Here is a 105,951-nt window from a genome sequence, read left to right on the forward strand (position 1 = left end):
GGGGCACGTGCCTGTAGTCCCAGCTACTGAGGTGGGAGGTGAGGAGGCTGAGGTAGGAGGATCGTTGGAGCCCAGGAGACCAAGGCTGCACTGAGGCATGTTCGTGCCACTGTAGTCCAGCCTGGGTGACAGAGTGAGACTCTGTCTCAAAATAAAATAAATACAAAATGTAATTGTTGAAATAAGAAACTCAGTAGATGGATTAGACATCAGAAAAGAGAATTGATTAGACAATTATCTCCAAAAAATAAGTCAGAATGTTACACAGAGAGACATGAGGATGGATGATAGTGCAGAAGTTGGTGAAGTGGAGGCAGGGAGAGAGACAGCAGAATGAGGTCTAAAATATGTCATAGTGGAATCCTAGGAGGAGATATTAAAATTATATTAGAAAGTGGCAGAAATAGAAGTTCTAAAGGTTATAGAAGCAAGTCCACATAAATCAGTCACAACAAATGTAAATGGACTAAAGTTACCAGTTAGAAAGATTGAATTAGAAAAACAAAATCCAGCTGTTTTAATCCATCATATTTAAACTATGAGGATACAAAAAGATTGAAAGTTTTTATAAAGGAGAGTGATGATGATATACCAGTATACATTAACCAAAAACAAGTGATGTAGTTTTAGTATCAAACAAAATAGGATTTTGGAACAGAAAGCATTAGTAACAATGATGCTTTGATAAAACCATCTGTTAATTAGATGATAAAAGATGATAAAAGTCTGTTAATTAGGAGGATGTAGCAATTTTTGTACTTCATGTACCTATCAAAATGGCCTCAAAATACAGAGGAAAAACTGATAAAACCGCAGGGAGAAACTGACAAGTTTGTTATCATATTTAGAGATTTCAACATACCCTGCTTACCATAAATAAGTTAAACAGAATGTCCATATGTGGATTCGAATAACTATTCAATGGGCATGGTATAACGGACAAATATAGACCTCTGTACCCAATAATTAGATATTATATATTCTTCTCAAGCATATATGGACTATGGGAGAAAAATTAATTATATAGTAATCCATAAAGCAAGTCAGAAGATTTAAAAACAATTGGTAGGACATATACCATATAATTTATAATTTAAATATGAAGCAATTAAGGTTAGAAGGCAATAATGAAGAGATTAACAAAAATCTACATGAATTTGGAAATTAAACACCCTTGTAAATCATGGTTTAAAAAATCAAATTAAATTTTTAAATGCTTAGAACTGAAGCATAATTAAAATACTAAACTTCTATCTATTCCTCTCTCTCCCCCTCTTCCTATCTGGAACATTCATGAAGCTAATCTTTTTCAATGAAGAACACCTCAAATACTGAAAAGTAGAAAAAGGACAGATGTCATTCTCGGATCTTAGTTAAATCTATAAGTTAATAACAAAACCAGAAAACAAATACTTGTGGAATTTTAAAACTCATGCAAACAGCCCTTAGCTCAAATAGGGATTTGAAATTAAAACAGCAGAATACCTAGAGAATAGCAATAATGCAATTATTACTTACTAGAGACTAAAGGAGAGCTCCGAGGAACATTCATTGCCTTAAAATCCTAATGTCATTAAGAATGAAAATGAATAAAGCCTCTTAACTCATTGTCAGAAAGGACAATCAAAAAACCCGAAGGAAAGAAGGGGGAGATTATTAAATATATACATGCAGAAATCAGTGAGTTAGAAAAATAGAAAGGGCTAAATCCCCATTACGGTAAAGCCTCTGTAGAAACATTCCTTTAACTTGGGCTTTGCATACCTTGCTACTGATGATGGAGACTGGGAAAGGCCAACATTCTTATTTTCTCCTTGTGTTTTGGGTGATGGGCAGTAGGGTTGGGAAGTGACTGCTTCATAATCATTTCGGAGTTTCAGGGTATTTGTACTTTTTATGCATAGTTTGTCTCTGAATCTTTTTTTTTTTTTTTGTCCTTTTTGTGAAAATACTGACTGACTAAAAAAACACTTTTTCATTGATGTTAAGAAAAATGTGTTACTACACATTTTATATCTTAGTTTTTTAGGCGCATTATGGCAGGGCTTTACTATTTTAAAGAGCTCTTAGAAATTGAAAAGGACTACCCTGTAGAAAAATGGGAAAAGTGCTTACGCAAATGTAATGTCATGTTTTTTTAAAAAAAAAAAGGGAAAAGGGGCCAGGTGCAGTGGCTCACGCCTGTCATTCCAGCACTTTGGGAGGCCGAGGCGGGTGGATCATGAGGTCAGGAGATCGAGATTATCCTGGCCAACATTGAAGCCCTGTCTCTACTGAAAATACGAAAATTAGCTGGGTGTGGTGGTGTGCGCCTGTAGTCCCAGCTACTCAGGAGGCTGAGGCAGAATTGTTTGAACCCCGGGAGGCAGAGGCTGCAGTGAGCCAAGATTGCACCACTGTACTCCAACCTGGCAACAAAGAGAGACTTTGCCTCAAAAAAAAAAAAAAAAAAAAAAAGGGAAAAAGGATATTAAACGTCTGTTTACAGAAACAAACAAATGGCTCATGAACATAATAATGGAGACATGCTCAGTCTCACTCAATAATATAAATACAAATGAAAACTATACTAGGAGTCCATCTTTCATTTAGAATATTGTCAAAAATCACAAAGGTTTGAGGTACTGTGTTGGTACCTCAAACCTTACACACCAGTGTCTGTAAGCATGCAACTCTTTGTGAGGGAAAGCAGGGGGCAGTGGCTAATAACAATTGGCTATGCATGAATATTCTTCTATAATCTTAAAGAAGAACATACAAGAATAGTGGTTAACTTGTGTGGAGGAAGGAGAATGAATGAGAGGAAACTGGGTGGTTTGAGGACAAGAGTAGAAGGGAGAGTTTTCACTTAGGATGTAGACATTTTTGAGTGTTGTACTGTGTGAATTTATTACGCAAAAAATTCTGGGACATAATATAGTAGATACATGCGTACCGCTACAGAGAATGCTGATGGTATATTAATTGGAAGTTAAGGTACAGGTTGGTTGTACTTACAGTGACAAAATTAACTCTCGATTTAGCTCCTTAAAAAGATTGTATATTTTTAGGGCCAGGCGCAGTGGCTCATGCCTGCAATCCCAGCACTTTGGGAGGCTGAGGCAGGTGGATCACCTGAGGTCAGGAAGGAGTTTCAGACCAGCCTGACCAACGTGGCGAAACCCCATCTCTACTAAAAAGTGAAACTCCATCTCAAAAAAAAAAAAAAAATTGTATATTTTTACCAAAAGAGAACTCCTTTAGTAATGGCTTGGTGCCAATTATGGGCATTCTTTAGATTTCTTTTCTTTTCTTTTTTTTTTTTTGAGCCGGAGTCTCGCTCCGTCGCCCAGGCTGGAGTGCAGCGGTGCGATCTCGGCGCACTGCAAGCTCCGCCTTCCGGGTTCCCGCCATTCTCCGGCCTCGGCCTCCAGAGTAGCTGGGACTACAGGCGCCCGACACCGCGCCCGGCTGTTTTTGTATTTTTAGTAGAGACGGAGTTTCACCTTGTTAGCCACGATGGTCTCGATCTCCTAACCTCGCGATCCGCCTGCCTCGGCCTCCCAAATAGTTCGATTACAGGCGTGAGCCACCGCGCCCCAGCCATTCTTTAGATTTCTAACTTAAAATGTCATTCCTATGTGTAGTCATGGAAACTTAATATCTTCTTATCTGAAAGTAGTATTTTGTAGTTTTAATAGAATTTATGAGGGAGTTTGAGTTTTATTAACATCCAGATAGCGTCCTTTAACTTGATTCCTCAATATGGAGATAGACTCTAGAACCAGAAAGCTTTGTAGTTGTCCAGTGGTAGGAAGACTTATAAAAATGAACTGTGAGATTTGATTTTTATTGGGGTACAATTTTGGTTTTGTTATTCTTATAAAAATGTAGAGAATAATTGAGAAATAAGACTATTAAGTTAAAATTGTTTTTGAAATGGAAATATTCAGTTTCCTGTGTACTTTTAGGCACAGTGGTAATGCATTCATACATTGTAATAATTTTCACCTAATTTTGATTTAACATGTGTCTCTTTCAGAATCCATATAATCTTAGGAAGAGCCCAACAATCCTGTTATTCCATTGTACAGATACATGAGAAAAATAGTATGTTTAATACAATGTGTTTATTGACATTTAGGACGTTTCATATAATGTACTTGATGTGGTTTGGCTGTGGAATCTCAACTTGAATTGTATCTCCCAGAACTCCCACATGTTGTGGGAGGGACCCAGGAGGAGGTAATTGAATCACCGGGCCGGTCTTTCCCATGCTATTTTCGTGGTAGTGAGTAAGTCTCACGAGACCTGATAGGTTAATCACGGGTTTCCGCTTTTGCTTCTTCCTCATTTTTCTCTTACTGCCACAGTGTAGGAAGTGCCTTTCGCCTCCTGCCATGATTCTGAGGCCTCCCCAGCCATGTGGAACTGTAAGTCCAATTAAACCTCTTTTTCTTCCCAGTCTTGGGTATGTCTTTTATCAACAGCATGAAAACGAACTAATGCCGTATTGATATTTACCCTGTTTTAGTTTTCTGTTTTTGCTTTAGTTTCTTAAAAAAGTACAGTTACCGTAGTGAAAAATTTTAACTTGTGCTGCATACAAAATATTTTAACGAATCTTTAACACTGCTTCAGTCAAAATCTTTGTATCCTGTACACTTAACCTAGGTATCTCCAAGTCAGAATCAATATATATATATATTTTAAGTGCCTTAATGAATGACCCACTCTACTTACTCGAAATCAATGGTCTTAGGTTAGGAATTGAGTTAAAGGCAACTCTTTATAGATGGAGTTCTTGTTGTAACTGGGTAAATGCAATCAGAATCGTGACTTGCTGTTTCTGAAACATCTTCAGACTATACTTAATACTTTTGACAGTCTTACATATTTATCTATTCAAGTAAGAATAGTTTAATTTCAGTATATACTTGAGTATTGAATTGTAAATTTTTTTAAGTTAAATCTAAAATGTCTTTCATAAATGTAGTGGTCTTTAAATTTTGCTTATACCTTATTCACAGTGCATGTTTTGAGTTTTTGTCTCTAACAGTGAGATTTTAAAAAAAAACTAGACTTGAAATAATTTCATAAATAACAAGACAAGAAATAATTTTATAAAGCCTTTTAAAATCATGTAGAACATATTTTTATATGCCATATTATACTTTGCACTAAAATTGTTTCTCTGTCTCCTTGTTTTACAAGGTTTTCTTTTACTAAGTAAATGAACCCATCACATTTTCTACATTATTTGGTGGGGGATCAAGGCAAAAAGGAGGTGGGGGTGCTTTTGGCAGGGTGAGGAGAAGTAGGGCATGTATATAGAATTTTTAAAAAAGGTTCCAGGTAAATCTCTAATTAGAATGATTTTGTCCCCTGTACTTCCATTTCATTTATTCCCAGAGCCGTTGCATGGACATTAACAGAAAACAAGTAATCACTCTGCTAAGCTTTCCTATATTGACCTCAATGCACAAATGTTTCATTTGTTATCTTCCATTTGATGCAAGAACTGTGCTTGCAAATAAAATGTCAATGAGCTTGTTAAGCAAACAGAAAACGGAACTTACCTGTAATTAGAAGTTAACAAGAAGCTTTTGAAAATATATTAGTTGACAAGGAAGTCAAGAAAAAGAGGATAATAATAAAATATATCAAAACAAAGGTAAATTAAAAATGGAGGAATTTTCTAAATTAAACTCAAGGCTGCCAGATTAGAAAGACAATATAAATGTAATACAATCTCTTTTCCATTAATGTTTAAAACTTGTCCTATACTGACCTGTAAATTTGCCCCACTGATGAAATGGAATCTGAAAATCGGGATACAGATACTCTGGGAAGAACTCCTCCAGATCAGCTCCAAAAAGATACATACTATTAACGGGGGAAATATTGTGAACTGCAGTCTTTAATAGATAACATTGATCAAAAACATTCCTGTGGGTAAATTACATAAAATGCGTTTCTCACCAACAAAAGCCTCTATAAATTTCAGACTAATCTGATGACAATTTAGCTTATTTTTTAAAATGTGTAATGATATCAAGAAATGCCACCATAAAGGCCTGAATACAGTCTCTGAGCCTAAGATCTTCCCCATCTTCACCTCCGTTTCACATGTGGTTGTACATATATTTGAGAGAGCTTCACTCATTTGTTTTGGGAGTAATCTATAACTTTGGACGTTTCTTGACGGCAAGAATCAAACCTTTTACAGCTTCTAGCATGCCTCTGTGCACCCCACAGATCCTCAATAAATAATGTTACCCTACTTTGTCATAAAATACAGGACATACTTAGCTGTACAGCACAGTGTGATTTGATCACACCCAACCTATGAGTGGATAATAACAGCACTGAATCTGTTTAAAAACCACATTTTCTATTCCCTTTTCATCTGCATGGTATATTCGTTTGGTTTCTAGTAATGTTGGCTCTATCCATATGTTTTTAGATAGTAGTACAAACTATGTTGTGCCTAAGTAAAATTATACCAAAAATTTTTATGGGGAAAAGCTAATGCGCTGCTCTTAATTTTAAGATTTTAAAATATAAATTTTATATTTAATATAAGATTTTAATATATAATTATTTAATTATATTAATTAAATATATTAATTATATTAAATAATATATAAATATTTAATATAATATTTAATATAAGATTTTAAAATATAAATTTTCAAATGAGATACTGGACAGTGAGAGTTTTATTTTGGAGGCTGCAGGAAATTGAAGTATCGGGGTAAGATTGATAGGCTCCTTTGGCTACTTGTGTATGGGGTTAGGGAGAATACACAAGTTTACAAAATCTAATAAATTCTCTCAGTGCTTACTTTTGTGACTTTACAAAAACTGGAATTATTTTTTCCTAGCTCTCAGTGGAGAAATGTAAGCTGTGAGTTTAACATCATGTTTACTGTGCTTTGGCCAGGATTTTGCAAGCTTTTGTGGAAAAAATTATATTGCTTTCCTTATCCTGTTTGTCACATATATATATCAATATGCTTCCTTGTATTTTACTATAGTAAACTGTATCTTGCATATAGAGAAATAAGTCAGAGTGAATTAAAAGAAATCTTTACTCTGAGGTGGAAGCGTTGTCTAATGGACCATATGTTTAAGCCTTGTTAATAAATCACACTAGAGCCCAGCGCAGCAGTGTGCGCCTGTAATCCCAGCCACCTGGAGGGCTGAGGCAGGAGGATGGCTTGAACCTAGGAGTTCAAAACCAGCCTGGACAACATAATGAGACCCCATCTCAGTCAATCAAGCAACTAATCAATTACACTAAAAAGAGCAAGATCTTAAAACTGTTCTAACAAATGTCTGGGTGTCTAAAGCAATGAAAATAGTTTATGACAGAGTTACAGCAGTCATCAGAGAAAAACCCTGGACAAATTACAAATGTGTGCCAGTTGTGAATTGCTATGACTGCAACTGAAAACCAAAGTTATTTTTGTACAGTCTTCTTGGGTGTATTTGTGTTTAGTAATAACTTGTTTGCAAATTTAGAGGACTCTAGCTATGATTTCTTAGAGACTTTGAACTTGAGGAGCTCACCGTTTAATATAAGAGAGAACTAGAAACCAAGATTAAATGTGGAGAGTGATGTTCTGCAGTACAGGGTGTATGCAGGGTGCAGAAGCACTATGGCATCGTGTTCTGGCCTCATCTTCTACTGCTCTAGACTTCCTGAAGTGCCATGTCCTGAACCTATCTTTTTTTCCCACTATCTGGACCTCTCTCTGTAGGTGCCATTCTCTCTCCTTGCAAGCCTTTTCCACACCTTATGTGCCTGGTAAGTTCTGTTTCTTCAAAATCTTCTTGAAGCCTGCCTCTACCTCATCCAAATAATTGTTTTGTCTACTTCTCTGTTATTTCCTTATAAATAATTACATTCAATTCTCATTATTTGCAGCAGTTATATTCTATAAAGTTGCCTAGAACACTGAATTAAAGAAATACTAGGCCGGGCGCGGTGGCTCAAGCCTGTAATCCCAGCACTTTGGGAGGCCGAGACGGGCGGATCACAAGGTCAGGAGATTGAGACCATCCTGGCTAACACGGTGAAACCCCATCTCTACTAAAAAAAATACAAAAAACTAGCCGGGCGTGGTGGCGGGCACCTGTAGGCCCAGCTACTCGGGAGGCTGAGGCAGGAGAATGGCATGAACCCGGGAGGCGGAGCTTGCAGTGAGCTGAGATCCAGCCACTGCACTCCAGCCTGGGCGACAGAGCGAGACTCCGTCTCAAAAACAAAAACAACACCACCAAAAAAGAAGTACTAAACCCTTGTTCCCAGGGAAAATAGGCACATATATACATATCTCGCATAGGTTATAATCTTAATTCCTAAAAACAACTCATCCTGGTAGATTGAATTTTCTTTATTTACAAAAGAATAAAGGAAGTACAGAAGCGTTAAGTGATTTGCTTGAGGTTGCTTCACTAACAGGTGCCAGAGTTAAGATTCAGACTTCGTCCAATTGGTCCCAGAGCCACAGCTTCTTGCACTACCCTGCACTGCCCTCTGCTGTCTCTATCCTTGGGTCATATTTGTATGAGAGCTGAAACAAGGCGGCTCAGGGTCACCTTAGTTGACCGTAGCTTGGGACGTGTGCAAGGAGTGACAAATTTTTCACTACTATGTGTATATTCATGAATCACCTGGAAAGCTCCACAAGTATTAATTTGGAGATTACAAACACATTTTAGTAAGTAAGCAAATTTGCAAATATAGGATTCACAAATAATGAGCATCAACTGTATTTGTAAGTGACTGCTAGGGTCTGGTTCATGATAACCCTTTCCCCCAACAATGTGGAATGTTACTTTAGCTTCTTTGATAGTTCATTCATTTATTCATTCATATTTTTATTAAACACTTACATTAAGCCAGATTCTGCTGTAAACTGCGGTGAACAAGCTAGAGATTAAGGCCTTGCCCTGTGGATTTTATATTACAGTAAGAAAGACAGAGAGCTAAGTCTGGAGTTCGGGGGAAGTAGACAGTCACTTGACCAAGGTGAAATCTGGTGTGCCCCTTCCTACTTCACATCCCCAGACATACTTCCAGAATGTTTCTGTTCTGTTCTTGGGTATAAACTCTTCCTTTTGAGCCTCTTTCCACTGACGCATGTCAACCTCTACTTGTCTTTTGTTGATTTTGAGGCCACTTGCCCATGTTACTGGCAGGGTATTGCAGAAGAATCATGCCGACTTGCTCTTTGAATTCTGGTTCTGCTACCTACCAACTGAATTGCTTTGGTCCAGCTCTTGGACTTCTGAGCCTATTTCCTAATTTCAGAAGTGGTGATACGATGTGTTAGACCCTGATGGGTTGCAAGGAAGAGGCACATACATATCATCTTTGGTAATGAGGGCTGAATGTAAACTTGGATGGGAAGTCATCTAAGTAGCCATATTGTTTCTTGGCTCTAGTACTTTCAAAACGTCACAGAACATTAATTTAGCAGTATATAGGATAGGATTTGAGCTCTGAAGACCTGCCCTCTTTTCCTTTGTTCACCCAACATTTCTATTTTCCAAGAGAAGAGTATCTGATTGGATTAGCCTGTCACCTCCTAAAAACGGAAGGCCCCTATTGGAGAGAATTTTGAGCCATGCCATGTTCTTGGTGATTGATCTCCCTTAAATTCAGCCTCTATGTTGTCCTTAGCTGAAACACTGATCCAGCTAACTGATCCTTGGTCCAGTTACTTGTGGCCAAACAAGTAAGGTTGGTTTTATGTATTATTGGTCACATGGATATGCTACAGATATGCTTTTTGTGTATGCTACAGTTGCACAATAGTTGTATGACTATAGCATATTCAGAAAGAACCATTAGGAGACAGTTTCTTTAGAAGACAATTGAGAGTATAACAAACTCTAGCAGTCCTAGAGTTTCATGGCCTTCTGTCCAAATACTTATCTAATATGATCGTAGATAATTGTTAATAAAGCATCTAACAAGGTGATTGACACATGTCAAATATTCAATACATTTCCCTTTTGGTATTGTAGTTAATATTATAGTGTGGTTATTACTTGTTAATATGGCTGTTTTTCCATACTAGACCATGAGCTCTATGAGGGCAGTTTCTACAGTTTCATCTTTTCCTCCTAGACACTTAGTTCAGTGCCTGATACATAGTAATAGAGGCACAAACATTTCAAGAGTTAAGGAATTCTCAACTCTTACTGAAAGAATGGGAGGATATAAAGGTTTTCCAGAGAAGGTGTTATTTAAGCTGATTGTTTAAGGGTGAGGAGGAATTCTTTCTAGGTGAATAAAACCTTGAGGCATCATTCCCAGCAGAGACTAGCAGGTGCAAAGACACAGAGATATAGATAGGGTGAAGTTTACCAAACACTCCTAGATTTAAAAATACCAAAAAGAAAACAATCAAAATCAAAAATTAAAATTAAAAATCACCTACAGAAAAAACTATGAATGGGCTTGACCAGAGAGCATGTCACAGTTGATTTAACTATGGCCGTAGATACTCAGTAATGGATGGAAGTTTTAGGGGAAGAGCATAACATTCTCAGGTTGTTGGCAGAGCATCTAGAACAATTTAGAAATACAGGTATTGAATTCTTGGAAAGATGACACTGTAGGGAATCATTTCCTTCTCTGTGTAGGAGGCATGTATGTTCAAGGTCACACACTGTTCAAGGTCGCACATTGCTCAAAGAGACCATGAGCAATCAAGGGAGACAGATGGGCGAGTACCTGGTTATCATGTGACAAGTGAGGTAAGACAGATATGAAGAAAATGCTATCTGAAAATGAAGAAGGAATAATTAGTAATATATGGAGTGCTAGGGAAAGGTTTCTCAAATGAAGCTGGCTGGGCATGATGGCTCACACTTGTAATACCAGCACTTTGGGAGGCAGAGGTGGGAGGATCCAGCAGGATCTAGGAGTTCACGACCAACTTGGTTGACTGAGCAAGACCCTGCCTGTCTCTATATCGAAAAAAAAAATTTTAAATGAAGTGATATTTGAATACTCTGGAACACTATGCAAATATAGGACAGACTGAAAGAATATATCCAGCTTAGTTTGAATTAACATTTTTAGAAATTTTACATTGCAAAAATTGTACATATTCACTGTTGTGAAATTAGAATTGATAAACAAGGAGGGGGGATCTACAAAGCACTCCATAGGTCCAACATACTGAGACAATGCTTAATGCTTTGATGGATTTATTTTATACTTTCTATGCATATGCATGTATTGTACACATACATATGCATTGTTAAATAGAAATTGTTATGCTGGGTGTTCTATTTATCCATTTATTTTATGAAATACATCCTCAAAGAGTACATTTGCTTTGCTCAAGGGAGTCTTTTGCTACATACTGCTGTACATAAACTAAAAAAGGAATTAACTTTCCAGCCTTGTGATCTTGTGCTGATTTAAATAGAGGCTTCATCAAAGGCACATTCAGAAATGAACTTGGTGTGTGGGTGGTTATCCTTGGCATTATTGTTTGTGATAGTATGATGAGGATGGCTTCAGTGTCTGCCCACAGGGAACAGGTTAAATAAACTGTGGGACATCCAAACAGTGGAATACTGTGTAGTTGTAAAGAAGAATGAGAAAGACCTATGTACTCAGGTAGAAGAACTCAGATATATTGTGTGGTTTTTAAAAAGGAACAAAGAATGGTATGGTGTATATGGTATGCTGCTTTTTGTGTTGAGAGATAAGAGCAGTATTTGTGAATGTAAATTCTGAAATGATACATGAGAAACCGATTAAAAGTGTTTGGCTGTGGAGGGAGAATAGGATATGAATGGGATTTTGCCACATACTTTTGTAGTTATATTTTTAAATTTTTCGAATTATGTGTTTGTATACATTACCCCTTTAAGAATAAGTGAATGAAGGAATGAAGTGAGATTATGAAAAAAGGATCTAAGGGGCTGCCCATCTTTTTAGTACCCAGTGAATATTAATACATAGCAATAGCAGCAAAAATTGGAAGAGTAACCCCAGAAAGGTGGGGAGTCAGCCTTTCCTTTGTCTTTGCCTCAATTTCATATATTTTAAAAAACACTGAGAACAATAAAACAATTTAAAACAAAAATGTTTCCAGACATTTTAAAATAAAAGGAAGATGGGGCAGCTTCGTGTAGTGTACATTCCAAAAATTGACTGAATGACCTCAAGAGGCAGGGATTCTGCCTCTCGAGCCTACATGGGATACATACATGAGAAAAAGTAAGAAAAGGAAATTTAAATATAAATAAATGAAAATAACACTTCTTCTTGATTATAAAGGAAATCACATTCTGTAATAATTTGGATGACAAAATATAAAGAAACATCTTTAATTTTGCCAGTCAAAACATTCTGGTTTGTTGCTTTTTATACTTTATGCATATAAACATTGTAAAAAGTAGAATCATAATATATAATCTTTTGTCACTTACTATATTTTGGGCATGTTTCTATGGCAATAAATATATCCTGGTATCATCTTTTTTTTTTTTTTTTTTGAGACAGAGTCTCGCTCTGTTGTCCAGGCTGGAGTGCAGTGGCCGGATCTCGGCTCACTGCAAGCTCCGCCTCCCGGGTTCCCGCCTTTCTCCTGCCTCAGCCTCCCGAATAGCTGGGACTACAGGCGCCCGCCACCTCGCCTGGCTAGTTTTTTGTATTTTTTAGTAGAGACGGGGTTTCACCGTGTTAGCCAGGATGGTCTCCATCTCCTGACCTCGTGATCCGCCCGTCTCGGCCTCCCAAAGTGCTGGGATTACAGGCTTGAGCCACCTCGCCCGGCCGGTATCATCATTTTTAATGGCTGGATGTATATTAAGTTAATCGTTGCACCTCAGGGGTGAATTTCCTCATATGCACATTTTAATGGACTCGAGCAAGCATTTTACGACTGAATTCATAGAAGTAGAATTTCTGGAGGAAAATAATATAAAACAGTTTTAGGGATTTTAATAGAAATTTTCAAATTATCGTGCAGGAAATTTGGTTCAGTTTATACTCCCACCAACAGAGACAGAGCTCTAACTTCCCCCTTCCATTTGCCATCTTTGCTGGTCTTTAAGCAGAAAATCTCATTGTTTTCATTACATTTCTTTGATTTCTAGTGCTTTTGAATCTTTTATATGCTTACTGGCTGTTTTTATTCTTGTGGAAAGTGTCTGTTTCTCCATTGCCCATTTTCTGTTGGAAACCATTTGTTTTCTTCTGAGTAATTTTATAAAATTATAAAATAATTCTATCTTTTAAAATCATATTTCTGAGTAATTTTAAAGTTTTCTTTATGGACTGGGGATTTAAACCTTTTTTTCTGTCACCGAGGTTACAAAAACTTTCTCCTACTAAGTAATTTGTTGTTTAGCTTTATTTTTTCTTTCCTCTTTTAGCTACCCAGGCTCCAAAATCACACTTCACTTTATTTATTTATTTTTATTTTTTTGAGACAGAGTATGGTTCTGTTGCCCAGGCTGGAGTGCAGTGGCATGATCTCGGCTCACTGTAACCTCTGCCTCATAGGTTCAAATGATTCTCCTGCCTTAGTCTCCTGAGTAGCTGGGATTACAGGCACCCGCCACCACACCTGGCTAATTTTTCTATTTGTAGTAGAGGCGGTGTTTCACCATGTTGGCCAGTCTGGTCTCAAACTCCTGAACTCAGGTAATCAGCCTGCCTCAGCTTCCTGAAGTGCTGGGATTACAGACGTGAGCCACTGTGCCTGGCCACATTTCACTTAATTTTTTTTTTTTTTTTTTTTGAGATGGAGTTTCACTCTTGTTGCCCAGGCTGGACTGCAGTGGTGTGATCTCAGCTCACTGAAACCTCCCCCTTCCAGGTTCAAGTGATTCTCCTGCCTCAGCCTCCTGAGTAGCTAGGATTATAGGCATGCACCACCACGCTCAGCTAATTTTGTATTTGTATTAGAGATGGGGTTTCTCCATGTTGGTCAGGCTGGTCTCTCGAACCTCCGACCTCAGGTGATCCACCCACCTCGGCCTCCCAAAGTGCTGGGATTACAGGTGTGAGCCACCACGCCCTGCCATTTCACTTAATTTTTATCCTGCTGAATGAAAGCGTTTTAACTTAGTGATTTTAGTGTAAACAGGAGCAGGACAGAATGTAATTATCTAGGTCTCACTCTGTCACCCAGGCTAGAGTGCAGTCGCATGATCGTAGCTACAGCAGCCTCGAACTCCTGGGCTCAAGCGATTTTCCCACCTCAGACTCCCGAGTAGCTAGGACTACAGGCGTGTGCCACCAGGCTTAGCTAATTTTTAATTTTTTTCGTAGAGATGTGAATTCCCTATGTTGCCCAGGCCAGTCTTGAACTCCTGACTCCAAGTAATCCTCCCACTTTAGCTTGCCAAAGTGCTGGGATTACAGGTATGAACTACTGCTTCTGGCTGAGAGTTTACTTTTGTTTGCTAGTGGTGTTTTTGGTATCTTTTCATATTTGAGGCTTTAGTGCTAGTTCTGAAGTATTACACTCACCATCTGAAGTTTACAGGACTTTTGTTTTAATATTAACAACTTTAGTTCTGCATCTTTGCAAGTATACACAATATGCCTACCAGGACTCTGCTTTATATCAGTCAAAAGCAAGAAGTAATAAAGTAAAACTTTGCCTGGCTAGAGGCTTTGAAAGAATGGAATATTCTGGTTTAATTCTATTAACTTGGAAGTATAAAGTTGAAAAAAAATTCAAAACTTTAATTTCCTGTTGAATGCAATTTGAAAATACAGCCAGTGATCCACTTTTCTTCTCTAGTAAGTTTGGACATTCAGATCTACTTGGTCTTTTATTATAGAACTCCTAGTGTGCCTTAGACTTATATTGTGAAGGTCCCTTTCTAAAACTTTAGATGTAGGAGGATGTAAGTGGTATTGTGTAAGATCAGACTGGATAAGAACAGATACCTGTAAATATACTTTTTAGATTAAATCTCTGATTGACACTTGTTTTCCTGTTTAACTTATTAAAAAAAACACATTAGCTGGAGGGTGGGAGTAGGAAGGAGATTTATGTCTTTTAATTGCATGTCTTTGTTTCATATAAAGACAGAACATGTAGTATCCCTGGCTTTGGGCCTACAGAAGGAAACACATTTTTCTACCTGCTGTATGCCAGAGGTTCCTGAACACCTGCAGGGCTTATTGCAGCACAGATTGCTAGGCCCTACTCCAGAGTTTCTGATTCATCAGGTCTGGGGTGGGGCCTGAGAATTTGCATTTATAAAAAGTTCTCAGGTGATGCTGGTGGTGCTGGTCCAGAGATGACATTTTTGAGAACCATTCTTGTATACTAACTGTAAATTGTAGAACTCTAGAAGAAAGCTTAGTTTGGTCTGGGACAAGAAGCACACAGGTTATGGAGCAAATCATGAAAGATTGAACCCTTGATCCCAGCCTAGTGTGGAATTCAGGTAACAAGCAATACATAGTGACATAACACAACTCTTGGTTTTCTTTTTTTTTTTTTTTTTTTTTGAGACGGAGTCTCACTGTGTCTCCCAGGCTGGAGTGCAGTGGCGTGATCTCGGCTCACTGCAAGCTCCGCCTCCCGGGTTCACGCCATTCTCCCGCCTCAGCCTCCCAAGTAGCTGAGACTACAGGCGCCCGCCACCATGCCCAGCTAGTTTTTTGTATTTTTAGTAGAGACGGGGTTTCACCATGTTAGCCAGGATAGTCTCGATCTCCTGACCTCGTGATCCACCCGCCTCGGCCTCCCAAAGTGCTGGGATTACAGGCTTGAGCCACCGCGCCCGGCCAACTCTTGGTTTTCATGATTACAAGTCATAGCCAAGTATCGAGTGAGAAATTCAGTTTCATTTGCAAGGTTTGGAGAGGCCAGGTGATTCTCGTCAAATAGGATTTAGTGATTAACCCCTTGAGAGTAGGAGTTATTTATGTCCTTTTTCTGTCCCCCATCACTTAGCATTTAGCCTTACTTTAGAAGGACCTTGTACTTTTTTTTAAACTGGTAAAGAGCTTTGAGTGCTTATTAAATTGAAAACTGTGTTTTTTAAAGATATTAGACATGTTTCTTATTTAAAAAGTCTTAACAATAATGTAGGAGAATAAAATAATCTTTTTCCAAAAAAGAGAAATCATTGTGATTATTTTATCTTATTGGAATGTTGGATAATATAGTCTGCTGCATTAATCATCAAGCATGCTATGGGTTTTCCACTTTTATAGGATTTGTACCACAATTGAGGTAATACTGGTAATTCTTGTGCTCCATTTGAAGATGAATAACAAAGGCCAAAATCAAAGACCTGGTATAGAAGCTGTATAATGAAGATAGCTCTGAAGGAACACATATACACACACATAGACACACATATATATAAAGTACGTGCAGATTTTCTTTTTAAGTTTTAAAGTTTTAAAAGTGAAAGCCAGCCCTGCCCCTCTCCTGGAGTGGGCAGGGACAGCAGTTGCCTGTGCAGCTTTCCTTGTGAAACCACAGGTCCCTCCGGCCACACTGCCACCTGGCCATGTCTCCTTTCCCTTTTTTTTCCCTTTTACCTCCTTTCTCATTGACCAATGGGCTTGGAGCATTGAGGCCATGACCTTATCCTGCGTTCTATTGCGGCCCTGGTTACGCCTCCGCTGGCTCAGTCGCACAGCTGCGTGGTAGCTGGCTAGAAGTGTTTAGCAGTGGTTGCCAGGATCACACTGATATGGTCCCAACTCCGCCTCCCTCCCTGCCCTGTGGTGTCGGAAGAAACTGACACAGCAAATTGAACACAGCCAAGAAAAAAAGGTAAAATGCAGCCAATTGGCCACGGCCAAGAAAAAAAGGTAAAAATGCACGGGGTCATGGCTACCTGACCCAGTCCCAAGCCCCCTCCGACAGCAGGACCACTGCCAGAGTCTGTGCCACTCCTGAGGCATACTGGGCTGGGCCTCTGGGCTTCCCCAGCCAAAGTCTTGTCAGCCAGCCCCACCCCATCAGCAGCCCAGCCCCCACCCTCACTGGTCACCCCTGGGTGACTCTGGGCTAATGACTCCCAAGGCTCTCCACTCCAGATTTGGTCCTCACCTCCTGCCACCCAAGCCAGACCTCCCTGGGCTCTTTGAGCTCACATCTCCAAGCACCCCCTCCCCCACTGCAGAGCAATGTGGCCCCCCCAAGGAAGGAGTTGTTGGGAGAAAAGCTGAGTATTGGGAGAGAAGCTGAGGCAGGGCTTGCATGTCTGACATAAAGCAAAAGAGTCTTGGAACATGTCCGGGGTTCAGGGTATAAAACCCCTCATGAGCTTTGGAATACCAAGCTCTGTGCTAAAGAGTGGAAGGCTGCCCTGCTGCACCACAATCTAAGCCCAGGGCATAAAACCCCTTGTGGCTTGGATGGAATCCAGGGCTCAGGGCATAAAACCCCTCGTGGCCTCTGGAATGTGTCTAGACTTGCTGGCTCCTTGCTTCTAGCAAGTCCAGGTTCATAAGACGAGTGTATCTTAAACTAGAACATGTTTTCCATTATCTCAAGTAGATTAATGTGTTCCATATACTGCAAAGAAAATGCTAAACCGTCACAGCTGTAGCTCATTCACTTGATGCACTGCTTTCTCTCAACCCTCACATCCTTACTACCTGCTGCTTTGTTTGATCACCAGTAAACAGTGTGGGCTCCCAGAGCTCGGGGTCTTCGCAGTCTCCATACTAGCGTTGGCCCCCTGGTCCCACTTTATGCCTTAACTAGTCTTTTCTCATTCCTTTGACTCCGCCGGACTTCGTAGCCCCCATGGCCTGGTGTAGGGTCTGATCATCCCAACAAGGAATGGAATGTAGTGAGTCACAATCCCCCTGGGAACTGTCATTATTGCCACAAGACCGGCCTTTGATCTTAGGACCCAATCCCCTAACTGTTCTCACCCCCTTTCTGGTTCCTCTGGTTGCAGCACAAATTTCCAGCTGGAAGGCGAATGGGAACTATGGAACCTGGGAGCAAGAGGTTTCAGGTTGCCTTACTCCCTTAACTTAGACACTGACAGTGTGAAAACCTTACACTCCCCACCATCGCCTCCCCCTGCACCGGTGAGCAAACATTGACAGTTGTCAATGGGAGAATGGGATTGGTTGGTTTTCTTCCAGGCTTCTACTCTTAAGAGAGACTTTAGCATTTTGTTTTCTGAGTTCTCTACCTCATATTTGAGTTCTCCATGGTTCTGAGACCAGAGTGCCTTTCAGTCAGTGGTCTCTGGAGTGAGATCTGCTCATCTTCTGTGGAACAGATCTTGGGAAACTGAACTTGACAGCTTGAATCTTCCTCATCTCATCTCAACCTGGGGTACTTTGAGTGGCACAGGATAAATATGGGGCATCTTTCTGAAGCATCAGCTTGGCTTCATTCTCTTGAAAGAGAAAAAATAATATACTTAGGGGTGACAGTCACATAGATTTCTAAGAGTATACCAGACTTCTCTCTGAAATGAGACTTGGGTTGTCCTCTTTCTGATAAATTCCCAGATTTAACAGAAAGGCTGCCTTCTGTCATGAGGATACATTGATGTAAAAGTTTGAGAGGTGCTGGTGTACTTCTTACACTAACAGATGTGTGACGATGTGTGACTCTGAACTGCACAGTGTACAGTTCCTGCCTACTTCATGTTTACTTTTCTACATCTGCCTCTGGTTTTGGTCCCTGGCAGCTGCTGATTCATGGCAAAACCCCAGAGCTCGAAGTCAGAAGACTGAGTTTAAGTTTCATTATTGCCTTTTTTTTTTTTTTTTTTTAGCCATCGTATCAATCCTTGTCTGTCCTTAAGTGATTATGACAACACCTTGTACAGTTGTTGGTGGCATTAAATCAGATGGTGTATAAGAGTATTTTGTAAAAACCATAACGTAGGATGTGACTGTAGGGGCTTGTAGTTCTCATGAGTATTACTGCTTTTCTTTTCCAAAGTTGAGAGAATATTAGCAGAGGAACAGCCCTTGTGTTCGGCAGGAGTAAAGAGGAAGAAAAGGAAACAAAATGGCAGTAGCACTGAGACAACAACTTCTGGTGGTTGCCACTCACCTAGGGATGTGAGTCTTGGCTGGCCAGGCTTCTGGGGACAAGGGGCCCAAGGGGCAGTAGAGGGTAATTGTTAAGATTGTGGAAAAACTGTCAGGTACTGGTTAAGAATTCTGGGTTCGAATCCTACCTCTCCATCTGCTAGGGATAAGATTTAGGGCAAATTGCTTGAGCTCTCTTTGGGCCTCCTTTTTCACATCTGTAAAATAGGGGTGCTGTTGTTTTACATATATTTGTGAGGTTTAAATGAGATTTGTTATTGCTGTTGTTTTTATGTTAATCCCTAGTACAGGGCCTGTTGTAAACACCCAGGACACCCAGGAAATGGTAGTTACTGTTTGATTTTCCTCATCCCCATTCTCAAGGGGAAACCAGGCCAATGAGAACAGCCATTTGCCATCAGGCTGTCCCTTTAGGAGTCACTGAAAGGGCCCCAGCATGTGGTGAGGAGAACCCCAGGCACTAGGGTTAGGAGAAGATCTAACTTTTGCGTTCATCTTTGCCATCAGTTTGCTGCGTGACCACAGAAAAATCACTTCTTCCACTGGGCCTCAGTTTCCTCCTCTGTAAGATGATACCAGATAAGATCAGTGTCTTCCAAATTTGTTTTTTAGCTGGAGACCCCTTTGTTCAAGTGAACCGTTACTCAAAAGTCTGGTTTTTAAAATAGAGGTGGAGGTCTTCTGGAGCTCTCCCAGATTCATCGCCCATGTCCTGGGCCTGTGGAGAGGGGTCCAGTGAGCATATGAAGAGCTGCACTGGTCAGGTGACCCCACTCCATGCTTAGGGGACTTTCCCTAAGCAATGCAGTCACATGGAGTGGGGTCACCTGACCAGTGCAGATAGATGACTTTCCCATCTATCTGTTCTGGCCCTTGGCAAGGCAGCAGGTGGCCATTTGGTGGGAGGAGGTCACAATCACAGGTCGTGGTTTTGACCTCCTCCACTCTTCTTTAGCATTTCGTTTCCCTGAACCCATATCTTCCTCATTCCCTGACTTTCTTGCCTCTCTCTAAGTGACTCTTTCTCCCCCTGCCCTTGTTTTTCCCTTTTCGCTTCCTGTAGATTCAGGACCTTGTGAAGGTGCTGCGTTCCCCACACTGGACATGTGGAAGGTGAGGGGGTGCTGAGACTTCTCTCTGGCTTGCTCTCTCCAGCTGTGCATGCCCTTAGGCTTCTCTGGTTTGGGGGAATACTTTGTCTTCGGCTTTTTTTATTTTGCTGCCTTAACCTTCAGCCTGTTTGTGTCCACTTCTTCACCTGTTTGACTGTTTTTTTTCCTTCCCCCACATCTTTTATCATTTTAGAGAAGGTGAGACATACCTTAAAGTTTAACAACAATTTGAGAATAACTTTCAGAGCAGGCCTGTGGGATTTGGGGCTTTTTTTTTTTTTTTGAGATGGAGTCTTGCTCTGTTGCCCAGGCTGGAGTGCAGTGGCAGGGGCACGGTCTCAGTTCGCTGCAATCTCTGCCTCCCAGGTTCAAGCCATTCTCTTGCCTCCACCTCCTGAGTAGCTGGAATTACAGGTGCCCATCACCATGCCCAGCTAGTTTTTGTATTTTCAATAGAGACAGGGTCTCACCATGTTGGCCAGGCTGGTCTCGAACCCCTAACCTCAAATGATCTGCCCTCCTCGGCCTCCCAAAGTGCTGGGATTACAGGCATGAGCCATCATGCCCAGCCTGAGATTTGGGCTTTTGAATGCCCAATGTGATGCTCTCAGACTAGGAGGGATGGAGGGAAAAACCCAACCAACCTTTAGGTTTTGCCCTAAAGGCAAAGGTCATTAGACCACATAGAAGTCTGTCACTTTTTAAAATTAATTCACTTTGGTTTAAGAGAGAAAACACAGGGTTAAGAGAAAATGAGTTCACATTATAGTTGGAAGGATTGAAGCTATTTTTTCAGAGGAACTAACTGTAAAAGATATGAGGTTAACCAAACAGATAAATGACTGAAACATTCTGCCCCTAATCTCTTTAAAATAAAATGAACACTTAGCCATATTCATTGGGCTCTTGATAGCAAAGGCACTTTGCTAAATAAACAATGGAGAGAATAGATGAACAAGGTAGGCTGCACGCTGAGGGAGGCAGACTCGTCTGAAGGAGGCAAGAGAGAATTTTGGAACATTCTAAATGCTCAGCTCTGGGGTAGCTTGGTTCCGAATGGACTTGAGGCTGGGGGAAGTGGCATTTGAGGCTGACTTGAAGATTAAAGGTGGGTAAACATTCATCCATAAGGGGAGTAGGGGAGGCAGGGAGAGTGGTGAGGTCATGGCCATCATTATGAACTCACAGAGCACCTTTCAGGAGCACAGGGAGCCTGGTGGGGGGCAGGGCATGGGGGTACACGGGGCTAGGAGATGACTTCCTCTGGTTGTGATTTGGCATTTCCTTCATATCTTACTTGCCTGGGGTGCTCCTGACAAGCCAGAGGAGCAGGGCACAAATGGCGCCAGATCCTGTTGAAGATGGGCATGGGGAGGGGGACTGAGACAGAGCACCCTTGCCTGCTGTTAGAGACTTTTCAGTCTTCACACCTGTTACCCGCCCCCGCCAGTGGGTCAGGTCTGTCCAGGTGCTGTGACTCACCTTGCCAGCTCAGAGGAGGTACTGAGTGGTATGGTGCAGAGTACAGGCCTAGAGGCATCTTGCAGCCGTGTATTTGCCTTTTTCTCTGCCGATGGTCCAGTGGATTGGGGGGTCTGGAGCCTGTTTCCTAATGCTCTGAGATTCTGTGCCCAGCCCAGGTCTCTCTGTTCTGGAAACAAAGGCCCAGATCCCCATATTTCCTTTTTGCTGTTTAGTTTTAGTTTTTGTTTTTGAGACAGAGTCTGGCTCTCTCTCCTGGAGTGCAGTGGTGGGATATTGGCTCACTGCAACCTCTGCCTCCCAGGTTCAAGTGATTGTCGTGCTTCAGGTCTCCCGACTAGCTAGGATTACAGGCATCCACCACTGTGCCCAGCTAATTTCTTTTGTATTTTTAGTAGAGACGGGGTTTTGCTATGTTGCCCAGGCTGGTCTGAAACTCCTGGCCTCAAGTGATCCACCAGCCTCGGCCTCCCAAAGTGCTGGGATTACATGCATGAGCCACTGCATCTGGCTCCTTGTTGCTTCTATACCTTCTCTATATCCATAACTGTTTCCCATGTAAGTTTTTTTAAAATTTCTCATTTTTATTACCATGTAAATTTTCTTTCCTTTTTTTTTTTTTTTTTTTGAGATGGAGTCTCGCTCTGTTGCCCAGGCTGAAGTGCAGTGGCCGGATCTCGGCTCACTGCAAGCTCCGCCTCCCGGGTTCATGCCATTCTCCTGCCTCAGCCTCCCGCGTAACTGGGACTACAGGCGCCTGCCACCTCACCTGGCTAATTTTTTGTATTTTTTTTTTTTTTTTTTTGAGACGGAGTCTTGCTCTGTCGTCCAGGCTGGAGTGCAGTGGCACGATCTCGGCTTACTGCAAGCTCCGCCTCCCAGGCCCACGCCATTCTCCTGGCTCAGCCTCCCGAGTAGCTGGACCACAGGCGCCTGCCACCGCGCCTGGCTAATTTTTTGTATTTTTAGTGGAGATGGGGTTTCACTGTGTTAGCCACGATGGTCTCGATCTCCTGACGTTGTGATCTGCTCACCTCGGCCTCCCAAAGTGCTGGGATTACAGGCATGAGCCACCGCACCCGGCCAACCGTGTAGGTTTTCTACTCCAGGAGTGCAGATCTGTGATTGCGGTATCCTGAGTAGAGCTGATAACTTTTCCAGAAGTAGGGAATAATGGAGAGAGAGAAAAATATCTTAATGTGATGGGACCATTTGAGGAGAGTAGGCTTTATTTATTTTTTTTAACTCCATTCTTAGCTACAAGACTTAAAATTATCTTCAGTTCTGCTAGCCTCTGTAGCACTTGCTCTAAGGAGGGAAGCAGATTTAGGTTTTCAGAGGCCAGGACCGAAGGGTCCAGTGAGCAGGCAGTCCTTTCCCTGGAGCAAGGTGTAGCCACTTTCCCCAAACCCAGCTTCCTGTCCAGGCCCTGGCTCCCTGGTGTTTCTCTCTTGTCATGCTTAGCTGGTCAGCCAGCTTTTTCCACTGTCTGCCCACCTGGCCTGTTGGATATTAGAAGATCTCTAGAGCCAGATGCTTGGGCCAAGAGTAAGGCCACAGTCTGGAGAGAGGCTGGGTGGGGCTCTGGTCAAGCAAGTAGGTCCAGCTGGGGGCAAGGGAGAGGCTCCACATGACTCCAAGTCCTGAATCCCAGGATGGTCCCCAGCTGCTGTTTCCAGGAAAGAGGCCCCACAATTTCTAAGTTGCCAAGAGCCATAGGGCAGATGTCTTACCTCTGTTTTTTTGGGTGGTTTCTTGGTTGGGTTGATGTTTCTGGATGTAAAAGAACAGGGTAGGCGTGATGACTATGGTTGATTCTCTTTTTACCTCCAGAGAGTGGGGAGAGGCTTCTAGTTGGGCAACTTTTTTTTTCCCTGAAAAGGCCTGAATCAGTAATACAGTCAATAGGTGCAGTGGCTTATACCTATAATCCCAACACTTTGGGAGACCAAGGTAGGAGGATCACTTGAGCCCAGGAGTTTGAGACCAGCCTGGGCAACATGGTGAGAACTTAGAGAGACAGGGTCTCACAATCTCATGGGTAGCTTGTTCTCTAGGACCAATTGGCCTTCCTGGGGATGGGGCTGGGGGAAGGCTGAGACTGGCCTTTTACTTGAGGTCTGGGGAGATGCAAGATTGTTGGAATGAGCTTGGGAGCTTCGCTCACCCCACCCTGGGTGCCTGTTACCAGAAATTGAATGACCCTCTTATATGTTTCTTCCCACACAGAAACATGATGCTGACAATGACCCTCATCTTACGGATGAAACCAAGTAAGTGTCTCCTATTGGGGCAGCAGTCTCTAGGCCGAGGGAGTCAGGAAGGCCACTGCCCATGACCTTCTTTTCCATCAAGCCACCTGCACCCCTGACCCAAGTCTCCACCCCTAGGACTTTCTCATCGACCAAGAGCCTGTGGTAACTCTACCAACAGCTCAATGATGTTGCCTCTGAGGTACCTCAGAAATTGAAGCCCAGAGTGGGGTGCAGGGGCAAGGAAAGTAGGATAGAAACCGAGGCAGGTTTTCACAAGAGAGGGCAGATCCTGGGAGATCAGCTGATTTGCTGCTGGGCAATGTTGAGGAAGTCGCCTCTTCCCTCAGCCTTCTCCCTTGAAGCTGTTCACATGAAGGAGTTGGACTACGTGACTGGTTGCATCATTTTTTGCTGCAGAAGCACCAGATGAGTGCTGCTCTGAAGGGAGGGATGGTGGGGAGATAAGAATCATGAGATATTTTGGTACAAAAGAGTTGTGGAATGAAGGGTTCAAGATAGGCAGGAAAGAAAATGTTGCCAGTTGCTGGGGAAGAAAGGAAGTCAGAGGGCTTAGACACTGAGGGGGCAGAAGATCTCCATGCGCACCATCATCTCTTGTAGTCAGCAACAGGTATCCACGGGGAGGGCCCTGCATCATCTTGTTAAGAATAAAAAGTTCCTCTTCAAAGTTTCTGTTTTTAAAAACAATAAGTGTTAAGAATAATAGTTCCTTTTAAAAACTTATTTAAAGTTTTCTTTTTATGCTATAAACTAATAAATCTTTTAGTTTACTAATGACTCTTTGTTATGCCCTAGGTAGCTGTTAAATATAGTAGAGAAATAAGTGTATTCTATGTTTCTATGTCCTTATATTTTAAACAAAGCCTAAGCTGTTTATTCTAGTTTCTAGTCTGCCTAGATATGCTCGGACATGCCTAGGCCTGTCCCAGCTCATAGCCTATGCCTTTTCCTTATTTGGAAATGTTATTATTATCCTAGTTTCCTGTAAGTAACCCCCTCCCTTTCTTTGTTCTCCATCGTGCCATTACCTATTTAGGGAAGTTTTAAGATTTTAGCAAATCAGAATCAGTTTAGATTGTGAGTTCCAGCTCTAGGACACAGCAGTAGGGTCTTGATGCATCAGGGATAAAAACTCCTGCTTTCCTTTGTTTGGTGTGCTCTCATGGCAATCTGGCTTGCAAACAGGATCCTTCTGCAGAAGTAAAATTGCCTTGCTGAGAAATCTTTTGTTTGTGTGTTCGTGTTCCTTGCGACTCCGAATTTTCATTTCTAACAATGTGCTATCCTGAAGAATCTGGAGGTAAGAGGGCCTGGGCCAAGGTGCAGTGACCCCCTGGGCCAGCCCTCAAACCTCCTCCCACAATGGGGGTAGGGTGACCCTCTGCCCCCTGAGACAGCCCAACAGCTCCCACCCCTAATTATTGCCCTCTCTAACTCTCCCCGCAGTCCTCCAGCTCCTCCTCTCTGCATGCGTCTCAGAACCAATACCAAGAGGTAACTGTACCCTGAACTCCAACTATCTAACAATCAACTCAATAGAATGATTGAGACATTCTTAAGAGTCCAGTAGGGCCCCCTGGTGCCACTCTGCCAATCCTGGGCTCCAATTTCCCCTTGGGGCCCTGAAGAAAGGGGCTAGGGGTGCCTGGTGCCAAGGGTATATGGGGAGCTGGGGGGCCCAGGTCTCAGCTGGAGGGACCCCATGGAGCATGCATCATGGCTCTTCTGTTGCTGCCCTCTTTGCCTACTGTCTCTTTTCCAGACACCCCTGCTCCAGTCCTTGCCACACACGCCTTGGGATTGTTGCCTCTCAGGGAAGTGCTAGTCTGACTGGTTGCTAGGAACTCCATATTTCTGCCCTGACTCAGTCCCTAATTTTCTCTTTGATTCTGGACAAGCCACCTCTCCTCCTTGGGCTTGTGTTTCCTGAGGAGGTAGAGAGTATCAGATGTCTCTGCTAGCTCTGAAAGTCCAAGATTTAAAGGTCCACTAGAATGTAAACCTCAGGGCCAAGGGATCCTGTCTGTCCTTTTTTGTCCTATATCCCTGCTATGAAGAATTGTACCTGGCCCGTGTGTGCTCAATGTTGAGTGAATGCATTTTCCAAATCACAAACTGGCAGAATGTTGGGCTTTTCTCAGACTCCATCTATACATGTCACTGGTAGAAAGTCGTGACTACAAGTTGTCCAAGATCTTGGAATTTTGAACAAAGAATTGGATAAAATGCCCAGCAAAGCAAAGAAAGAATGAAGCAACAAAAGAACCAAACCAGGGATTTATTGAAAACACAAGTACACTCCACAGTGTGGGAGTGGGCCTGAGGAGCCTCTCAAGGGCCTGGATACGGAATCTTCCTGGGTCCAAATATCCGCCAGAAGTTTCCCATTGGCCACTTCATGCTCACCTCATGTAACTGAAGTGGTAGCCGCAATCAGTCTGATTGGTTGCAGAAAGCATCCAACCAGAGGCTGAAGTGAAGTTACAAAAGTCACACTCCTGTGCAAACAATCTGATTGGTTGCAAAAAGCAACCAGCAACCAACCAGAGGCTAGGGTGAAGTTACAAAGTTATACTTCTTTGCAAATGAAGACTTGACCAGCAATCAGTCTTAACTTGTTGCAGACAGCCAGTTTCCCATCTGCCTCACAGAAAAGGTGAAAGGTAGTAACCTCTGGTTCTTTCGTTACTCAGACATGGAAAGCTAGGGTTTTCTTTTCATTTTGGTTCTAGGAAGTCGGCGCGAAACAGTCTTAGGTTCCCTGCCTCTGGACCCTATTTTCCTGCCTCGTAGAGGTTTATGTTACTGTCGTTTCGGGAGAATCCAGATTCAGACTTTCAGTTCTGTGGCTGTGGCCAAAACCAACAAAGACCCAAATCCTCTGTCCTTGGGAGCTTGAGGAGAGTTGACCAGTTCGTGGTCCCAGTGGGTCTGAGAACTTTGCCTTTAAAATCCACTCCTGGCCTCTACCTACCGCTTCATGGTCTGGGCAATAGAGTCGAGGGGGCCACCCTTGGTCCCCTTCCTTTGACCCTCCCCACGAAACAGCACAACCAAGAAATTGTGGATCAACTGGAAGTAGTAATGTGATTTCTTTGCTCACAGCATGACTGCTGGGTTTGGGGGGCACTCAGATGTAGAGGCCCCAGTCTCGTCTTGCCCACTCCCAGCCTGGGGAAGAAGGCTTATCCCCCATATTCCACCTCATCCCCACAGGGTCCCTGATAACCTAGTCCCATGGGTGGGCCTGTCCTGGGGCATTGGCGGCATTCAGGGGGCAAGTCCCTTGCTGGGCCATCTCTGCCTCCCCCTAGTAAGAGCTCTGTCTTCCTTTTCCTACAGGAAAAGCAAGAAAGCCAGCAAAACCAGGGAGAGCCCTAAAGAGGCAGAGGTGAGTGGAGGGTGTGAAGTTCCCTCCTGTCCTCTGGAGAGTGTTGCTTTCCTTTTCTTTTAGCACTTGCTTGGCTTTTCTCCCAAAGGTTCAAATCCAGAGAACCAACATACTGATGTCTGAGAAAGGAAAATTAAATACTGAACTCTATCATATGCAATGTGCTGCCAGGAACTTTGAAGGTGGGAATCTGGGCACCCCGTCATCCTTCAACCTGGTGCTTTGACAGGCCTTTTGGGGGAGTCCTTTGGGCCCCATCTCAACCTCTCTCATTTCAGGAGAGTCCACGGATCTGGCCAGCCACCTGCAGTATTCCCAGCAGCGTGTGGGAGAGTTGGATTGGACTCTTTGCTGTCTCGACGCAGCAGAAGAACATGGACAGGGTGAGTCCTATTGCCTGCCCCATCCCTTGGCAGCCCAGGTTCCCAGATGGAGGAGTGAGGGACCTTTAGGTCCCTTCTACAGGATGGAGTGTCCTGCCCAGAAAACAGCATGGGCCATTTCTCATTGCTTTTGTATGTTGTTGTTAGAGGGAGCCTAGGGCTGAGTTGGCTGCTGTGGGTGAGTTGGGGAGCGCTGTGGGGAGCAAGCAGAGTTTGGACGTGCAGCACTGGATGCAGAGCTCGGAGGCCAAGTGCCTACCGTGCCCTTACCTGGCTGTGGCCTTGGCCAAGTCCTAAGTGGGGGATATGGTACTTAGACTGTGAAGGTACAGAAGAATATCTTTAGTATGTTACCATTTGTGTAGAGAGAGGGAACGTGTGTGTGTGTGCGTGTCTGTGTGTGTAAGTACTATGATAATATACATAAAACATGCTTGAAAGTGGTTTCAGAGCCACTGGCTGCGTTTTCTTGAGGCTCAAAAATGAGAAACAAACTAGGAAAGAAGGGAATTTATTGCTGTAACCGGATACAGGGAGAAGGCTGGAGATAATTCCACCAGGCCAACTCGAAGTGTTACAATTTTCTTAGTGCTTATATAGGTTGGGGTTATGTGCCTACGTGCAGCATAGCATTCACCTAAGTCTGTTGATAACTAATTTTGTTTCAACTAGAAAGTCAGAGGCAAAAAGTGCTGGCTAAGTCTGATTAAGCTGTGAGGGCCCCAGTACCCTCAAGGCCTGTCTACTGTGGTATCAGAGTGATTATTTCTATCTTATCTCCCTCACAGCTTGGTCTGGAGAGCTGCCTTAGACTCTCCAATGAATCTATTCAAACAGCTGCCTCTGTTACCTTGACTCGTCTCAGATTCCGTCAACCCGAGACTAGGAATATAAGACTGTCTTTATTATTTTGACTTGCTCCAGGTTAGGGAGAAGCCTATGCAAGGGTCCTACTGACCATATGTTTCTTTTCTAGCTTTGATACCTGGGCATGAATTTCTCTAGGTTTAACTATTTGCTCAATGTTAAGGCAGCTCTGTGGAAATTTGTTTGTGTAAACTGGAGTGCTGTGCAGGGCTGTCTGTGTGACTGTCATGAAGGCCTGTCTGTGTGATTGTCAGGGAGAATTGGCCTGCCACAAAAGGATTCATACAAAACTCAGGAGAGAGACACAGGGTGGCTGGGAGATATTTCCCTTCTGTACCTTCTGAGTTTTGGACTATGTGAATTTATCATCCTTTCAAAAGGTGAACAAAAGATTAATTTCCTCCTTCCTTTCTGTGTCCCAACCCCCATTAAAAAAAAGGGCTTAGAGAATCAGATATACCTGGGTGTTCAAATCCCAGCTCTGTCTGAGTGATCTTAGGCAAGCAATTAACCTCTAATACCCCATGTTTTTTACCTGCTCAACAGAGGTAATAGTAGTAACTGTCTCATATGGTGGTTGTGAGAATTAAATGGATTGCTAGCATGGTGCCTGGTGAAGCACTCAAAGGTTCAAATAGTGATAGTAATAATGGTAATAACAATAGCAATATTCTCTGATCTCTCTGGGCCTCTGGTAACCAGCTATAAATTCGATCTTTTTCCCTGTCCCTTCCACCCTTATTGAGTTCTTTGAGAAACAAATGAGACTATGGGCTTGGAAATGCCTTGAAAATATGTCAGCTGTGATTGAGAGTAAGGAAGTGTTAACTGGGGAATAGTTATTATAGCTATTGTTACTGGTCAGCCAGCTGCTCCTCTGCCTGCTATATCCTGACTTAATCTTTCTGTATTTGCAGTATAACAAGGAGGTAACCAAAGACAGAGATGCCCTCAGGCTGAAGTTATACAAGAACAGGTAGGACGGGGGACAGTGGGATGGGAGGTCTGGGGCCCTTAGCATGGGTGATGTGCTGGGAGGTGGGAGGGGTGCAGGTGAGCTTGGTGAGGTGGTCATACAGGTTTGCATGTGTGCACAGGCTAAGCTCTAGCGCTAGCTGTGCCCCTGACTCACGGTGTGGCCTTGGGGAACTCATGTCTTCTCTCTGGTGTGCCACCTGTGACTTGATTCCTGAAGTCCCTTCCAGTGCCACGGTTCTGTTGTTGTGGGGCGAAGGTAGAGGAGCCGTCCTTTCTGCTCTTCATTGTAGTCCTTTCTGTTCTTCGTTCATTCCTTTCTCTCCTGCCTCCGGCCATAGCCAAAACAATGAGGACCTGAAGCAGAAGAACTCAGAACAAGAAGAGAAGCTTCAAGTCCTAGTGACTGCGAAGTCAGGGATTTAACTCAACTTGAAGGAGCTGCACAGGAAGCTGGAGAGGACTGAGCTCCTGCTTCAGGCAAGAGGCTGCAGCCCCAGGGGTGGTGGGAGCCCCATCCAGCTGAGGACATGGTCTAGGGATCATGCAGGGTATGGGGAGGCTCCAGCCAAGAGCTGGAAAATTTGGGTCCTTGTTCTGGTCCTGCCATAGAATCCTCTAGAGACTGCTAAAAATCTACAAACTGGGGCCCTGCCGTAGACCTGGGGAATCAGAATCTCAGGGTTAGGGCTTACATTTTTTAAAAAATTGCATCATGGATGAAAACCATTATTTTATAGATTACACTTATATGGCTAGCTCATGAGTCTGTTTATTTCCTTCTGAGGTTCAAGCCAACACTTCAACTATTCCACAGTAATAATCGAGAGTAGAGTTTTTGTTTGTTTGTTTTTTATTTTGGGACGGGGCCTCCCTCTATCACCGGGGCTGGAGTGTAGTGGCGTGATCTTGGCTCACTGCAACCTCCACCTCCCAGGCTCAAGCGATCCTCCTGCCTCAGCCTCTCAAGTAGCTGGGACTACAGGTGCACACCACCATGCCTGGGTAACTTTTGTATTTGTAGAGACGGGGCTTTGCCATGTTTCCCAGACTGGTCTTGAACTCCTGATCTCAAGCAATCCGCCCACCTCCACCTCCCAAAGTGGTGTTATTACAGGCATGAACCACCATCCTTGGCCTGAAATCTTTAAAAAAATTATTTAATTTTTTATTTCTAAAGCAAAGAAACTCGACAGTAGAGATCTTTATTGACCAAGTTGTACATTAAGCCGGGCTCTAGACCTTTTAAAGGGCACTATGTGGAACAGCCCAGGCTCCCCAGATCTGAACTTCTCACTATTTACTATTCGATTTGATTCTAGGAAGTCGGCGTGCAACAGTCTTAGGTTCCCTGCCTCCAGACCCTATTTTCCTGCCTCACAGAGGTTTATGTTACTGTCCTTTCGGGTGAATCCCTTCTCTTTCTGCACTTGCTTGGCTTTTCTCCCAAAGGTTCAAATCAGACAGTTGGAATCTTGATGTTTGAGAAAGCAGAATTGAAGACAGCACTGTATCACACTGAATGTGCTCCCAGGCAGTTTGAAGGTGGGAATCTGGGCACCCATCATCCTTCAACCTGGCGCTTTGACAGGCTTTTAGGGGTAGTCCTTTGGGCCCCATCTCAACTTCTCTCATTTCAGGAGAGTCCATGGATCTGGCCAGCCGCCTGCAGTATTTGCAGCAGTTTACGGGAGAGTTGGAACGAACTCTCTTTGCTGTCTCCACGCAGCAGAAGAACATGGACAGGGTGAGTCGTACAGCCTGCCCCATCCCCTGGCAGCCCAGCTTTCCAGATGGAGGAGTTGAAGCTGGTTATGAAGCTCTTGATGCTAACCAGCAGTTACAGCAGGCCATGGAGGAGCGGGCACAGCTGGAAGCACACCTGGGGCAGGTGAGGCTTTGCGGAGGGAGGGATGTGGAAGGAAGATAACCCCAGGTGGCCAGGAGCAGGTGAGGACCAGTGACAGCCCTTCCTGACTTCTGTGCCCATTCTTGCAGGTGATGGAGTCACTGAAACAACTACAGATGGAGAAAGATCAACACGCTGAGAATCTGAAAGGAGAGAGCACTTTGTGTTGGCAGAGGATGCGGGAGATGTCAGAGGAGGTGAGACCTGACCCTTCAGCCCCAACCACAGATAGGTCACTTGATTGTTCCAGGCATCTGTGAAATGGGAGGAGCACAGCCAGAGGGGGTTCATGGGTCTGGGCTTTGTGGAGGTAGGGGCAGAGAGGGAGACGGTAGCCTGTCCAGCCACCAGCCCTGCTCTCCAGGGCCCTTTCCCCCTGTGCTTTGGGCAGGTGCACACGTTGAGGGAGGAGAGGGCACATAGCATGAGTCGAGTACAGGAACTGGAGACGAGCTTGGCTGAACTAAGGAACCAGATGGATGAGCTGGGGCTGGGGTGACCTGGGAGCAGGACTGGCGTCAGAGGGCTGTGGGGATGGCTTAGAATGCCCCAGGGAGGTGGGCGCATGGAAAGGCTTTGAGGCAGAGGGAAAGAGGTCTGTGCCAGGAGATGGCAAGTCTTGTCATCTTCACGAGCCTCAATGTCCCCATCAGCCAAGAGGAAAAAGTTGTCAGCCACCCACAGGTGTCTCTATCTGAAAGTGGCTTGGAAGATTGGCTACCATCAGGGTGTGAGGAATCATTAGCAGGGAGGCCAAGTTTGGGGAGCTTGAGGGGAGGAGTGGATCAAGAGAAGGATTTTTTTTTTTTTTTTTTTGAGAATGCAGAGGGTTTTTTTGAGAATCATTAGCAGGGAGGCCAAGTCTGGGGAGCCTGAGAGGAGCTGTGTACCAAGAGAAGGGTTTTTTTGAGAATCCAGAGGCCCTTATTGTCTGCTTCCTTTCTCAGCTGAATCCTCACCCCTGGAGCCCCCAGTAGGGGACACAGCCCTCATGTGAAGTGGCACTTCTGAAGGGACCTGTGAGCCAGAGCCCTGCTTTGATGGCTGTGGGCGAGAGAGGATCATTTTTCTGATCTGCCTCCATCCTTCCCAGTGCCATGGGAGGCAGACACCAAGTTCTGGGGTCTCCAGCTGCAGCAGCAGCTACAAGCAGAGGCTGAGCACCTGTGGAAGGAGCTGGAGAGTGTGGCAGGACAGCTCCAGTGGGCCCACATGCAAGACAATGAGGGCTTGAAACGCCTGAACTGGGAGCAGGAGGAGAGGCTGCTGGAGCTGAGCTCTGAGGGGAGCAGGCGGAGGTACGCAGGCAAACCCTGGGGACCATGCAGAACGACCTCACCACCATCAGCCCTGCACTCTCCCAGAACCCTGAGCTCAAGGAGCAGCTGCAGAGAGCAGCTTTGTAAAACTGGTGCGTCCCACCTGGGGAGACTGTCCTCCTCCCTAGCCCTCCAAGACTTTGTTTCCCCACCTGTTAAGTGGGGGCAGTGTAGCCCTCATGTGAAGTGACACTTCTGAAGGGACCTGTGAGCCAGAGCCCTGCTTTGATGGCTGTGGGGGAGAGGGGATCATTTTTCTAAACTGCCTCCATCCTTCCCGGTGCCATGGGAGGCAGACACCAAGTTCTGGGATCTCCAGCTGCAGTGGGAGGCGTGATTGCTTGTCTCTGTCCAGAACAATGAGAACATGGAGATCACCAGTGCACTTTAGTCTGAGCAGCACGTCAAGGAGGAGCTGCCAGAGAAGCTGGGTGAGCTGTAGGAGATGGTAATCCCCACTGATTATGCCACTGTAAGGGAGAAGGCAAGGGAAAAGAGAGAGGCCGACAGCTACATTGTACATTGCCCAGACTACTACTTCCTCATCACTGTCCTCTGCCCAGGAGGGGCCCAGTTAGGGTCACCTGCGGCACAGACTGGCCTTCTGGAAGAACAGTGCCTTTCTCCTCCCTGACTTTGGTGCACCTTCCTCCAGCCTGCTGTGGCTGCCACAGGTCAGAACCTGCTGCTGTCTTTTGCTGAGCTCCAGGGGGAGTGAGGTCCTCATGTGTTCATGAAAGAGGCTGTGCAGCCCCTGCTTTGAGCTTTGGCCATTCGAAATTCTGCCTAGCAGCCCAAGGCCTGGGCAAACCATATCCACACCCCCAAGTGGCTCCAAGCATGCGTGACTGTCAGTCTGACTGCACCAGCATCTGTCCTACCTGTTCCACACTCTTGTGTCCATGGCACCAAGGCACCTTCTCTCCCGCATGGCCCCCTAACACCCTGCGCTCTGTTCTGTGACAGACGCCAAAGACCATGCTGCGTCTGTATAGCCACCTGCTGATGACACCGTGTTACCTGGTGGTGTCCCTTGCCCTGGTGCCAGTCTCGCTAGTATAGTGGCACCTCAGGTTCATGCCTCCTCCTCTGCCTACTGCCCTCCTGTACCTACTATGGATTCTCTTCTTTTTTCACAAGTAGTTTGTTCCCTAGGGCGAAGTGCCCTTCCTGGGGACTGGGATGGGGGAAGGCTGAACCTGGGCTTTTCCTTGAGGTTTGGGGACATAGAATATTGTTGGAATGAGCTTGGTAACTTGGCTCACCCTGCCCTCGGTGATTCTTACAGAAATTGAGTGACCATCTCATATGTTTCTTCCCACATAGAATGATGATGCTAGCCCCAATCTCATGGATGAAAGTAAGTGAGTGTCTCCTATCAGGGCAGCAGTCTCTAGGCTGAGGAAGTCAGGGAGACCAGTGTCTAAGACCTTCTTTCCCATTGAGCCACCTGCACTCCTGACGTCTGTGTCTCTGCCCTTAGGACCTTCTCATCAACTGAGAGCCTGCAACAACTCTCCCAACAGCTCAATGGCGTTGCTTCTGAGGTACTTCAGAAATTGTGGCCCAGAGGGGAGTGCGGGGAGAAGGAAAGTATGATAGAAAGAAGCTGAGGCAGGGATCACAAGAGAGAAGGAAGATCCTGGGACCAGCCGATTTGCTGGGCAATGTTGAGGAAGTTGCCTCTTCCCTGAGGAGGCAACTCCTGAAGGAGTTGGACCCTGTGGCTGGTTACATCATTTTATGTAACCTCCTGTAGAAACACCGGATGAGAGCTGCTTGGGAGGGAAGGATGGTGGGGAGATAAGAACCATGAAAGAAGTTGGCACAAAGAGGTTACAGGATGAAGGGTCCAAGTTATGCAGAAAAGAAAATGTTGCCAGTTGCTGGGGAAGAAAGGAAGTCAGAGGGCTCAGACACTGCGGGGACAGAAGATCTCCATGCGCACCCTCATCTCTTGTAGTCAGCAACACGTATCTATGCGGAGGGTCCTGCATCATCTGCTACCTTGAAGGATCTGGAGGTAAGAGGCCCTGGGCCATGACCCAATGACCCTGCAGGCCAGCCCTCCAACCTCCTCCCACAGCGGGGGCTGGGTGCCCCTCTGCCAGCTGAGACAGCTCACACACACCCCAACCCTAATGATTGCTCTCTCTACCTCTCCCCTCAATCCTCCTCCAACTCCTCTCTTCATGTGCCTCAGAGCAGATACCAAGAGGTAACAGTCACCCTGGGCTCAAGTTATATAACAATCAGTCAACTGAATAAAACCATCAAGTCATTGGTAAGAGTTCAATGGGGTCCACTGATTCCACACTGCAAGTCCTGGGCTCCAGTTTCCCCTTGGGGCCCTGAAGAAAGGACTGGGGGTCCCTGATGCCAAGGGCAAATGGGGAGCTGGGGGGCCGTGGCCTCAGCTGGAGGGACCCCAGAGCACAGAGCATGCATCATGGCTCTTCTGTTGCTGCCTTCTTTGCCTACTGTCTCTTCTCCAGACACCCCTGCTCCAGCTCTTGCCACACATGCCCTGGGGTTGTGGCGTCTCAGGGAAGCACTGGCCTGATTGGTTTTCAGGAGCCCTGTATTTCCACCCTGACTCAGGCCCTAATTTGTTCTTTGATTCTGGACAAGCCACCTCTCCTTGGGCTTGTGTTTCCCAAGGAGGTAGAGTTAGAGAGTATTAAAAGTCTCTGTTAGCTCTGAGAGTCCATGATTTAAAGGTCCAGTAGAATGTAAACCTCAGGGCCAAGGGATCCTGTCTGTCCTTTTCTGTCCCATATCTCTGCTGTGAAGAACCATACCTGGCCCGTATGTGCTCAGTCTATGTTTGTTGAGTGAATGCACCTTTCTAAATCATAAGCTGGTAGAAGGGTGAGCTTTTCTCAGACTCCATCTCTAAAGGTTTATGTTACTGTCGTTTCGGGAGAATCCAGATTCAGACTTTCAGTTCTGTGGCTGTGGCCAAACCCAACAAAGACCCAAATCCTCTGTCCTTGGGAGCTTGAGGAGAGTTGACCAGTTCATGGTCCCAGTGGGTCTGAGAACTTTGCCTTTAAAATCCACTTCTGGCCTCTGCCTACCGCTTCCTGGCCTGGGGAATAGAGTTGAAGGGGCCACCCTTGGTCACCTTCCTTTGACTCTCCCAAGGAAATAACACATCCAAGAAATTGTGGATCAACTGGAAGTAGTAACGTGATTTCTTTGCTCACAGCATGACTGCTGGGTTTGGGGGGCACTCAGATGTAGAGGCCCCAGTCTCGTCTTGCCCACTCACAGCCTGGAGAAGAAGGCTTATCCCCCAGATTCCACCTCATCCCCACAGGGTCCCTGATAACCTGGTCCCATGGGTGGGCCTGTCCTGGGGCATTGGTGGCATTCAGGGGGCAAGTCCCTTGCTGAGCCATCTCTGCCTCCCCCTAGTAAGAGCTCTGTCTTCCTCTTCCTACAGGAAAAGCAAGAAAGCCAGCAAAACCAGGGAGCCCTAAAGAGGCAATTACAGGTGAGTGGAGGGTGTGAAGTTCCCTCCTGTCCTCTGGAGAATGTTGCTTTCCTTTTCTTTCAGCATTTGCTTGGCTTTTCTCCCAAAGGTTCAAATCAGGTAACTGGAATTTTGATGTTTGAGAAAGCAGAATTGAATACAGCACTGTATCACACTGAACATGCTGCCAGGCAGTTTGAAGGTGGGAATCTGGGCACCCATCATCCTTCAACCTGGCGCTTTGACAGGCCTTTAGGCCTTTGGGCCCCATCTCAACCTCTTTCATTCTAGAAGAGGCCGAGGATCTGGCCAGCCATCTGCAGTATTCCTGGAAGCATGTGGGTGAGTTGCAACGGGAGCAGAGGAAGGCAGATAGGGTAAGTCCAACCACCTGCCCCATACCCTGGCAGCCCGGCTTTCCAGATGGAGGAGTGAGGGACCTTTAGGTCCCTTCTGCAGGATGGAGTGTCCTGCCCAGAAAGCAACATGGGCCATTTCTTGCTGCTTTCGTGCGTGGTTGTTAGAGTCAGCCTGGGGCTGTGTCGGCTGCTGTGGGTGAGTTGGGGGCACTGTTGGGAGCGAGCACTGGATGCAGAGCTCGGAGGCCAAGTGCCTACCCTGCCCTTACCTGGCTGTGGCCTTGGCCAAGTCCTAGATGGGGGTATGGTACTTGCACTGTGAAGGTACAGAAGAGTATCTTTAGTATGTTACCATTTGTGTAGAAAGAGGGAACGTGTGTGTGTGTTTGTGTGTGTACTATGATAATATACATAAAACATGTCTGCAAGGATTTGTAAAAAACTTAGGAGAGAGGAACGGGGTGGCTGGGAGATATTTCCCTTCTGTATTTTCTGAGTTTTGGACTATGGGTGTGTACCCTTCAAAAACTGAACACCAGATTATACCCCTTTCTTTCTGTGCCCCCACCCCCAGCTGTTAAAAGTGGAGGGTGTCCAGCTTCTTGGCGTCTTGAACAAAGAATTGGACAAAATGCACAAAGTGAGGAAGGAATGGAGGGATTTATTGAAACTGAAAGCACACTCCACAGTGTGGGAGTGCACCTGAGCATAAGGGCTCAAAGGCACCGTTAAAGAATTTTTGGGAGTTTACCCCCTAGAGGATTCCATTGGTTACTTTGGGTATGCCCTATGTAAATGGAGAGGATGAAGTAAAGTTACAAAGTCATTTAGCCATAGGCCCCATAGGGAGGATATTTCCTGTTATAGCTGAAGTGTGAACAGGCCTTATGTTCCCTGCCTCCAGATCCTATTTTCCTGCCTGACAGCGAAAAAATGGGCTTAGAAAATCAGATATACCTGAGTGTTCAAATCCCAACTCTGTCTGATGATCTTAGGCAAGCACTTAACCTCTGACACGCCATGTTTTTCAACTACACAATAGAGGTGATAATGGTAACTGCCTGCTATGGTGGTTGTGAGGATTAAATGGGATTGCTAGCATGGTGCCTGGTGAAGCACTCAATAAAGGTTCCAACAGTGGCAGTCATAACGGTAATAACAATAGCAATATTCTCTGATCTCTCTGGGCCTCTGGTAACCAGCTATAAATTTGATCTCCTTCCCTGTCCCTTCCACCCTTACTGAGTTCTTTGAGAAACAAATGAGACTGTGGGCTTGGAAATGCCTTGAAAACATGTCAGGCGTGATTGAGAGTGAGGAAGTGTTACTGTGGAATAGTCACTGTAGCTGTCGTTCCTGGTCTGCCAGCTGCTCCTCTGCCTGCTGTATCCTGACTTCACCTTTCTGTATTTTCAGTACAACAACCAGTTAACCGGAGACAGTGATGCCCTCAGGCTGAAGTTATACAAGAACAGGTAGGACGGGGGACGGTGGGATGGGAGGTCTGGGGCCCTTAGCATGGGTGATGTGCTGGGAGGTGGGAGGGGTGCAGGTGAGCTTGGTGAGGTGATCATACAGGTTTGCATGTGTGCACAGGCTAAGCTCTAGTGCTGGCTGTGCCCCTGACTCATGGTATACTTGGGCAACTCATGTCTTCTCTCTGGTGTGCCACCTGTGACTTTTGATTCCTGAAGTCCCTTCCAGTGCCACGGTTCTGTGGTTGTGGGGTGTGGGTAGAGGGTTGATCACCAAAGCAGCACTTTCTGTTCTTTGTTCATTCCTTTCTCTACTGCCTCTGGCCATAGCAACAGCAATAAGGAGCTGAAGCAGGAGAACTCAGCTTTGGCAGAGCAGCTTCCAGTTGTACTGACTGACAAGGCAGGGATGCAGCGTAACTTGGAGGAGCTGAAAAAGAAACTAGAACTCACTGACCTCACGCTTCCAACAGGCGAGAGGCTGCAGCCCCGGGGGTGGTGGGAGCCCCATTCAGCTGGGGACATGGTCTAGGGATCATGCAGGGTATAGGGAGGCTCCAGCCAAGAGCTGGAAAATTTGGGTCCTTGTTCTGGTCCTGCCATAGAATCCTCTGGAGACTGCTAAAAATCTACAAACTGGGGCCCTGTCATAGACTTAGGGAATCAGAATCTCAGGGTTAGGGCTTAAATTTTTTTTTTTTTTAATGCATCATAGATGAAAACCATTATTTTATAGATTACACTTATATGGCTAGCTCATGAGTCTGTTTATTTCCTTCTGAGGTTCAAGCCAACACTTCGACTATTCCATGGTAATAATAGAGTAGAGTTCTTGTTTGTTTGTCTGTTTGTTTGTTTTGGGATGGGGTCTTGCTCTGTCACCGGGGCTGGAGTGCAGTGGTGTGATCTTGGCTCATTGCAGCCTTTACCTTCCAGGCTCAAGCGATCCTCCTGCCTCAGCCCCTCAAGTAGCTGGGACTATAGGCACACACCACCACGCCTGGGTAATTTTTGTATTTGTAGAGACACGGCTTCGCCATGTTGCCCAGGCTGGTCTCGAACTCCTGAGCTCAAGCAATCCACTCACCTCAGCCTCCCAAAGCGTTGGGATTACAGGCACGAGCCACCATGCCCAGCCTGAGATCTCTTTAAAATTATTTTTTATTTCTAAAGCAAAGCAACTTCACAGTAGAGATCTTTATTGACCAAGTTGTACATTGAGCCTAGCTTGAGCCCTTTTAAGCGGCACTGTGTGGAACGGCCCAGCCTCCTCAGATAGAAACTTCTCTTTCTTTACCATTCAGTTGTCTAGCTGGTGTGAAGGCCCTAATGCTAACCAGCAGTTACAGCAGCCCATGGAGGAATGGGCACAACTGGAATCTACCTGGGGCAGGTGAGGCTTTGCAGAGGGAGGGATGTGGAAGGAAGGTGACCCCAGGGGGCCAGTAACAGGTGAGGACCAGTGACAGCCCTTCCTGACTTCTGTGCCCATTCTTGTAGGTGATGGAGTGGCTGAAGTATCTGCAAATGGAGAGAGACCAGTATGCCCAGTATCTGCACGGAGAGAGTGCCATGTGGTGGCAGAGGATGCGGGAGATGTCAGAGAAGGTGAGACCTGACCCTTCAGCCCCAACCACAGATAGGTCACTTGATTGTTCCAGGCATCTGTGAAATGGGAGGAGCACAGCCAGAGGGGGTTCATGGGTCTGGGCTTTGTGGAGGTAGGGGCAGAGAGGGAGACGGTAGCCTGTCCAGCCACCAGCCCTGCTCTCCAGGGCCCTTTCCCCCTGTGCTTTGGGCAGGTGCACACGTTGAGGGAGGAGAGGGCACATAGCATGAGTCGAGTACAGGAACTGGAGACGAGCTTGGCTGAACTAAGGAACCAGATGGGTGAGCTGGGGCTGGGGTGACCTGGGAGCAGGACTGGCGTCAGAGGGCTGTGGGGATGGCTTAGAATGCCCCAGGGAGGTGGGCGCATGGAAAGGCTTTGAGGCAGAGGGAAAGAGGTCTGTGCCAGGAGATGGCAAGTCTTGTCATCTTCACGAGCCTCAATGTCCCCATCAGCAAAGAGGAAAAAGTGCCTGTTGTCAGCCACCCACAGTTGTCTGTACCTGAAAGTGGCTTGGAAGTCTGGCTACCATCAGGGCGTGAGGAGTCGTTAGCAGCAGGGAGGCCAAGTTTGGGGAACCTGAGATGGGCTATGCACCAAGAGGAGGGTTTTTTTTTGAGAATCCAGAGGCCCGTATTCCTTATTGTCTGCTTCCTTTCTCAGCTGAACCCCCACCCCCGGAGCCCCCAGCAGGGCCCTCCGAGGTGGAGCAGCAGCTACAAACAGAGGCTGAGCACGTGCGGAAGGAGCCGGAGAATCTGGCAGGACAGCTTTAAGCCCAAGTGGAAGAAAATGAGGGCTTGAGTCTCCTGAACTGGGAGCAGGAGGAGAGGTTGCTGGAACAGGAGGAGAGGCTGCTGGAGCAGGAGAGGCTTCTGGAGCAGGAGTGGAAGGCCGCTTCCTTTCTCAGCTGAACCCCCACCCCCGGAGCTCCCAGCAGGGTCCTCCGAGGTGGAGCAGCAACTACAAGCAGAGGCTGAGCACCTGCGGAAGGAGCTGGAGAATCTGACAGGACAGCTTTAAACCCAAGTGCAAGAAAATGAGGGCTTGAGTCGCCTGAACCAAGAGCAGGAGGAGAGGTTGCTGGAACAAGAGGAGAGGCTGCTGGAGCAGGAGAAGAGGCTGCTGGAGCAGGAGGGGAGGCTGCTGGAGCAGGAGGAGAGGCTGCTGGAGCAGGAGGAGAGGCTGCTGGAACAAGAGGAGAGGCTGCTGGAGCAGGAGCGGAAGGCCGCTTCCTTTCTCAGCTGAACCCTCGCCCCCGGAGTCCCCAGCAGGGTCCTCCAAGGTGGAGCAGCAGCTACAAGCAGAGGCTGAGCACCTGCGGAAGGAGCTGGAGAATCTGACAGGACAGCTTTAAGCCCAAGTGCAAGAAAATGAGGGCTTGAGTCACCTGAACCAAGAGCAGGAGGAGAGGTTGCTGGAACAAGAGGAGAGGCTGTTGGAGCTGGAGCGGAAGGCCGAGCTCTGGGAGGAGCAGGTGGAGGCGCTCAGGCAAACCGTGCAGAACGACCGTACCACCATCAGCCGCGCGCTCTCCCAGAAACACGAACTGAAGAAGCATCTGGGCGAGCTGAAGGAGATGGTAACCCTCGCCCAATTCAAGAAGGGCAGGGAGGTGGGTACCAGCCTCTGGGGAAGGGAAGTGGGAGGCCAGAGGCAGCTGCCTCTGGTGAGCAGTACATGTGACCCCAGCACCCTCCAGGGCAGTGCCATGACTATTTCTTGCTTCCTGCCCTCTGACTTTTAGAGGTGGGTAGCCTTGGACTCCTCCCAATATCCTCTAGCTGGCTATCATCCCAGCTGGAGACATGGAGCCCTCCAATCACAGGGAAAAGACAGTGGTATAAGAGGCTCCTTAGATTCAAACTGAATTCTGGCCTCGGCTCCACTGCTCACTATTGAACTGCTTTCCATCTCTAAGTCTTGGTTTCTTTCACTTAAAAAGGAAATGAGCATTTTCCTCGCAGAGGCGCTCAGGATTAAATGAGATAATACGTGGAAAGCATTAGGCATGTAGCACACGTAGCAGATGGGGGTTGGCTCCTGCTTTTCCACCTGTGGCTTACAGGTTAAATGGTGGAAAAAGGGTGTGTGATTTGAGGCTGGGGAAGGCGGCATGGGGCTCTCGGCAAGGGAGGCAGTCACTTAGGCCTGGAACAAGAGGCCAGGGGCCTGGGCAGGCGACAGTGTCCCACGGTGCCCTTGTTACCCTGTTTCTGGGCCCAGAATCTGGAAGCCAGCCACCGCTTGACCTCACACCCAGCGTCTTCCTGCAGGTGGAGCTGAAGAGCCAAGAGGCTCAGAGCCTGCCGCAGCAGCGAAACCAGTGCCGGGGCCACCTGCAGCCGTACTATCAGCAGCTGATCTCTGAGAAAGAGGCACTGCACAGGCAGTTACTTCTGCAGATCCAGCTCGTGGACCAGCTGCAGCACCAGAGAAAAGAGTAGCAGAGATGGCCCGCCAAGAGTTGCAGGAGACCCAGGAAATGGAGTTGCTGAGGGCAGGTGCCCGAGGGAGATGAGACCTGGCAGCCTCTGTGCCTTCTCATTCTCTTTCCTGACCCCTTAGGCGCGCCTAGAAGCAGAACCAGTAGCTACAGGCCCAGTTGAGCTTCATGGCTCTCCCTGGGGAAGGTACGGGGGAGACCACTCAGAGGAAGAGGAGAGAGCCCCAGGAGGAGCGGGGGGCTGTTAGCAGCATAGGATTGAGGAGTTGGAAGAGACCCTTAGAAGAGCTGGTCATTATGCAGACCGGGTGTCTGCACTAAGTTCGGCATCAATATGGTGACCTGGGAGCGGGGGACCACCAGGTTGCCTAAGGATGGGTAAACTGGCCCAGGTCAGAAGTGGAGCAGGTCAGAACTCCCAGGTCGATAGGTAGTGGGACTGTGCCTGGGCAACATAACAGGACCTTGGCTCTTTAAAAAAAATACAATAAAAATACAGAACAGCTGCTCATTCCTCTCTGGGGAGGGGCTGACCTAGGGTTACACAGTGAGGGTGGGAGCAGAGGTGGGCCCACTGTACCTCTCTTGTTGGGTTGTCTGAGGACCCCTCTGGTCACCACCCCCCACCTCCATAGGAGATGGACTGCAGAGTGAGGAGGAGGAGGAGGAGCCTTGGTCCATGCTGAGCATCCTAGAGGACCTGGAGAACTGGGAGGCCATGGTGAGCCTGACTCCCCCTGCCCCACCTTTGCTGCCTCCCTCTCTGCTCCCTCCCAGACACCCTTATGCTCTTGGTTTTTCTGCCTTCTGATTTCTTTGGACTCTCACCCCTTCCCTCAGAGCCAGTGGTCAGACTCCATTTCACCTGAGACCCAACAGGTGCACCCTGTGAGGCCCCAAGGGAAGGGCTTCTCTCTACTGCCCTGGCCCGTTCATCCTGTGTATCCCCCTACAAGAATGCGCACCTCCTGCCCACTAGTGACTTTTTAAAACTTGGCTTTAGCCAGTGCCGAAGAGGAGCAGGCACAGCCACATGGGCGGCTGAAAGAGCAAAGGGTGCACTGCCAGCGCCTTCTCACCTGGTGGCCTTGGCCCAAAAGCAGCCAGAGGCGGCCACCTCAGCCCCAGGGACTGGGGGCGATTCTGTGTGGGCAGAGCCATGGGGCCTTGCAGGGGACCATGGAGAAGCTGCAGGTGAGTGAGTCTTTCCTGGCATGGCCAAGAAGGGTGGGGGCAGGGCAGGTTGTTGCGGGGATGTGACCCCGTTATTTTGACTCCAGAGCCGCTTTATGGAGCTCATGCGGGAGGAGTGGGTGGAGAAACTGGAATGTCGCTGCATTCAGCTGTCTGGAGAAACAGGCACCATCAGTGAGCGAGAGGCCGGGGCACGGCCGGCGGAGCTGCAGGGTGGTCAGAGGGGCCCCAGTGTCTGAGCCCTGTCCTCCTGCAGGAAAGTACATCACATCATACCAGAGCCAGAGGTCAGTGCTGAAGACGTGGCACCAGGAGGATGAGTACGTAAGCAGGTTGGCCCAGGACAAGGAGGAGATGAAGGTAGGGTGCGCAACATCTCTGCAGGGGTGGGGGTGGGGGTGGGCGTGGGCATGGACGTGGCAGCTGAGCACCCCTCCCTCCAGGTGACGCTGCTGGAGCTGGTGTTGCAGCTTATGGGCGGCCACAACGAGTGGCATGGCAGATTCCTGGCAGTTGCCCAGAACCCTGCTGATGAGCCCGCTCCAGGGGACCCAGCCCCCCAGGAGATTGGGGCTGCCGACTCGCAGGGTGGTGAGTAGAGCCCTTGGGCAAGGTGTGCTGGCAGGATGAGGGGAGGGCTCACACGGTGCTCTGAGCCCTGCCTCCCCGTCTCCAAAGATCTCCCACAGTGTGGAGCCTGAACAAGAAGAGGCCGGGGAGGGTTCTCCCCACAACAGCCCCACTGCACAGCAGATCATGCGGCTGCTTCATGAGGTGCAGAACCCCCAGGGGCACCCAGGCTTGGGCAGCAACCCCTGCATCCCCATTTTTTACTGGGCTCAGGAGAACAAGGTGAAGATAACAATCATCTAAAAGCCGGCCACTGTCAGCAAAGCCTGGAGAAGTGGGGCCAGAGGGTCTCCCCGACTATGTCCCTGCCACCCCTTCCCAGTTACCCCTTTACCCTTACAGTAGCAAAATAAGACCCCTATCTAATGAGGGAGACAGGTGCAGATGAGGTGAACATCATTGTCATCTAAAAACAGGCCACAAAATTAAAAAAAAAAAGTTATGGAATTAAAAAAAAGTTATGGGAAAAAAAGTTACGGGATAAAGAAAGTTATGGGATTAAAGAAGTTACGAAAAAAGTTGTAAGAAAAAAGTTATGAAAAAAGTTAGTTATGGAAAAAAGTTATGGAAAAGTTATAGAAAAAAAGTTATGGGATTAAAAAATAGTCATGGATAAAAATTTAAAAAATAAAAAATAAAAAGCAGGCTACTGTCAGCAAAGCCTGGAGAAGTGGGCCTGGAGACTCTGCCCCTACCATGTCCCTATCACCCCTTCCCAGTCACCCTTTTACCCTTAGAGTAGCAAGACAAGCCCCTGTCTAATGGGGTGAGACACACAAGTGCAGACCCTTTGCCGCCTTGGCCAGGGCTGAGTCCTTAAATTTCTGGATGATGATGATTGTTATTTAAGAGCTAGAGGCTCAGAGTTTCTTTCGAGGAAGCCTCATGGCCTCTCTGATGGCCTTAATTTCACCAAAGTAATTTTTCCCTCATGGGAGCTCCCATCTTACTCAGAGAGGCAGTTGAGGCAGGACAATGGAGCTAATGTACACCAGGTGAGGGCACGAGCTGCTGGAGGTGGGTCCCCTTCCTCAGTGTACATATTGTATCTGTGCAACATTTTGTATATTCTGGGGGTAGGGCTGCCCCCTGGGTCATACATAGCGGAGGTTGGAGTTGGCACATGGGGAGGAGGTTCTAATAATTATTTGTGGCTGGGAAACTTATTTGATAGCATATGGCAGAGGAAGGAGGCAGGGATGGGGTTGTGGCTCCATGGTGATGAGACTCCTGTTTATTTTGCTTTTTATTTAGGAATAAATAGCTTTTGGCCATACTGCTCAGCCTGGTGTGTTCCTGTTTCCTTCACTGGCTCCTGGAGTTTGTGCCACTGAACGGGGAGCGCCAGAGTATCTGAACATGTCCAACCGGGCTGATGGGGACCTTCCAGGCCTGTTACCTGTATGCTGCCTGGTGACACCTGAGGGATTCCACGGGGACTGCCGTGGTGCCTGTGGGGCACAGTCCAGCCCTGACAGCCAACAGGCTCAGAAGCCTGATCTACTGGTGGCTGGGAAGGCAGGTACCAGCACCCAAGGGCACTGACTTCCATCCAGCCCAGGCGTCTTCCATTCCATCCTCCTCCCTCCCTTGCCTGTCTGTGCCTGGTGGCCTGTTTTTTCTGTCCCTCCAGAGTGCCAGCTGCCCTGCAGGCTTCCTCCAGGCTGAGTTAATGGCCCTGCGCCCTTGTGGCGAGAACCAGCTTCACAGGATGAGCCAGCTAAGCTCCAGGGGCTTTCCAGGAAAAGTGTCCCTTGGAAAGGATGTGGCCTTTTCACTGCTCCCAACAACACTCTGTTAATAATGGCTTGGCCCTTCCCCTCCCCTGAGTTCCACAGAAAACACAGCTAGCAGAGGACGCATTTCCCGTCATTCAGGATGGGTTTGATTATCAGCCGAGGGACAGCAGGACTGGTAGAGACTGTCAGGCCACATGGCTGCCTGCACAGTACACCCATGCTTGGCAGGGGACTGAAGGGATGGCGGGGGCTGGCTGTCCACAGGCCGGGCATGACAGGGAGGCCTCACTGGAGGTGGCACACTTTGGAGGGGCAACATTCCTGTTGGCTACTGAACTCTTCCTTTGGGCAATAAGTTGAATGTCAAAATGAGGAACTATGGGTCATTTACCTTGATGTGATATACCTGGCTCCTTGCCAAAGGATACCTTACTTTTGGTTTTGCTAAGGGAAGAGGAGACAAAACATGAAGGCACTTGTTGACTAAAAGGAAGTCTTGAAAAATGCTTCAGCATTGAAAAGAGAAATGGAAAAACTAGAAAAGAAACCATACTTCCCAGAAGCTCAAGAGAAAATGTCCCCTCTTTCCATATGGCCCACAGATGCCAACTGTGGGAGAGGGTGGCATGTTTAAAAACAGGCAGAATAAGAACCTATTCACAAGCCAGAGATTTGGAAGTGACATTAGCTACCCCTCTCTCCAGATATAGGGGAAAGTACAGATCCTTGGAAACCCTAGACCTCAGTCTATATTACTGGATTCTCTTTTGAGCAGCAGCTTGGAAAGGCAAAGATGGGGAAGATTTTTAACTTCACTTCCTATGAATTATGCAGCTTCTTGCTAAGCATGGTTGAGAGTTTATTTGGGCAGGAGAGATTATGTGCAGGAACCTAAGAGGAGCCTGCTCTGAAGAATGCTGTCAGCATCAAAAGGGGCGGAGGAGGAGCTGGAATACAACACCCAAACTCCACAGACTCCAGGGCACATCTTGGGAGAGGTTCCAAATGTGGGCCCTAGTGATGCCATCTGCAGCAGAGAGAGCAAGTTCCAAAGAAGATGGGACAAGGTGCCGTAATTTGATGGTGAAATATCTTTATCAAATTTTGATAATAGTATATAACTCTGTGTGTATTAATTTCATTAATATGTATTTCAGGAAAAGTGGATAAACTCTAATAATCTCTTCCATAATATGTGTATATAAGTGAGTGAGGATGCCGCAACTGCCTACCTAGCAATCCTAAATTATCCAACTAGCACTCAGGGGAGCTGTAAACTTTAAGGGTCTATATATTTAACCACTACTCAGGTCACTGGGCTCCCTAGCCCAAGTATAGTTTCAGCCAATCTGGCAGCATGGACCCAAATTCGGGGTGATCAAAATCAGTCTTCCTCTGATACATACACAGAATACCCCACCCACCCCAGCCTTGCACCCAACTACAGCCCAACTTTCAAGTTCATTATCGTGATCCCTGCCCTTTGGAGAGCATCACATAATTCACAAGTAGCTGATTGAAGAGCAGGGAGTTGGTTTCATTCATCTTTTTCCTCTTTATTTCTAGCCTACTGCATGGTGTGGTCAGGCTCTGAACACTTATTATGGAATAAAGGAGAAAGGGGAGAAGAGGGAGAGAGTTGGAAGACAGCTAAAATATGCTTGTGTCTAAACAATGAAAAGGAGAGAGAATACTGCAAGATGACTCTTTCCCCTCTTGAAGCCCTCTTACTAACCTCATGCCTTTTTCTTTCCTTATTCTTGCCCTTATCCTTCTTCCAGTGACCCATTCTCTCTCCACTTTTGATGTCACTGATCTTTTCCTGTTTGGGGCCTTATTTCTACCCCTATTTGCTTGCAAGACTATCTACCTTTCTTTTTCTCATTCTCTGCGTATCTCATCTGTTTGTCTGATTTTTACAAATTTGATCTCTTATTCTGTCATCTGATAACTTTTTTCTTTTAAGAAGGAATGGCAGGGCCTCAGGAGAGCCAACGGGTAAAAGAGTAGATAAGAGAAAGAACATCATCTAATGTTTCCCACAGGGGCAGGGCCCATTCATCCCTTCTCCCCATGCTTTGTCCCAGTAGGTCAGAAGTGGTCAGTCAAGGGTATCCTATCTCATCTCTCTCTGGGCTCCTTTGAGTTGTCCTCCTGACCTACTACCTACTGTTACCATCAACATGGAAGCTAACCCTTTCAGGCACTACCCAGTTTCTGTTGTTAACTGATCTACCTCAAAGAGGCAGTCCCAGGCCCTAATTTTGAACAGCAGTGAAGACATACATTCTACAAAAGTCAAGAGAACTCCGTGTTTTTCCCACAGTTTGCTTCCCCAGAAAACTGACACCTGAGAACTCCATATACCCAAATCTAGTCTTGGTTCGGAGGTTTCTAGGCAACTTCCTAACACATGCACAGAGGCTACCTCTAAGGGGTGAATCCTAGTTTCGTCTCCCAAGTCCAGCTTCACCCTAAGATCAGCTCCACTAACTCTAAAGAACCTTATGGTACAGGAGCTATTTCTCATTCATCTTAGAACCATGGATTCTCTGTTTGAATAATAAAATAACTTCCCTAAAGGCATTAAAATTTAAGTTTATTTTCGAAAGCATTGTAATACGTAGAAAAGTTTAGGGAAGAAGCAGTTGCTTGCTGTACAGAATGAATCTATTGGTGTCATATCTAAGAAAAACCATTGTCAAATCCAAAGTCATGAAGATTTACCTCTATGTTTTCTTCTAAAACTTTTATGGTTTTAGCTCTTACATTTAGATCATTGATCCATTCTGAGTTCATTGTGTATATAGTGTAAGAGTTCAACTTCATACTTTCGCATGTGGCTGTCTAGTTGTCCAAGCACCATTTGTTGAAAATACTATTCTTTCAACAATATTTGAAATATATTTCAATTCAAAATTCAACAATATGTGTCCAAGCACCATTTGTTGAAAATACTATTCTTTCAAATGGTCTTGGTGTCCTTGTTGAAAATCAGTTGACCCTACTTGTATGGCTTTCATCCTGGACTCTCAATTCTATTCCATTGCTTTATATGTCAATCTTGTGCTAGTACCACACTGTTTTGATTACTGTGGCTTTGTAGTAAGTTTGAAATCAGGAAGTGTTTGAATTCCACTTTTATTCCTCTTTTTCAAGATTTGTTCTATTTGAGGCCCATTTGCAATTCCATATGAATTTTGGGATGAGCTTTTCCATTTCTGCAAAAAAGATCATTGGGGTTTTGATAGGGATTGCATTGAATTTTATTTGTAGATTCTTTAGGATTTTTAAAATATATATTGGGCATTATTGCTATCTTAAAAATATTAAGTCTTCCAGTCCATAAATATGGAATGTTTTTCCATTTATTGGTGTCTTCAATTTCTTTTAGCAGTGTTTTGTAGTTTTCTGTGTATAAATCTTGCACTGCATTGGTTAATTTTAGTCCTAAGCATTTTATTATTTTTGATGCTATTACAAATGAAATTCTTAATTTTCTTTTTGGGTTGTCCATTGCTAGTGTATAGAAATAAAACTGATTCTCTGCCTTGTACCCTAACTCTGCTGAGTTAATTTCTTAGCTCTAATAATTTTATTTGTAGATTCTTTAGGATTTTTGTATATATATATATAGAATCATGTCATCTGTGAATGGTTTTACTTCTTCCTTTTCAATTTGGATGCACTCTCTTTTTCTTGTCTAATTGCTCTGGCTAGAAGTTCTAGTACAATGTTGAATAGCACTGGTGAAAGTGGGCACCCTTGTCTTGTTCCTGATCTTAGAAAAATATTTCAGTCTTTTACTACTGAGTATGATGTTAACTGTAGTTTTTTAAAAATGAATACCCTTTTATCATGTTGAAGAAGTTCCCTTCTACTAGTCATAGTTTTCTGAGTGTTTTTATCACTAAGGGGTATTGGAGCTTGTCAAATGCTTTTCCTGCATCAATTGAAATGATCATGTGGGGCCAGGCACAGTGGCTCATGCCTGTAATCCCACCATTTTGGGAGGCCAAAGCAGGTGAATTGCCTGAGCTCAGGAGTTTGAGACTGGCCTGGCCAACATGGCAAAACCTTGTCTCTACTAAAAGTACAAAAATTAGCTGGGTGTGGTGGTGCGTGCCTGTAGTCCTAACTACTAGGGAGGCTGAGGCCACAGAATTGCTTGAACCTGGGAGGCAGAGGTTGCAGTGAGCCGAGATCACGCTACTGCACTCTAGCCTGGGTGACAGAATGAGACTGTCTCAAAGAAAAAAAAAAAGATCACGTAGACTTTTTCTCTTCATTCTATTAATGCGGTAGGTATATTATATTATTACATTGATTTTTGTACGTTGAACCACTCTTGCATTCCTGGAATAAATTTCTATATTCTGTTATTATGCTTTACTGTCTCATCTTTTACATATTTTCTCCTGTCATGTTTATTTCCTGCTATATGTGTACATATTATCTCCGCATTTGTCTTTTTCCACACTTGTCACTCTTAATTACTATTTTGTGTCTCTTTTATTGCTTGCATGTTTGGCTGATTTTCCTAGATAAGCACATTATATTTCACTGTCACAGGCAGACTAGAACCAACTCAGCAATGGAGGGCGGAAGGACTCAAGGCAAAATGTAGTAGTTAACCAATTACAGAGGCAGAACACACTAGCTTAAGTCAAGATGAGGTTGCAATGTCTATTTGTCCCATGCCACAATACCTGTGAATCAAGAATGCTGACCTCCCTGGAATCTTCTTAAGATTCTGCCCTAGAGAATGGGGAAAAGAGCTACCATCCTTAGGGTGTTGATATGAACTATTGAGAGGCTCCTTGACCAATGGGAGCATGTCTCTGTGACAGCATTTTGGGAATTTAAGGAGCATCAGGAAAGCCTCACTTTGTTAAAGAGGTTAAGTAAACTAAACCCTGCTAATAATGCATTTGAGTATACCAGCTTCATATCCTTAGGTGAAGAGCCTGGACCTTCTTAAACATTAAACACTCTGGGATAGAAATGATCAGATCTTTATGTCTACATGAGTATGTTGTGAGAAGAAGGAGAGACAGAAGAGGAAGGTCAGAGGTACAGGGGAAGAGATTCTTTTTTTTTTTTTTTTTGAGACGGAGTCTCGCTCTGTCGCCCAGGCTGGAGTGCAATGGCCGGATCTCAGCTCACTGCAAGCTCCGCCTCCCGGGTTCACGCCATTCTCCTGCCTCAGCCTCCCGAGTAGCTGGGACTACAGGCGCCCGCCACCTCGCCAGGCTAGTTTTTTGTATTTTTTTAAGTAGAGACGAGGTTTCACCGGGTTAGCCAGGATGGTCTCGATCTCTTGACCTCGTGATCCACCTGTCTCGGCCTCCCAAAGTGCTGGGATTACAGGCTTGAGCCACCGCGCCCGGCCGAGATTCTTTAAAAAGGGCAAAACATGCACAAAATGTAGGTCGAGAGAACTATAAACAAACTTCCCCATTGTACAAACGAGCCCAGGGTGAATTCTGAGAGGGGGATCCAAGCAAACAGTGAATTTGCCTTCTACAATTAGGATGCGAATTCCCCTTAAAAAAGGTGTATGCTCAGACATGCCTAGCACAAGTCATAAGACACAGGATTCAGAAAAGACACTAGAAAAATCTCTCTTCCAAATGATGTTTAGTTTTCTGGTTCTAGCTATGCTACATTAAGGCTTTCCCAGTCTCCATCAGCAGGGGAAGGAGTATAAGGCATTGTTGCAAGTCTGAATTCCTGATGTGCAGCCCCCAGCTCTAAACCTTTCAACATAAACCCATCAAGGAGTGTGTTTCTGGTCCCAATCCTGGATCCCACAGATTTGACTGCTATGAGGTCTCCCTGTCCCTTATTTTTTTCCCTAAAATCTGATTTTGGTCTTACTGCAAACCCTTGAATTCTCATAAGATAGATGTATCAGGGAAATTCTAACTCCTAAACCTAAACAAAATAACTGTAAAAAATACCAGAAGAATTGTATTTCAATCAAGTTTTCTTATTTTAAATTGCTATAATGTATTTATTTTTTATTTTTTAACTTTGAAGTTCAAGGGTACGTGTGCAAGTTTGTTACATAGGTAAACTTGTGTTGTGGGGGTTTGTTGTACAGATTTTTTTTTTTTTTTTTTTTTGGTCAGCCAGGTATTAAGCCTAGAGCCCGTATACCCATATTCCTGATCCTCTCCCTCCTCCCACCCCAACCCTCCGATAGGCTTCAGTATGTGTTGTTTTTCTGTATGTGTCCATGTATTTTCATCATTTAGCTCCCACTTGTGAGAACATGTGGTGTTAGGTTTTCTGTTCCTGCATTAATTTGCTAAGGATAATGGCCTCCAGCTCCATCCATGTTCCTGCAAAGGGCATGATCTCATTCTTTTTTATGGCTGCATAGTATTCCATGGTGTATATATATGTACCACATTTTCTTGATTTAGTCTGTCACTGGTGGGCATTTAGATTGATTCCATGTCTTTGCTATTGTGAATAGTGCTGCAATGAACATATGCGTGCGTGTATCTATAACAGAATGATTTAGAGTCCTCTTGGTATATACCCAGTGATAGCATTGCTGGATCAAATGGTATATCTGTCTTTAGGTCTTTGAGGAATTGCCACACTGTCTTTCACAATGGTTGAACTAATTTACACTCCCACCAATAGTGTATAAGCATTCTTTTCTCTACAACCTTTCCAACAACGTCTCTTATTTTTTGACTTTTTCCTAATAGCCATTAAATTGCCTTTAACTCCTAATTTCCAGCCATTCCTTGTCTGATTTTAGGTGACAGAGCTGCTGACAATTAGATTTGCTCCAAGGATGACTCCAGTGATAAACGCCATAATGGCTCCATCTTTGCCCAGCCATTTTGCCAACCAGGAGAATGAACATTCATCCCTCCAGGGACAGGTAGGGAAACCAGTAGGAATCCCACTCCATCAGTGTGATCTTCAGGTGGGAAGGGGAGCGGTTGAGTCCCTGCACTGCAGGTGGAGGCTCACCTCCAGAGCTCATCGTGGGGGAATAGCCTAGCCTTAAAAAAACTATTCATACACAATTTTCAAGCTTGTTTAATGTCAGTATGATTCTAGATCCTTCTGGATGATTGATATTGGAGATGCAGTAGAAAGGGGTAGCTCTGAGTACCGAAGAGGTGGGAAGAGGGTACTGCAAGAATACAGTCCCCCATTTCACAAGCTGATCTTCTGATTTTTATTGACTGATTGATTGAAATGGGGTCTTGCTCTGTTGCCCAGGCTGGAGTGCAGTGGCACAATCATAGCTTATTGGAGTCTCAACTCCCTGGGCTCAAGCAATCCTTTTGTGTCAGCCTCCCAAGTCCCCAGGCTGCTCTCAAAGTCCTGGGGTGAAGCAATCCTGCCTCAGCCTCCCAAAGTGCTAGGATGGCAGGCGTGAGCCACCGAGCCCAGCCCTATACTGAGGACACTGAGAGGAGGCTCCCAGTCATGCAGGGCAGAAGCTACCAACCAGAGGAATCCCACCCTAAGGCAGCCAGGTCCAAGATCTGTTTCTATCAGGTCATGGAGGGACTGTGAGTTTAGGAGTAGGGGTGAGGTTGAGTGGTGTCAGGTTTCAGAAGTAACTCTAAGACTTTTCTCCATTTTAAGTCTGCTTGGGAGCATTTCTGTTCATTTCCCTACAGCAAAGCCACTCAGCAGCACCTACACTGTTTCAGGTCACTTAAATGGTACCCAAGGTCAGGGCTGGATTTTAACTTTTTAACTGGATTAGAAAGGAAGGCTAGTTGGGAGCACATCAGCTAGTACTCACCAGAAGCAACATGTGCAGAAAAGAGTTAACATAGTAGGCTTGAGACTGCTATCCTTGAAAAGGATACCTTGGCTGCTATCTGGGACCTTGGGTTTAGGGTTCCACACTTTTAGGGGTCGAGTTGAGTGGGAGAGAAGAAGGAGAAAAACAATTTTCTATTATTTGGTCCCAATATATCCTTGTCTCTTTCCATTTCCGCTCCTTTAAGACACAACCCTTAAACTACTTTTCTCATATCTCGTTTTTCTTCTCTCAGAATTATAGAAAGAGATTATTTCTAAAGAAGCTCACCAGCTGTACCAGAGATGCCTATATAGTCTGTTTGAATGACTCTATTGGGCTATATTTTCTGTTTGAATGACCATCTTCCAGTTGATAGCAGTGCTCTTCTTGTCTGCTCATTTCTGATGCTGTGAGTTTTGATTTGTGTCTTCACTGCCTTCTTTTCATCTTTTTTTCAGATTCGTCTCTCCCCTTTCCCTCTGCTATGGTATCGATCTACATTTTTTGTTTGTTCTGAAGCTGTTCTTGAATCTGTTTCTGTATTTGTCTCTGACATAATCTCAGCACTTGAATGTTTGTGTGTCTTCCTTTCACAGCTAAATGCATTCAAAGACATCTTTTCTAGGGAGGCCTGGAGAATTAAGCCATCTGAGTACATGAGCAGAACTACTTCAATCATCTATTTGTGATCAAAGAACAACTTTGTTGTTGTTGTTTCCGGGCTCCAGTGGGTCAGAAATGATTAGATAGTACTCATGTTTGTCAAAATCTGTGCCCCGACCTGGCTGCCTGCAGGCTCTCCTAGATTCTATCAACAAAGACACACTAACATCCTTCAACAAAAAGCTATCAAGAAGTGGTTTCAATACATGTGTGGAGAAAACACAAGTAAGACGACGACGACAACAACAACAACAAAACCCCAAAATTTTAAAAACCAGAAAAAAAATAGAAAAAGGTGTTTTCAAGCCCCACAGCTGACCACTACTAAGAGTCAATATTTCCAAAGCCCACTATTTTGATGAAATACTTGGAAGCTCCCTGGCCTCTCCTTTTTGACCGGTCTCTTTGGCAGCTGAGACACAGCCAATGGTATTAAAACAAAGCAACAGTGACCTTCCTCCCCACCTCCTACCCTTGCTGCAAAGGCAGAGCCCAGTACCCTAATACACACGTGCGACTGACTCAGCCCCAAAAGGTTGTCCATCACTCCTGGCAGTGTTTCCAGGGCTTCCAGACAGGGCTCCAAGGCTTCCAGGGAGGGTTTCTCCAAGGATTTCAGCAGGGGCTCCAAGACTTCCTTTGAGAGGTTTTAAACAGTTTATGTTAAGATTTCAAGGAGTCCCTTGCAGGAGCTATGAGACTTATCAAGGTTTCCAAATTTCCACTTATAGGCCCCAGTGGAGGCCATAGATTTATTCTGCGGGCTTTTAGATATTTTGGGCAGCAGCTTCTAGCACTGTCTTCTTCTACAAGGTCTCAGGGAGTAGCTGATCATTATTAATCAGGGAGGCTTCTAGAGGATCCTGTCAGCATATGCTTTCCTCAGCCCCCTCTTTTCATTCAGTCATTCAGCAGACATTTAAAGGGTACTATATTCTAGGCATTGGGCTGGGTCAAACTTATGCCACACAGCATCAGCCTCAAAGAGCTCACAGACATGGCTGCTCCCAGGACTCTCCTGCTGGAGGGGGCTGCCACCATCGGTTGCTGTCTTCAGCTCCCACAAGGCCCCTCATCTATAAAGCCTTGCTTCCCTGCCAGGTGGAATAGCTCAGGGTTCATCTTTCAGTTCCGTGACTGTGCAGCAGTTAGTCTCAGAGTCCCCAGTGCCAATTTTGTTCCAAGCTCTTTCAAGAAGTTTACTAAAACCTCCTGTGGAGCGGCACTAGGAGACTAAATCTCTGTCACCCCACCAGTGACAATTCTCAGGCTCTCTGGCCCTTGTTTGGCTACACTCTTTTTTTTTTTTTTGAGACGGAGTCTCGCTCTGTCACCCAGGCTGGAGTGTAGTGGCGCGATCTCGGCTCACTGGTGCCCGCCACCACGCCCAGCTAATTTTTTGTATTTTTAGTAGAGACGGGGTTTCACTGTGTTAGCCAGGATGGTCTCGATCTCCTGACCTTGTGATCCACCTGCCTCGGCCTCCCAAAGTGCTGGGATTACAAGAGTGAGCCACCATGCCCGGCCTTGGCTACACTCTTGAGGCAATGGTAGGGACCCTAAAAGACCAAGAGTCTGAAAAGGTCTTTTAGCCCTAATGCCAATCCCACCCAGCCACACTTTGCTAACAAAGTAGTCACACTTTCCAAGACTTTTCAAATTTATTCCTGCGAATCAAATTCCATAAGCCACAACTGAATAGGAATATATTCTTTAATGAAACACACCTGGAGCGGGTTTGCCACTCTCTAATAAGTCAGAGAAGCTCTGATGGGGTTTTGGAAAGTACATGACATCACAGTGGGTACCAGGAGAGGGCCATGCCTGGAAAAAAGAGCAATAATAATAACAGCTACCTTGATAGCTGTGCAACAGATAACTGTTGAAGCAGTCTACAAATATTTTCTAGGGAACTCGTTTTACCTGCCCAACGTCCCTATGAGGTAGGTACTATTGTTTCATCCTCACTTTACACTTAAGAAATGGAGAAACTGAGATTGTAAGTAACTTGTTCAATGTCACACAGCTGGTATAATAGCAAGGCTTGAACCCTGGCAGTCTGGCCAGAGACTCTGAGCTCTAATGCCTGCACCTCTCCAAGGTGACTGGAAATGTCTCTTACAATACTTCCATTTCCTGTCAGATTTCTTTTTTTTCTTCCTTTCAAATTTTCTTCCATGATATTGGTTCAGCTACTGAAGACCACTTTTGGTCCTGGAGAGAAGGGACAGGAGGGCTTATTGTTCCTTCCCTCAATGTTCCTGAAACAAAATTTTCTCTCTACTTTTCCACCCCGGCCCATTTAGTCAACCCTTCTAATTGGGCCTTACTCTGTTTCCCCCTCTCAAAATATGAATCCTTGCAGACATCTTTCTTACCTTCTCTCGAAGCTGAGAATGGAGGGAGAGGACTGGTCTGCCAAGGGAGCCAACCCTAAGGCCAGAGAAGGGAGCCCCTGGGTGCTCAGCGGGGTCTGAGCCTCAGTGTCTGAATCTGCCTGTGTGACTCTGGCGTCTTGGGGGGCTCTCTGACACCCTCTCCCTTGCCCTCTCCTGTTAGATCCCTTGTCTTTCACAGCTCTCTTCTCTGTTACTGTCTCCTGGCCTGTTTGTCTCTCCACCCATCTGCCCACCATCCATGTCCACCTTTTTGCTGCTGGAGTTGCTTTTTGGGGCCTGGCTTTCCTTCTTTCACCATCTCCTTGTCTCTGGACGCTTCTCAGTTTATTCTTTCTGGATGTATCTTGCTGAGGATGTGTCTGCGTCTGATTCTAGCCTATTTTTTTTCTAAAAGGCTAAAAGGGGAAAGGAGCTCATGACCCCAGGATAAAATCCATTCTTTTGTAACATGGTGTGAAGGCCCTTGCATCTGTCTTCACTTCTGCTCTTGCCACTGCTGCCCTGTAAGGCAGTGCTGCAGCCATAAGGAACTTAATTTTTTCCCTAAATGTGCTCCACCCCTCACAGGTTCTGTTCCCTCCACCGGAAAGACTTTGCCATGCCAAACCTGCTATTCAGCTAACTCCCACTCATTTTCAAGCCTCAGACACAGCTTCCTCTAGGAAAACAGCCCCTGGCCCAGGTGTGTCTTGCATGTGCTTCCAGCCCATATTGCTGTGAAAGCAATGGTCATGTGTATTGAATTTGCCTATTTACTTACTGTGTCTCCCCCGTTGCACTTTGCTCTTTGAAGGCAAAGAATGACCTTCCTTCAAGAGAACATAGTGAGAAGACTGCTTTTGGCATCATTCCTTATCAACTGTTCTCTCCCCACATCATCCTCTGAAATGTTGGCTCTTTTCTGCCTGATTTGGGGATTCTACAAGCCCAAATACTAATGCTTCCTCCTCCAAGTCCCAAGAAACACCCTTGAGGGTATTTCTTCTAAAACTTCTCATGTCAGTCTATTTTTTTAAATCATGGAAGAAGGTGAGATTGAGTAGGAGTTTCATGGGGGTCCTTCCGATAACCATCTTGGTGGCTCCACTTACAGGCAGGAAACCTAGATAAAATCAATCACATATCGATAACCCTTACCCATGTTCAATATAAACTTCAAGCATTTTTCAAAGGGAGGCATAATATCTCATTCACAAAAAATTTTTGAAATGTTTCTTTCATGTATATCTACATATGTGTATATATGTGTGTGTATGTATGTGTGTATACATGTGTACAGATTAGTGACCTATAGATAGCTCTACAAAAGGCTTTATTCATATGTAAGCATAGGATAGGGATGTAGAATGAGTCCTGGATGACAGACAGCACCTTGAACCTGGCTTTTCTGGCTGCATCTGAGAAATTGTGAGTTAGGGCCATGGGCTGGGTTCTGAGAGGACCTAATCAGTTCCAAGCACCTTAAAATCCAAGCTGTGAAGTTTATATATTCTTCTAAAGAAAAATGTCTCCTTTAGTAGTGGTAGCCAAAGAAAAACTACATTTTTGCCTGGCAGAAGTGATAGCCTATTACTCCACCTGTAGTACCTGCTTGTTGAATGAATAGTTGAACGTTGCCCAGCCAATTCGTATATCATTGTTTCCTTGCGTGTTCCCCAATCCTAGAGAGGGCTTGAGCCTTTGATATGCTTTGGATGTTTGTCCCCCTCAAATCTCACATTGAAATGTGCTCCCCAATGTCGGATGTGTGGTCTAGCGGGAGGTGTTTGGGTCATGGAGTCAGAATCCTCATGAATGGCTTGGTGCTGTCCTCGTGGTAATGTGTGAGTTCCCACTCCGAGTTCATGTGAGATCTGGTTGATGGAAAGAGCCTGGCACCTCCTCCCTCTCTCTTGCTCACACTCTCACCATGTGCTATGCTGGCTCCTCCTGAGCCTTCCACCATGAGTAAAAGCTTCCTGAGGCTATCACCGGAAGCAGATGCTGGCAGCATGATTCTTGTACAGTCTGCAGAACTGTGAGCCAAATAAACCTCTTTTCTCTATTAATTACTGAGTCTCAGGTACTTCTTCATAGCAACACGAATTGACTAACACAGCCCTGTACTTTTTCATGAACTGACTAACACAGCCCTGTACTTTTTCATGAACTGACTAACACAGCCCTGTACTTTTTCAAGTTTCTATTGCTGGCTTCACCACCACCAACTAGAGCCTCCAGCAGGGCTCACCCTGCCCTGGTCTCTCTCCTGGCAGAGTCAGCTTCCCGCAGCTGATCCTATACCAGTTCTCCAGGCAGACAAAAGCTCAGAATTACCCTCTCCGTTCTGCACACAGCAGTGCCCAGGACAGTCCTGTGTTTTAAGCCCTTCTTCATACAGTAGCTCTCTTGAGGAACTTATGCAACATTGGCGAGATAAGACTCTCACAGCAGTCTCCCTTTCAATGATTTTGTTAGCTGTTTTAGACATTTACATTGAAATTCTAAGATTATTTTGTCGAATTTTGAAACAACAAACAAAAGGGATCCTTTAGAAGGTATTTTTAAATCTCCCACTGAATTGCGATACAGAGAGAGAGAGAGAGAGAGACAGGGTCCTGCTCTGTCACCCAGGATGGAGTGCAGTGGTGCAATCACAACTCACTATAACCTTGAACTCCTGGGCTCAAGTGATCTGTTCCACCCCAGCCTCCAAAGTAGTTAATTTTTTAAAGTAAATTTTTTTTTTTTTTGTAGAGACAGGATCTCACTGTGTTGCCCAGGTTGATCTCACACTCCTGGCCTCAAGCGATTTTCCAACCTCGGCTTCCCAAAGTGCTGGGATTATAGGCGTGAGCCACCCTCCCCAGGCTGAGTTGTGTTTTTAAAATCAAGGTTCTCTTTGCATGTCTAATAGTTTTTGCTTATTAAAACACATTGGTGCTGGATTGTGTAGTGTGTCTGTTTTTTACATAATTTATTCAATCTAGCCTAATAAAATACTGCTACTACTATTTCTGCGTGTGTGTGTGTATTTGGATTTGTCAGCTACTTTATTTTCAACTCCTTTGGAAGCATTTTGTTTTAAGTATATTTCTTGTTCAACAATATATTAAATAACATATGGGAAAAAACAAAACCCAATAACGTAGTCTCTCAATTAAAAAATTCAACCCATTCACATTTCATAAAATAATTGTTATATTCCCTTTTATTTTTTTATCTTATTTTACGTTTACCATTTATTTATATCCTTTTTTAAATTTTCCTTCTTTTCCACTTATTCTCCCCTGTGTCCCCTGTTGATTTAGAAATTCTACTCTATTTTTCCATTCTGCTCATAATTACCTCCCAGTTTGTAACACTCATGATCAGACACGTATTTCTTTACTAGTAAATAAAAAGGCATATTCCTCTACATGCCCCCTGCCGCACACACACAAATTCCACAATAGTCACAGAGAGACACATGTCCCATGTTTATGTCCAGCTACTCAGGCACACCTGGTTGGGGGCCAAACAAGCATAGTGGGCTCAGACCTGAGAATGGGACTCCAGGGGCCCAAAGTCCCTGTCTCCATTGATAGGCTAGCTCTGACAATCCCCAGTTACTGATACTCAAAACCCCATTTTTAAAGCTGGAGCTGTCTCTCTCAGACTTAATACACCTGTCATCAGACCTCTCAGAAAAGGTCAGATGGGGACAGATTTGGGAGTGAGAGGATAAAGGGGTGCCCCAGGGCATGGGGGAGAAGGGTATAAGAAATAGTGAAATGTGCCCAAGAGAAGTTGAGGGATGATGTTTGACTGTAGGGCCACTCTGCCTGGTAGGAGTGTCCCTCAGCAGGTACAGAAGCTCTCCAACGCCAAAGCCTGGTGAGGCGCTGTGTCCTGGACATGCATGGGAGAAGAGAAAAGGCAAGACAGGGAAGAGTGCCCTGAAGGGTCACAGCAGGGAAAGGAGGAGAGGGCGCGGTGGGGGATATGGTCGGCATGGAGGGTGGATGAAGAGCCCCTGCTATAGAGGCAGGGCTTCAGGCAGAGGTCCCAGACAGACTGGGCTTCCAGACTGGGGCCTTCTTGTTGTGGAGGAGGTGGGATTTGGACTAGGGAGGAGCGGACAGTAGCCCGGGGTCTTGTGACTCAAGTATTTCCTCTTAGGGAGTGTAGAAGCATGTGGAGACAGGTCAGAATGGGATTGGGAATGGGAGGGCCTCTTATATTTGGCCCTCAGCTGGGCACTCCTTAGGAGGTTGGGTCACAGCCTGAGCAAGACCCTCCATGCCCTCTGGGTGAAGGTGGACTCCAGCTCTGGACAGACTCCTCCAGAGACCTGGGACCCTGGACCCCAGCACACCTGAACGGGCTGTAAGGGTCAGGAACACCCATCCTTCCTCACAGTCTGCAAAGGGCCCTTTGGAAAGGAAAACATCTTAGCTCCACTCCCTCATACTTGAGTCCAGGAGGAGTCCAGGAATCAGAAGATAATAGGACTTGTACTAAAGGGAGCTAGAGGAATCCAGGCTGGATGCTGGTGGAAAAGCAGGAGGAGCACTGCTAGCTCTCATTAGCTGAGCATTGACCTCGACAGGTGCTGTGACGTCATCACTAACGTGGAGATGAAAAACCAGAGGCTCTGAATTTAGATTGCTTTCCCAGGGTCGCACACTTAATAGGTGGGAGAGCTTACACAAAAGCTGTCTCTTTCTGATTTCAAAGCCGAATGTCTCAACTTCTACACCCTCCACAATTATTTTGAATACTTTAGCAGCTTTCATTTGGAGTCTGGCCTTACACTTATTATTGAATGGGAAAGGTGACCAAGGAAAGAACAGAATAGAGAGGACTGAAGAGAATAAGGGTGGGGGGAGCCCTTTGTGACTCGGGGCAGTGCTTCCCAGTTCACTTCTATACCTGCTTTCCTCATACACACACGTGTGCAGCTTTGGTTGATCACTCGGTTGGAGAGGTATTAAATAATCAATTAGGTTCCTCTTCCTCCCAAACCATGGAAGAACCCCCACCCACCCTGTCCACATCAGTCCCCCTCAGCTTCCCCTAAGCTTCCATGCCCCTCTCGCTTTCTGTCAGAACTGCACTGTGTGGAAAAGGCCTGTGGGCATTAGGAGGGGCCCCAGAAGAGCAGACAGACTTAATTAGATTGTCAAAGGGCTTGGTCTGTTCTTCCCCATTTCCACAATCTCAGAAGAGCAGACAGACTTAATTAGATTGTCAAAGGGCTTGGTCTGTTCTTCCCCGTTTCCACAATCTCTTCATATCTCTGCCCACCTTAAAATTAAAAATAAATTTAAAAATCTGGGCTGGGGGCAGTGGCTCACGCCTGTCATCCCAGTACTTTCAGAGTCCAAGGCTGGCGCATCACTTGAGATCAGGAGTTCAAGACCAGCCTGGCTAACAGGGCAAAACCCCATCTCTACTAAAAATACGAAAATTAGCCAGGTGTGGTGGTGGTGGGCACCTGTAATCCCAGCTACGCGGGAGGCTGAGGCAGGAGAATTGCTTGAACCTGGGAGGCGGAGGTTGCAGTGAGCCGAGATCACACCAGTGCACTCCAGCCTGGGCGACAGAGTGAGACTTCATCTCAAAAAAAAAAAAAAAAAAAAAAAAAAACCTACTATGCGAAAAATACAAAAAAAAAAAAAAAAAAAAAAGAAGACAATGCAAAACTCTCATGTCATCTATCACACATAAACTGTCACCATTTGGTCATATCTCTCCCTCTGCCCTGCGAAAGGATAAGTGTAAGAAACAAAGTTTAATTGTTGCCTTGTTGGGTGATTATAAAACCAGTGAAGTTTTTGTAAATAACTTGTTGTGTAGTATATGTTGTGTCTACTGTTTAAGTCATTGAAGTCTTCAAAGAACTCTACTTTGTGATTGTAATTTAAATAATGTAGGGATATTTATAATTAAACGAGGAATTAATGAGTAGATGTTCAATTAAAAATGCGTTTAGAGATAGTATCAGATGTGTGAGTATAATAAATTGAGCACAAAACAATACAAATAGTGGTGAGTATGGCTTCCTGGTGCAAAAAAGCCTTTGGACCTGTGAAGAGTTTCAACATAAAGGCTAAGAGGCAGGGGAGATACAGCAGAGAAGACATGAGAAAGCCCTAAGAGGCGCTAGAAGCAAGGGGACGACAGGCAACCAGATGCCCCAGGCGCTTCAGAACAAGCTGCCTCCTGCGGAGGCGGCAGGAGAGCCAAGTGGGCTCAGCCCCGGATGGCTGAGGGGACACCTAGAGGGTTCCAAGCAGGGGCAGGACAGGCCCGGTAGCAGGACCTCTTGACTAAGGGGAGAGGGACAGGGAGATGGCTTTACTTCCGAGGAGCGCTGCGCGGGGAGAGACCGGCACCCCGGTCATGGTGACCCAGGCGAGTGACACTGTCCAAAGTCACCGGAAGACATGCAACTGGAAGGGGTACAGGGGAGGAGGGTCCCGGGAACAGCATGCCTCGCTGGGCCCAGGCTCGGGCGAATCTCAGGGCATCCATGCGCCCGTGTTTATACCCTACGGCCGTGCGTGGAGCTGGGGGCCACCGCCGAAGCCCCCCAGGCAGGGCGCCCGGGGCTGGGGCTCCTCCCTGCACCCCGCCACGGAGGAGGGGCTCAGGGCGCCCGCCTCCCCTGACTCAGCGCCCAGCGGGGGCCCTGGCGCAGCCGCGGAAAGCCCGTTAGCCCCGGAAGCCCCTGGCGGCGGGCGCGGGAGACCCCTCTGGCAGCCGTTAAAGGGCGTTGCGTTCCCGCCCCGCGTCCTCCTTCCGTTAGGGTTGGATGGTGGGGGCTGGTTTTTATTTAGCAGGCGCCCCTATGCAGGAGGACGCCCACTGGAGCTCTGGAGAGTGGGACATCCCCAAACCTAAACTGTTAACTGAGACCTGGAACTGTAGCAGAGTCATATATTCTTCCTCTTCTTCTTCTTCTTCTTTTTTTTTTTTTTAAGACGGAGTTTGGTTCTTGTTGCCCAGGCTGGAGTACAATGGCGCCATCTCAGCTCACTGCAACCTCCGCCTCCCCCGTTCAAGTGATTCTCCTGCCTCAGCTTCCCGAGTAGCTGGGGTTACAGGCATGCGCCGCCACACCTGGCTAATTTTTTTTGTATTTTTATTAGAGACAGGGTTTCACTATGTTGGTCAGGCGAATCGTATATTCTTGTGGTGATAGTGGCCTTAGGAAAAACAAACGAAAAACCCCTTCTTGGATGACGTGAGGGAGAAGCCGCGGAAGCCTTGTTAAATAGTGCATCTGGCCTGTGGGGCGGCTTTTGCATAAACCCCTAGAAAATGTGAAAACTCTGTCACGGGAAGAAGGGGCTGTACAGTGGATGTTAAGTTGGGTGAAGTTTACGGTTCCATCCGTAAATACTGAGCTTCAGCTGCCAACCTCGCAGGCCACTGTTCTTCAGCTCAAAGCTGAGGATTTTGGATCAGATTTTCTGACGAGAGGGGAGCAGACATGCTTCCTGCTCTTTAAGCGATCTCCCTGGGATCCTAGTCATCCATCTAGTGAAGTCAAGAACCCATTAGGGTTCCACCGACCCCAGCCTTTTTGTGCCCAATTCACAGATTCTGCCAAGTCAGACAAGCCTAGGGGCTTCTACCACACACGACATACCTATTTTCTTTCTATTCCTTTCTTTTCCCTATCAAAGTCCTCTCAGGCTCTCATAATGATACAAACATGGATTTTACCATCCTCTATTAGACAGGAAAGACAATTCTTGAAATGACTTTTAAGTCACTTTAATGTCATTAGATAAGTCATTTAACAAGCGTGTTATTAAGTTTAAAAAATTAAAAGACTCTGGCCTTTGGTGACTTCCCTCCCTGGTGGGGCACTATACTTTGCTCTGTAGCTGTTGCAGCCTTTTTCTGGCCTGCAGGTTAAGTTGGGTGTGTGAGCTGCGCAAAAGCTCTATAGTCTGTTAATGAAGCAAACGCTGTGGGCCTGACTTGGAAATGCATCTGGATGTGGACTCACCCAAGTTGCTGGGCATCGTGGGATAGCAGGAGAGTGTTTTTCCTGAGACCAGAACAGGGAAAGTGAGAAAGGTTCCTGGCAACAGGGAACCTGAACGAAGGACGGACTTCCTTTACAATTTTGGGGAAGGGCGAGGGTTTGTTCTTAAAGCCCATTTTTAGAATAGGTTAAACCTATATACAAATAGTAGCATTCATGGTGGCAGTAATTAGAGAAGATTCATCACAGTTGTTGGGAACCTAAAGGAAACGAGAGTGGGGATGGGCAAGCCTGGAATTAGAAAAAATATGACCTCTTCCTTTCTCCTGAATTTTAGCACCTCGTCACTGTAAGCAGTCCTGGAATTCAGGAACAGTGTTACAGAGATAATTAAACAGTAGTTCAGGTATCATTTTCAAGGCGGTTAAGAATTTGGGATTCAGTCTTGCTGATGTTGAATCCCAAATTCAGCACCCTTCAGGGGTGTGGGTCTGGTGAGTGGTGTCAGAGTAGCAGGAATCTTGAGACTGAGGGGTATAGGTGATATTGTTAAGCAGCTACTCGCTGCAAATGGCCTCTCCAAGGTCAGGACACTAGACATGTAATGTCGATTATACAGGAAAGTAGTGTTTGGTGATTTGCTTCTTTGATCTCTCAGCTCTCCCCTCCATTTTAACATCACCAAAATGCCTGAATTTAGGATGTACTATTTGTCCCCACACCCTGAAATCCTGTGCTCTGTGCTGCTGGACTAAGTAGTAAAGAATGTTGGATTCTAGTGGGAACCTGAGGTTGAATTCTCGAGTATCCTACGTGTTGTCCTTTCCTCCAGTTGAGAGAGAATCTGAGGAGACCAATGAACTTTTGACCTCAGATCAGAGCTGGAAAGGAGGAGCTTGCAGAGGTATCAGTTCTGTGGGAGGTTGGATTATGACCAGAAAATGGGATAGTGACATGAGGAATGGGGCAGTGGTGTAAAGAATTTTTCTCCTTAGGGTGCTGGTTGAGGGCCTTTGCTGTCACTCCATACGGGGCCTGGAGCTGCCCTTTTGGAGTGATGTGCTGAAAGATGGAGCTCCGTCCTGGGTGAGGATATGGACCTGTGAAAGTGTCGGTTCCTAGGTTGATGGTAATTGGAAGAGCTTTTTGGGTGACTCTGAAGAAGGCTGTTGGGCTAAGGGTAAAAGACCAGCTGTCACGTACAGGCTAAGGGATTCAGGACTCTCTTGAGACTTCTCTTTGGGTGGTAACTGGGATGGTGTTACAGGTGCTGGACAGAAGTCTGAAGTGAGTCAGGGATGGGAGGCTTCCTTTGTGTTCTGTGGCACAGTCACAGGCGCAGTGGGAGGGATGGTGTTACTATCCCTCCTCTCCCTGAAGTGCCTTCTGTACAGCTATGGGCTGTCCAGCTGCAACTCACATTGGGCTTTCTCGGCCTTCATACTATGTAGAAAAGGGAGAAAATGTCACTGTGAGAGATTTGGAAAATACATAACACAAAAAAGAAACACTCTTATCCTCAAATAATGAAAAGAAACTGAAGGAAAAAAAATTGTCTAATTTATGGGTTACTTTAGTCCAGGAAGCCTGAGGCCCACAGAATAAATACCCTTGTAGAGAATATATCAGTGTTTAAGTGTAGGTTAAGGGTCTTTGCTGAGGCTGGGGGTGGGACAGAACACAAATCTTCTAGGTTTTTACCCCTTGACGAGAGAGCCTTTCTGGGGGAAGTGCTATTGTACAGGTTTTTGAAAAACTTTTATGCAAAGTACAAAAGAGTTATCAGAATGTGGGCTTCTGAGGGAGTCAGGTTGGTTATATATATAGATTGGGGGTTGTAAAGTAGGCATTGAAAAATAGCTGTGAGTTTCCAGAGTTTAAGGGGAGCAAGGTTGGTAGTTGAGTATTGCGTCCGGGAACCCTTTCCTGCATGGTTGAAGGAATTTGCTCTTGTGGATGCTAACTGGAAGAGGGGAGCTTAAGGTTGCCTGACCAGAGCCCAAAAGAAACTGGAACTAAGGTACTGGCTGGATAGGCCAGCCATAGACACATTTGTGTCTATCCCATAGATGCAAAGCCAGGTGAAGGATACTGGTTCTATTACTCTCATTTCACCAGACATTTTGAGGAATGTTTGATGTATGTGGTCCTGTAATGAGGGACAGTGTTTTAAATTGGATAGCTATCTTTACAAAACAACAGCTTTGCCGTATTTTTCTCACGTGCCATGGGGCAATGAAATCTTTCATTTAATTGCCACAGTCCTGGGACAGCATTTAATTTCTACTGATCTAACCCAGCTCTATGGCCCAAAAAACCATGGCATAATAATGTCATGGAGCTTCCCCATCTTTCTTTGAACAGATGGCCAAAGGAAGGGTTTTAGGGTACCAAGATTATGGCCTGAAACTTTGTGGAGATTTATGGATTGATTAGGATTTCTAACCCTGCTTTTCCCTTCTGGAAGTATTTTTCTGTGACCATTTTGCAAATTTCCCAGCATCTTACTCTTTTAAAAAGCTTGGAAGTTTTCTGGCTCTGATATTTTCCCTTTGGTCTATGTTCTGCCTTTTTCTTAGGTGTTTTTGGCTCTCCTCCCAACTATTAGGTTGGTGCAAAAGTAATAGTGGGTTCAGACCATGAATTTTAAATCATAACTAGGTTCAAACACATCTTTATTAATCAAAATTGGAAACAGTACAATCAACACGTTTTTGCCAACAAGACACAGGTCTATTCCTGTAGTGTAAAAATCTGTGCTTACAGATTTGAGGAACTCTCGGAATGCATTTTCTGCATTCTGTTGGTTGTGGAAGTGTTTTCCCTGCAAAAAGTTGTCGATGCTTGAAGTGGTAGTCAGCTGGGAGGAGGTCAGGTGAATATGGCAGATGAAGCAATGCTTTGTAGCTCAATTCATTCAACCTTTGAAGCGTTTGTTGTGTGACATGTGGTCAGGCCTTGTTGTGGAGAAGAATTGGGCCATTTCTGTTGACTTATGCCGACTGCGATGTGCATCTCATCGATTTGCTGAGCATACTTCTCACATGTAATGGTTTCACCAGGATTCAGAAAGCTGTAGTGGATCAGACCGGCAGCAGACCAACAGTGACCATGACCTTTTTATTTATTTATTTATTTATTTATTTGGCGTAAGTTTGGCTTTGGGAAGTGCTTTGGAGCTTCTTCTCAGTCCAGCCACTGAGCTGGTCTTCTCCGGTTGTTGTATAAAATGCACTTTTCATTGCACGTCACAATCTGATCAAGAAATGGTTTGTTGTTGTTGGGTAGAATAAGAGAAGATGACACTTTAAAATGATTTTTTTTTAATTTTCAGTCAGCTCATGAAGCACCCACTTTTATCAAGCTTTTTCACCTTTCCATTTTGCTTCAAATGCTGAACAACCATAGAATGGCCGACATTGAGTTCTTTGGCAATTTCTTGTGTAGTTGTAAGAGAATCAGCTTTGATGATTGCTCTCAACTGGTCGTTGTCAACTTCTGATGACCAGGTATTACGCTCCTCATTTTCAAGGCTGTTGTCTCCTTTGCAAAACTTCTTGAACCACTTATGCACTGTACGTTCATTAGCAGCTCCTGGGCCAAATGCTTTGTTGATGTTGTGAGTTGTCTCGGCTCCTTTATGACCCACTTTGAACTGGAATAAGAAAATTGCTTGAATTTGCTTTTTGTCTAACATGCTTTCTGTAGTCTAAAATAGACATAAACAAGTAATAAGTCATTAGCAACAAAACATAGTGAGAAATGCCCATTAAAATGATATATAACATAACCACGTTTATTTAAGAATGTATTCCAATATTAAACAGCAAATTCCAACAATGCAAAAACTGCAATTACTTTTGCACTCACTTTAATAATTTTCAGCTGTTCTTTGGGAAGAGGCTAAACAATTTCACAGCTACAGTAAAAACAAAAAACAAAAGACAAACCTGTGTGTCTTGCCGCTGATAACATCTGGATCGGTTTTGTCTTCCTTTAAATGGTATTTGGTTTCTGGACCCAAAAGCCCACAGTAGTAATGACATACTTCCTGGTATTCTTGCTTGGGAATAATTCTTGGAGTGTGTAACCATAAATAGCATGATATGCTTCAACCCATAGTCTGTCAGAGTCCCCTTGCCACCATTCAGTTGAAAGACAACTACTAGTTGACAGGGCTTGACAATGAGTTTCCCGTAGGTAGCTCCCGTGGGTAGTCAAAAAGACTCCAGAACTTTTTGAAGATAATTTAGATTTGAAGGCATTTTGAAGAAGAAACCGAGAGCCTATGTTCTAGTCCTGGCACTGCCTTTATTAGCTGTGTGAATTTTGGCAGATCTCCAGATTTCTTTGGGTTGCGGTTTCCTCATGGGTAAAATTGGATTATTAATACCTTCCTCACAGTGTTGTTGGGAGGATTAGATGTGCTCTGTAGTCTGTCATATCACATACATGCTTGCAAATTTTTGTTATAACTTAAAAGCCAGTTTTAAATATGCCCTGGCCAAGAAGCTGGGGCACACAGAAAAAAAAATCAACAAAAGTTTGTCTAAGATCAACCCCTGGGGAGCTCAGAGCCCAGCAGAAAAAGCAGAAAAAGGGTTAATGGGAGTGCTTTTCTGCTCCCCTCATCACTCTGACAATCTACTGACTGCTAAACTGTTGGGGAACCCTCTGCCCCCGAGACACAGGGCAACACCATCGGTGGCTCTTAGAGATTTTCCTGGAAACTGGGAACCGGGTGACCAGCTCGCACAGCTGTGCTGCACCCCTGCCAACCACCCAGACTGGGAGGGCGGTGTCATACCAGTTGTGCATCCCCAGCACCAGTGCTCTGCCCGGAGATCTTCCACTCTGGAGCCATTGAACCACCAGACCACCTGAAAACAACATCACAACCATGCTGAGTTTGGCAAGCACAGACCCGAGGGTCCCTGGAGAGTTATGGGTTCCCTGGAGATCCAACCCTCAGCTTGGACTGCCCCTTGTGGGGATGGAGCATGGCCTGACAAAGCCCACTGGGACAAAGGAAACGTGGGCATAGTGTTGCCAACAGTTGAAGAGGGCTACCGAAGCCCGAGAACAGACGTGGAGAAGGGGGGTCATCTCTCACCCCTGCCCCATTTCGCAGTCCACTGTTCTGGATGCTTCGCAGCTCTTCTCCTGGGGCTTGATGAGCACGTGCTGAAAGAGGGCCTTTTCTATTCTCCAGCTGCTGTACCCCTGCTGAGGGCCAGTGAGCCCTAAGAGCCTACCTGCTATTTCTCTCAGGTATCATCTATAGGACTGCGCCCTGAATCACACCACCACCACCAATACATGGCTACAACAGACAGCACCCGAAAAAGACACCGCAGGAACCTACCTGCAACCAAGGAGCCTGTACAGAGCCTTGGTCCTCTGAAAGCACCCAGAAATGAAGCCGATTGATCATATACAACATACACCACAGTCAAAACCCCAAGGGAAAAAATGAGAAAAAAGATCAAAATGCCCCATCTGAATGATAGCAAATTAAAAAAAAAAAAAAAGAACCTTCAGCTATTAGCCAGGTATGGTGGTGCATGCCTGCAGTGCCCGCTACTCAGGAGGCTGAGGCAGGAAGATCATTTGAGCTCAGGAGGTGGAGGCTGCAGTGAGCCATGATTGCACCATTGTACACCAGCTTGGAGGACAGAGCAAGATCCCAGTTCTCCAAGCTTACTCTGGGGATTCCTTGGCAGAGAGCGGGGCCTGTTCAGTTTGTTGGAAGCTTCAAATTTTATTTTTGTTTCTCTTTGCCCCTTTTTTGGCCAAGATTTCCTAGAAGCAGCATAGATGGCCACGCTTTTATTTTGTCCCACATTGTTGTCGAGGTGGTGTGGCTTCCTACCCTGGATCCATCCTATCCCTCAGTGGGGTCCCTATGGTCAAGTGACTTAAGAGTCAAAAGACTTAGAGCCTGTTGAACATTCCAGGCCAGAGGGCAATGCAATGGGCAGGCACTCATCAACTCTTCAAACCTTTTAAGCAATATATGAGCCAGGAATCAAAGCCAAAAAGGTTACAAAATTGACTTATCTATAAGTTCTATGCATTGAACTATTGTAATCTTGGTTTTTAGTTAGAATTGCAGCAATTAGCTATATAAACAATAGCATTTTCCTGAAACTGTTTAAGCTAAGGAACTTTAGAGGCTTGGGTTGTGCCGCAGTGCTTTCTATGGGTCTCTTTAGTACTTTATCCTAGGGTGGCCAATACATTTCTTGTCATATTTTTAGCAGCAGTGAAACTTTATGGTCTGTAGCAATTTGATTCTTGCCCCCTTGAAGGAAATAATTCGCCTGAGGGGGATGAGGCAGAGTGAGAGAATGAGGCAAGTTTTTGAGCAGAAGTGAGAGTTTATCAAAAAGTTTTAGAGCAGGAATAAAAGGAAATAAAGTACACTTGGAAGAGGGCCAAGAGGACAACTTGAGAGATCCAAGTGCCCTGTTTGACTTTTGACTTGGGGTTTTATAAGTTGGCATGCTTCTGGGGTTTTGTTTCTCTGTTTTGATTTTTCCTTGGGGTGGGCTATCCACATGGGCAGTGGCTTGTCAGCACTTGGAAAGCGCCACATGCACAATGTGTTTACTGAAATTGTGCCCGTGCTCATTCAAGGCATTTTTCTTTTACCAGTTGAGTGTTCCTAGAGGAAGGTCATATACCAGTTAAACTCTGTCATTTTTCCTCTTAGTGAGCATGCTTGAGCTCACTTGCCCAGCTTCTGCAGTCATATCGGGAAGCTGCTGATCACCAGCGTCAGGTATCTTCTGTCTATTGGGAGACTGCCTCTCCCTGGCACTGGCTGTGACTAATTATTATTTTAGAGAGACATTGGTCTCTAATAATTTTAGACAATGGTACCCTGACATTCCTGGGTGGGGAGCCCTCTTCTGCCCTACTAGTCTCTGTCACCAGGTATCGTGATATCCCCTCGGTAATTCTCTTTTCATACTGGTGGAGGCAGGAACTTTTCCATGGTTGGGATGGATGGAAAAAGAGCCAGATAATGTCCCGGGAGGCAAAGTACTTCAATTTTCTAGCTGTTTAAAACAGGCACCTGTGTGCCCATCCTTGAGTTGGATGCTCTGAACTAACTCTATCCCTTGAAAATGACCCTTGAGACCAGGCATGGTGGTTCATGCCCTGTAATCCCAGCACTTTGGGAGGCTGAGGAGGAGGTTCACTTAAACCTAGGAGTTAGAGACCAGCCTGGAAAACAGCATAGTGAGACTCTGTCTCTACAAAAAAAAAAATTTTTTTTTTTTTAATTAACTAGGCAAGGTGGCACGTGCCTATGGCCCCAGCTACTTGGAAGGCTGAGGCAGGAGTATCACTTGAGCCCAAGAGGTTGAGGCTGCAGTGAGCCGTGAGTGTGCCACTGCACTCCAGCCTGGGTGACAGAGTCCAGCCTGGGTGACAGAGTGAGACCCTGTCTCATAATAAAAAAAAATTTTTAAAAGGCCAAGTGGGATGCCAAATGATCCAAAATGAGGGTGATTTGCAGGCTCTGTCAAATCATCTCTAGTCTTCAGAATGTCATGATTCTGGCTGTCTTGGAAAGAAGTAAAACAATGAGAGATAACATTAGTGATTTGACAATCAAAAGAGAATTTTTGTGTCAGAATGAAAAAAAAAAAAAGAAATTTCACTAAGGAACCAACTAAAACATCATGAAGAAAATTACAACCCAGTTCTTCTTTGGAGACTTACTGTAGCCAAGAAATAATTCAGGATCAGGAGTTAGCCCAAATTCTAGTCAAATAATAAAGCTTAAAAACAAAGGTCAGGGCTGGAATCTAGTATAAACAGGTGTGGTACAGTTTTCCTTTGAAACATAATTTTTAGCTCTCTCTAGTCCCCCTTTTCTACTAAAGAGAAAGTATAGTAAGATCGATCTGTGTGCAAAATTAGTTTTAGCCTTATTGTACTTCACCTGATTATTTGCACAAAGTGCAGCAAGAATTGTTTGACCATATAGGCTTTGCTGGAACTTTACCTGAAAATTTGTTAGTCTAATCAAAGCCTTGGTAAAATAATCAATGTCTCCAATTGTGCCCTATTAACAAAAAAAAAAAAAAGGAAACATTCTTATTCATCATATACAAATATAACTATATTGCCATAACATAAGAATACTCATGAATAGTTTCCAAATTTTAGAGAACTCAGGGAGAAAGAAAGGTAAATTTGGGTCACAAAAGTGTAGTTTACAATCAGAGTTGCTGCCTTCCAAACAAGTATGTTTGTTCACTGTTGGGAGAAAAGCTGAGTGTTGGGAGAGAAGCTGAGGCAGGGCTTGGAACATGTCCAGGGTAAAACCCCTTGTGGCCTTTGGAATGTGTCCAGACTTGCTGGCTCCTTGCTTCTAGTACTCCCATGATCTCAAGTAGCCATATGTTTCAAAGAAAATGCTAAACCGTCACAGTTGTAGCTCATTCACCTGATACACTGCTTCCTTTCAACCCCCACATCCTCACCACTTGTTTCTTTGTTTGATCACCAATAAATAGTGTGGGCTCCCAGAGCTCAGGGCCTTCACAGCCTCCATACTAGTGTTGGCCCCCTGGTCCTACTTTCTCTGTTAACTTGTCTTTTCTCATTCCTTTGACTCCGCTGGACTTCATAGCCCCCACAGCCTGGTGTTGGGTCCAATCACCCCAACATTCCTGGTGCCCAACGTGGGGTGACGAAGACCCCAGGGAAGAAACACTAGGATGTGTGAAAGTGGAGGACGCATCATCAGAGGGCACCTGAGGACGACTGAAAGAAGCTCGGCAGAAAAGCTGAGCGCTCTGAAGAACTAGGGTAACAATGGGACAAAACGAAAGCAAACATTCTGCTTATTTGAATTTCTTTATTTTTATTTATTTATTTGTTTTGAGATGGAGTCTTGCTCTGTCACCCAGGCTGTTGTGCAGTGGCGTGATCTCGGCTCACTACAAGCTCTGCCTCCTGGGTTCATGCTATTCTCCTGCCTCAGCCTCCCGAGTAGCTGGGACTACAGGCGCCCGCCACCACACCCAGCTAATGTTTTTGTATTTTTAGTAGAGATGGGTTTCACCATGTTAGCTGGGATGGTCTCGAACTCCTGACCTTGTGATCTGCCTGCCTCGGCCTCCCAAAGTGCTGGGATTACAGGTGTGAGCCGCCATGCCTGGCCAGCTTATTTAAATTTCTTAAGGCATTTATTACAAAAAGGGAGAGTGAAAGTTAGTACTCAGAATTTATCACTCCTTAGTACAGTAAAGCAGTTTTGCCCATGGTTTCTGGAACAAGGGACTATGGAGTTGGATGAATGGGAAAGAATGGGAAGAGATTTTAAAAAGGCATATAAAGATGAAGTAAAAATTCCAGTTTCTGTTTGGTCAATGTGGGCACTAATACAGGCAGCTCTTGAGCCATTTCAAACAGATAATGAGGCAGATTCAGATAAGGAAGACGAGGACAAGTGTAAAAAACTAACTTCAGATTCTGAGTGTGAGGAACAGCTACCAGAGGAGATTAAAGAAAGGAAAGCTAAAAAAAAGTATGTTTTACTAGCCCGTCAGCTCCACCTGCTGAATTAAATGAATGGCCACCTCCTCCCTCTCCCCTTAAAGGGTGAGAAAATGAATTAGCTGAAAAACTTACTGCTCCTGTAGTTGCAATATTAAAACCTGGAGCAATTGGTGGTGCTATACAAAATTCTATTCAAAAAGCTAGAGCTGAGGGAGACCTCAAAGCATGGCAATTTCCAGTTACTATATAACCCAGCAAGGAGGACAGATATAGCTAATTAGGCCACCTTTCTTTTTGTTACTAAAGGAGTTTAAGCAAGCCATTAGTCAATACGGACCAAACTCTCCTTTTGTGCAAACTTTGTTAAAAAATGTGGCTCTTGATAATAGGTTAATACCATAAGATTGGGATACTTTAACAAAATCTGTTCTCACTCTGCCTCAGTATTTACAGTTTAAAACTTGGTGGGCTGATGAAGCTCAAAACCAGGCAAGGGAAAACACACAAGCGCAGCCACCTATGCCTGTTTCCTTTGAACAGTTAATGGGAGTTGGCCCTTATTGGGGTCGATTTTTGGGGTCGATTAGAGAATCATGCAGTAACGGAGGATGTTGCCATTTTTCAGCTGCGCTCTGTGTGCTTACAGGCATGGGAAAGGACAAACGTTACAGGGAAAAAAGATCCTCCCTTCCGTTCTGTCTGACAAGGACCTGAAGAACCATATGTTGATTTTGTTGCTCAGCTCCAACAGGCTGTGTAGAAAGCCATAACTGATACAACAGCTCAGCATGTTGTAATACAGCTTCTTGCATACGATAATGCTAATGCAGAGTGTCAAACTGCTATTAGACCCCTGAGAGGGAAGGCTTGTTTAGCTGAATATATTCAGGCTTGCGATGGTATTGGAGGTAACTTACTTAAGGCTACTCTTTTAGCTCAGGCTATGGCTGGATTGAAAGTAGGAAAGAATATGCCCCATTTCTCAGGCTCTTGCTTTAATTGTGGGCAATTTGGACACACAAAAAAGGAGTATAGAAAAGGAAATGCTATCTAGTAATGGAAAAGTCTCATTTGCAGGACCTCAATAGCAAGTTTTTCAAACTGACTTTGCTTCTGCTCAAAGGGCTGAACTTACTATGGCTATGATAACAGTGTTAAAAACTTTTAAACAGCCAGTAAACATTGTTTCTGATTCAGCCTATGTAGTGCAAGCCACCCCAACAGTTCACCTTGGAATTGCCATCCACAAATCCAGCAGCTCTTTGTCAGTCAAGTTAGAGCAATTTATTGGACATTGTAGAATCTGGCAGCCCCTTACACTGTTCCAGATTCACTGTTCTAGGGAAAAAGAGCCTTCCTGCTCCTCCTCGCACCCGAAGGTAGCATGATCATATATAAACCATCTTCATTTTATTATGGAACTCTGGGCACTGCTTCCCTTTAGAGTGTTTCTCTTGCGTCACTCCAGACAACATGGGTATTTCAAGTGTCAAGATCATTTTATATACTCTGGGTATAGGGGTAGCTTCACTTAACATCCCATAACCAGCGAGTAAATGCACCTCAAGTGGAAATTCTCTAGTCCAAGGTCCCAGTAGTTGTCATTGGGAGGTACTCACAGGCCTTTGCCATAAGCCCCAATAAACACTCCACAAAAAGCTATCAAGTAGATAATTTGTCCCTACCAGCACTTGAGTTCCTACTCTACACTGTGGGCTTGGGCAGTCTTAGTGGTTCCCACCTGGCATGTCCAGTTCATATTGCTGGAACGGCAGACTTACACGCCTTCTGTTTTATAGTACTAGTGTAGCAGGACCGGTCGCAGACAAAACCTCTCGGACGCCAGTTTTAGGAACGAAGAGGCTTTAATCAGCTGAGAGCATCGGTAGACTCATGTCTCAAGATTCGAGCTTCCTGAAATAAAGATTCTTGTTCCTTTTAAGGACTTACAACTCTAAGAGGTCCATGTGAAAGGGCCATGATATATTATGCAAGTGGGGGCTACATGATTGAGGGCTACATGCATCAGTGATGGGGGCTAGAAGAACAGAACAAAGTTTCACAAGTCTTCCTCATACAATGTCTGGAATCTATAGATAACACAAGCGGTTAGGTCAGGAGTTGATCTTTGACTACCAGGCCTGGTTCTTGGTGCCAAGCTGTCTGGCTATTGATCTCACTTCTGCTTCTTTTTAACTTTTTGCTGCCTTTTTGAAACAGAAGATAATGGGAGAGGTGGTCTCCTTCCTTACTGGTTAGGGAAAACATTCCCCAGTCAGTTACAATACCCATTTTCATAAGACATTTAGGTAAAAGAGACACAGATATTTTACATAAAGCCTATTTAAACATCCCAACTTTCATAATTCTATCAGCCCTTACATTTTTATGTTCTGGTCCCAGGAAACTTTTTCTTTTCCACTTCCAGACCATTTCACCCTTTCTGGTCAAAAAGGATTTGGGTTCTCAGCAGGGACTTGAGCCAAGGGACCCAGGCTCTTTTGTCAATGTTGATTAATTTGCCTCAACACTTCCCAGGCAATTGTTAATCAGCTTTCTCATTGTAACCTTTGCCTTCTGACTGAAGTAATTTCTCCAATCTGGGGCAAATACAGAAAACTAGTTTGGGGATTTTTAATTTTGAAGGACCAGCAGGTTCTCCCTTCAATAGTGTTGTATTAAAACCTTTGTGGTATATATATATATATTTATTTATTTCAGTGGCTTTTGGGGTACAAGTGGTTTTTGGTCTCTAAGAAGCTCCAAACTTTTCCTCATTTTCCTTCTTCTAAGCCCTCCAAAGTCTTTCAACCTGCCACCCAATTCCAAAGTTGCTTTCATATTTTCAGGTATTTTTATAGCAATGCCCCACTCCTTGGTATCAATTTCCTGTAATAGGCTGTTCTTACATTTCTATAAATACCAAAGGCTGGGTAATTTATAAAGAAAAGGTGTTTAATTGGCTGATGGTTCTGTAGGCCTTATAGGAAGCATGGTGCTGACATCTGTTCAGCTTCTAGGGAGGCCTCAGGAAGCTTGCAATCATGGCAGAAAGTGAAGTGGGAGCAAATGTCACACACAGTGATAGCAGGAGCCATAGAGAGAGGGGGAGGAGGTGCCACACCCTTTTTAAACAACCAGATCTTGTGAAAACTTGCCATTGTGAGGACAGCACCAAGGGGATGGCATTAAACCACTCATCAGAGATTCGTTCTCATGATCCAGTCACCTCCCACCAGACCCACCTCCAACATGGGAGATTACAATTCAACATGAGGTTTAGAGGAAAGAACACCCAAACTATATCAACATCTTACTTTATATATTCTGTATGTAGAATTTTTTTCTCTTGTATCTACTAGTTTTAATCACATATATTAACTACTATTCTCTTAGTAACCCTCATTTCTGGTGAAAAACCTAGGATTACTTAATGCTGGGAACAAGCCTGTCATAAATAGGCCTTAAAGAAACTGGCCATAAACAGGATTTCTGTGGCAATGTGACATGCTCATGATGGCTATGATGCACACTGCTAGAAGTTGTTCATTTACTGGAGCAGGGCAAGGAACACCTGGCCCGCCCAGAACGGACAACTGCTCAAACCACAAACAATAGCAGGAGTGGCCTGTGCCTTAACAACATGTTTTTGCTGCTGATAATCAGCCAGAGCCTGTTTCTCTACTCCTTGCTAAGAATGCTTTGTTTCCCGTAAGGAATGCTTTCAGCTAATCTATAACCTATAGAAACAATGCTTATCACTGGCTTGCTGTCAATAAGTATGTGGGTCAAACTCTGTTCGTGACTCTCAGCTCTGAAGGCTGTCAGCCCCCTGATCCCACGTTGCTCTGTATTTCTGTGTCTTTGTCTTCAATTCCTTAGTGCCGCTAGGTTGGGGTTTCCATGACTGAGCTGGTCTTGGTAACTTAATTTAATATAATGTTGTGGCTTCTTTGCTCCAGTCGTTCAGCAAGTGGGAGGAAGTGGCATCCAGTGGCTTTTTCACTTCCATAGTTTGGTGAGCAGGAGGGAGTGTTACAGCTTGTTTACTTGCACTGTCTGCAGCTCAGCGAGCCAGCCAGGAGTGTCACAGCTCTTTCGCTCTGTAATTCAGTGAGCAGGCACCCTATGGCTTCTTCTCACCAGTTGTTCTGCAAGCAGGAGGGAGGGTTATAGCTCTTTTTTACTCCTGTGGCCTGCAGCTTAGCAAGTTTCGGGTTCCAGGAAGAATAAGGTATGCAGACACTGGAGAGTGAGCACGGCAGAAAAGAATTTTATTGAGCTACAGAAGGAAAGCTGTCAGCTGTCAGAGGGACCAGGAAAGCAGGCAGCTGTTTATGAGGCCGAGTCTGGGGTTTTTATGGGCTTAGAATGGGAGAATGAATGCATGCTGATTGGTCCACAGGTGGGCTTGGAGACAGCACCATTTGATTGGTTAAAAGGCATTATCCAGAAGGAACCAATTGAGAGAGAGTGTGTAAGATGGGGATAGAAGTTTTCACTCCAGTCGTGGATTCTATCCAGAACTAGCAGCTCAGTCCTCAGGTTGAAGGTTGAGCCCTACCAGCGTCCCATCCCTGTCTGCCTAGGAATTTGTCTGTCTCCTGTTGTTATCAATAACATGACTTTAAAAATTAAATTACTGAAGAGACTAGTTTTATTTAACAAAGATCACTGAAGTCATGTGAACTAAATGGCATTTGAGCTAGCTTCTATTTTCCTGAGAAGATATTTCATTTAAGCACTTATTTTTCTTTAAGCCAATTGATTAGAGCTCTTTCATATAATTTGATAGTGAAATATATAGACATGGCCAGGCATGGTGGCTCATGCCTGTAACCCCAGCACTTTGGGAGGCTGAGGCAGGCAGATCACCTGAGGTCAGGAGTTCGAGACCAGCCTGATCAACATGGAGAAGCCCCATCTCTACTAAAAAAATACAAAATTAGCCAGGTGTGGAGGTGCATGCCTGTAATCCCAGCTACTCAGGAGGCTGAACTAGGAGAATCATTTGAACCTGGGAGTCAGAGGTTATGGTGAGCTGAGATTGCGCCATTGCACATCAGCCCTGGGCAACAAGAGCAATACTCTGTCTCAAAAAACAAACAAACAAACAAACAAACAAAATACACATACGAACACACAGACAGAAGCAGATCTTACAGATTTATAAGCTTCTGCATTTGCAGTTTTCAAAACTTCTCCCCTACTTTAAGACTATTAATCCCTTGAATACCTGTTATATACCCTAAACAACTGTTAGCCATACAACTCTAAATTTGCATCTCCAAAGACATGACTTAGGTGAAGCAGGTAGAAAAGGTATGTCTCAAAGGCACAAACTTAGATCTAAACAAAGATAAGATTTAGTATATAAACTTTAGGCCATTGTCTTCCCCATAGTTAAAGTGCCTAGTGGTTTAGGTGCAGAGACAGAGATGCCCTTACAAATGGAAGTTTCCTTTAAAGATATACATTTCTTTTTACAAAGAGTTTCACAAGACTAATTTAGTTTGAAGGGTGGTTTTTTTTTTTTTTTTTTTTCAAACTTACCTTGTCTCTTAATTCTAGAGCCAGATTACTGGCTTTAGGGTAGAGCCCTTTAGGAAACAGGGCTAATGGGAGCAGTGACTCACACCTGTAATCTCAGGACTTTGAAAGGCTGAGGTGGGAGGATTGCTTGAGGGCAAGAGTTTGAGACTGGCCTGGGCAACATAATGAGATCCCATTTTACAAAAATCAAAATAAAAGAAAGTAAGCAGTTTTTAGAACTAAACCATGCTTTTCTTACCCAAACACAAAGAACCAAGTAGTCCCCTGTAATAATAACTATTTCCTGTAAACAACACTGCTGTTAGCCACCTCTAACACTATAAACAGTTGCTCATAACTTCTAGCCATCACACACACCAAGGTCTAGTCCTCTCACAGTACCAGGTAATCTCTGGTAACCCTAAAAGCCAAGGGGACCAGGTAGTGCGATACAAAAGAGGGCAGTGTTTTAGACCTGAGAGGAACTTTCCCGTGATTCTTGAAACACCTCAAGCAAAGCAGAAGACTCCCAAATAGGGAGTTAAAAAGGACAAATGCATTACATAATGATAAAGGGTTCAATTCAACAAGAATATTTATCTTAAATACATGCACACACCTAACATTAGAGCACCCAGGTTTATGAAACAATTACTCCTAAACCTAAGAAAATAGACAGCCACACAATAATAGTGAAGGATTTCAACACCCTACCCCACTGACAGCAATAGAAAGATCATCAAAGTGCAAAACTAACAAATTCTGGGCTTAAATTGGACATTTGACCAATTGGACCTAACAGACAACTACAGAATACTCCACCCAACAACCACAGAATATACATTCTTCTCATCTGCACATGGAACATACTCTAAGATCAACCACAGCCTTGGTTATAAAGCAAGTCTTTATTTAAAAAAAAGTCAAATTACCTCTCTTCACTGACAATATGTTTCTATGTCTAGAAAACTCTAAAGGTTTCACCAAAAGACTCCTAGTCCTGACAAATGACTTCAGGAAAGTCTCAGAATACAAAATCAATGTCCAAAAATTGGTAGCATTTCTATATACCAGTAATGTTCAAGTTGAGAACCAAATCAAGAATGCAATTCCATTTACAGTAGACACACACACATACACGAATACTTAGGAATATGTCTAACCAAGGAGGTGAAAGATTTCAAGGAGAACTAACTACAGAAAACTGATGAAAGAAATCATACATGACACAAACCAATGGAAAAATCATTCATTCCGTGCTCATGGGTTGGAAGAATCAATCTCATTAAAATGTCCACTCTGCTTAAAACAATCTACAGATTCAATGCAATTCCTATCAAATTATCAATATCATTTTTCACAAAATTAGAAAAAAACTATTCTAAAATTCATATAGAACCAAAAAAGAACCTGAATAGCGAACCAATCCTATGCAAAAAGAACAAAGTTGGAAGCATCACATTACTTGACTTCAAACTATACTACAAGGCTGCAGTAACCAAAACAGCAGGGTTAGGGGTGCAAAACAGACAATGGAACAAACTAGAAAAGCCAGAAATAAAGCCGCACACCTACAACTAACTAGTCTTTTACAAAATTGACAAAAAGAAACAACTGGGAAGGGACACTCTATTCAATAAATGGTGTTGGGATACCTGGCTAACCATATGCAGAAGAGTAAAACTGGACTCGCCATATACAAAAATTAACTCAAGATGGACTAAAGCCTTAAATGTTAAGACCTCAAACTATAAAAATCCTAGAAGAAAACTCTTCTGGACATTGGGCTAGGCAAAGAATTTCTGACTAAGACCTCAAAAGCATACACACAAAAACAACAAAAACAAAAATTGACAAGTGAGACCTAATTAAACTAAAGAGCTTCTGCACAGCAAAAGAAACTATCAACAGAGTAAACAGACAACCTACAGAAAGGGAGAAAATATTTGCAATCTATGCATCCAACGAAGGACTCATATCCAGAATCTATAAATAACTGAACAAGAAAAAACAACCATTCTGGGTGCGGTGGCTCACACCTGTAATTCCAGCACTTTGGGAGGCCGAGGCAGGGGTATCACTTGAGGTCAGGAGTTTGAAACATGCCTGACCAACATGGCAAAACTCTGTCTCTACTAAAAATACAAACAATAAAAAAAATTAGCCAGATGTGGTAGCGTGTGCTATAGTCCCAGCTACTCCGAGATTGTACCACTGCACTCCAGCCTTGGCGACAGAGCAGGACTCTGTCTCAAAAAACAAACAAACAAACAAACAAAACCAAATAACACCATTTAAAAGTGGGCAAAAAACATGAACAGACATTTCTCAAAAGAAGATATACAAATGGCCAGCCAACCTGTAAAGAAATGCCCATCGATAATCATCAGAAAAATGCAAATAAAAACCACAATGAGAGATCACCTTACACCAGTCAGAATGGCTATGATAAAGTCAAAAAAATCGCAGGTGTTAGTGAGGTTTCCTTCCTGACTGAAATATATGCGTATTTACCATCCACCATTTGGATATGTCTTCATCCTCCTGCCAGACCCAGCTAATTGGCTAATTGCATCCACCTACACTGTCGGGGGAGGGAAGAGTGAATGATCTCTAACCTACTTTTCTCCCTGGTCTTTTGGTGAGCAGGGGAAGCTTATATTACACACTATTGGTGGGAATGTAAATTAGTTCAGCTTCTGTGGAAAGCAGTTTGGAAATTTCTTAAAGAACTAAAAATAGAACTACCATTCAACCCAGCAATCCCATCACTGGATATATACCTAAAGGAAAAGAAATCATTCTACAAAAGACACCTGTACCCATTGGTTTATCGCAGCAGTATTCGCAATAGGAAAGACATGGAATCAACCTAAGTGCCCATCAACAGTGGAAGGGATAAAGGAAATGTGGTACATATGTACCACGGAATACCACACAGCCATAAAAACAATGAAATGATGTCCTTTGCAGCAACATGGATGCAGCTGGAAGCCTAAGTAAATTAACACAGAAAAAGAAAATCAAATACTGCATTTTCTCATAAGTGGGAACTAAACATTGAGTACAAATGGACAGAAAGATGGGAACAGTAGACACTGCGGACTTCAAAGTGGGGAAGAGAAGGAGAGGGGAAGGGTTTTAAAAAATAGGTCAGGCATGGTGGCTCACGCCTGTAATCCCAGCACTTTGGGAGGCCGAGGTGGGTGGATTGCCTGAGGTCAGGAGTTCGAGACCAGCCTGGCCAACATGGTGAAACCCCGTCTCTACTAAAAGTACAAAAATTAGCTGGGTGTGGTGGTTGGTGCCTGTAATCCCAACTACTTGAGAGGCTGAGGCAGGAGAATCACTTGAAACCAGGAGGCGGAGGTGGCAGTGAGCCGAGATCGCACCACTGCACTCCAGCCTGGGCAACAGAGTGAGACTCCATCTCAAAACAAAAACAAAAACAACCGTACATATTAGGTACTATGCTCACTAGTTGGGTGATAAGGTCAACAGAAGCCCAACCCTCAACATCATGCAATATATCCATGTGACTCATCTGCACATGAACACCCTGAATCTAAACTAAAAGTAAAGAAATGCCCTGGTCACATAGCAGATATGCTGACATTTCTACCATCAGACCAAGTGTTTTCACTGTCATATATTGCATGTTAAATCACTGCAGTGAAATTTTGTGTTTTTTTTGTAAATATTTGTGCGTGGAAAAGGTCCATAGCTTTCACTAGCCTCCTAAATGGGGTTCATGATGCGAAAGAGTTGAAAGCCAGTACTTCAGAGCTGAAAAGTTAGATTCACTGATGGAAATAGATTGATTGCTTCCAAAAGGTTTCTCTTAATATGTCTGAATAGCAATTGCTGTGCTTCTTTGTATAGTGAAATTCTTAAAGTGGCGTGATAGCTGCACATAATAGTTGAGATTGGAATGAAAATCTTGGACATATGTTTCTGGGTAGCCATTAGATTATCTAATTGCTATTAGTGTTAAGGTGGGCATAAAGCAAATTATTAACTGGTGGGCCTAAGAAAGTCACCTTATCTCATGGGATCTTTTACCTCATTTGTAAAACATTTATAAAAGGAGGAATGTGACCTTGAAGATTTCCAGAACTCCTAGTTTGGATTCTCTGGAAAAGTCAGATCAAAGCTGGACTTGGATGGAGCACTTTTGTGGCAGAAATGAACCAGGCTTTGTGTAGAAGGAAAAAGACGGAGTGTCCAAATGAAGAAGAGGCCCAGAGGATCCAAGAAGCCTCTTCCTCCATAAATGGGAAACACAGGCCTGCTGTGGCAAAGAGCCAGCGTAATCAGGGCAGGATGAGGGCTACTGGGCCACTTTTTAACATCCAGGACTCTGAGGGAACAGAGACTCAACCTCTGCATTTCACCCTGGAACTGACTTGCCAGAACACAAGTTGTCCCTCAGTAAGTGAATACACCATCTTGCCTGCACTAAGAACTTCCCATAGGAAGAAATATAGGAGAAAATGCTTTGGGTCTTCCCACTTCCCACATCAGCTGGCTTGGCCGCGTCTGGCAAATGCTGCTCTCCAAATGCCTCAAGGCACAAGTAAGTCCTAAGGTGAAGCTGTTTGGAGGGGTAAGAGAACCGCTTATCTCTACTTTAGGATAGATTGGAATCCCACCCCACACCAGTCACTTTCGGCATAAAAAATTTTAAACCACTATTGATACTTATTATAAACTTTTACAGTAGAGTTGAGTATTTGTGTCATTGTGGTTTAAATTTTCAATTTCCTAAATGAATAGTGATGTTGAGCATCTTTTCTTCTGCTTATTTGCCATTCACGTATTTTCTTGGGTGAAATGTTCGATCAAATCTGTTGCCTTTCCCCTCTGTAAAATTGAGTTTGAGTTCTTTTAAAAATATTCTAGATACAAGCCCTTTATCAAATATATCATATGCAAATATTTTCTTCCAGCATGTGGCTTGCCTTTAATTAACAGTGTATTTTAAGGAGCAGAAATTTTTAATTTTTATAAAGTCCAGTCTATCAATTTGTTCTTTTATGGATTGCATTTTCGGTGCAGTATTTTAAAAAATCTTTGCCTAACTCAAGATCACAAAGGCTTTCTTATGTTTTCTTCTAGAAGTTTTGGAGTTTTTTTTTTTTTCCCAGACGGAGTTTCACTCTTGTTGCCCACATTGGAGTGCAATGGCGTGATCTCGGCTCACCACAACCTCCGCCTCCCAGGTTCAAGCGATTCTCTTGCCTCAGCCTCCTGAGTAGCTGGGATTACAGGCATGTGCCACCACACCCAGCTAATTTTTTGTATTTTTAGTAGAGAAAGAGTTTTACCGTGTTGGCCAGGCTGGTCTTGAACTCCTGACCTCAGGTGATCCACCTGCCTTGGCGTCCCAAAGTGCTGGGATTACAGGCGTGAGCCACCGCGCCCGACCTCTCCTAGTTTTATAGTTTTAGATTTTATATTTAGCTCGATGATCCATTTTGAGTTAATTTTTGTGTATGGTATCAAGATTTGTAAAGGGCGCTTCAGGTGTGACTCAAAGTTCATTTTTTGTACATGGATATCCAATTGTTCCAACATTATTTGTTAAGAAGACCATTGTTTCTCCACTGAATTGTTTTTGCAACTATGTCAAAGATCATTTGTCCATACATGTGTGGTTTTTTTTCCTGGATTATCTATTGTGTTCCATTGATTTAATTGTTGATCTTTATGCCAACATCATGCTGTCTTTACTGTAGAAAGACAACAAAAAGGCAAGAAAAGTCATAAAATCAGGTGGCTTTTATTCATCTTCTGACTTATTTTTAAGGTAATTTTGACTATTCTATGTCCTTTGTATTTTCCTATGAATTTTGGAGTAAGCTTGTTAATTTCTCCAAAAGCGCTTGCTGGGATTTTGATTAGGATTGCACTGAATTTGTAGCTCAATTTAGGCAAATTGCTGTCTTAACAATACTGAGTATTTTGAACCATGAGCCATGGAATAGCTCTCCATTTAGTTTGGTTTTCTTTTATTTCTCTCAACAATGTAGTTTTCAGTTACAGATCTTGCATATCTTTTGTCAGGTACAAAACATCTTTGTCTTAGGATACTAAGTAGTTTATATTTTTTAATGCTGTTGTAATGGTATTGTTTTTAAAATTTCAATTTCTGGGCAATTGTTAATATTTGCCAATTCAGTTGATTTTTGTATACTGGCATGCATTATGCAAATTTGCTAAATTCCTTAATGTTAGTGGCTTTTTTGAAGACTATGACATTTTCTACACAGCTAATCCTGTTGTTTGTGAATAAAGATAGTTTTATCTGCTTTCCAATCTAGATGACTTTTCTTTTATAATTTTATTTTTATAGATTTGGAGGGTACAAGTATGGTTTTGTTACATAGATATATTACTTAGTGGCAATGTCTGGGCTTGGAGCGTACCCATCACCTGAATAATATACACTATACTCAACAGGTAATTTTTCATCTCCCTACCTCCCTTCCACCTTTTGGAGTCTCCAATGTCTATTATTCCATTCTGCATGTCTGCGTGTATCATTTAGCTCCCATTTATAGGTGAGAATATATAATTTAGAAACTATGTTTTCAAGTTATTTCACTTGGGTTAATGGACTCCAGTTCTATCCATGTTGCTGCAAAAGGCATTATTTCACTGTTTTTTTATGGCTGAGTAGCATTCCAAGGGATACATATAAATGTATCACATTTTTTTTCTTTCTTTTCTTTTTTCTTTTTTTCTTTTTTAAATGGAGTCTCACACTGTCACCCAGGCTGAAGTGCAGTGGCACCATCTAGGCTACTGTAACCTCTGCCTCCTGGGTTCAAGAGATTCTCCTGCCTCAGCCTCCCAAGTAACTCTGATTACAAGCATCTGCCACCATGCCCAGCTAATTTTTGGTATTTTTAGTAGAGATGGGGTTTCACCATATTGGCCAGGCTGGTCTTGAACTCCTGACCTCATGATTCATCCGCCTCAGCCTCTCAAAGTGCTGGGATTACAGGTGTGAGACACCGTGCCCGGCCACCACATTTTTTTAATCCAGTTGTCCACTGATGGACATGTAGGACACTTCCATGACTTTGCTATTGTGAATTGGGCTGTGATAAACATATGAGTGCGGGTGTCTTTTTGGTATAATGTAGATGACTTTTCTTTTTCTTGCCTTATTGCACTGGTTAAAATCTTCAGTACAGTGTTGAATGGAAATGGTGAAAGCAAACATATTTTACTTCTTCCTGAACTTACGGGGAAGTCATTCAGTTTTTAATAATTAAAAATGATATGAGATACAGGTTTTTGTAGATGTCTTTTATCAGGTTAAGGTAGTTCTCTTACTAGTTTGTTGGAGAGTTTTAGTCAGGGATGGATATTGAATTTTGTTATCAAATGCTTTTTCTGCATCCTTGGAGACAATTGTGTTGTCTGAAGAAACAAGCTAGCCTTGTGGACTACGGAAAATTGGAACAGGGGTTAAATTATTTATAATAATACCCTTAACTTACGATTCTCCAGAATAGGGGTCAGCAAAATTTTTCCATAGTACATATTTTTTGTAGTAAATATTTCAGATAATATTTTTGGCTTTGCAGGCCACATATAGTATCTGTCACTTATTCTCCTTTGTTTTGCTTATTTTTTAAATGTACCTTTAACAATTTTTTGAAAACCTATTCTTAGCTCACATTCAAAAATTTAGGTCTGGCCACCTGAGATGAAAATGTCTTTTACATTTTTAAAGAGTTGGTTTTATAGTTGAAAAAAAGAAGCAATATGTAGCCAGCAAAGCCTAAAATATCTATGATCTGGCTCTTCATAGAAAAAGTTTACCAACTCTCTGTTCTAAAATATTGTCACAAAATACTTTGAAAGGAAAATTAACATTTTCATATTTTTCAAGAGCAATTCAGTGGAGAAACAATGGTTTTCTGCATATGGGCTGGATTAAATTAAGCCAAGGTATAAGTCAGATAATCAGGGGCAACTTTTTCTCATCTGTGGTACTAGTCTCCAAACTGGGAAATTTTTAAACGAGGGTGTGATTATTAAAAGCATGAAATGTGAAGAAGCAGCTGAGTCTCTCAATTTATTAGTTTGAAATTAATTGATGGTAACTCTGTTTGATTTCTCAGAGACTGAAAAACTTGGCTCCTTGGTTTAGAAGCAGTACTGACTGAAACTTAGTTCTTTGGAAATACACAAGGTATAGTCTTGACTTGAGTCTTTAAACCAACACTTACATAGCAGTAATGATATCCCAGGCATTATTCTAAGAGTTTTATGCTCTGGGCCTGTCTCCTGTTCTATAAAAAGAGGATGACAATGATACTAATAATAGCCCTGTCATAAGGTTGCTGAGGGGATTACATATGGTTAACTTGTAATGCATATATGTAATAAATGTTGTTAACTTGTCAGGCAGTGGTGGGGCCAGAATCTGGCTCCGAACTCAGTACCATGCTGTTTCTCCACATTCAGTGCCCCTTTCTCAGCTTCTGCCCTTTCCCTCTGGTCTTCCTCCCCAAGTCTTTTAGTGGTCCACAAATACTGATAGAGGTGAGATGTAACCAAAAAGTCCCATTTGACTCCCTTGTTAGCGAACTACAAGATTGATAGCACTTGTAAAGCAACATTCAATTTTAATTTGCGGTACAGAATAACGTTTGATCAGTGTTCATTTAAATATTGATTTAGTATCTCTTCAAGAATTCAAAACCTTATGAGTGAGGAGGGCCCGAATGTTTTAGAGAAAGATAGAGGAAGACACAGAGACAGTGAGACAAGAATATAAAACTAAAGAAACTAAGAGTGGGCTGGGCGTGATGGCTCACACCTGTAATCCTAGCACTTTGGGAGGCTGAGGCGGGTGGATTGCCTGAGCTCAAGAGTTCGAGACCATCCTAGGTAAGCCGGTGAAACTCCGTCTCTACTAAAAATACAGAAAATTACCCGGGCATGGAGGCGTGTGCCTGTAATCCCATCTACTCGGGAGGCTGAGGCAGGAAGATTGCTAGAACCCGGGAGGCACAGGTTGCAGTCATCTGAGATCCCGCCACTGCACTCCAGCCTGGGCGACAGAGCGAGACTCTGTCTCTTAAAAAACAAAACAAAACAAAAAAAGAACAGAAAAAAAAGAAACTAAGAGTGAAGAAAGCTTCTACTCTTTTATTTTCCTCTGACCTGAAAACGAATTTGAAATTTTCCATAGTTTAGATTCATTTGAATCCATTTTAAGCAGTTTGTGTTTTTTCCAAATGAGCCTCTCTAGGTAACCATTGACTGCATATTAATTATGACACTGACTACTTTTAAAGGTCAAGAAACAAAATAACCAAAATCAAAACATGTCATTCAGGGTAAACTACCTCCCCACATTCATTGCCCCTAATGTGCACATCACCTGAGACACTTGATTTTCTTCCTGGGAAATGGGCAGGGACCCATCTGTCCAATGCTTAGTGCCACACGGATCCATACCACTGAGTTACTCCTGTGGCTGGTTCCTGTGCACCACTCTGGACCGGGCCTGATTTTATTCTCCCACAGACTCATGGTTCTTGTTTTCCCCGCTCTTTATAAATGCAATGCGTTCTTGTCAAGCCCTTATTTGTGTGGCTTTACTTCATATACTAGCATTTGACGTATAAGATCACTGGGAAAAACTACGCAGTTATCAGGCTACAGCCTTTTCACTTTTTCTTGGGCTTTCAGAGAACTCATGCAATGTAACCTACCAAGCGTCTAAAGCTTTTACCACACTTGTCCTTTTCCAGGTACCCAGGCTCTGAAATGGCAACTCGTAATACAGTAACTCCACGTAAAAGTTCCATCCCTGATGTCTTTAGTATTGATCACTCAAATTTGTTGTCTAAAGTAGCTTTAGTTCTCTCTCTTACCTTACTTATTGAGGGCAGAAGAGAGAGGTTCTACTATAAAAGTAATACATCTTCATTTTAGTAAAACCAGAAAATTCAGATCAGCAAATAAAGAAATATTAGAATCACCTCTAATCCCAATCATGCAGAGTTAACTTGCTGGTGTCATTTTCATGGATATTCTCATACTGTTTACCCACATATAGTTTTTTTTTTTCCAAAAATTGGATACTTAGTAAAATACTGTCTTTAGCATTTTTCTTTTATTTTTTCCAAGTTTCTAATCTTCTACGACATTGATTTTAATGATTTTATTACAGAGGTGTGTTTTACTTTATTTAACAAATCTACTGTTGTCCACAGGTCCCACTCCAGGAGGCTTTTCATACAGAAGATGAGTGGACACCAACTGGAGACACTGGAGCAAGGGCCCCACAGTGTGACATTTGGTTGTCTCTTGATGGGGGAGGGAAAGTGTGCTTTTGGGTACAAGTATGGGATAGGTGGATCCTATCATGTGGAGGATATTGCTTCTCGACCTTTTGGCTAAGATCAAGTGTAGTATCATGAGGAGGCTTCTTTGAAATTGTGGGTTTCCACTTATGTAATCAGTGGTGCCATTATATGCCTAGCACCAAGGTATGTAAATGTTGCATTAAAACCTTCTTGAGGTGGCTGGGCGCGGTGACTCATGCCTGCAATCCCAGCACTTTGGGAGACCGAAGGCGGGCAGATCACGAGGTCAGGAGTTCGAGACCAGCCTGACCAACATGGTGAAACCCTGTCTCTACTAAAAATACAAAAATTAGCTGGGCGTGGTGGTGTGCGCCTGTAATCCCAGCTACTCAGAAGGCTGAGGCAGGAGAATTGCTTAAACCCGGGAGGTGGAGGCTGCAGTGAGCTGAGATTGCACCACTGCACTCCAGCTTAGGCGACAGGTGAGACTCTGTCTCAAAACAACAACAACAACACAACAACAAAAAGAACAAAAAAAAAAAAAAAAGAAAAAACCTTCTTGAGGTATTTGCCATCTCACAATGTATTTATTTCAAAGTGATGCCAAGGGTCTGTAATAAAGTGTACTTATGATGACATGTGATCTGACAAAGCATTTATTTGTGTGAAATGTCTTTCAAATACAATACAGATTAAAGACTATTTAGCTCTATATGTAGCAAAGATTTCTTCACACTACCTAGGATGCAAAAATGTCATACAATTTGGGGCCCTAACTTGTAAAGGGCCGCAAGAAGTATTATATTTTGTGTTACTATTGGAGGATCCTTCACTATTTAGAGTGTACCAGGGCCTTGGGGCCTAACTCCGAGCAAAGGGTAAAGGAAATGTGGTCGTCTTTGGTCTCAGTCCATTGGGTGGTTTGGAAGATGCCTCTGTCCAGGCCCTATAGTTTTAGTTCAGCCAACCCCACCTGTGGCTGCACTCCCCTAGGGCGGGGCTGGACTGGCTACAGTGAACCCACTTCACTGCTGCTCTCAGTAATTCTGTTCACGGCCACAGGCTAGTCACTGGGTCATGATGCTTTCCCCTTTCCAAGGTGCCTCTGCCTCAGGGATGCCCAATGTGAGTAGACTGGCATTGTTAGCTACTGTCAGAACTGGAAGTCCCAGTTGCCAAACTCCATCTTTTTCTCGACTTGAACAATTCATCCTTAGAGCCTTGCTGGGCCCCTGTCACCCAGTAGAAGGCAGTGGGAGAGAAGGAGATTCTTCAGGCTAGCTCATCCTACCTGCTTCGAAACACACAAGCGGTGTCACCTTTCACCGAGGAGCAAGAAAAATATAACTCAGGACAAATGTCTGACTGCCTTTCTGCAGAGAAAGGAAGATTTTTAACTTTTCTTTTGCTAAAGCACCGCAGTCAGTGAAAATGAACAACATACCCTGTCCCATGTGTTACTGTATCCAGTGTTTGTCCATCACAGACAGGAGCTTCCATTTATGCAAACCTTTCTATGTCCCAGACAATATTATTCTAAATGATTTTATGTTTTTATTCATTTAATCCTCATGGCCCCAGTATTCCACCCCCATTATTACAATGATGAAACTGAGGCGCTGAGAGTTTACATTATTTGCCCAGGAACATACAGTAACACAAAACTATTTTGTGTCATGAAAGAAATAATACAGTTGGAAAAGTCTGAGAAAAAGCTGGACATTTAGTACCCCTGTTACAATCTTCAAGAATTAAGGTTTTGATGCTTATCTGTTTGGTGTGAGTCCATAAGAACGAGGTGGGACAAAGAATATAACTTCAGCATAACTTCAAAATTTTAGCTTTGATAGAACTTGGAAGTGATACAAATGTTTTGCAAAACGTGGAGAAGATAGCTTTCCTCCTCAAAGAGCAAAGTTTATAATCTTTTTTCGCCTTCTCGATGGAATTGTTGATTTATTTTTTTTTTGCCACTGCTTTCTGGGAATCCCCTTCCATGCCTACTGCTCTCTCAAAAGGAGCGTCTTTACAGCACATAGAACTCTGAAGACTAGAAGGCACAGGGACATGGCAGATTGTGCTAGCACTCTTTGAAGAAACTGCATTTAAAGGAAATGCAAACTGCAGAGAAAATCTGACATTTTAAGAGAAAACATTTTTCTAAGCTAAACCAAGTTTTGTCATTCACAGTATTTATTGTGGAGAAGGAAAAAAAAACATTTTCATAAAAAATATTTCATAGCTCTCTGTCTCAATTTCCTTAAGCAGCAACTGTTGTTCTTTAGCAACTCTGGGAAAGCCTAAGGGACGAGGCAGAGCCCTGGCTAAACTGGGGAACTTTCATAATCTCCCAGGGGTGGAAACAGACTTGGAAGAATAATCCAGAGCAGAGGTATAGAGGCAACCTCTGGATGCCGTGCTGTGAACAATTGACTCAGATCCTATGATGATTCCTGTCTATGTCCAGCATGAATGTTGCCCCATCTTATCAAACTGAGTTGAATGGACATTGCTGGCAGTAGTAACAACAATAGGAAAATTGTCATACCTTTGCTTGCCATGTTAATCAACCAAGTTAATGTGATTTATCTCTAATGTTCCAGGTTAAATACCACTATTTCCTGTAGTGTTTCCCAGACAAAACTGACACTCTTGAGTTTCCCAAAACACTTGTTACACACACCCATGTTTTGATTTAAAGGTCTATTTTCTTTCCTAAACTGAGCTTTTTGAGAGCAACAACTAAGATTTATCTCTGATTTTGCAGTACTTGCTGGCAATTTATGAACTGAATTGTTGAAGTATATGCCTAATACCAAGGATGATGCTAACATAAGTGGCATCTGATTTTTGTGCTTTGTTTTGTTTTTTAGCCTCAGTTCCTTCAAGACTACCCTTTACCTTGTTTTCTGTCCTCTAAATGCCTGTGGCCATCTGCTTCTCGATTCTTTGTTTTCCCTTAGGCAAGGTTTCTCAGACTTCCAATGGAAACTTCAGAAATATCAAGTGCTTGTTAATGCGTACCCCGCAATATCTGGAGATCTGGTGTGAACTGAGATTTGTTGGAGTTTCATACTTCCTCTAAAACATTAATCTAAATTTTTTGTATGTTCTACTACATGTAATACATTTTCCCATAAAACTTCTGAAAATTTTACATAGTTTCATAGTCCCAAAGAGAGTAGTTTGAGATCATGGTGCTAAGCAGTTAATAACTGTGAGCTGATTACAGCTCATGCGAGTGCCTTCCTAGGAAGGCATCAGATGGCACTCTATGAGGAAGGATTTCTGAAATCTGGGAAACAAGAGAGAATTTGGAGGGAATCACCTTATTAGTTGTATCTGATTCTGCCTGACCAAAAGTTGTTACTGACAGGGACTTTGGAGTTGGTTTGTAACACAAGCTTCACTCTATTGTTAATTGCTGACAGTATATTATAGACTGCTGAGAAGAGGATGATAACTGAGATGTACTTAGCGTTCTCTGAAATTCTGTACACATTATCTAATATTATTGTCTTAGTTCATGATAATCCTAAAATATGGATGGAAATACTGGCAACCTACCTGTTTTATTTTAAGGAAAACCCATCTTCTGGCCGGGCGCGGTGGCTCAAGCCTGTAATCCCAGCACTTTGGGAGGCCGAGGCGGGCGGATCACAAGGTCAGGAGATCGAGACCACAGTGAAACCCCGTCTCTACTAAAAATACAAAAAATTAGCCGGGCGCGGTGGCGGGCGCCTGTAGTCCCAGCTACTCAGGAGGCTGAGGCAGGAGAATGGCGGGAACCCGGGAGGCGGAGCTTGCAGTGAGCCGAGATCGCGCCACTGCACTCCAGCCTGGGCAACAGCGTGAGACTCCGTCTCAAAAAAAAAAAAAAAAAAAAAAAAGAAAACCCATCTTCTTAATTGAAAATACTTCCTCTAGAGTTCAGTTTTTTTATTTCCAAGGTGTTAGTTTTAGTTGTGTATTTAACCAAGAGAAATAGCCCACTGGCTAGCTAACTTCTTTTTTGTCGTATTCGTTCTTGTGATACATAAAGAAGTGTTATACAGCCATGAAAGTGAACAAAGTGGGGTTTCGTGTGCTTTTATGAATGAATCTCACATCAGGTTTAATTAAAAAGGAAGTTTTGAAAGAATATATACAGTCTGTTACTATTAATGTGAAGTGTAAAAACATATAGGACCAAATAATATATTATGTAGGAATACACGCACACATTAAAATTACAAAGATAAGCAAAGGAATAATAAACTGAAAACTCAGGATGTAGTTAACTCTGGTGGGGAAGAGGGAGAAGAGAGGAAGGGACCTGTCATGAGGAGGGTAATACAGGTGTCTGCAGTCACATAGCAAATACTCTCTCTTTTTAGCTGGGTAGTTAGTAAATGAGTTTGTTACATTGTAACTTACGTTATGCATATTATTGCATGCATAAAATATTTTATAATTCAAATACTGAAAAAAGGAAAATGTGAGAGTGACATAATATGATGAACAAGCAAAAGTGTGTCTTCAGAAAGGATTTTGCAATTGGAATAGCTCCCAGGTCAACACTTTGGTGCCAGTGATGAGTAGGAAAACAGAATACTTGTAAGACGGGCTGCTGTTCCCAGTCTTTTGTCCTTCAATATTTCAAACTTAAAGACCTATTTATCTTATAAAAGTAAGATAATATTTCATTCCAAGTCTAAAATATTAAAATATGTAATGGACCAACTACAATCAAGAAGTTGGTTAGGGATCAAACAAAATAATTTGTTTTTAGACAGTAACGTGATAGAGATAAAAGCAATTTTTACCTTAGGCTTGCATATGCATCAAATTGAACAAAAGTCTCATCAATTTCTTGGATTATGATAAAAGTATGACAATAAATTACTTGTATGGCTAGGTGCTGTAGTCAATGCCTATAATCCTAGCACTTTGGGAGGCTGAGGCAGGAGGATCACTTGAACCTAGAAGTTCAAGACCAGCCTGGGCAACATAATGAGTTCCCATCTCTACAGAAAATTTCTGAAAACTAGCCAAATGTGGCGGCACGTGGCTGTGGTCCCAACTACTTAGGAGGCTGAGGTGGGATGAACACTTGAGTCCAGGAGGTTGAGACTGCAGTGAGCTGTGATCATGCTGATTCACTCCAGCCTGGGTGACAGAGCGAGATCCTGTCTCAAAGAAAAATTACTCTTATGAGACAAATCAGTCTGTAAATTTGAAATACTAAAAGACAATTTCTTTGACTTATGGAGATTTAAGCAATAGTGACTACAGCATCTATAACATGAATTAAGGCAACAATAGTTATGTTAAGACAGATCACACAGAAAGAATATATTCAGTTATATAGAATGAATTCTCAAAAAACATGTACTGGTTTCTTACCATATTTCTTTTTAAGCAAGAACATGGATAATTAAAATATATTACCAAAGGAAAGTAAATTTAAATGCATAACCTGTTCATTCAATAAATATTTATTTTTTACTTGTTATGCAGATGAGGATTACAGATGGTTCTTGACCTCAATTTACCTAAATGCTGATTCAAGGGACTTGACATGTAAACCCATACATGGAAAAGCTATGTGAGACAAATCCAATTCTAGCAGACATTTGATTGTCTATTATGTGCTCAGGTGGAGATGAAAATCAAAATTTTCCTTCTTCAGTTAGTCCAGTAAGAGAGACAGGCAGGGGTAAGCAATAAAAAATTGGCATAGAGTGTGCAAAGTGCTGGAATAGCAGGGTGTGAGGCTGTAGTAACCCAAGAATGGGCACATGCTCTAGCCTGAGGAAATCAGGGAAGGCTTTCAGGAAGAGGTGGTACTTGAACTTCATTAGGAAATGAATGAGTTATGGCACAGATAAAGAATGAGCATTACAGGGAGAGAAAGTAGCATAGGCAAAGGCATAGAGATGAGAGAATATGAACTTTCTGGGAACGGCCAGCACAGTGACAGAAGTGACAGAGCTGGTGGGTACGGCAGATGAAGCTGGAGATATTGGTAGGGAGGAGTCGGATCACAGGATTCTCATACACTAGGCAAACAGGTTTGGGCTTTATCCTGAAGGCCATGGGGAGCCACAGAAGGCTGTGAAGAAGGAGAGTGAGTGATGTGGTAAGGTTTGTGTTTTAGCTCCTTCTAGAAGCAATGGGTGATGAGAGATGGGAGTGGAGGCTGACTAGGGCAGCACCAAGAGGCAGGCACACAGACAAGGAAATTCAAGCCTTGGGAATGGAATGGTTCCCTGAGGGAAGGCGGACGGAGTGAGGAAAGGGGACTGAGGGAAGAACTCTAGGTAACAGCAGCATCCCAGGGCAGGACTGGATACCCAATGGATGGGTCTGGCACAAAATGGAGCCCCTTTTCTCAAAGGCAAAATAAGTATATTGTTAAAGTACTAAACTATAAAGTGTTTTTCTTTCTCCTGCTGTCTCACTCTCAACCTGTCATAGTCTTTTTTTACTTGTTATTTAATGGGATGCTGTCTTGAAGATGGGAATACTGGTGGGATGAGTATAGACCCTCACAGGTACCTGGGGACTCATCCTAAACTTGGCCTGAGCTCGTGCCTCATGTGCTCTCCACCTCCGTTCAGTCAGCCACCGGACTGATGTGCTGTGCCCCAGCCAGGGGTGGAGAAGCAGAGTCAGACATCTCCCCTTCCCATGACTTGCTGTCCCCAATCCATGGTGAATAGACAACCTCTACAGGTGTAGCAACCTCTTTTCCGAACGCACTGTGTGCACGGAAGCCAGTGAAAAGCTTGTCCCCTGCTGAGTCCTATGCGAAAAGTGCTGTGGCACCATGCATTAAACCCTTCTAAGTGGGGTCCCTGTCCAGCTGCGCTGATCCCACTCATGATGCCAGGCCTTTCTCAGGGTGGGCAAAAGCAGAGAACTCTTGTTATTAAGACAGAAAAACAACCTGGGAGGAGTATGTGGCCTAAAAGAGGAGTTTTTTGTTTGTTTTTGCTTTTAGAAAACTTGTTTCATAAAGTTTTTCAAGAGCCATGCTTTCAAATATACGTTATATACTTAGTATACTTCAGCAAATTAAATCTTTTTCAAAGTTGAATGTGAGAAACACATCAAACACATTCTAACAGGTACCTGGCTAGCAATTATAATTTCTAGCACTTGTTTAGCCCTATTTGTCAGGTGTTTTACATACTTATGTCTAATTCTCATAAGATGGACACAAGAGAAGCTATAAGCCCAGTTTTTAGGTGAGAAGATTTAGGCTCGAAGAGTATTAATTAAGTTGCCCCAGGTAACTAGAGTAGATGGTGGTAGAACCAGAATTGGGAAGTCAAGTGTGAGAGAGTTCAAATTCACACTCTTTCCCGCCACACCACCCTGCTTCTATCTTTCTTGGGTTTAGAGGAAAGTCGTAAAAGGGTACATATTCTATCTTAGAGAGGCCCTGAAATCCTTCCATAAGGAGGCAACTCCTGAACAGAGTAACAAGGGATAGACAGGGATTTTGCAGAAAGCTGGGACAGGAAGGGACTTCTCAGGCGCAAGGAACAGCAAATGTAAGTTACGAGTAAAAGAATATAATGCTTCAGGGACTGAGAATGAAGAGCACTTTGAAGCTTACAGAATGCTTTAGCTGCAAGTTCTCCATCTATATTCAACACAGGGATTTTATTATCTTCCCCCTTGTGTAGATGAAAACAAGATCGCAGCAAGGTTACATGTTGTCCCCAGGTACACAGATCAAGAAAATTGCTGAGCTCGGCCTTCTGGTGCCAGATCCTGTGTTCCTCCTTCTCTGCTCCAGTCTGCGAGCAGGGTTGTGGCACACTACGCTTACTTTTCTTTCCTCACGTCTTTCCTGCCCTCCTTTCCTTCTGTTCCAATTCCCTCCCTGACTTATATGCATTTTATTTTGACTGCTTATGTTGTATATATTTTTATAAGCTAGCTTAAGGCATTTTCCACCAAAGCTGGGTATACATCAAAACACGTGTGTGTGTGTACACACACACAATAATAGAAAAAGCACTCAAAAGCTTGCCTCCATAACGAACATATCCACTGTTACTAGGTTTATAGTCTACTCCAGGTCTGGTCCAAAGCATCCACTTTTTCGCCCAGGTATGATGCCAGGTGTAGATGTAATGTTCTGTTTTGCTTTTTGTCCATTCAATGTAATATGAAAATCAGGTTTCCATGTTACTACAAAGCTATAATGCAATGGAGAATATCCTGGGTAATGAAGTGTCTTTCAAAGGTTCCACCTATGTTTTGGTGGTTACCTGTGGACTTCTACATTCAGTGTAGTATCCTGAGCCCCAGAAGGTGGAACTGAGTGAGGCTGGCCGTGGGACCAAGTCACCTTCAAGTCTTTAATACTTTGGAGTTCATTTCAGGCCCGTGGATTTTATCACTCTTTTCAAATTATCTGATCTCTACCCTGAGGGAGCGAAAAGGCGATCTCCTCTGTGGTCAGTGGTCATTTAGGTCTTTTTACGCAGCTCAGAGAGCAGCAACTGGAAAGCTGAAAGGCTGCCTAGAATTGTGGTTGTTGGCTGTGAGACACCACTTCCCCTAATGCCACTCCCCAGGAGGCTGAACCAGCACTGTGAAAGGGCTTGGAACAGGACTACCGCCAGGGACTCTGTTAGGACCTGCCCCAGACCCTATAGCTCAACATGTAATACTGAGCTATTGGGTCTGATAGGATGTCATGAGCCAAAGAGGCTTTAAACTCCCTGAGAACAGAAGATAGACCTATGTGTAATAAACCAACACTTAAAGGAGATACACCTGCCAGATTGGAATCTCAGAAGTTTAGGGAGTGATATATCAAAGTCTGATACATTTTTGACTTGCTGACAGGGTACTTGACACATGTTAGAGTTTCCTTAAATGCTTTCTGGAAAGAATTAACCAGGTTGGTTACTGGAGAAAAGCAGCGGCTGAATGTGTCACCTTTGCGGAGAGGCTGGGGAAGCCCCTGCCTGGAAGTTAGAGGACCCCTGACTGAGAACCCAGGAACCCCTGCTTAAACTCTGGGCAAACGCTGTTAACAGGAGACTTTGAGGATAAGAAAAGCATGAGGTTTTTATTTCTGGATGGCGCTTCCTCTCCACATCTTACTGGGACAATGGGTTGGGAGAAAAGTTACTTTTTTTTTTTGTATCAATGGTTAATTGTGGAGGAAGGAGCAGATGAATCAATTAAGAAACGTTAAGCTGTTTGTGGTATGAGGAGCAAGAAGTCATTGGCCTGAACCAGACCCAGAGAGAGCTTTGAAGGCAGGAGAGAGGAGATTCATAGCAAATACTGAATTCGTTGAAAAGTGTTCTTTTCACAATTAATTTAACAGTGATTGAGATTAAAGCATGGGCAAGACAGAAGCACAGCTCTTCAGTCAGGTGCCAGACGGGCTTCCTCATGTGCTGCTATGGCTGTGGCTTCTGTAGGAGACCCTTTACCTTTGCGATCTCCCCCAGATTTCCTGGTGCCTGTAGTCTGGACTGTCAAGAAACGCTGTGTGTGCTCTGCTTGAGGGCTGTGCTGGGCAGTCAGGGTAAAGACAGAAATGAAATGCTGTACATGGTGTAGTTAAGGAGGGAGAGAGTTGCCAGCCCCAGCCTGTGGCAAGCAATTGATGGTCAGCAAATCAACAGAGTTTTTGTTTTTGTTTTTTTTCACACTGAGAGCTGAGCTTCTTAGAATTGAATTGATAATATCACAAGACAACTTATTATTAGGAAAATCTAAATTTATAAAAAATTTGGGCCAGGTGCGGTGGCTCACGCCTGTAATCCCAGCACTTTGGGAGGCCGAGGCGGGAGGATCACGAGGTCAGGAGATCGAGACCATCCTGGCTAACATGGTGAAACCCTGTCTCTATTAAAAATACAATAAATTAGCCGGGCGTAGTGGCGGGTGCCTGTAGTCCCAGCTGCTCTGGCAGCTGAGGCAGGAGAATGGTGTGAACTTGGGAGGCGGAGCTTGCAGTGAGCTGAGATTGCGCCATTGCACTCCAACCTGGGCAACAGAGCGAGACTCCGTCTCAAAAAAAAAAAAATTTTTTTTTTTGCTGCAGTGGGAGAGAACTCTACTTTGATAAGGTTAGCAAGTGTCTCAGGAGGAGGAAGTCAGAAGTTGGGTATTTATAGTGCTTTCGTGTGGGGAACTGATGGGACTGGGCTAAGTTTGTCATATAATAGTTTAGGATTAGTGGACGCAGTGAAGCCAGGGTCTTGAAATAAGTCTTGGTAAGTTAGCTGTTGTCTGAAATGCCTGTTGCTCAGATAAGTAGACTATTGTCTCCAATAAGTTGATTGTGAGGAATTTCCAGTAGCAAACAATGTAGTTATTTTTTGGTTTACAAACATCGTTCCTGGGCAAGGCCTTCCTAGAATAAACGAAATCATGTCATAGGTCACTTATAATCTTATGAATTATATTTCAAATGTTCTCAATTCTCATCAGGTGGCTTTCCCGGAATGGCATGAGGAAGTTCCAGATTTTGTGTCAGCACTCAGTACCCATGCAAGTAGCGCCTAAAGGAGCCAGCTAAGGACAAAGGGGGTAATAGAAAGGCATGAAGGTTTTGAGGCTTTTGTACTTGCAGGACATAGATGGAGTATAGGCTTTGGGGACCACGAAGTAATCAAATGTTGGGAGGCAGTCTTGACTTTACTGGAAAATAGAAAGAAGGTGGGGAGGGGAGACTAAGATACTTGGCATTAGAAATCTGTAGAATGTGATAAGAAACCAGAAGTCTACTGAGAGTGAAATTGCAGTAGGATAAGACTTGATTCCTCAGGACAAACCACGTGGGGTTCACAATGAGTGAAGATCTGGACTCCTGAAGCTGTTAGCTTATTGATGGTAGTTAGAAGAATTTAAGGGAGACTCTGGAGGAAACTAGAATGAAATTATGGTAGGACAAGACTTGGTGGTGCCAGGAAGAAGGAACTACTCCTTCTGTCTGCCCCATGGAGGAGGTGGTTAATGGTGCTCTTCCCTTGTGTTGCCACAGCATTGCCTCTTGGCCACTTAGATTTCTGATTCATAGCATAAAAAAAATAAAATATTGGATGAGACAGAACAAGACTTAGACACACAGAGAGAAGCATCAAACAACTAGAATTGAGGTGGCTGCTGGAAAGAAAAAAAGAAAAAAGTTTAAAAATGCAACCACAGAAGTAGGTGGACAGATGTAGTAGGCCAGACTTGGGTACAGATTATGTTCTGTGAAACAGTAAAAGAATAAATGACTCAGAGAGAGAAAGGCACAGATTCAAATCTGTAGAATTACCATGAACACCAAACTAAATCTTACTTCCTCTCTTTGTCCTTCCTCCCTTATTTTCTTTCTCTTTTTGTAGCCATTGCATGCCTAATATATACAGGACTAGGAGCCACCAGTAAAATACAATAGAATCCAGAGATAATTCTAATCTATGAAGACTTGAGTACAAGGCTACGTCGGAGGATACACTTTTCCCAAAGGCTGTTTCATTTATGCAGGAACACGGGGAGGACTAAGAGACTTGAAGATCTCACGCTGAGCCCAGGTTGTCTTACTGGTTGATAAGGTGCCAAGGTCAAAGGGTCAAGAGATAACCAGGTTGGCTGAGGACTCAGATCTTCAAGGTGCTGGCAACCATATTGATGGTAGTGGGTTTTACTAGGCAGAGGGCCTTTTGATCCCTTCTGCCCATATCCAAAGACAGAACAAGGGATTGATAGGGTGAAGTTGTGCCTCCCTCTGTCCTGAGTCAGTTCATGCAATTGAGGGTGGTCAGATCATATCTCTTCCTTAGCACTTGCTCCTCTTTTGGCCACACAGAGATAAAATAAAGGGGGAAGAAAATTTGAGAAAATTGTGTAAAAGGCCAGGTGTGGTGGCTCATACCTGTAATCCCAACACTTTGGGAGGCCAAGGCAGGAGGATTGCTTGAAGTCAGGAGTTTGAGACCAGCCTGGGCACAAAGTGAAACCCCTGTCTCTACAAAAGAAAAAACTTTTTTTAAATTAGCCAAGTGTGGTAGTGCATGCCTGTAGTCCCAGCTACTAGGGGGGCTGAGGTGGGAGGATCACCTGAGTCCAGGGATTTGAGGTATAGTGAGCTATGATTTTACCACTGAACTTCAGCCTGGGAGACAGAGCAAGACTTGTGAATTAAAGAAAAAGAGAAAGAGAGAAAAAGAAGAGAGAAAGGAAGAAAGGGAGAAAGGAATGAAGGGAGAAGGAGAGAAAGAGAAAAGAAAGGAAAGATAGAGAAGAAAGAAAGAAAGAAAGAGAGAAAGAAAGAAAGAAAGAGAAAGAAGAGAGAGAGAGGGAGGGAGGAAGGGAAGGAAGGAAGGAAAGGGGAAGAAAGGAAGGAAAGGAAAGAAGAAAGCAAAATTACGTACAACTATAAATACTCTTAAAGTGACAGAAAGGAAATTGAAAGAAACATTTTCATGTGCCTAATTTACATCACAGGTAAGATTCCTGTTCCAGGGGAAAAGACAGTTTCATATAAAGCTGAGAGTGTGACTCTTTAAGTGGAATTGGGTTGGGGCCAAGGTCCTAGGTTTCACTGCCTGTGGAAGAAGCCCCAGGAGGACTGTTGTGTGGTCTTGTGTGGCCCTGGGAGAAGTCCACATCCTTCCACAGCATTGGGATGGGTTCAAATGACAGAAGTTTCTGGCAGTTGAGCCATCAGAGGAAGGCCAAGGATCACCTTCTGTCCAGATTTAGATTTGGGAAGTAGGCCATGGTTGGGGCTGGATGTTTCCAAAGGGGACATTTGTAAAGCAAAAATGTAGGAAGGGCAGAATTTTAGAGTGCAGGACTGTGCTTTGAATTAAATAGAATTACTCTTTAAAAAAATGCAGTAATTTTTCTAAAACAGTTAATATATTTTTTCTTTTTATGATTTTTTAGATATATAATAATTATTTTGGGGCACATGTTTTGGGGCACATGTGATATTTTGATACCTGTATAATGATAAAATCAGGGTTATTGGGATATCCATCACCTCAAATATTTATTTATTGCCTCAGCCTCCCAAAGCATTATGATTTCAGGTGCAAACCACCACACCCAGACTTTTGCCCACTTAAAAATTAGATTTTGGGTTTTTTTTGGCTATTGAGTTGTTTGAGTTTCCTATATATTCTGATTATTAATTTCTTTTCAGAGGGAGAGTTTGCAAATATTTTTCCCATTCTTTAGGTTGTTTCTTCACTTTGTTGACTATTTTCTTTATTGTGCAGAAGCTTCTTAGCTTTATGTAATCCCATTTGCCTATTTTTGCTTTTGTTGCCTGTGCTTTTGAGGTTTTACCCAAAAAGTCTTTACCCACACCAATTTCCCACAGCACTTTCCCAATGTTTTCTTTTGATGGTTTCATAGTTTCAGATCTTACATTTAAGCCTTTGATCCATTTTAGTTTTTTCTTTTCTTTTTTATTATTATCATTTTTAAATTTTTTGTAGAGAGGAGGCCTCCTGCTGCCTCCTCTAGGCAGGTGGATCACTTGAGGCCAGGAGTTTGAGACCAGCCTGGGCAACATAGGGAGACCTCATCTCTACCAAAGAGGTGTGACCTCATCACTACAGTTGTGAGCCACCATGCCCTGCCTCTTTTTAGTTTTTCAATTGGCATAAAATAATTGCACATATTTACGGGGGTACCTAGTGATATTTCTATGCATATAACATATAGTGATCAAATCAGGGTAATTAGCATATCCATCATCTCAAACATTTATAATTTCTTTGTGTTGGAAACGCTTAACTTCCTCCCTCTAGCTTTTAGAAACTATATGTTATGGTTAACTATAGTCACTCTACAGTGATATAGAACACTAGAAGTTATTCCTCCTATCTAGTTATAATTTTGTATCCTTTAACAAATCTCTCCCTATCTCTTTCTTCCTCCTATCCTACCCAGCCTTTAGTATTTTCTGTTTCACTTTTCATATCTATGAGAGCAACTTTTTTTAGCTTCCACATATGAGTGAGAACAGGTGGTGTTTAACTTTCTGTTTCTGGTTTATTTCTTAATATAATGTCCTTCAGTTCCATCCATGTTGCTGTGAACAACAGGATTTCATTCTTTTTTATGGCTGGATAGTATGCCATTGTGCATATATACCACATTTTCTTTATCCATTCATTTTTTGTTGGATACCTGGGTTGATTCCGAATATTGACTATTCCAAATCAGTGCTGCAATGAGCATGGGGATTTGATCTATTTTGAGTTTAAATTTGTATATGGTGAAAGATGGGGATCTAGTTTCATTCTTCTGCATATGGATATCCAGTTTTCCTGGCACCAGTTATTAAAGAGACTGTCCTTTCCCCAATGTATGTTCTTGGTGCCTTTGTTGAAAACGAATTGGCTGTGTGTGGATTTATTTCTGGGTTCTCTATTCTGTTCCACTGGTGTATGAGCCTATATTTATGTCAGTATCATGCTGTTTTGGTTACTGTGGCCTTGTCGTTTAATTTGAGAGCAGGTAATGTGATGCTTCCAGTTTTGTTCTTTTGGCTCAGGATTGCTTTAGCTCTCCGGTGTCTTCTATGGTTCCATTTTAGGATTGGAGCAATTTTAAGAATATTTTTTCTAAAACAGAATCACTTACATAAAAAAGTAATTTTTTTTTTTCCATTTTGCTATGGACCAGTTGCCTCAATCCTTGTTCTTACCTCCTGGGTCCACCAACCTAGCTCAGCCCAGCTACTAAGGCCAACTACAATTGTTGACTTCCTTAACAGACAACTAAGGAAAACTTTCTGTGGTCATCGGAAATGCAGTCTTAGGTATGGGGGTAGAGACGAGGATTGCAGATTTTCCTTGTTTGGGGTAAGGAAAAACCAGTATTATCTTTACATTTCTAGAATCTCTGGCTGATCTATAGAGTCTGAGTTCTCAACCTGCCTCCTTTGAGACATTCCTCCCTCTGCTGGGGTGGCTGCCTTAGGGCCTGTCAGAAATCTTCCTGAGGACTGCATTCCACTTATTGATAAAATAGGGACTTTTACTTTTTCATTTCTATGCCTTTCCTTACATTGTTGACCTCCACATTCTTGTATTTAGCTCTCCTTTGGGAAGGCCATTAGTTCCTAGGCCCAAAAGAAAGAAATTCCAATGGTGGACTTTCTGGCATTATTGCTTGAGGGTAAATCTTGGGACAGTGTGACATTAAATACAGGAAGGATGACAAAGGAGTGTGATAGAGTGAGGAGGAAGGACAGTGCATCCGAGGAGTTGGCACTAGGGGCTTCACTGGACCAGAGACGTAACCTCTACCCACACATGAAGTGACTTGCCAGGACTGGCTGCCTCTCATGGACCAAAGATCTCAGTGGTCTTGCCTACACTCAGAGTTCTGGACCTTCCAGTCAGCTTAGGAGAAAATGCCTCATGCCTTCCCAACCCTGTGGCTTGGCTACTTCAAGAAGATACTGTCCTTAAAACACCTCAAAATACGAGTAAGTCTAAGGGGACTGTCAGCACAGCAGAGAAAAAGTAAGGAGAGATCTTTCATACCTGTGTTTTCAGGGTGGTATCGGCTACTGGAGCATCACCCCCATCTCACACCTGAAGCAACCCAAAACGGATACTCTGTTATATCTGATTTTTATGTACTTTGAGCCAGTTGATATTTCTTAGCAGAAAATGACTTATCAACTCTGTGGATTTATTCTTGTATGATGTTTATTGCTTTATGCTCTATTTTTAGAGGCCTTTGGAGATAGCACTTAATTATACTTAGTATCAATTTGCACTTTTTGGGGAAGAAAGCAAGGCAAACAAAAAGGGAATGGGGCAGATAAATTCTGATAGGAGAAAGGCAGCAATAAATTTGGAATAGTGGACGATGCTCTCTCCACGGTAGACCATCCCAGCAGGGGTCCTCAGAATGCTGCTAAAAAGGAGGGTGATCATGGGCTTGGAGAGGAGGCTTGACAAGCAGAGAATGGCAAACTTCCTCTTCAGAATCCTGCTGTGTTCCTTGCACACACAGAAGGTATGAAGCAGCTTTTTATTCTCTGTTGCAGACCACAGACTTAAGAAATAATAATACAAAATATACA

The 105,951-nt window shown here is 44.0% G+C and overlaps 1 protein-coding gene, 1 long non-coding RNA gene and 1 pseudogene across 3 annotated transcripts; 2 read left to right on the forward strand and 1 right to left on the reverse strand.

Moving 5' to 3' along the window:
- Positions 1 to 4,104: 4,104 nt before the first annotated feature.
- LOC139364457 (golgin subfamily A member 2-like) lies at positions 4,105 to 31,172 on the forward strand (annotated as a pseudogene).
- On the reverse strand, positions 21,657 to 29,998 carry LOC139364458 (uncharacterized). 2 transcript variants are annotated; one of them, XR_011626460.1, is made up of 5 exons: positions 29,677 to 29,998; positions 24,932 to 25,095; positions 24,489 to 24,574; positions 24,086 to 24,320; positions 21,657 to 23,400 (listed from the first exon to the last, which is right to left on the reverse strand). It is a non-coding gene; the product is annotated as an uncharacterized lncRNA (long non-coding RNA). The 2 variants fall into 2 exon arrangements; XR_011626459.1 differs by lacking the exon at positions 29,677 to 29,998 and having other exon boundaries at positions 24,932 to 25,341.
- Positions 31,173 to 32,068: 896 nt separating the features above from the next.
- LOC105493034 (golgin subfamily A member 2-like) lies at positions 32,069 to 98,926 on the forward strand. The gene is given in 32 exon segments (XM_071099250.1): positions 32,069 to 32,156; positions 32,522 to 32,726; positions 33,403 to 33,421; positions 33,714 to 33,788; positions 34,074 to 34,107; positions 34,194 to 34,294; positions 34,711 to 34,770; positions 34,951 to 35,031; positions 36,196 to 36,427; positions 36,517 to 36,602; positions 38,001 to 38,059; positions 38,390 to 38,539; positions 39,372 to 39,436; positions 39,439 to 39,452; positions 39,560 to 39,667; positions 39,862 to 39,949; positions 40,332 to 40,429; positions 40,740 to 40,895; positions 41,074 to 41,250; positions 41,945 to 42,111; positions 42,507 to 42,544; positions 42,750 to 42,835; positions 43,114 to 43,186; positions 43,189 to 43,258; positions 43,260 to 43,308; positions 43,395 to 43,482; positions 43,565 to 43,668; positions 43,752 to 43,899; positions 45,193 to 73,320; positions 83,633 to 84,121; positions 87,684 to 87,754; positions 89,790 to 98,926. Coding segments are annotated over 29 exon segments (2,799 nt in total). The 3' UTR covers positions 45,273 to 73,320; positions 83,633 to 84,121; positions 87,684 to 87,754; positions 89,790 to 98,926.
- The last annotated feature ends 7,025 nt before the right edge of the window (positions 98,927 to 105,951 follow it).

Source organism: Macaca nemestrina, chromosome 7 (assembly GCF_043159975.1).
Source record: "Macaca nemestrina isolate mMacNem1 chromosome 7, mMacNem.hap1, whole genome shotgun sequence".
In the NCBI taxonomy this organism is placed as follows: domain Eukaryota; kingdom Metazoa; phylum Chordata; class Mammalia; order Primates; family Cercopithecidae; genus Macaca; species Macaca nemestrina.